Genomic DNA, 110,125 nt, shown 5'->3' with positions numbered 1-110,125 from the left:
AACCCCGCTGAGGAAGGAGTTTCTGTTAACGTGTTATCAAGTCATGATACGACCAGCTAATAAAGATAAGGTTCCTAACAAGTGGTGGGACAATGAGCAGGGAAATGGAGTATGGAAAACTGATTAATCATGACCCCTGGCTGCATTGTTTAGAGGAAAATCCCTGCTGAAGAGGATGCATGGGCATGGTGCAGAAGGGGAGGGAAAGCAGGAGGAATCCAGGGAAAAGAGTAGGAAGCAGGAAAGTGATTGATTGTTCCTCTGTGACCATGAAGGCAGCACTCTGACCCTGGGGAGGGCTGTCTCAGAGTAGTTGAGTCCTAATGCCCTCATGGCTGCAAAGCCAGAGGGAATTCAGTCGCTCTCCATGGGGTGAGCTGGTTTTTAATGCATGGGGAAGGGCTCGTTCCTGCTCGCTCTCAGGGGATTTGGTGGCACACCCTGCCCTGGCAGTGCCAGTTGGGCAGCAGGGTGTGGGACACTGGGGCAGGGCTGTGTGTCCCCAGCAGCCAGGGGAGGGGCAGCACAGCACATGGCATCTCCCTCACATTTGGTGTTCTGTAACTCAGCACTGTTGTCACTGCCAAGATCATTTACACTGGATATGTACCTTGCTGTATCACTGCTTTGCTTTTCTTTGATCTGAGGTGAAAATAATCTATGGGCCAAATCACTCACTCTCTGAACTATGAAAATTTAATCTTTTTCCCTTTCAGAGTAGTATCTTAAAATTGCAAGCTTTGAGTATATGCCAACAGGTGAGCTTGCTCTTAGGTGCTTCTGGGCAGGGAGCAATTGCAAAGCCAATAAACAAGAGCAATTTTGTAGACTTGCATTTTTTTCTGAGTATGCCACTGTGTGTCAGGCTTTGCTATGTGTTTGCCAGAAAAACAGCCACTGACTGGCACTGCAGCCCTGGTAAAGAGCTGGGGAATAAGGGTGGGAAGGGACTTCAAATAAAAATTATATTGGTGCCTTAGACCTGCACTCCCTCTTTTTGAATAGCAGTTACAACAGAGACCATTTGGGCATAACTGTTTTCCCCACCCTTGTACATCTGTCTTGCAACCTGAATGGTGATGGGTTTAAGAAGCTCTTAGCCTGGGGTCATATTTGAAGGACTGATCTAGTGTTGAACAAGCATTGTGTTGAACAAGTGTCAATTAAGAAATGGTTACCTGCATAAGATAATTCAGGGAGAATATGATTGAAAAGATCATATCCTGATCCTTGACTTGCTTAGGTGCTGGTGACTGTGTTTCAGTAGTATCAAATTAATACAAGTTGTGCCAGGCATGGAAATCAGGCAGTTCTAGCTGGCATCAAGAAATGGGTGATAAAACCTGATAAGCTCCAAGTAGCTTTTTTATGTAGTCTTATGTTTGGCATATTGGATTATTTTAAAAAATTATTAATGCTGTGGCTGTGAAGATGAGTTAAGAACTTCAGTGTGCAGGATGCAGAGGAGATACCAGTTTTGGCTCTAAAGACAACTGGGATGAGGTTTACTGAGTATTGCTGGAAGAGTGTTTAAAACAGGCCAGCAGGAGCTCTTCATTTAAAAACTGCCCCATGCCTGTGTCCTGAGGTTCTTTTGCAACTGCTTAGGTAAATCAACAGCTTTTGCCAAAAAGCTGGGTTGAGGAGGAGCACTGGGAGTCATGACTCTGGCAAGCTGAAGTTGCAGGTGGCCACAAGCAGTGGCTTTGGGAGAGGTGGGAACTGCTCCTTTTCAGAAGGGGTGTCAACACTACAGTGAAAATTTGAACACTGTAATTTTGCCTGATGAAGGTCAGTGCAGCAGCATCTGCAGATGCCCTGAATTAATGGGTTGTGCTTTTACTGAGCAAAACCATTTCTCTCCTGCTAAGGGCCACCTGGAAGTTATTTGTAAGTAAAGCAGGAAATTTTCATCAACCTATATGACTTCTGTTCCCAAGTCACTTGTATAAAAAAAAAAAATCACCTTCTAAATGAATAAGTAGGAGTGGGAGGTATAAGAGACTCACCAAAATAGGCCAAAAGGCCATGCACATTATCAATAAGCCTATTCTGCTGCTGCCTAGTTGAGGTCAAAGTGCTGAAGACATTGTTCAGTGCCACCTTTGCTCCCTCAGAGAGAGGTGTATCTCACTTTTGTTTAGATGTTGAAATGCCCTTGAAACTCAGGCACAGGGTGTGATTCTTGGGTATCCCATGCAGGGCCAGGAATTGGACTCAATGATCCTGATGGGTCCCTTCCAGCTCAGCATATGCTGTGATTCTACAAAAGCAGAATCCTCTGACAGGAGGCGATCTGGAGATAAGTTCATGTTTGGCAAAGCCTTGTCTGGGCCCTGGGGCTGTGCTGTGCCAGGGTGGCAGCAGCCCCACTCTGGGACAGGGCTGAGCACAGTGACACCAGGGCACTTTGTGGCCAGCCCAGTGCTCAGTCCAGTGTCCCTTCCTGGGATGGCACAAAACTGCTCAATGTGAGTCTGAAAAGAGAATGGTGATGTCCAGGTTCAAGTGCAGGCCAAGTATGAAGAAAACAAAACAAAGCCTCAGCAGCCTCCTGTGATTTAGATGGGCAAAACTCCCACGCTGGAGGACAAAACTGCACTCTTTGGATAAGTGCTTATCATTCTTGAAGCTGGCACAGCAGAGCAGAGCAGTCCATGCTTCAAAAAGCAAAGTAATTAATTCTCCTTGCTCTCAGCCTCAGCAGTCTCCGATGTGCAATGCTGCACTGCAACCAGGCATGGAGAAACTTTCTTCCCAATCAAAAGAAGTATTCATTTTTTTACTCTGATACAGCAGGGTTGGTCTTCCTTTCAATATTAATGGAGGCAATGTCTTCCTTGCCTTTCCATGACCTTCAGTTTTTGTGCTTTGTGTTAAAATTTCCATTCCCCCTCCCTATTCAAATGCTGGCATTAAAAAGAAAAAAAAAAAGATTAAAATTCCTTTTGTTTAAATCCCTAATAAGGGAGCCTTAGAGCATGCCAGCCATCAGATGCAGGGGTAGGTCTTGGCTTGCACTCCTGGCTCTGGGCTCTTCACCTGGGCCATGCTGGGTCAAACCTCTGGACCCTCACCCCAACCCAAGTGCTCTTTGCCTGCTGTTGGCTCAGTTGTGGTTAAAGTATGGTGATAGCTCAGTCTGGGCTGGAGGAGAGGTTTGGAGCTGTGCTTCTCAACCTGGGGTATTCCTACTCACCCTCTCTACAATGGGGCTGACAGTGCCAAAACCTCTGGCATCCTGTTTCTGTTGCAGATGCTCCAGTGGTGTCCCCTTGCTCTTAGCATGTGCAGTGGCTGTCTCCAAATGTGTCACAAACAATAATGAATAAATATACCAATCAATCAAAAATAGTGCTGATTTAAATTCCTGCCCTGGCACAGAGATGACAGGGACTGCTGGGGTTATGGGAGGACTTAAAAAGCAAAGTATGTCAAATTGGAACATATAGGTACACATACATGTTATGTGCCACTGTGTGGCAGAATGCCTTTTGGTATTAAGGATTTGGTGTGAGAGGTTCAGGGAGGCCAAAGAGGCTGAATGGTTCCAAGCTTCTTGGTCTGAGGAGATAACAACACTCCTTAAACCATGAGGGGTTCAATTGCAGGTGCTGATGTGTTTATAAAGTTGGCATGCTGTGACCTCCTGCTGTAATGGAAAGGGAAATTCCCTCCGTGTGGGAATAAAACAGCAGCTGCAGATGGCCAGAAATGTTACCCAGGCTGGGGGGAGCACCTGGCACCTCCCCCTGGGGTCCCCTGTGCTGGTTTTGGTTGTGGTAGAGTTAATTTTCTTTACAGTAGCTGGTTTGGGGTAGTGTTTTGGATTTGTGCTTTATTCAGTTGAATATGGCAAGGTCCCTTCCAGCTCAAACTACTCTGTGATTCTGTAATATCCCAAACCACTGGTCATCCTCAGCAATAACAGCTGGGGAAGAAGGAAGGAGGAGTGGGATGTCCAGAGCAATGGTGTTTGTTTTCCCAAGTCACTGTTACATGTGGTGGGGCCCTGTTCTCCTGGAGAAGGCTGAACACCTGCCTGCCATGGGATGTTAATGAATTCCTTGTTTACAGTGCTTGTGTACATGGCTTTATCTTTACCTATTAAACTGGCTTTATCTCAACCCACGAGTTTTCCCACTTTTACCCTCCCAATTCTCCTCCCCATCCAGCTGAGGGGGAGTCAGTGAGCAGCTGTGTAGGGCAGAGGTGCCAGCTGGGGTTAAACCACAACACTGCCCAAAACGGGTCCCTGGGAAAGGAAGATGGATGGAGGATGTTCAGGAAGAGACTTAAAGGTGGAAGGAATTAAGGCAGGAAGGTGAAAGCTTTACCTGGAGGCCTGGGCAGGAGAAGACCCATGTCCTGGCAGGACTGTGTGGGATGAGGGTCTCTGAAACTCCCCAGTCCCAGGCTGCTCATTTCTGCCCTTGTGCCTTTGCCCCTTGTAGAGTGAAAGGCTCAGAAATGCCAATGAAAGAGCAATGACTTGATACCAATATAAAATGAAGCTTCCTTGTTGGGAAGCCAAGACTAGGCCAAGCTGAACTCAGCTCTTACCTTTAACACATTTATTCAGCAGTCTTATGAATACCTGCATACATATCAGTTTCTCTGTCCATAAACTTGGGTTAATGCTTTTATTCCTTTAGCTGTCTTATAGATGTTTGCAAAATTAATTATTTTTTAGAGTAAAATTGCTGCACACTAAATTTGACACAATATATTGCACTGGGATGATCCAGACTTTTAAAAAAGATTTTTTAAAAAGAGGAAGGTAAGGGTGAGTTTGTGTACTGAGGAAACTACAAAGATGTCCCATTTACTGTGCCTGAGCCAGCTTGCTGGATGTGTTAGGTACATGTAAATGATGAGAATTTTAATATAATTGTAACTACCATTTTGGTGCATCAGTTGGAGGGAAATAAGAAAACCAAAGACCCCTCTGCTTTTGCTTGCTGTGCTCAGGGCATGTTTTGTGATTTGCTCTGACAATTACCCGGTCACTCAGCTCTTACCTCTGTCCTAGCCAGAGCTTGCAATAATCTGATTGGGATAATTCAACTGCATAACACCCCAGAAACCCTGCCTGGTGCTTTTTATGCTGCTTTTCCATTCCTTCACTGTGTAGCTGACATTCTCTTGCTTTCACTGAATGCATTCACTTTTCCTGCTGTATTATGAATATTTTTGGAGTTAGGCCCCATTCATAGCTGCTTTCCATTAGTCTAGCAGAAGATTTCCTGCTCAGGTTTCTCTTTTTACCCAGCAGACAGTAAAAAAGTTCCTTTCCATTGTTGGTGTGCTCTCTCCTTGCTAACAAGATGTCAAATGAACTTCCTACAATGTTGTCTTGTGTGCTTCTGAAATTTATTCTTTTCCTCCTTCTGTAAACTGGTAAGATTTCAGGATGCATCTTTTTGCTGCCTAAGAATATCTGAGGGCTACAAGATGAAGAATGTTTAAGTGGTTAAATTTCTGCTGATGGCAAATATAATGCATAAATATTACTTATCTTGGTTGCCATTTTACCTGTGTGTGTATTTCTCTAGGTTATCATCACATAATTATCATTATGCTCATAATCACTCAGATTTCTTGTATAACCCAGCACTTTCCTTTCAGTTTTTACTAGTCCACATGGTGCTGGGACACTCCTTCTTCCTAGAATGATCCCTGCAACTGCTGAGTTTCACCCTGCAGGTGCAGGTTTCTTGCCCCAATCACTGGCTGAATTTCAGAGTGACACTTTAAATGAAATTCCCAAAGGTCAGAATTGGAGATTTGAGGCAAGAAATGATGCTACTGCACAATTGTGATTGAAAAGTAAAGAGCTTTTTTTATTTTTCTTCCTTAAAAAAATAGTATTTGAGAAAACTGAACTGAATAATTTGGACTGCAGGGAGTTTATGGTTGCTTAAGTTGCTGCCCCAGAAGTTCCCAAGGCTTGGTTAAATGGGGCTTTGAGCCACCTGATCTATTGAAAGATGTTCCTGCCCAGTGCAGTGGTGATGAATGAGATGATCTTTACATGTTCCTTGTGATCCAAACCATTCTGTGATGCCCTTCTGTGTTGTCTGAGTGCTCTCTCGCTGTTCACATTTAATAAGGCTTCTGACATGTCTAAATTGGGTGTTATGATGTACTGGGAGCCCCCAGATCTCTAACACCAGTACAGAGCTTCCCAGCATCTTATGGACCAAGCAGAAGAACGAAAATCCTTGTCAGTAAAAATCAGACAAAATTTAAAAAGTAGAGGCCACCAAATTCAAGGCGTTACTGACTTCCTAGTGACAGATTTTTCTACAAGCCACATTTTAATCTTGTACAAGTTTAAAAATCTGATTTATTTTTATTTTGTGTTTAACTAGATTTCTTCTGATTAGAAACTTCAACACTTAGGTTACAATGCCTTGTGGGAGGCATCAATCAACACCTGAGCCCCAGGGACTGCTGCTGCTGGGGCAAAGGCTGGAAAGGCTGGAAAGGCTGGAAAGGCTGTCCTGAGCTGGCCCCTCGCTGCAGGGCTCTGCCAGGACAGGCCCTGCTGGCCGTGCTCCTGCAGCAGCTCTGGGGCTGCAGGGCTGTGGGAGGAAGGAATTAAGGTGGAAACTCGGTGTCAGCAGCGTTTTCATGGTGTGCAGTGAAACCCCAGGGCCCTGTCCCCAATGGCTGCCGTGCACAAACAATGTCCCCTTTGTCCCTTGCTCTGGCACTCTCCTAGAAACGCAGTCACTGTGCTGTGTTAATTAAACACAAAGCCTGCTGCCACTGCCCAGCTCTGCCAGCCACACTCAGGCAGCCTCTGGGGCACCTGGGCTGCTTCAAGCTCAGCCTAAAGGGGTCCCAGGCTTGGCTCTGTGGGCTCTGAAGGTTTGGTACCACACCATGACCTGCCTGCACAGAGCCCCTCAGTGCCACCAGGCTGCCACCCTGGCCAAGATGTGCCAGCCTGCTTGCTGGGGACAGCCTCAGATGTATTATCTGTGTGATGAGAGACTGCAGGGCCACTGCCATTGTTTCATTCGAATTGCAGAGATCTCCGAGAGCCCCAGTCCTGTGCCCTAATCCACTGTATCTGGGATGCACAAATACAGAAAAACCCAGGTGGGTCTTGTTCTTCCTAAGCTCCCCAGGAGCACTGCTAGTTAAGTAGGTCAGTGCTCCAAACACACAGATGTATAGCTCATGTCAGACAGGAGAGATGCAAACTGCAACACTAAGCCATCAAGTGGCTGTTGAAAACTTCACAAGGGCAATTAAATTATTACCATCCTTTCATACAAGCAGTAGAAAGAGAAGTGGCAATTAGTTTCAGTTACAGCTTTGGAGTTCTGGACAAGCATCTCCAGATGCATTTTCTTTTTGATCACCTGCTCTGTGCATCCATGACTGCACAGGCATCTGCCCCCACCCTGCAGATGAGCACCTGAGCTGTGTGTGATGGGACATGTGCATGCTCCCTGTCTGGCAGCCTCTGCCCAGGGAGCTGCTGCTGTCACTTCCCCACCTTTTGCACACAAATGCAGCAAACAAAGTGCTGCCCCATCCAGTCACTCCTCTTCAGCAAGGAACCAGACACCTTTACTGCAAGGGAATTCACTTGTTGCCACCCACTGCAAACCTCCCTCTACAGTTATATGTTGTGCTGATTAATAAAAATAACTCCATATGGGTGAATCACAGGGCTGGTTTCATTCATTCGTTCAGTTTGTGAATCTGCAATCAAAATAAAAGGTGTTCCCCAAAGGCTCGTTCCCAGGCACTGTCTGCATCCTTCCTGCAGGAAACAGCTCACTGACAGGGGGGAATCAACATTAGTATTCATGGAGTTCACTTTAATACAGTTAGTATTTGCCACATTCTGCAAAACCAGTAAAACCCTCATTGAAGCTCTAAAGACATCAAACTCCTGTGCACAAAGTTTGGGCTGAGGTCAGGTGGGGTTTGGGTTTCTTGGGTTTTATTTATTTTAGAGTAAAACAAAAGAGTTGAGAAAAAAGTTTCCAAAATTTTTAGCCTTTGTTTTATTGAGTTACATCAAATGAGCAACAAGTTAGAAAAGTTGGATTTATTCAAACTCCCTACATCCTGTTTGTGCAGCACACTGAAAGGTGGGCAAGTTCTCCAACCCCAGCTCCTCAGAGGAACTCACTGGGCAGCTCTTGCACCCAGGCTCCTGCTCCCCTCTGCTCCCTCCTCACACATGCACAGACAGACATCCCCACACAAATCCAAATTAGCAGTATTTGAAAAAAAGTGCACTCAGGAACCTAAGAGTGATCTAAAAATTTAGTGGCAAGGGTTAATAAGAAACTTCTGTTGTGCGCTACAACGTCTAAAGCTGGAGGGCAGCTGCTGGTTATGGTGTCCATCACTGTACCAGCCAAAGAAACACAAATAAATTTGGATTATGAAGCATCTTCATTTCCTCATTCCAACCCCTCTGGGAGTTGTAATGCATGTTTAAACAAAAAGTGCTAAAAAAACCCCAAAACCAAACCAACGATCAAAAAAAGGCATTCTAGCCAAATCTTCAGAGACCCACAGCTGGGGCTGGCTGGTGAAAAGTGAAGTACAGGAGCTGGAGAAGACTTGCCTTGTAGGAGCATGGAAAAGCAGAGATTTAAATATTTCAATCAGTAGCAGGTGGCCATAGAACAAAACAAAAAAGTCAAAACAACAAGAGAAAAAAACAAGAAAACAAACCCCACTGCTCCAGAACATGTTTAACTGGTCTGAAATGTAAACTGGAGTGGGGATCTGGGCTCAGGTGTTGATCTGCACCAAGACAACTCCAAAAGATTGCAACTCTTTCTTAAAACACTTCAGGAAAAAAAAATCTCCCTCCTCCACAAAAGACACTTCCCTCCCCCCAACCAACCCCCAAATTTCTCAATTGCATTATATGCAAGAATAACTTGCACCTATTAAAAAAATTAACAAAATTTTTATGTTGTACAAATCTGTTCCAGTAGAGGAAGAGGCAGGGCAGGAAAGTGGGTGGGAGAGAAACTAAGAGAAAACTATGTACAAGGACCCTTTCCTCTTTCTTTCTTCTCTTTTGTAATGCAGTAGTAGGACTTTGGCACTATCAACAATTCCATGGTGATGCTCCATGAGAATATTTCTTCCCACTGTGCCTCCACAAGCGCGGTTTGAGACTTGGAGTCACAGCACACTCTCTCACGCAGGCAGGAAAATAGAGTTGTCTTCTATTTTCAGAGAGCATTTCCCCTTCAACATCAGGACAGTGCAGCTGAGAAGTACCCCTGCAAAAATTACAACAGCAGCATATTATTTTTTAAGGCACTATGAACTGTTTGAGCTGTTAACTATGCTGAGACCTGGTTTACATCCCTGCACACGTGGTAACACTGTTTTGTGTTAACTGCACCCTGAGGCCTATCCTTATCACAGCCTCATCTGGTAGGGTGCTGCATTTTTGCTGTATGTAACACCCAGCTAACAACCCCCTGTAGACTTCCAACAGGGATATATGGTCCAGCTTTGGCTCAGGCAGATTCTCACACTGACTCAAAATGATGCCTGCACGTGTTTGGGGCAACCACTTTGCAACCACAGGACAGACAGTGCTAAAACCAAGAAGACTTCAGGTCTTTCTCCCCCAGTAAATCCCCTTGTAATGCTTCCTATTTCACATGATTTTAGAAAATGATACAAACTAAAAGACAACGGAAAAAGTTGGATGTGCCTGTGCTCTGCAAAGCAGCTTCCTGGTTCTGCTGTCACTCCTGCACCATCATAAAGGCTGCACAATTGGACCAGGGATTAAGAAATGACCCCTCAAAACCCAGCCTTCAAACAGGCACCAATTCACACCTATCCCCAGCTCCCAGCAAAAAGCAAGGGCTCTATGACAGGGATTATGCTCAGTTTTTCCACACTGAGGTGTGAACGTGCAAGAAGTGCAAACATCCTCTTCAGCCACCCTGCAGCAGTGCTCACTGAAACCTGAGCCGACCCCTTATTTCACACCTCTCAGGGATGTTGCTGCCTGCTCTGTTATTGCCCACAAAAGCAGTGGGCTCTCTCTATCTGGCATCTGCAATGCAGTCAAGCCCAGGGAAAGGCCACAGGCTTGCACCAACATCAAGAGGAAAAGTCCTCCCCCACCCTTGAGACCTTCCCACACAGGCCCCTGTTCATCCTGACTCACTGGAGAATTTTAATTGCTGCACTGGGTTTTGCTTCTCCTTCTGAAATCCTTCATTGTATTAGAGCTTGAGTCTCTAATGCACCTCACTCATTTCAGGGGAAAAAGCATGTCCTCCCTACTTCAGCCTCATTCCCTGAGAAGTTTCAGGATGACCTGAATACTGCACTAGTCAATCCCTTGCTGAGGTACTTCAGGATGCTGACTTGGAGCCCAGCACCAGTGGCAGACACTACTGAGAGCTTTCTAAATGAAACCCTAAGTCTCAAGAAAAGTGAGAACTTGGGCAGAAAGTGAGAAACCCAGTGATGTTCACTACTGGTGGTTTTGGACACTAAGGAATGCGCTGGGTCCCTGGCAAGCAGGTCATGTGAGCTCCTGCAGCACTGCAGAGGGGGCTGGAGATGCCAGGAGGACCCAGACCAGCTCTGATGCTCACTCTCATGCATTCAGCAAATGCAATGGATGATTGCCTTCAGGCTTTCTTTTTTTTTTTTTTTTTCCTACAGTGCAACCTTCACACGTGGTTTGACTCTGGCAAATCTCCACAGAGCAGTGGTCACAGCCTGCAAGATCTGGGGTGTTCATGTTCCCACCATGAGCCACAGGCTTTGGTGCCTACATCTTGCAGGGTTCATGCTTAAAAAAGGAGGTCATGAAATAACTCCAAAAAGAGACAGTTTACTGTGGAAAGGTGGTGATGGGGAAAAAAACAGATCATTCTGAGAAAAAACAAAAGCTCTGGTCTTGGGAAAACCCCAGAGGGAGACAACACCAAAGAAAGCCAGCAGAACTGGCACCCTCTGGTCCTGCTCTCCTGTCTGAGCCGTAGTTTGCTGTGTTTAATTCAGAACCAGTTCCTGTTTGTCAGTTTGTGCACAGGAGGAGGACAAGGGACCCAGTTCTGACCTGTGCTGGGGGAAGGCAAGAACCTCTCTGCTGATGGAAAGGGAGCTACAGCTCTCTCTTGACAGAGCAGCTGGGCCTCACTACAGGAGGGACACAAAGCTTCATGACAGTCTCAGGACACTTCCAGAGAGGGCTTTAGTGCACCCTACAGCAGCCACTCAGCATCTGGAAGGCCTGGTACCCTATGGGGACAGGTCTCCCAGCCTCACTGTTCAAGAAAACTGACCTGCTCCATGGAATAAATCCAATTTTGCCAACAGCTTCAGATACAGACTTAGTAACAGAGCCTCTCCTTAGTCCTGGGATGGCATTGCAGAGCCTGGCATGAATCCTGCTCTCACAGAGGCCCAGTCCTTTGTGAAATTCCCTCTAGCTGCAGCAGCAGAAGAATCTGCCAAACATGGATCAGTTTGGGAAAAACTCTTTTTTTTTAAGGCACAAGGTCTGTGGAGGCTATGACACAAATGCTCTCTCATAGTTCCAAAATCTCCTAAAGCTACACACTGGAGAAGAGTGACTGAGATGGTCTGGAAGAACTGAGGTTTTACAAAAGCCACACACAAATTCAGTCGAGCAGGGTATGGAGGTCAATCATCAAAACCCATTCATTTTAGACTATGTAGATCAAGCTGGCAAAACAGCAACACCAGGAATATGCAAGGAGCAGCTCCTGCCTGGTGTGTGGCTCAGCAGTGAGAGACTCACCCAGCAAGTGTGGCTGTGTGAGAGACAAGAGGAATCCCTTGTCAGCTCTCCAGTCCACCTCTTACATGTGGTACCTGAGGAGCATGTTAGGAAAAATCCAGCTTTTATGACAACTGACAGAAACAAGTTCCTTGTCAGGTCATACAAAAGTCTCTGCTTTTGAGTCATACCCTGGATGTCACTTGGGATAACACCTTGTTAATTTAACAACAAAGTATTAGCTGAAAATTTCTAAGATTGGCTGTCCAATGAAAACTTAGAAAAAGTAGTTGAGATTATTCCCTGAGTCCCATCAGATTGGGATATCAAGATTCCAAATTTTGTGTCACAATGACTGTGGCAATGCCTCCATGTGTGCACCACAGAGCAGCACTTGCATTCCTCAGCTGAGACTTACAGGCAGAATATAGGAAAATTAAGAAGACTTTTTTAGGTCCCCAGACCAGCACACTGAGAAACTGGCAAGGAGCAGAGGACAAAAAGGCCCTCTGACCATTACTGCACACTCCTTGCAGCAGAAGTCCTGCTCCAGTGCACCTTTTCTCAGCAGGTATTTTACACAGAACCACCTGAAAGCTCCTCATGAAAATGATCACTCAGCAACCGCTGAACTGAGATCAAAGTTCTTATAAAAATTCCTCTCTGGTAACAGTTGAGCATCTCCAGAGCCCTGAAGCTTTATGGCCAACACCTGCACAGAGGCAGGAGGGTCACTCCACACCTGACACTGCTCACAAGCACAAAAACCCAGGCACCAAACCCAGGCTGCTGCAAGGAGCTGGTGCAGATCTTGGTTTCCTAATACAAGAGGTTTGTAAGGAACAGGGGTTTCAGGCAGCTCCCCCTGCTCCTGCCTTCTTCTCCACTGCCCCTCTGAGCCCCTGATCTGCTCCCTCTCCTTGGAATCAATATGTGTAGCTGGAAGGGGGAAATGTTCTGGAATAACAACCCAGCGAAAAAGAATCCCACAATGCATTTATTCCTCACACATTTGACTTTAAAAGGCAGATCAGATCCTGGCTCTCCCTTCTTATGTGGCTGCACAACAGTGGCACCCCAGTGTGCCTCTGGCTGATGTTCCCACATCCTTCTTCCTTTAATCCCTGCCTTTGACACACAGGTAACACCTGCTCCTCACATCCCTAATTACCAACTTTTCCAAGAGTAATGGAAGACAGTGCCTTGCAATGCAGTCTGAGTCTGTAAGACTTTGTTATAAAGGTGCTGTCATAACATTTCTCAAGATTAGCTCAAAGAATTCAAAAATAATACCACTTCAGGGTTGGTTTTTTTCTCAACTCAGAGAATGTCCAGGAGGCTTTGGGACAAGTACTGCACATGGAGAAAGTGGAGTGCTAGCCAGCAGGGCTCACTGCCAAAAACTGCACCGCTGCAACAGGTGGTTCAATCCAAGTACTGGTATCTGTAATAGCAGAAGTCTTAAATACAAGTGTGGAGGCACTTCTATCAGTCCTGGCTATTTTTTTTTTTTAATTTTTAAAGAAATGCTAAAGTATATTTTACTTATTAGATGCCAGAAAATCACCAATTTTCTCAAACAGGTGTTCTCTCACTACGGTTTTTAATGCAGGATGCTGAGTTTTCTGTAGGATAAGCTCTAAAGTTGTGGTTTAAGGAAACTCCAGATTCAGGAATACTGAGCACAAAATGTTACAGGTTCCAGTGAACTCGATTCAACATGCAAGAATTACTGACAGTGCTTGTTCCAGATTTACACCTGTGCAGTTGTGATCAGAAACAGGTTTCAGCTCTCCAAATATCAAGTCCTTTTGCACTGGGAAAGATCATATAACCCCCCACCCCCCTTAAAGCCAGGCCCTGCAGCTTGCTTTTAAATTCAAGATCCTGTGAAGAAGAGCTGCTAAACACCCACACAGATTAGTCTGGGGCATTTCCTAAGCCTCAAGTGAGAGCAAGCAGAACAAAGCTAGACTGAAAAGAATTCTCACTTGCAAGAGGAAGAAAACACATTTGCATGACCCACTTCAGTCCCACTTTTTTCTTTTTTTTTTTTTTTTTTGCTCGCTTTTGCATAAAGAGGCATCTGTGTCCTAGGCCCTTCCCCCAGTGACCTTTTGTTTTCAACATGGCAGGATGCTGCAAAGGAAGGACCTGAGATGCAAAAACAGGCACAGCCTCTAGTCAGTGATCTCTCAGCAAAGGGGATATTATCAGCTAGTATTACTTACTATTTCTTCGTGTGGTTCACCCAGCATGTTTTATGTAAAGTACATATAGGTTGTTTAAAGACAGAAAGTTTTAAGGTTTAATCACTTATTGCAAAAAAAAAAAAAAATTATGAAAACCTCCCTTACCCAGGACTTGATCCACAAGGAGACAAAAACCAAGGCAAATGGCACTAACCCCTCCTCTATCATGCAGTTGGCTTTAATTTACAAACAGAATGGGTTCCCTTTTGTTCAGGCATCCAGCAGGCACAAAGCATCCGGCAGGGATGGGCTCCAGGGATTTACACTGAAGGGCTACAGAATGCTGGAAGCACACCCTGCCAAAGGCAGGCTCAGAGAACCAGGGCACCCTCAGCATTACCTGTCTATATGTGGGAATTGCCTCCAGATATACTTTCAGAGTCCAAGTCTGGCAGCTCTGTGTGGCCCTCTGTGGGGGCTGTTTGGCTCCAGCTGTCCGTACAGTCCGAGGCAGCGTCGTCCTCGCCCACCGTCACCTCCACCCAGTTCACCTCTGCTGGCTCCTGGTTCTCCTCACTGCCGTGGCCATCGTGGCTGTTGCTGCACTCCAGCCTGTCCACCCCCTCTGCCTGATTCCCCAACAAAGAGTCCTTCAGTGGCTCACAGTCTCTTTTTGCTCTCACCACTGGTTTCCCCCCATTCTCTTCATTCAGTTTTTTATGCTCCTGGTAATGCTGCCGAGACACCTCGTTACCATTCTTTGGACTCTCAATGTGTTTTGAGGTCTTTTTCTGGCTTTGCTTGTTATGACCATCACCAGCACACTGCTGCTGGTACTGGTCAATCCATTTAAGTGACCCAGTTCTCAGTGAAGATCGGTTTTCCTTGAACCAGCGAACTATTTCAGTTCTTGTGAGCCCAGTCTGAGATGCCAGCTGGTCATACTCCTGGGGTGACGGCCACTGGGTCCTTGCAAATGTGCTTTTCAACAGATGAATTTGCTCTTGTGTTTTCTTCAGTGTGGTGGAGGACCCAGATAAAGCACCAGGGAGCTGAGAGCCTGTCAGAAGTTCTGCCTGGCTTATTGCACCATTGGGAGTTCCTTGATCCTTAATTTTTCTGTATGATCCCATCGAGTCCAGGACAGCTTGCTCCATGCTGTCCCTTATCTTTCTCCGTTCAGAGAACCATGAATCTATCTCCCTCCTACTCAGCTTAGTCTCCACTCGAAGCCTGTCCAATTCTCCCTGGGTAGGAAAGGAGCATTTTAGGAAACTCTCCTCAAGGGCCCTAAGCTGCTCTTGAGTTTTCTCTTTGAATCTCTGGGGAGTAAGATCTGTGTATGGGTGAAATGACCGGCCATGTCGACCAGCTGAAGGTGCTATTTGATCTTTCCCTAAAGCATCACCAGGAATTTGCACAATGCCCCTCTGACTTCTGTACCTGTGGTCGCTGAACCACTTTTTGATCTCGCTCCTGGAAAGACCAGTTGCCTCTATAAGCCGGTAGACTTCTGCATCATCAGGAAACTGGCTTGCCATGAAACTGGCCTTCAGCTCTGCTATCTGCTCCTTGGTCTTTTTCCTCTCACTGGCTGGGGTCACAGGAACAGCAGTCACCTTGGCAGGAATCTCAGGCACCTGGACTACGTGAGGACGCTTGGCCTCTGGGGCACTTGATAAGGTCTGTATTGTCCTCTTTTGGCCCTGGTTTGGGGCAACAGCAAGGGTAATTGGTGAACAGGAAACAGTTGAACCATTTGACACAGGAGTCAAAACCAGGCCAGTCTGGCCCAGGATCTGACAAGGCAAAGCTGTCTGGATGATGGGCTGTGGCATTTTTGCAGTGGCCAAAGGAGCTGGCAGGACGGTGATGGTCTGGGGAACTGCCTGGATAGTACCATTGAACATCTTCTTCCTTGCTTCCTCCACTTCCTCAGGAGACCAACTTATACCATGCTTCAAGCGCTGCGTAGCAAACCAGATTCGGATTTGTTCTTCGGGATGTTTCGATGCTGCTGTCAACCACGACAGCTCTGCTTGCGTTGGGTAAGGAAACTTATTAAAGGAGTTGATCATGGTTGCGTTAGTGTCCAGTGCAGAGTTGTATTTGGTACTGTTCAGAGGGACCGGGACCTTGGGGACAAGGTTGATATTTGGTGGCAGCTGTACAGAGGGCATTACATGGGCTAACACATCATGGAGGAGGTCTCCATTTATACAGGCAATCGCTTCAGTGGCTTCAGTGATGATGCGGGGCAGAGCACCATCCACGTGGTTTTCTGTAACTCCCTCCTCTGGCTTTTTAGATCCCTTCTTGGCTTCCCCTTTAGGCTTTCCCAGCTTCATCACTGGTGCTTTATTTGCGCTGATTGCCCCATGAAGTGAATCGTCACACTCTGGGTTCTCCAGCCCACTGCTTGTGACAGTGACATCGTTAGTGGCAGCCTCGATAGACTGCTCTAGGACAGTCTGATTATTGCGTTTAATTAACTTCAGTTTAAAGTTAGTCTCTCCCGGGTGGTATTTTGTGTTGTGGTCAGATAAAGAATCGTATTTTTTGGTTGTGAAGTTGCATTCAGCACAGACATACAGGGGGTTGAGAATGACATTTGGATGCTGAGTGTCAACGTGCTCTGTAAATTCATTTAGGTTTTGTGTCGAGTAAGGGCAGTACTTACACTCATAACCACCCTGGGGTTTCTTAGACTGATTTTCACCCGCGGGCTTCGCCTCCACCACCTCGCAGTCTTTGACTGAGTTTTCTGAAGGCCAGGTGTTTTTGGAGTCCTGCTGTGTTCCCCCACTCCCCTTGTCTTTAGGAGTCTCTGCGCCCTCGGCACCCTCCTGCTCCACGACTTCAGAGGTTCGCACCATACAGGGAGTTGTGGACTTTCTCTTGCTGGCCATGGCAGCTGCTGGCAGTGTGCTGCTGTCCCAGATGGTGGCTTCTTTTGACAGGGTGAGCAACCAGCTCAGTAGATCTTGCAAACAGCTCCAAACTTCCCTGATTATTTGACTCTGTTTCGTTTAAAGACTTTCTGCCCTGGCTGTGACCCTCAGCTTCGCCAGCAGACCCATCAGCTGCATGACACCTGTGAAACAAAGCACACGTTGTTAGCCACTGATCAATAAAACACAGATTTAGCAGAAAGCCACAGCTCAAGGTGTGTGCATTTGCAAGGCATGTGCATATTTTGGATATTGCCAAACTCTTCTTCCTCCACGTCATCACTTTAAGAGTCAACAATCTCCCCAAAAAGAAAAATGTCATGGGTAATTTGCAATGAAGTGCACCACAAGAAGAAAATTACTGGAATAAATAAGATGAACAGACAGAGAATTTTAATTTCCACTAGACTCAATGTGTTTAATTAGGAAAAGAAGAAGATAGTACTATAAATACTGCATCTTTTTATAGAAGCTGCAATTCTATTAATTACTATTTTGAAGCCTGCAGATTTGAAATTGAGTGTGATTTATATTAAACTTAATTACTTCCCACTGTCACTTACCTTGTAAATATGACTACTAAATGATTATGGTTACTAATGATGGGTGATTTCTAAATAAAGCTATAGGATCTGCCTTGGTTGTAAAAGTAATGGTAGAAAGAAGAGTTAATGTAAACCAACACTTCCAAAGGTCTGTGTTTTGAGAAAAGGTGGGCTCAAAGAAACTGCAGCAGGAAACTCCAGCAGATTTGTGGAGGCCTATCAAGTCTTTTCCAGATGAGAAGTTTCCTTAAAACACTACTTTCTCACTCAGTATTGACAGAAACAGCTACCAAAGGCCACAAGATTCCTTTTAAACAGGGACCCTTTCTGTGACCCCACTGATAATGTCCCAACTTGTGCATGTCACCCCCTGAGGATTAAAAAAAGCCAAATCAAAACATTTCAAAACTTTATTTTTAATGCTCAAGCACCTTTGAAAGTTCCCAAATGCAGAATTCTGTAACATGTATTTTCTGAAGGATAGGAGGCAAACATCAGTCAGAACAAGCATAAAGAAAAATTACATTCGCTTTTTTAGGATCTACAAACATTCATCGGGACTGGATGGAGGGAAAAGGAGCAATTTAGTTGTCAGAAGAACTTAATTAATAAAAAAACAAAGATAAAAAAGGTCATTTCCCTATTTGACAAGATGCTTTTTAAAATTTATCACTGATTCATATTTGTTGTTCTTCCTGGTCAGATGATCTCTGGTTTCATAATACTTCTACAGTCTTGATGGAAAACTCAGATTTAACAATCAAGAAGTTCTTGGTATTGAGTGGGAGGCACACTGGTGTTCACAAACTGGAGGAGGATGGAAAGGGGAGATTTGCAGAGTGGGTCAGGCCTGCACTGAGTTCTGCAGAAGTGTTCTAAATGGAGAATTTGAACTAGAGATCCAATGGAAGATACCCTTACCCCTCGCAGGGGGGACAGACTGGATGATCTTTAAAGATAATTTCCAAGCCAAACCACGACCTCATGTCTAACCAAATGCACATTTGCTTATTGTGAATATAGTAAATGAAAAATGATCCAGAACTGGAGACATGAAGATCTAACAAAATAAAATATCACTGCAGTCACGTCTGGACACATCCAACATCAGCAGAGACTTTATAGCCACCTGAGTGCTGTCCCTGTATCTGCTCCTCTCTCTGGAGCCTTGGCTCCATGAGAGAACCTGTGAAAGCAGCCGCAGCTCCTCGCTCGTGTTTGCAGCTCAGGAACACTCTGCAGGTCTCCAGTGCTGCTGCTCTGCCTGTCACAGAGCATCCCATTCCTGTACACATGGAAACTCAAACCATACACTCCAGCTGGGGATAAGAGCAGGGATGGCAGCTCCCAGCTCTCACACAAAACCCAGCAGGAAGCAATTCCCCATCCATGGAACTCACCATGCAGCGCCTTTGGGTAAGGCTCTGGTGACACTCAGGCTGTGAAACACCAAACACACCCTGGAGAAGATCCCATGCATATTTACTATGGTGCAGGTGCCTCTGCATAGCTGCCCAGTGCTTTGTGTACGGCCACTGCCACCCCTGCACCTCCCGGCCCTGCCACAGCCCAGGCACGCTCCTGCACCCTTGGTGAAGCACCAGAGCAGCTGGCTGACCTTCAAGGGTGCATTTGAGCTCCAGGTGCTTCCCTGGGAAACAGAGCACATCAGCTGAACTCTGTGAAACAGGCATGGCTCTGCCTTGGTCAGGGTGACCCAGTGCTATTCCCTCTAACCTAGGACCACCAACATTGTCACCACCATTCCTCAAATCATTCGCCTCTGAGCCAACATTTCCTTTTCTGTTTCCTTTTTTTTTCCTTCTGCCTTTTAATGATAAACAAACAAGAACAGTGAAAGCAATGATGCCTGGTTTTCTGTACATTTGTGCAGATTTACCATTGAAGTGGATCACAGTGAACATTCTCTATCATTTCCACATATTCCTTCAAAATTCCCCTCCTACTTCACCTCACAATTGTCCTTCCACAGATATTTTGGCTGTGATCTGTGACTTGCTGTGTCCCACTGCAGGTGGGATCCCAAGCTAGAGACAAACACACAACTGTCCCAGTGCCCATCTTCCTGATCACCCATTTTCAACTGTGCTTACAGAAAATTAATTTGCTTTGAGGCTTCTTCCCTTTAACAAATTTGGTTGAAACAGGGCAAAAGATAGGGGCAGAATGGGCTCTGTAAGCCCAGCTGGTGCTGTGAACAGGGTCAAAGTGATCAGGTCATCTCACTCTCCCCTGTAGATCCCACAACATTTGTGATACTGACTTTCTTAGATGAGGGAAGGGAGGTGCAAGGCAGTGTCCTGGCCAGAGTAATGAAGATGGAGCCATGGCTCCTGAGATGCTCCTCTGAGTCTTGCTCTCCCTCCCAGGCCACAGCTGCACCTAATGGTCTGCTCCTGTTTTTATGTATGACCTTGTGCAAAATTCATGTGGCAACATCAGCAAAAGGAAGAAAATTCAAAGGACATCAAAGACAGAGCAAGGCTTATTTATATTTCACTGAACTTCCCCCCATCTCCACAGGAAGAAAAAGCTAGGAACATAAAGGAATGTGATGGAAGAGAAAGAGTGGAGAAGGAGAAACATCTAGGTTACAGCTTTGAATCAATCAAAGGTTTCTTAAAAGTCAGACTAAATGTTTTGAATTCCCCAGTCTCTGGAAGCTCAGCAAGCTCTCTGCTGCACCAAGCTCCCAACTCTCATGAGGACCAGCCTCAAACAAGGATGCTCTGATACAGAGGAAGGACCAAGGTCCCTTCAAAACATATCCAAGTGTGTGGAAAGATGAAAAAATCTGTCTGCTACTGTTTTCCCAGAAAATTGTACAGACTGTTTCTTCTCTTCCTTCTTCCTCTCCACAGAGTGGTTTGCTGCATGTCTAATTGCTGGCTTTCTAACCCTACACTTTGAGTAGTTTTTTCTGCCACATGAGAATCATGCTGCACCACAGAAATCAAGCACAAGTCAAAGGCTTCTTTTTAGAGGTCAATAAAAGAAACAAATTACTTTTAGTCTATGATGTGTAGTCTTGGGCACTCATAACTAACTACAGACTGTCTTTGTCCCTTTGACCCACACCCTGAATGATGGGGAGGAGGAGAAGCTCAACACTTTCATGAGCAAGGAGAGTTCATTGGGATCTGCAAGCAGTAGCCCCTGCAGGACCTCAGTCAGGATGTCATTTGGGATAAAGCAAGAGAAAGCTCCAAAAGAGGATTGGACCCCCACACCCCAAAACACATCCAGCTTTTGGGAGGTGCATCATGTACCTTTGCAGGGACTGCCACAGCTCATCCCAGAACATTAGAGAAAGCATCAAGAGCATCTCAGAGCTTTCAAACATGAGCCACTTGCCAGAAAAGCAAAGGCCCAGCAGACAGCTTTAAATATGCAGTGTTGCTCCTGACAAAACTGATAAAGGGTGCCACCTCAGCTCCTCCAGTGCAAGGCTTAGCCACTGGCCCATCCTGATGGCAACCTGAGCTGCACCTCCCCACCTGAGCCCTGTCCACACAAATGCATTCCTTCCAGGGCCAAACCCACATCTGATATTCAGTGCAGGGCTGCACCATGGCCAGGTCAACCTCCATCCCCAAAGCTGGCCCTGTTCTCCTTATATTTTGTTATGGACAGGACTGTGGACAAATCTCTATTTTTGGGCTGCTGCCACTGTGGAGTGCCCACAGGAGTGAGGTGCAGGGTGATGTCAGCAGCTGCCTTGAGAGCTCACTGTGTCCTCACTGGGCATGGGGAGGGAACAGAGCTCTCATCCCTCCAGCTCACCTGCCACATCTCTTGTCTCCCCATACTGCAGGGGGTTAAAGAAAAGAAAATCTCATTTTTTGAATTTCCTTTTTAAATGAACAAATGCACAAAGCAGCAAAAGGCAACCAGGTGAAAAACAGAAGTGCTTGGCTGCAAGCAGAATCTGTCATTGTGAATGAGGTTTAAACCAAACCACAGAGAACCTGTGTGCAGGAACAAAAACTTTCCATCTGCTCTGCTTCAGCAAAGCCATCCAGGACAGGAGCACACAAGTCAGAAGCAATGCCCTCTTTTAAATTTATCTCTCCACAAGTGTGTCACAGCACTTATGAGTGAGGGCCTAACCTGTCTTCTTTTAATTTCTGAAATTTGTTTAAATAATGAAATAATCCAACCAGTATCCTCTGCTCAATGGAACTCCTGTTAAAACAGCTACAGAGCATCTGACAGGAGAATGAAGTGAGATCTTAATGGGAACTCTGTGCTTGACTGAGGAAATGCCAGATTTCCTATCCTGGCCCCAGACTGGGGAAACTGCAGAGAATCACACAGGAAAAACAAATAGGGTTTTTAGGCCTGGCTGGCACTGGAAAATGCTTGCCTGTGTAGCAATGCCACCTTCCATCAGCATAAGGGAACTGTACACTGCAAGCTAAGGGATGATAAAAACAAATCCAAAAGGTTTCTCTTGCTGAATATTTAAATCTTTTCACTCTCTTGCATCTTTACCTCGTGCACATAGCTAAATTTTACACCCTACCTCCACCAGAACAAAAGGCAAATATCTGGGTAGAAACTGAACTCCTTTTCTGCACTGCTGTTCCCACAGGCCCCTCCAAGGTGGTGGCAGAGCGGGAATTTTCCGTGGCACCTGGACACAGCTCAGTTTCACAAAGCATCGTTTAAAAACCTGTGAGCTGGGGAAGTGGTAGGGCAGGGGGGAGATAGTGAAAACAAGCAGCATCTCTCCCTCATGCCACAGAACATGAATGAATCTGGAAAAGGCTGTCTAAAGATAACCAAACTTGAGGGTATGTCTAATTCAAAAGCATGGAAAACTTTAATTTTAGCAGAAAGGAAAAAGTGCATCAGAACTATCACTGCTTTGTGCTGCACCTTGCCTTCAGCCAAGGGCTGGAGTAAAGAAAGAGCTTGAACCTCCCAGGCAATGCAAATGTATCTTTACTTTTCACAGATAAACCTCACTTTTAAGAACAAACAGAAAAAAACCCAAACACTTTAGGGACACTTGTGTCATTTGCCAATCAAATATTTCTTTATTTTTTCATCTTACTGCATTGTTTGCTCTGCCCTGTGCTGGCAGAGAGGTCCCAACACCTGGCTTCATTTGAAAATGAACAGGGGGGAAACCACCAGCATGAGGATAACTGCAAATAAGCACACAAATATCTAGCAGTGTTCATTTGCAAGGGCTGGCTGATGTTTGAAGAGGGTGGAAACATTTTATTTTACTGCTTAGGAGCTCAGTCTCCACAATCAGCATCCTCTCAGCTGCACAGGACAAGCAATAGCAAATTACACCCTTGTAATTTAACACCCACTCCCCCCTTGTCTGAAGATGACATTTAATATCACAAAGGTAAAAACTCCTCCTTGGAGCTTTCCCACACCCCTTCCCCAGCTTGAGGACACAGCAGCAGTAACAGAGGAGGAGCACAGAGCTCACCAGTAAGAACTTGTTGGGCACAAACTGTTCAGTCCCTGGCTTCTGGAATACCATCCCACTTCATTTCACAGCAAGTGGATCTCAGCAAAGCTCAACAGAGGTGCCAAGCTGTGCCCTGGGACAGCAGGCAGTGTCCACCTGCTGATCTCCACCTTGCAAACACTGCAGGCTGCTTTTAAGGCACAGACACCACCTTTTCCCTTGTCCTGAGCTGAAGAATTTGCCACACCTTCCAGGATGTGTGACCAACCACACCATGAGGGACCCCAGTGACTCTGCTCATTCCTGGATACCTTCAGCCATCTCTTCTCACAAGCCTGGGGATCCCTGGATGCAAATGCTGTGTCCCTCTGTGTCTCAGATTTTAACACTGTGTGGCTGCCCACAAGTCACGCTCAAGTTCAGAGCAGAGCAGAAACTCTGCTATCAGAAACTAACTGATATTACCTGACAGCATCATAAACCTGCCTTGACCACCTGCTCTTTGTCCAGGAAGGCTGCAGCAATGCAAACAGAAGCAGCACAGGGCAGAGCTGTCATCCTGCTCCCCCCCAGAGATGCTGAACTCACGCTCATTAAAGCTGTGGTAACGTTTTTCTCCTACAAGCACAAGGATGAGAGGGGAGATTCACATTTCACAGTGCAAAAAAAGAAACATGCCTAGGGTGATGTTCCTCCTTCCTTACAACTGCTTTCAGCATGCAGCTGCTACAGTAATATCAAAAAGCACATCAGCAAGCACAGCAAAAAACATGCTGTTGCTCTCCTCTGTGATAAAACACTTAAGAACATTGCTTAATTACATACAGAAGAATAAGTGGAAGCAAACCAGGGCAAATAATTCCTGCATGATTGTGACTGTAATGATTCACAAAGAAACCCAACAAACCCACACAGAAAGAAAGGCAGGTTTTGTGAATTAGGGCAGAGCTTTTAAAACAGCATTTAAGTCAGACCAGCAGAGAGCTCCAACATCTCTACAGTTTTTTGTAAGCTGAATAAATCCCCATTAAAGGGGAGGTATACAGACTGTTATAGTAATAATTTTTGCAGAGATGAAAAAATAAAATTGAAAGTTTGCATATGTTGGTGTAGACATCTCTAATTATAATAAAAATCCCACATGGATATCTGTGGGATGCTGTGACCACGAATATTTTTCTACAGGAAAGCAACAACTGATAATTTTTGTTTCTTTAAAGGATCAGAGACTCACACCTTCCAAAGGTGATCAGCAAACCAAAGTGCCTCTGGGACTCCTGACTTCCCCAGCAACAAGTTCTATGAAACTGGATGTCAGCACATGAATGGGGGCAGGAGCAAACCCAGTGCACATCCCACCTCTGCCCTGCACCCCCCTACATCACAGTCACTGAGAGACTCTAAAAACACAAAGATAAAACAAGAATCAAGTTTTGTTGGGCTGAGGGTGGAATGAAAGGGTTTTTAAAAGGCACCAACAGCTGCAGAAAATCCCAGAGAACTGCATGATGAAGTTAATCACACAAAAGCTGCCTCTTAACATTAACAGCTCAGCTGTGATGTGACCACTGTGTAGAGATAGAAAAACTTACTCTGAAAAACACAGGTATTTTGGGGAAAAAAACCCCTTTGTAGGCTTCACCAGAATAGGCTGTGTGGCAGCACCAGGCAATAGGCTTATTTCAGAGTACACTGCTAACAGGCTGTTCTTTTGAACTAAAATGTTCTCATTCAAGCTGCTGTTAAGCCAAAGATGTGGGGAAAATGGTGGTATGAAGACAAGAGGCCAACCCCTCCCCAGAAAAGGGGAAGTTGAATATTGCATGCTGTGAATTTTCTATTATAAGTACCAATCTGCAATCACTGGCTTGTACTTTTTTTGCCTTTTTTTAAATGCAGGCTTAATTCAGTTGCTAAAAACTAGATTAGGCCTGACTACTTTTTTGTTTTCTGAAAAAAAATCTACTCATGATTAGAAACTGCACTTTACAAACTGGTTCATGCCCTGAAAAAATACTTATATTGTAGCAACAGTCACTTATTCCACCCAAGACATGGTCATAATCTTGGTGAAGGCAGGAGATGGTCCTTCTCCAGGAGAGCACACACCAGAGCAGGAGGGAGAAGAACACTGAAGTGCCAAGGTGGGGACAAAATCCATGTTTCCTTGCTTCCCAGGCACTGCTTTCTCCTCCAGAAAAAGGGCTGGCAACCCACAGCTTGCTCACAAAAAGGGACGTGGGTAAGTGTGGTCACTGCAGCTCCCACTGGTTTGTGAAGTTGGTGCAGTCTGGGCAAAGCTTTTTTTCCTTGCAGGGTGAGCTCCTGCACCCAGAGGCACCCAGACCTGCAGGACCCCTGACTGGGAAAAGCTTTTATTCCTTGCAGTGTGAGCTCCTGCCAGAGGCACCCAGACCTGCTGGACCCCTGACTTGGCTGCTGCCCTGCTCTGGAGTCACAGATGCTCAGGGACACAAAAGGAGCCCAAATCCCAGTGGCACCTGGCTGTGCACTCCAAACCCACAGGGTGATGGTGGCTGCCCTGCTGAGGCCTTGCTCTCTCCTTTGGGAAGGAGGAATACAAACTGAGCTCTTCCAAGCAAGATGATGCACGAACAACCCATGCCAGGTACAGTCAGGTCCATCAGCAAATGTTCTCAACACCCACAGAGGGGCTGGGCTGATCCTCTGTCCAACACCCTCCACTGGTGGCTTCCAGGGGCAGCAAGCACCAAAACAGCAATCATGTACCCTGTCCAAATTCTCTCCTTTAATCAGTGGTGTGTTCAGTGTTTACTCCTAGGGTGGGTACTTGCATGTTCAGAAGAGAGAAATAAAGACTAACAGACTTCTAACAAGAGAAACAGAAAAGCTATAAAAACATTCATTCTAATAAGTTTAATTACTTGTCTGTGCAACTCATTGAGTTCTCATCATTGGACTAAATTAAAGTCACTGGATATAAATAATTTTTCATATTGAGTTTTCATCTAGCATGATGTGGTAGGAGGACACAGACTTACAGACACAAAGTAAAAATTATCTGTTCTGCTTAGTGGGTTAATGTATCTGGATGTATCTGTTTTTTATGCAGAAAAAAATAGTTTATCCTGTTAGAATGCTCAGCTTAACTTCTTTTCAGATACACTTGAAAGAGCAGTATTTTTCTAGGAAATAGTGGATATGTTAAAATAAGTATTCTTTGCTTAGAACAGATTTTAGTAATAATTTCTTATTAGTTTAGATCAAATATCTAAACAGCAACATCTGGTCCACTTTCTCCTTCATGTCATCTGTCCTTCCATAACACTGCCACCTAGACAAGGAACAGCTGTATACATTTCCAGTGTAACTATATATTTTATATATTATCATGTATTTTTTCTCCTCAGATTTTATTGTTACTATAGAGACATTCTAAGTTAAATTCTTCCAAAGCAGAAAGAACATGAGCTGTGACAGAATCAAGACATTCAATTTTTTTACTTTGCTTACAAAACTTAATCAACAGTGCAGAAGTTTTCCTGCTTTAATACTTCTTACACTACTTGGCTCCCTTCTCAAATTCTTCTGCTCTGGGAACCACAGCACCCTGCCTTTAGTCAGCTGAGTGTCCACTACTTCCAAAATAAAATTATCAAGGCACTCAAACACTTTTGCAGGTGAATTGCAATGGGGAAAACAAAATAAAAATCATATAAACAGCCCTCTTGCAAGGCTGCAAGGTAGAAATGAGCTCTAAATTTCTCAAAAAAACCCCAAGAGCTCTCACTTCTCAAGAAGTAGCCCCTAGAGCCCTGCATGCCTTGGCTCTGACAAGTACACGGCACACACCACAGCAGAAAATGGGAAAAAGCCCCCAGAGGACCTGATGGAGGGAAGGAGAGAAGGCTAAGGCCACAAGGCTGTTTTGGTGACCACTCCTAAGAAGTGTTTAGATTTGAGGGTAAAAGAGAAGAAACTTCTGTCACCAGCATGTCGTGTCTCAGCGAGACAAGCAGCACACACACCTGTGGGAGGTTTGGGCCAACTCTATTTGTCCAATGTGGGAAGCAGCCTTTCCATCAGCCTCATTCACCACAACTGCAGCACTGAAATAGTCTATGGAACTCCCAGGACAGAGGAAGGAGCTCAGTAATTAACAGAAAACATTAGTAACCTGTGTGTCTATAGCTGCACAGCTCCCTGTTTGACTCACTCACCCTGTATTAGAAAAGGCAGATGGTTTGTGATTTGTGCAGCTGATGAATCACTGCACCTCTTTCCTCCCTCCCAGTGGCTTCTCTCTGTATCTTCACGTTCCCCAGTGAGACCTACAGATTGGAGGATAACACACTACAAGCAGAGCAGCATAATGTCTCCTGCCACAGGATGGTTTTACCTGTGGCCCACAAGCACTGCTGTTCTCTCCTGTTCCATTTCCCCACCCACTTGCCTACACATGGGTGAACTCAACAGCTATTGCTTGAAGTTGTCTTCACTGACACTGCTTACACAGTCTGAACCTCTGCACTACTGGAAAAACTTCAGTACATGGTAATTTTGCCTTTTAAAACATCAAGTCTGGCTTATAAACTGTAAAAACCAAGAATAATAATTTCCTGAATGGAAACTCTTGAGCTACAGTACCAGATGCTATTGAAGGAAGAAGCCCCAAAGCTGGGTTTGGGGTACAAAGATGTGTCTTTAAAGCCCACCACACTGAGCACTTGCACAGCAATGAAAGGGAAATGTTTCACCTCAACACTTCCATTAACAGGAGTTTAGACACATTTCTTTCAAAACAGGACCACTCCTGGAAACTGCCACACGGCTTTTCACAGGACCTGAGCACCCAGTGACCTCCAAACTCAGCCAGGGGGTACCGAACAAATCTGATGTCCAAGGCACTTCAGGGCAGCTCCAATTTTAAGCACACAGAGTCAGCTGCTGGCCTAACTCACACAGTTCAGTGACCTGCTCTATTAGGAGACTCCTGTGGTACAGATGAACCCCAATATTTCTAGGAAGACATTTCCTTTCTCAAACCTGACTCAATTTTGTCACGACTATAGCCAGAACCTGACCTCTTAGCCATGACAGAGACAAAAATCAGCACATGGGAAAGTTGGCTGCTGCTGGTTAAGAGGAGTGAGATGCTTGGGAAAATTCCATAGGCAGTGCTTTGCATCAGTCTGATCTCCTCAGCTTCCTGGTGATGAGCAGATTTGGTTCAAATGAGGGGCACTGCAAATATCTTGCTGTAAGTAATTTTCACTCACTCTCATCTTGTCGTGTACATTACCTTTTGTTGTGCTCTGCTTGCTTAAAGAAAAGGCTGTTTTAAAAGTGGCCTGGTGATAAAAGTTCCACATTTAGAGCATCTAAAAGCAGTGACATGACTTCCACCCACCATGTAAAACAAATATTTTTTTAGGTCCTTTCCCCTCATGTAGGAGCCTGCCTTAGATAAGTTAATGACCCATGGTGATCAGAGGATCCCACAGGTCCAATATTTGGAGGTTTTACAGCTGTTAAGATACCTATCCTCACAGCAGGACTGTGAGTTAAGGCACTGCTATTATTCCCATTGCTCAAATGGGCAATTAAGGCATGAAGAGAACATGGCAGAGGCTTTGCTAAATGGCCAAATCAATTTACAGCTTGCTGCCACCCAAACTGGATATCAGAGTGCAAAAATCATGCCTTACCCAAGGTCTTCAGCAGGGCTGGAAACTGCATTGAGGTTTTTGGTTACTGCTCCAATCTCCAGTAAATTCAGTTTACCCTCCCAGCTCACAAGTGGAAAACATTTAACAGCCCCTGTAAAAGCAGCAGGTACTCTTAGATTTGGTGCTTTTTTGCTGGGACCTAAGTCACAAAACCACCACAACTTTCATCAGGAGGCTCATGGGAGGAAGCAAAAGTCTTAAGATAAAAGGTCTGAACTCTTCTGTTTTCTCTCAGAAATCACTCATTGGGCCAGGTGCACATATACAAGAGAGAAGCTTCTCAGCCAAGGTTGCTAAACCTCCCCGTCCTTACACAAAAGAAAAGCTCCCTTCCTCTGCAGCTGCTGCACAGCAGATCATTAGCAAACCACACCGACTCCTCCTGTCCTTCCTCTGCTTGAATCATAAAGTTCAAGAACGCTTCCCCTTTACACTTTTTGCCAAAATTCTGGAAAAAACAAGTATTTTAGAGAGGGTTCCCATGTAACAGAGATCTTCTTGTGACAATTCCATCTCACACAAAGTCTGTGGGCACCATCCATACACTTGTTCCCTTCTCTCTGGAGGCCCTGCATGGGTTGACCCACACCATTTGCAGTCAAGAGCACACATTTTTTTCTGCTTGTTGGTGATACAAGCTCAGCATTCCTAGCACGAATCATATTATTCTTTGGTCAGTTCCTCAGCCAGCTGTGAGGTCAAATGCTGAAAAAGTGACCATCTAAAAAAAGCTTAGTTACACTGCTTTCTCTCATTTGAATCACATGCTGTGCTTGTGTTTGTTGAAGTTGTTTTACTACATCTGCTGTACTTCATCCCTTGCAATTCCCACTCAGATCAACCCTACACATAATTTCCTCCTTATTACCTTCAAGTTTTATCTCAGCACTTTGTTTTCAAAGTGTATTTCATTATTTCTCCTTCTCTTAGTAAGCACCCAGTCCTCATACACATACAAAGCACTTTGTTTTAGTGTAACCCTAGTGTAATTGTGTGACAGAGAACCTACCACATGTTCCACAGAAGAGGCTGAGAGACAATAAATTAGGAGTCCAGCAAGATCCTTCTGAAACATTTGCATGCTTTCCTTTCACTGCAGATTACATAACACCTTCCTTACTGGCCATTTGAGGCATCTAAGACAAGACCAAGACACCACCTCCTGTCTGCCATCAGAAACCAGAAACCAGCTGAAGCAGCACTGATGTTCCAGACATTCTACACCCTATGAAACGAGAAATCAAAAGCTGTTTAAGTTAGTCACCAAGTGACACTATTCTAATTTCTTCAGTCGTCCAAATACGCTCCCAATCAAATATTTATTTTCCTTGGGAAAATCCCTGACTATAAATAGAACTTTTAATCAAACCCCCCCAAAAGCCAACAAAACCCCCAGAGTTAGAAAGCCTTTCAAAACTGTGCTTACTTATGGGGAAAAGGCCTGTCTGGCCCCACAGGACGCTGAGGTTTCGGGTGGCTATGAACATTTCAGTGTCCCTACAGGCACCTGGCAGGCAGGCAGGCACACAAACGCCATTTTCCCCGGAGATCACGGGGCCAAACGAGCTTCCTCTTCCTCCCTGCACACCCTGGCTGCTGCAGTTTGTCACAGGGCAGAGCCACTGCCCTCTGAGCACAGTAACAGCTCTGCTGCCAGGAGGATTTGGCAGGGCCACAAAGGACCTTTGTCCGTGCCAGAAGTTGAGCGCACAATGCAATCCTTCCCCCTTGTCACACAGAGCTGGGCTTCCCTGCCTGGGCTGGAAACACTCCCCCAGTGACTGCACCCCACAGACCCAAACCTGTCCCCCTCCCCAGCATGGGATCCTTCTTCCCCTATCCAGTGCTGCAGGCCAGTGGGGAGCAGTGGCTGCTTTTGGGAGCCTTTAATTTTGGTGAATTCTACCCAGACCTGCTGCAAGGATGAGTCTGAGTGAGTGCCAGAGCTCTGCCCTCAGTCTCTCTAGACAACTTTTTCCACCTAGATACTACAAGACCACCTGGGGTCTTGTGTAATATAAGGGTCTCCAATTCCCAGGTATATTCTTGTCTTCAAGAGGCCAGAAACTTGGCAGACTGATCTCATTTCACCTAACAGTATGTGATTCCATTGTGCAACATTCCTCTGTTTGTGTTTGATCTGCCAGCCTGTGTGTGCACGTATATACAACTTTTTTTTTTCAATGCAGCAGCTCTAAATTCAGCCTGTCCCACCTTTCCCTCAAATGGCCCTTGAAATGAGGGTCCCTAGGCCAGGACAGGAGCTGCCAGCACCTTGGAGCTCTGGGAAAAGATGCCAACATGGGATGTAGGGGACAGAGGATGAGCACACCCCAACACTATGCTGCTGGAAAAAAGTGGGATTTAGCAGGATGCAAATGTCTCTGCATTTTCATTTCACTCCAGAAATACAAAGAGGAAATGATTACTGAATCATTCACTAACTATTTAATATCCCAATTCAAAAGAACCAGGGATTCTTCTGGAACTATACAGCAAAAGAGAGCAAAAAGAATCTTTGCAAATAAGACCTGATATGTATTAAAAAATAGTGGGAATCGACACAGTTGTAAATACAGTGAGATTAGCACAATCCAAGCCTTTGGAGACTTTTTCCACAGCACATGATACAAAGCAGGACATGTTTAGATTCTTCTACTTTTCATCTGAAGCATCAAGGGATACTGATCAAACCAGTTCCTACTTTCATAACTGAGCTTGACCTGGACCATCCATAGCCTAGATACTTTGGCACAAAACACCCCTTATAATCCCAAACCCAAAAGGAACCATGTTTCACATGGAGAAATTATTACTATATTGAGGAATAAAATGCCAAGGAAAACAACAAGAGAAGAACTGGCTAAATCTCCCATTCATTTATTTCTAACCAGCATTTGCCATCAGAACACCTAAGTGTGACCAAGCACTTGGCTCCTCCCATCTCCTCCCACAGGTTTCAATCCCAGAGTGCTCACTGTTCCCAGCTTTGGCATCACCTCTCTGTCTCCCTGGAGCTTGGATTTCCCCAAGGGCCACTTCATACTCCTCCAGATGAAGAAACTGTAACAATGATGCTTGAGCAATACTTGAGAAATGCAGCAAAGGAGGAGAACTGCTCCATAAAACAGTTTCTCACTGAAGAGTATTTGTTTAAACTTTTTTAAAAGAATTTTTTAAAACTCAGTTTCTTTTCCTCCTGTTCCTGGGATGCCAGGACGAGGCCTGCAGCAGCGTGCCCAGGGCTTATGCTCACCCCCACCATCTGTAGCAAACCCTCCTCCTTCCTGCTCTCTCCTCCGAGCTGCAAAACAGGCTCCAACCATCCAGTCACCAAAATCCAGTGTGACACTATTATTCAGTATTTGTTGGCCAAAACACATGTGTGCTCCTTCCAAGGGAAGGAACAAAAACAAACAAAAAACCCCCTCTTAATGATATAATTTCAAAAGACACTGATTCTGTCACCAGCTTGTGTTAATTTAGATGGTCACCTGGTTTTATAATGTTTGTGAAAATTCTTCTCTCAAAAAGAAACAGCCACCAAACACTCCAGTATGAACTCTGTGCAACGTGGCAGCTCTTTCCATGGCAACCCACCAGCACCAAGCCTCCTTTTCTCCACAGACTTTGCTGCACAGAAAAGAGGGCAGAGAAAGAGCTGCTGCAAAGCTCTGGCTGTTGCTGCCACCCTGGCAATCCTGCCACCCCTGGGAACCAAAACTTTGGGGAAAGGCAGCACTTCCACAGCCTCACTGCTGAAACGTGGCTTAGTCCCAGCTGCTAACCAGCTGCTGGGTCATTTGCAGGTTGCTTGGTTTGCTGGGTTTGTAAAGCCCAATCAATTTATTTTGTTTCCTAAACAGCATGAAATATTACCTTGGTAGTTCCCAAATCATTCTCCACACAGAAGGGAGTGGAATTAAGGCAACTAGGCCAAGCTCTCAGATGGTCTCCACATGCAACAGCAGGATGGTCGCTGAGGGCACCTCCTTCTGGAGGACAGACAGACAGACCTGCCACTGCCCTGGGCAGCCTGGCCAGTGTGGAGCCAGGAGCACCCACAAGCTCCCTGATGTTCTGCTGGGACCAACTGGAAAACAGCAAGGCTCCCAAGCTTGTCTCTGCCACTACACATTTTCCATCTAAACACAGCCCCTGCCCAGGCTCTTTGATGAAAACTTGAGCAATTCAGCACCCCCATGCACGTGGGAGCTAGGATCTTGTCTTTGGCTAGTCTGAAGTTAGCCATGTAGCCAAACCTCTTGTGTCACTACAGGCAACCCAAAACTGAGCCACAAGCTCCCCAGACTTCCTCCCCTGGACCTCCTCTCACAGGCACTCCCTCCCTGCCTCATCACCTGCAAGGGTGCCTCAAGCACTGGGACAGCCCACACTGGAGTGGTCCTGGGTTATTTCTCCTGAAGCTTTATGTGAAGATTTAATTACATAGAAGTTTCTGAAGTTTAGGAAAAGCCATGTTCCACAGCAATAGGTGATGCTATTATTTGAAGTGACCTGACCCCAAAATCCAAATAAGAAGCAGGGATGGGGACAAACAATAGTGCCATCAGTAAGGCTGGAGATGGCAGAGACTTGAAACCAGATCTCAGAGGAGCATTCATCAGCCATGACCTCTCATATCTACTGTGGATTTTAGACATTTTTCCCAACAAAAGCATTGACAAAACAGACTCTTATGTGGAGAGCTCATTTCCAGCAGATCAGCTGCCTTCTGGCAGGGAAACACTCACCCATGAACATTTCCTGAAGCAATTCCTACCTCAACACTTCTGTGATATTCAGGGAACTAGGTCAAGACTTACTGCAGGCTTCTCACCTGAAAGAAGAGCCCAAGGAAAAAAAAATTACTGAATTACTTTTGTGTTTTCTCCCCAAAGTTCCTTTTCTCTTCATGATTTCTTTGCTTTGTGGAAGTGATCTGCTTCTCCTCCAACACCTTTTGTCTTCTCTACCCTCACCAAAATGTTCACAGGGTAAAGGAAGCTTAGGCAGAAGAAACCAAAACTGTTCACACAGTTCCTGGCTTGTGTGGTCTCCAGAAATGCTCCAGAGAGGGAGTCCCTGTAGAGCAGGGCTGCTTTGGGCTTGGAGGGGAATTGGGCTGTATGTGATCCAGCTCATTCTGTTTCCCTGGTATGTACTGTGGACTCACAACACTAAATTAAAGGATAAAATCAGAGGGGAGAGAAAGGGAACAAACAAGAAATCCTTAAAATCCCACCCTGCTCATGCAGGCCATGGGCCTCTGCCTTTTTGAAAAAAAAATATAATTTCTAAAGCAAAGTTATCCCATGTGTGGTACTGCAAGAGGAGGAAAGAGAGCCAGGAAGCAGGAACAGACTGCAGAGCCTGCAATGGAAAATCCTCACTCTGTCCCTGAGCAGTCCTCTTGTAACACTTATTTTAATAAAGTGAATATGATGAAACACAGCCCAATTGTACACAAAACTGCTGAGAAATTGGATCGGCTGCTGAAATCAGCTCTGGAACCCCTCCTCTCCTAGTCCTGCCAGTTCACATCAGTTAATTCCATCCAAACCACCCCCAGCCAAGAAGGGACAGGAGAAATGAGACAGGATGGGTCAACCCCACATTTGATTCATCTTCAGAGCAGGGCCAGTGTGTAAATCTTTATTGGTCTCTTTTGTCACTCACCAAAGTTCAACCATGGCATCTCTGGCTGTCCCCTAATGATGAAAGGTGACACTGACTAACAGACTTCAAGGGCAATGTCCATGCAACTTGGCCTTAGCTCTTGCATGAGCAAGTGAGAAAATAGCCTTAATATTAGGTATAAGAAAGCAAATTTTAAAAGGGCCTGTTTTTTTTCCTCATCATTTGCTTTTAATTCTAGATCTTATTCTTTTAAAACTGAATTCAAACAAGAATAGACAGATTTTCCTGCTTTTGTGGAATAAATCAGCCCAGCTCCTGAGGTCAGTGTTTTCAGACCAACACATGAAAGCAGAAGATGGGTCTGAGGAAATTCAGTGCTGGCTGATTCATCCTTTAGAAAGGATGAAGAACAACCATCCTGGACGTCAGGTTTGTTCCTTTGAAGGCAAAACAATTTAGTGTTGGTATCAAGTTGGCAGGAACTGGAGGGAAAAAAAAAGGCAACCCTGTCCAGACTGCCCTGAAATATCTTTTCAGGCTTTAGATGCTGAACAATGAAAGAGCCTCCATGGTCCATCAGGTTTGCACTGAACAGAAGTGAGGTGAAGGGCATCATTCCTCGTTCACTACTTGCATGGTGGCTGAGCAGTGCTGCCCTTCTCATGTCCCCTGGCACAGACGTGCACACAGAGACAGGGCAGCAAAGGAAGAGAACCACAAGTTATATGACCCACTGAAATGTTCCCAGATGGAATCCACACTTCATGTTTCACAGGAAACAAAGCATAGCCTGAAACTTGTGAAAACAAAACTGCACAGCAAAAATTCACCAAAAGCACAGTATGAGAGAAAGAGTGAAGACAAAAAGTGCACTCAGATTTAATTCAGATTTGGAGAAATCAAGAGTGTTGGTGGAGAAAAAAAAAAGTCTTTTCTCCTTGGACAGCCCCATTTCAAGATGCAGGTACACACTCACACAATGTGTATCCAGCTATATAAAACCAGCACATGCCATCACTGTTTGCTTAGAGTGTAAATAGCATCAGGAAAGAAACACCTTTCAACCTGTCCCTCTGCTTGCTTTCAGTCCCAAGTGACTTGTAAGAAGGACTGTCTGAAGATGCTCAGTAGCAGGTCAATCTTTCCCAGCAGGTAGAAGAGCAATAAATCAATTGCTTTAAAAGAAAAAAAAAAAAAAGGAAAAAAAAAAACCCAAACCAAAAAAACCCCTGAGGCTTGCTGGGAAGAAGTAAAATTGGGGGAAAAAAGAGGTAAGATGAAAAGAACCTGTAATCCCTTTAATGCAGCACTGAACTTCTTCTGAAGAGAAAGCACAGTAATGATAAGAAAAGGAAAGGAAAGTGAAAGAAGAAAGTAGCCCATTGACACTAGGTACAGATATTATTTTTAATGGGCATTAGGTCAGCAGGGCATTTTCCATCTGCCCTGCTTAAACCAGAGCTTGATGATGTTACATATGTGATTTTAATACAGCATTTATCCTGGTGGGGCTGTAAGTTTGTTGTGTGTGTACATGGGTATTTTGATGGGTTTTCCTGAGGGGAAGGGCAAATTTGTAAGCAGATGATGAAAACAGCAGATGTTGGGCTGCACTTCTACTGATTTTGGGGTTGCTTAGAAGGGAGAGAGAAAGAAATCATCAGCAACAAAGGGCTGTGAGGACTTGGAGAGGAAGGGAAGAGGAGAATGAAGGAGAAACAGCTTTTCTCTCAGCCTCCTGCAGTCCTTCTGGATTTAGCTCAAATGGCCAAAGGGAAGCCCTGCTGCTCTGGAATCCCACAGCCCTGCTGCTCTGGAATCCCACTGGGCAGGGGCAGCTCCCTTTACCAGCAGGGCCCTGGACAGGACTCCAGGCTCTTCTCCCCTGCCAAATGCACAGGAACTGCCATGACCCTCACTCCTGCCCAGTTCTTAGCCCAACCTCCAGGCCTGCCCATCTCAGCTCAGAATCCTGGACAAGGCAGCAACGATAAAATACATTTTTCCTGTATTTTTGTTAGTCATCTGATGATTCACATAGACAAAGAGATCACAGTCTTCCTCCTTCAAAAAGTCTACATAAAAAGGAAAGATCACGATTCCACATTTTGCTTTTTTTTTCAAATTCCACAGTGCTTTTCTAATCTAATTCAATAAGAACTATGCAAACTAACTGGAGCCTGCCAGAGTTCCCAGTTAGCTGCTTGACTAACACAGTGCAAGCTAAGGAAGATTAGTTGGAAGCTGAAGTCAATGTTTAAAACACAGATTAGAGACAGGTTTGGAAGTTAACTCAGAAAACCATACCCTACAACCTCAGCAATCTCTTCAGTTTAATTACCACAGCTTTAGGATACTCTGCCATAATTAGATCATACATCTCTAAAGGTGTAAAAGATCCCTGGAGAACACCACCATTAGTGCCAGCACCAGTTCCTTACATCCTTAACTACAGGCAGTGCCTTCTAGTTGAACATATCCTAAATAAACCCAAAACAAGCCCAGACTCTTTTTCTGCCCATTGATAGGCAGCAGTGGTAGAACCCAAAATGGTCACTGTTTCAGGAAACTTGAAGACTTGAAAACATCTGTTAGACCTGAAGAACAAAGCAGAAAACATCCACATCTCTATGGGGAACCTCCATCATGTGCACTACAAGTGTGTGCTGCCATGGATGGTGCAGGGATTCACTTTCTCCTTGGCATGTGAAACTGGAGTAGGAAAAAGAGACCCAACAAGAAGTTTAATATTCACAAGCTGCTGTAAGAACCACCAAGGAGTTAACAATTTCCACTGGTTGTACTTTACAAGGGGCAAGATAGAAATAGGGATACATTTTAAAATTTAATTTTACAATCCCTGAGGATTATATTCCAGGAAATTACTCTCTTATGTGACTGTGGTTACTGCATGACATTTTGGTCACATTATCTCAGACTCCTTTTTGGCACATCTGTCAGATGGGATTCACCATATATTTAATGGCATGCAACACTGGTTCAAATATAATTTACTAAAAATATAATTTACTACAGCAAGTTAAGAAAACCTTTTTCTTATGCTTCAGGTTACAGCTTAACTCAGAAATGCCTTCACACAATACTCATCCAATTTTAAGATCTCCCATGTAGATTTCTGGAACTTTAAACAAGAAAAGAACACCCCCCCCCCCCCCCAAGACAGATAAAACTGCTTTACATCAATTAGAGAAATACAAGATACTGTTTGACTGCACTGAACTATCTCAATCCTAATACCTTCTCCAGCATTTTTGAGTTATTCATGTAAAGTCATTTCTCTGCATGATTCCTAGGCAGGATTTCTATGGCAAGAAGGTTTACCCAGATCAACAGTTTTTCTCCAATCACAATGTCACTGCTACAAACTCAAACAAGCCCCACTCCTTGTCCCAAAGAGTTTACACACTATGTCCCTGCTAATATGGGAGTCAGGAGGACTATTAGATGTAAATTGCTTTGAAGGTAGAATAAAAAGGGTGTTAAATATTGCTGTCTTCACCAGTCAATATACTTCAAAACTCTCTGCTAACACTATGGTAAAAATAGCAATTTTGAGCAACAAGCTACATGCTCCACAATTGGTGGCTCAGGAGCAACAAGCTACACCCAGCATTACTGTCCCTGACAATAGCCCCACACAGGCAAATTTGTTTTAGGGATAAACTGAACAAATTTCAACACATGCAGCCAGACAGATTTTGCTCAAACCCTTCAGGCAATGAGCTGGGTGTGCTTGTACCCTGCAGAGGGCAAGGAGCAAAAGGGATCCAGCAGAATGGCACCAACCTTGCAAAGGGAGGAGCACCCCCTGGGAAAGGGTGGCTCACTTGGAGTCAACTGCTGCTGTGCTGAAGGTGCACAGAGCAATGTGACACCCAGCCATGATGAGGAGGGTCTTGGAGAAGGGGATAAGGAGCAGCAGAGGAGCACTAGGCACCTCCAGTAACCCACCCAGGGAAGGATGCACAGACTGGCAGCATGTGTGGATCTAGCCATGCTGTCAGCCACCTTTTGATCAAGTAAAAAAACCCAACAAATCAACAAAAAAGCAATTCACCAGATTCATCCACAGGAATACAAAGCTCTCCCACCCCCACCTTCCAATTGTCTGGAATAAAATCCAGCCTTTGTAGAGCAGACACAACCTAATTTTCCTTTGTGTTCCGTACTTGAATCTCCAGCGTTCTGGGTCTGTGTTGCCATCCCAGCTGAGGCTCCCACCAGCAGGAAGCACCAGGGAAAGCCCCAGGACACACAATGAGATCTTTGCAGAATGTTCTGGCCAGCAAACAGGACAGCTGGCTCCTTGGCTCAAGCAGATTTGGGAGTACCTAAGAAGGAAAGTGCAGCTAATTACATGAACTCCTTGAACATCTCAGTTTCCTGTGAGGTGACCCAGGGCTGTCCCACCTTCAGAGCTCTCAAGGCTGAGTGTTTGAGGAAGAGCAGAGGCACAGAGTGCTGCCAAGGTTAATCCTCTGAGAGTTCTCTGGAAAGCAAACCAACAGCAACCAAGGAGGCTGCACAGAAGAGGGTGGCTCCTCCTGGAAAGAGACCTGGTGTTCCACAGTTGTGGAGGTGACACAAAATGTGAGCAACTCAATAAACAGCCCAGGAGCCTCCACCTCAGCAGGCACTACACCAGGACCAGCTGAGGCCACAAACCTGCACTGCATGGGGCAAGAGCTGATGCATTTGAAATTTCATTTCTTGCAAAATTCCCAGCATTAGAAAGCAATACAAAAGCAGCACATGTTAAAGGAGAGGTTCAGTCAGCAGCCAGTTTGTGTAAAGTCACCTCAGTGCTCAGGGTGTTGAGAAGGGGTTCTGTAAGGAACAACCTGTGGAAAGTTGCAGAGTTGTGCTGTTGATGCTCATTATGATGATGTTGCCACCACTAAATTTACTGGTGTGTTTCAGCAGCCAGGGAAGAGCACAGAACACCTGAGCCCAGTGCTCCATTCCCCTGACACATCCCAGAGCACAGCACACAGACTGAGCAGGAGAAGCCACAGTTAACAGGTATCTACCCATGACCAGCCTCAGACACCTGATGGGCACAGCTCTGTGTTTGCTGGCAGGCAAGTGATGTGTGGCAGAAGCAGGGACTGGGATTTGCAGGGGTAATTCACCAGCTATACCTTCCAGTTACTTTGTTGCATGTTGTTTCAATTTTTTCTTTCATATTTGCCAAGTGGGAAGCCCCAGTCACTGGCAGTGGTACAATAAGGCTCCTCTCACAGACCCAGCACTTTTGAGCAAGGAGAGCATGGATGCACAAGAAGAGGGAGGTGCTAGACAGGTTTGAAACAAAGCCTGCATGAGCCTGAAGCAAACTAAGATACTGGAATGATCACATGGCTCTCCCAACCCTGGGAGGCTGCTGAGAGATGCAGCCTTGAAACTATCAACCCTTATAAATGAGATTTTTTCAAGTTTATTACTTTTGCAACCAGCTTATGAAACCCTCTAAATACCTTCGACTTGTTTTGCTATTTAAATGCTCTCTGGAGTCCCTTACTCTTCTACCAAGTGGAGCTGAATCACTGCTTCCTTCCCCCTCTGCCACCACTGCAGCTTTTTGGAGGTCACCATCACCCTTCTTTCCATTTATCCTGTCCCTGAGTGCACAGCTTGGTGTGTACCAGATATATCACAACTGCACAGGGGCTGAGCACAGGGCTGGTTTGTTTCTTTCCTGGTTAGCTTCAGGCTTAAAGGACACCCTGAAGCTGTTCTCTGCTGGGAAAGGAGATGAGCACCATCATCCCCTGGTGCTTGCCAATGCCCCCACCATGGTGGCATATCACATCACGTGCCAGGGGATGCAAACCTGACCCCCAGCCTACCCTATCTCCTTCCTGTGCTCAAACCCACTCTTAGGAATCCCCAAAGGTGATGGAGGTTATGGCAGGCTCTGGAAGCTTTACACTGCTTTTAACACACAGGGTGTACCTCTGATTTCACTGCCACCTCTGGCAGTCAGGGCTAGCATGAGCCTAATGTATGCATCAGGAGTTTGTCCAAATGACACCATTACTCATCCAGACTCAGCTGGAAAGAGATTCTCAGAGATCCTCATGACATGCACAAAATGCACCCTTCAGATTTTCACACACAGCAAAGGAAGGTGCTTCTGGATCTTCTCTTACAAAAAACAGGCAGAATTTGTACAGTAATGGATAAAAACCTACTGCTGCCACAGCCCTACATGTTACACTACCACTGCAAAGATTTCTTTCTTTATGAAACATTCATAAAGAAGCAACACTTACTAATAAGGGTGTGCTCCCTTCCACCCCATAGGCACATAAGGGCTGCTTCTCACCTACTCACAAGTGCTTTCCCCAGTGCTTTGGGAGTATTTTTAGAGGGCTGATCCTGGCTCATTGAAGTCCTCTGAAATTTTGCTACTGACTCCAGCAGTAGCAAGATCAAAGAAGAAAGCTGCTTCTTCTCTGCACTCCTCCAGTATCAGAGGGATGGCCTGTCCATGGCCACTCAGAGGGCTCTTTTTTACTGAAGGTAAAACCACTGGAGATGTTGAGGAATACATTCAGTGGAGCTACAGATTTGAGCTCCGGGTGGAGGGAGCCTGAGGCAAGAGCTGGCAGTGACCCTTTGCACAACAAAAGGCACAGAGGACCCCTGTGCAGGAGCCAAAAACTCAGCAGGAAGAGCCCAGACTTTCATGCACATAGATTGTGGGGATGTAAAAGCCCAAGGATTCCTTTGTTTGATGTCCCACCTCCAGAGGCACCAGTTCAAGCTGTTATTCTGTTATTGCACCATGATTATTTTAAGAATCCAGACATCTGAGACTCTGCTGTGGGAAATCCTGGGTTGAGCTGGTAAGGAAGCCTGGTGTGACTGTCTGAGTGTGGGGAGGCAAGGGGGGCACCCCTCTGCCACTGGAACCACCTGTGGTGAAAGGGCTTCGGTGCTGTGAGTGCAGCTGCCAAAGCAAATCCTGCATGGTCAGAGAGGAAAACTTCCTCAACAGGACAGCAAGGTCACATCAAGTTGGGAATCTACTGAATGCTTTATGGAAGAGCTAAAAAAACCCCAACCAGCTCCTCTTTGCATTCACATAGTCTATAATAGCTAATACACACTTACTAGATAAAATTACATACATAATGTAAGTAACATAAACCACATTTTAATCCTATATTAATAACAAAGACAATAAATGCAAGGCCATTCCCTGTCCAGCTAGAGGTCGAGTCTCCTCCTGTAGCAGGTGCTCTTTCCAAGCATTGCACCCCCTTGTCCTTCCCCACACACACTCAGAGCAGCATCTGAAATGCAGCTGCCCCAAGCTCAGCAGGGTTTGATTCATCTGCTGCAAGCCTGGCTGGGTTTCAGAGCGTGGCAAACACAGATATCTGGTTTGAGGCATGCAAGGAAGAGGGTACTTGGAGAATGCAGACAGGAAACGTGCCAGATTGTTTATACCTGAGTCATAACTAATGCTGACAATGAAAACTGAGTCAGCTCAGAGACCACCACTGTGCTCAGTGCCTATGGGATGCTCCAGCCTGATGCCACTAACAGGGAAATTGGGACTAAGCACAAATTACCCATATAAACATCACAGTTGTTTCTGTGAAACTGCTGGTGATGTGATACCCCCACTGTATTTGCTGTGTTAGGAGACAGGAGCACATTCTCCAAACCACAGCAGACTCACAGGTCCAAGTGCTCCTGCTATCAAGACCTTGGGCTCCTGATTTCCAAGAAACATCTCCATGAGCGAGCAGCCACTAAGAAAACAACACTACCAAAAACTACTGATGGTAGCAAAAAGAAGGAAATGTCTGGAACAGGTGGAGATGGAAAGCTCCAGGAAAGTTCATTGCAATTTTTGTCACTTCCAATCTCTCTCCTTTCAATTCACTGAACTCTATTCTATCCCTTGATATTCTTGCTTATCAGGCAGACATGGAAACAGCAGTGCACCTTTGAAATCCACTGGGAGCAGTGAAGAGGAAAGCTAGCAAAGCCTGGTTTAGCTTTAAGGGGAGGGGATGAGGGTTCAAGTGAGGGGAGAAGATCCCAGGCTTGGTTAGATGGGGATTTGTGACAGACCACAGACTTGCAATGCAAAGTGTGTACATGGATCCCAAATCACAAAAAAAAAAAAACCAAACCCAAAACAAAAACCCCACAAGCCTTGGGCTTCATTTTGGTGGAGTCCTTGTTACTGCAGTATCTATGAGCACTCACTTGGGCAAGATGTGCCCCCTGCTCCCACACAGGGCTTTCTGCCACCTTGGATCCACCTTTATCCTCAAGGGAGGGAAAGTCAGACATGCCTTAGTGCCTGTCACACCTCTCCAGACTACATGCAAGTCCCAAATTACTGTAAATTGAAAATCTGTATAGCACATTGCACCTATACAGGGAGGCTGAGTAGATGATGCTGAGCTGAGGACCTGACAGGTAAACTCTCTCACAGCAGTCTGTGTTCACTGTAGAGCATTTATTTCCCCTCATAAATCACATTTCAGCTTTTCCAATCCAACTTCTTTGCACATCTACCCAGACAGAAATACAGGCTCCCACCTTCTACTTTTTTCCCCTCCTGGGGAACAGCTTTCCAGACCTGCCACCCATCCCAGCACTTGAGAGCATTATCCACCAAGGACTCCCCCAAATCTCTCAGCACCAGTCCTGCTCCACCACACAGACTCCTGACAGAGCCATCCCTCCCCAACAGCCCACAGCTCCCCTCTGCTCAGGGACAGGGACAGCAGAGCTGGCCTGACCTTCCTGGCTCCCCCATCTGCTGCCCTGTCAGTATTTTCACTATCAGCCACACATAACCTGGGGCCATTTCTCTTAGCATGTAGCCCAAGCAGGATTGCTATTCTGCAGCACTTGTCTCTGTATCCTTTGCAAAATTGGGCCATTTGATGAAAATTTCAGGTAGAAATGTTATTTTTGTACCTTCTTGCAACAACTCCTATTTCAGCTACTCACCCCACTGCCTTTTGACATTTATAAGCATCACTGCTCAGACCTCTACCCTTGCCAGTCACCTTCAACCAAACCCTTCCCACCTCCTCCCAAGGAACAGCTCCACAAGTTCCCTTTGGTCAGGGCATTTGGTTCAAAGCTCTCAGTCCCCCTGTCCCCCTGAGGCAGCCTGATCACATCTGCTAACAGAGCAGTATTCACCTCCTCCACTCCCCTGGTAATGCCAGTTTCATCCATCTGCTTGTCAGCTTCCCCCACAACAGCCACTGCCTGTCCCCACCCATGCGGCCCCTCCAGCATGGCAGGAGCTCCCACCATCCCACTGCAAGCCCAATGGAGACCCACACTTGCTATGAAAACATGAAAATTTGGGTTTTGCAGCGTCAGGTGCTTGGTGGTAGAAAACAAAAAGGATTTCTTCCCAGACCTCTCAGGAAGCAGCAGCTGAAACAGGTGGCTGCAAGCATGTGCTGCTCTGTGGCTGTCACCATCCACCAGAGACCCTGCCTCCATCACAGCTCCTGCCATATCCTGGGATCACCTTTGGATTAGATGAGGTTGCCATCAGTTAGCAGAGGGATTCAAAAAGACATGCAAGAACTTAGCAAGAAGTATGGGATGCAACTCAGAAGGATTTTTTAAAGAACTACCTAACACACCCATAGTACTTGCTGTATTACTGCAGCAATAATATTATCACTCTAGTTTTGGTCATGACAACACACCTCCAGTGTAAACAGGAAGGAAAGCCTTAATTCTGTTCCTGGCTTGCTGGAACAGTTTAGACAAATCTTTAGCACCTTAGTTTACATGCCTGGGGACTGGTTTTGTATATCCTTCTGAGCTGTTAAATCCCAGATGCCCAGCTGTGAGCAATGTGTAGCAGAGATTTGCTGTGCTGCTTTGGAAGGGCCACCTGACACTGTGTGACCAGAGCAGTGTGACGAGCAAGGACCTTCTGCAGCCTGGAACACTGTTATGGACCACTACAGAAATTGTACAGGTCATCTTTGGTCAGGGTGGCATTCCCCCTGTCCACTTTTCCCCCATCTAGTTTATGGCTCAGAGTCAAATGGGAGAGACAGACAATTCTGAGGGCTATGCTTGTGATCTGCCTCAAACATCTGTCCAAAAGCAGGGTGAAACATCTCTGCAAATGGTGCAGTCTTCCAACTGATGCTGGAAGTGGTTAGACAGCTACTATAGAATAAACCCTTAGCTTATAGGCAGCTGGGGTGAAACACATCCTAATCCATCTCTCCAGGTTTACTTTCACTCATTTATAAAATGGGGTAACAGCAGCATCCCAGAATCTCAGAGTGAGAGGCTGAGCTCATGGATCCCTGGGTCTGGGCCAGCCACCACATATGGTACATGATGGAGGTACAAACAGCCTCAGACCCACCTGCACAAGTCACAACCCTCAACACCCTGCCCTTGCCCTCAGGAAATAAAGGTGCTACCTTCCAAATAAGGTTTCAGTACAACATTAAGGAATGTGATGTGAATAGAGACAAAGTGTGCAATACTGAAGTTAATTCCTATTTCACAGGAAATAGGGCTGGAAGGGAATCCCATGAGAGCAACAGATTTATTTCATTATTATATCACAGACGACATTAAGCATCCACTGAGTCCCTCAAGGCAGAATTCTTGCATAAAAAGCATCCTCATTTACCAAGTATGATAGAACCTGCAACTGTTCTATAAATAAAGGTTATTTACAAAGAGCTGTTAAATATTTATTTTTCTCTGGAGACTGAGTTCTCTGTTCATTTGTCTCCGCTGAAGAATCATTTGGTATCAGGGAGCAGAGGAGCTCACCTAAAAAAAGACTAGGAATCTGTCCAGAGCCTGATCCGGACACAGCACCAGCCTCCTCCACAAGCTGGCAAGGAAAAGCATCCAACCTGACACAGAGGGAACACGAAGCAAACAAAACAGGAATGAGCTCATTGGGGAGGCAGAGGTAGAAGAAGGAACACCAGTGATACAGCAGTGATTAATAAATGCTATCACACTGCTTTGTCCTTACAGGGCTGCCTTGGCACTGCACATTGAAAGAAGTGACAACCTTCAATTGTGAAGAGTAACTGCAGATTTGCATTACATTTGCTTTGTGTCTTAGGAACAAGAATACATCTCTCACAACCAATAAATTAGTGATTTTTTACTTGGGTGTTTTTATTTTTTAATTTTCTGAAGCTGACAGATCAGGGTGGGGGACACATGACACAGGCTCAACCAAAAAAACCCATGGCTCTGGAATAGACTTCACTGCTAACCCTTTGTAGTAGTAACTGTAATAGTTCTTACTCCAGCTTGCCAAAAGCTGTTTTAATTAAATATTAAAAAGCTATTTGTTAAAATAACGTTTCCATAGCAACTAGAGAAAGCTAAAATACCCTGGTGCTTCTGACTCACAGCATATTAATCAACCAGCAGCTATTATATAATGAGCACCTCCCTGCAAGCACCAGCAGGAGCCACGGCACCGAGTGCCTGAATGCAGAGCTGGACTCTGCTCTGTGTTTGCTGCCTGCTCCCAGCACAGACCTGGGGAGTTCCCTGGGCTCAGCCCAGCAATCACATGCCCAAACATTCTGGGGAAGCCATGCTGGAGTCCCTAGGGTCAGTATGTCCCTGTGGGGCACAGAGGGGGTGGCACTGGGCAAGGGGAAGCTCTGGTGAGGGTCACACAGACAGTGGCCCCCACGGGCCTGCAGCAGTGAGGGGCTGAGGTGGCTCCTTCCCAGCAAGCCCCAGCCACCTACCTCCAGTGCTTGTCTTGCAAATGCAGCGCTCATACCACATCTATTTCTCTAATTTATTTAAAGTTTTTAAACATTATTTGAATTATTTTTTGTAGCAAGCACCTTCCTACTATTAGGCCAACTGTGCAAAACTGAGGAGGTGATTAAATCTTGCAGGGACAAACAAGCTCTGCTGCTCAACCAGAAAAGCTTATTTCACAGATTCAAGAAACAAAACAAAACAAAGAACAGCAAACAACCACTCCCCCCTCACATCTAATGCCCCCAAAAGATGAAAAAACCCTTCTATTCTCTATCCATGCAGCACAACAATGGCAGCCTCAGCCACCCAGCAGGTAAAGCTGCCCGACCTGGCTGCTGCTGGCCCTTGCTGCCAGCCTTTGGGAGGCTTTGCCCCAGGACACAGCTTGTGTTAGAGCAGGGCAGTGTCCCCCAGTGCCTTGTCCATAGGAGCATCACCACATGGTCTGAAGGGATGGGAACAACTGCAAAGGGAGTTGAGCAGTTGAGGCCAGAGCAATATTACCTCAGGGGAAGAGTACTGGGATGGAGAAGTGCAGGTACACTAGTCAGATGGGAGTTGGAAACCACTTTCCTCCTCCTCAGTGACTCAATTTTTTGCTTTTAAGCCCCCTTCCTCCTTTCTTTCCAATGGAAGAGAAATATCTAACCACGCAGTTATTAGCCAAAAGGAATGTAATGAATATTACAGCATCTGTATGCCAGCTTTGGTTTCCTGCTGCTTTGTTTGGGTGTCACAGACTGTGGCTATGACAACCACAAGCAGTTATTGGACTGATGTCATTTGTGACATCATACTTAATGGAAAAGAAAAGGAAGAAGAGACAGTATCAAAAATAAGAAGAATGGAGCAAGATCCCAAAGGACCACCACACTGGGGCTGCTGGAGAGCCAGGGAGAAGCAATCCCATCCTTACCAAAGCCCAGGCAGCACTCAGCTCTGGGGAAAACCTGCCCTGGGCTGTGATAGAACTGCAGATTTGCAGTTACATGAATGAAATCCTCTCACCCCTTCTCATCTTGGAGCTGTAACGGAGGCTTTTGGCTGAGCCTCATCTCCCCTGACTAAATTTCTCCTGCTCTCCAACCAACTTCTCCTCCACATCTTCCTCCTTCAGTTACAACAGTATTCCTCTCCTTTTAAAAAATAAAACAATCTGTCCAAAATTTCCAGACAGTCACCTGATCAAGCACTGGTGGGAGAATGAGCGTTGGTTTTGTGAGGAGTGCACTGTCTGGAGAGGTGGCTTTGCTGGTGACAAGTACAAGTGACAATTTCAGGGCTGCCACACCTACAGCCCCATCTCTTGCCCCGTGTAAGAGCAAGGAGGTAGCACCACTGTTGCATTTGGCAAAGCAGTTTCTGTACACAGTTCTGGCATCCCTAACACACTGTTGTAATTTTATCTGCAGAAAATGCTTCAAAATTCACTGCTCAAGCTCCAAGAAACAAAAATAACCCCAAATTCATCTAAATCTCATCTGATAAGAGAACAGTTTACAGCAACAAGTATATTTTTTTGAAGTCATACATCCAGAAGCCTTGACATTAAGTGAGTTAATTTTTCCAAGCTACTACTGCCCAAAGGACACTTTCTCTGTCCTCCTGCTCCCCCACCAGACCTGCTGTGCCTTTGTAGTCCAACACTGCAGCCTGCCCTGGGCATCCTGTGATCTGCAGGATCTCACCAACCTGTCCTGACACAGGCCACCCTGGGGAGGGAGAGCAGCCACAGAACCACCTGAGGATGCTTCTCCCCAAGCACCTACAGCCTGGAGGGACCCTCCCCTGCATCCTCCCAGGGCTTGGTTCCCCACCAAGAGATGGCTCTGCCATCTCTGCAGAGAACAAAAGTTCATCAGCTGAATTCTACCCATAATAAAGTGGGTATTGCTTTTAAACAGCAGGACAGAGATGCTGCCTTACAAAGGGATGGTGAATTAAAGCCTCATGGGTGAAGCAACCACCACTCACAGCTTGCTCCTAACTGTCCCCAGGCACACTGGAAGTGTCAGGAGCTTCCCAAACCTTACCTAACAGCTCATAACACATCTCTTGGTCAAGGCCCCTCTGCAAGGATGTCAGTCAGAGCCACCCCAAGCCCCTGTTGACACCCACACTGCCACCCCTCACCGGACACAGGCACCTCTGGGAGCAGCCACTGGCAAGATTCAGCTCCAGCTGCTGGCAGTCAAACAGAGAAAGGGAAATGACAAGAAAGCCTCTTTTTCCTTCTCTCCATCAGTTCTCTCATAGAACAACTGAAAGATTTTGCAGGGCAATACTGCAAGAGGACAGAGAGAGCAGACACAGAAGAGCCAAATTCTTCTAGCCCTGGGTTTTCCTGAGCTTCTGAGCAGGAGGGAAGTTTCTCAGTCAGCACTGTCCCACTGCAGCCACCTCATGCTCCCCAGCTCCTGTCATGCAGCCACAAGAGAAGACAGGCAAATGGGAACTTCCAGTCTCCTTTCACTGCTGAGCTGTGACTGGGTCTTGCTGCAGTAATTTCACAGCCATCTGAGATCCTACACCAGCTGCCTGGGGAGCTTCCAAGGAGGCCACTCTTGGCTTTATCTCTCATCCTCTTAACACAGCTATAATGTATCAGAGGCACCTGTGGATTACATGCCTGTATCAGCACTGCTGTTTTACTTTGATTTAATGACACAGACAACATCTATGTGGCACCAGCAAGTCCTTCTCTGAGGAACAGGTCCCCATGCTCAACCCCTTTGTGGAACCAACCACCACAGGGGTGCATTGGGATGAAGATTCATTAGGAACTGAGAAAATGATTCCCAGATTTCAACACTGCCTACCTAACAGAAAAACAATTGAGCTTTGGTTCTGAGATGAGCAAAGGGCTTTTCTAAGCTGTGGAGATACTTTGGATATCTACAAAGCACACTTCTGCTGATTTTTTTTTTCACTTAAATTAGTATCTATTCATCACTATGAAGCCAACACAGCTGTAAAGAAACAGAGGCCAGAGCCCACCCTGTGCAATGCTTTGTAAGTGACTCACAAAAAATAAGCCCCACAGCTCAATTAGCAGGTCTTGTGTGGCAGTCTAAACACCAAGGAGTTAGAAGAAAACATTTGTGATTCAAAGAAAGAATATGAACCGTGGACCTTACTGAGGGAGATCAATACAAAACACTGTCATCATTTCACATCCCTTTTTCTCCAGTTACTGCACTCATTGCCAGTAACCTTGATAAAGGGCTGAAAGAAGGATTAAATTTTTTTGCTTACCAGTTTCTGAATGCTTGATAGGTGTTTATTAGGGAATTTTCACCACATCTTTACCAAACAGAGATGGACTCAGTTTTTCTCCTTTAACAAAACTGGCCCTTTCTTTTTCAAACTGATTTCAATTTGGGGTTTTATTCTGCTCTAGCCCAAATAGATTTTTGTTGTTGTAACAGAAAACAGGCTTAAGCCACTGAAATTAAAATAGAAACAAAACTCTGCTGATGTCCAAGTAACCACAGATTGCCATCACCACAGAACAGGGTAAAAACAGGAGTTGAGCTGATTATAAAAGCCTCAAAAAAAACCCCAAAAAAATCCTTATTCTACCCTCTACTAATAAAATTTACTTACAGAAAGCAAAGAAGTCCAGAACAACAGCATCCAAATTTCAGCCCTGTTATCAAACCTCAGAGCAGCTGCCTCAGGAGCCCACAGTGTGCCAGGCACACAGCCAAAGGCTCCAACCAGGCTTTCCTGAGGTTCCTTTAGAACAGCACTGGCTGGCCCACCTGGAGAGCTGCAGAGTAGCCACAGCTGCTGGAAATCCCAGCCCACACCCTCCAGCAATGCATAGGGAAAGGTTGTAGGGCAGCTGCTCTTCAAATATACATTTTCAATTGGTTTTTTTTTAAAATATATATAGAAGCTCCTGGCTAAGGTGCTTTGAAGCAAGTGTGCAGGTGTCTCTTGTGATATAAAACTTCCTTCAAAGCTATTTTATCACATCAGGGAAGACCCAAATATTGGATAGTTTCCTGTTGTGATGACAAGGCTGTGGTGCTGTCCATACACACAAAAACAACATCACAGCCAATCTGTGCTCTTTTTTCATTGCAAATGATGCAAGCTTACTTCCCAAGGAATGCCTCAACTCTTCAGCAAGATTCTGTCTTTCCATAGCTGGTAAAGCTTGAAAACAACAAACAAGCTTCAGATGGTGCTAATGGTCCATTCTGCTAACCATATTCTGAATTAAATGCATTCATGTGGTTTATATCTGTAGTGAGATAATTATTCAGCCTATGTGGTAATGCAATGCTGACTTTATTTTGTGGGCTGCAAAGAGGTGCCAAAGGCACTCAACTAGTTCCAAAAGACTGGATTTGCTTGCTGTAAACATTTCTTGAAATGTCTTTAAAAGAAAAAAAAATGAGAAGATTCTCCTTCTCTTTGGGCAAGCTTGGATTTCTCATGTAAAGGAAAATGGAAAGAAAAACCTACTCACTCACAGCACTTGATTTCTTACATCCTGGGAATCCCTCTGAAGATGAACAGTACGTCTGATACCTACAAAAGTAGAAAAAAACATGTAAGTCAGGGAGAAAAAGAAAAGAGAATAGCAGCCATCCCTTCTCCTTTACAACTGGTAATTTAATTTTTTCACCAGCACCAGGAATGCCAGCAGGAATTCCAGCAATTCCCTTTTCCACTGACCACCACTGACAAGCAATTTGAAAGATTTGGTCCTCCAGCCCCTTTACAGTAACATAATGAACCTTGGGAGCCTGTCAGGAGAAAAAAAATCCACATTTCTTAGGCCAAGCAGACAGTGGAGAGTGCTCACACTGATATCCTGAGATACCACCACTGTGGTTTGCACTGGAAATACCCACAAAACATCTGCTGCAGCTGCCATGCTCCAAACAAACTCTTTGGCTACTGGGAACTTCTACAAAATGCCATCAAAATCGTCCTTCTCCTCCTTAAAGGGACTCACCTGCTGTCTCCCAAAGCTAAAGTAGGCTTTCCTCATTTTTGCTTTATTTTTTTTCCTCCTAAGAAAACAGGAGAGGAAGGTTTCGCTTCAGCAGCTGCAAGAGCAGAACTGAATAGAAAAATATTCCCCTTTGGCAGTGGCTGTACACACACCTAAGAAACACAGTGCCTGCAGGTCTGCAAGAATGGTTAAAGAGATAATAAACAGCCAAGGGACTGCTCTGAGTAAAAGAAATACAAACAGAAAACCACCTCACAAGCCCCCCAGGAAAAGAGGCAGAAGCTTATTGATTGCCTCAGTAGGACTGTGAGCACAAGCTGCACTTTCAGCTCAAGCTGAAATATGTGGGTTTGAAACTCCAGCCTCCTGTTATCTGGCCCGAGGAAGGTCGGCTGACAAACCCAAAAGAAACCACCTGGAGTCTTTTGCTGCTTCCCAGCAGGTTAGGTTGGTATTTTTTTGGATCTTTTCAAAGGAAGATATGACTTGATTTCCTGAAAGAGCATGCTGGCTACTGGAGGAGCTGGGAAGCCAGAAGCCATTACACAACCATAACCATATTTTAGGAGCTTAGGCTAGAAAAAGCTGCATGTTTATTCACAGATAAAAGGGAAACTGCTTCCCGCTTCGCTCCATCTAGGAGTAAGGCAAAAACTGCTAGTTTCACTGAATTGTAAAAGAGAAATAAAACACATGGGATAGCTGCAGATTTTGTGCAGCTATTTATACCTCCAACACTTTGGGACCCAGCAGGCCACCTTCTGCTGCTCTTCCTCCCTCTTTTGGGTCAAATTCTCCATGCTCACATGGTAGGCTTACGATGAAGATGTTTCTGTATTTAATGGGTTTCGTCCAGTCGTATTTTACTAAAACTGCTATCTGAAATTCTGCTTTTTCAGTGCTCTGTCCAACACACAAAAGTGACCCTACAGCTTCCCAACAGAACTAAATCCAAACCTGTGAATAAAACACTTCTAAAGAACAAGGAAATCACCTACAGTCCAACACAGCCCTGTCCTTCCCCGATCTCAAACCTCTGCCTAGAATGTTAAGTAAGATAAATATGTCTGTGTATGGTGCTGTTGCTTGTTGGGACTGTATATTGACCCTCACAATTTTTGGTACTTCTCCTAAAGACCCAGCTGGTGAAGCTTCTGCAAGGATCTTCTCCACTTTTGGAAGCATAAAGCAGAAAGAAATCTTCATCCAATCCCTTGCTGTTGTAATCATCCTGCACAATCCTCTTCAGAAAGTATACAAAAAGTTTCTGTCCCTCGTGGCTATGAGAATATGATTTGGGTTTAATATAACAGCCCAGAAACAAGTTGGTAATATGTGTGTGTATATATATACACACACACACATACATATTTCAGATCTAACTATTTCACACTTCTGGGAGATCTGCTACTGCTTTTGAATGTTTGGAGTTAGGCAACAGTGAAATGAAGGAGTCACAAACATGTTTGATATAGAAACACCAACTTTTTCAACAGGTAGGTAATTACTATTGAAAACTCTTGCCTGAGTTTGCTTGTCTTGAGCATCCCTGCTGTGGGCAGCTCTTGAGCAGCCTGCCTTGGGGACATGCTTACTCCAAGGCAGCACAAGGCAGGAGAAGCAGCTTTCCTTGCCATGAAAACACCACTTTGCTGGAATGCATCACAATGCTGGGATCAGGCAAATTCAGACCAGACCTCCCCTCTGCACAGGAGGCATTCATACAGCCATCACCATTTCACCCACGTGAGCTGTGCCACACCAACACCCACAGAGCAATGGACAAGAGCTGGGGAGATCTGTATCTGCTGGCTCCCATGTGCTGTCATGGTGAGTACATGTACAGAACAGTCAATGGTGCTTTGTTACCACACACACTCCTGGTTGACAGGAATTGCCTCTTTGGGTGTTTACGTGGCCCACAGCATGCAGTGAGTAACTCCAGCTATCCCAGCCAATCTTCATTCTCTGCACACTGAGCAGGAGACTCAGCCACCAGCTGCTTCATCATTCTAGACTCTTTCCAAAAAAACATCTCATGGCAAAACAAAAGAAAATAAACAAAACAGCTTTTACATACTTTATAAACAGCAGCACTCCACATGGTTTCTGCAACCCAAACACTACAGCACAAACTGCCTGAAAATGGGATTATTTTGCTTTATTCACCATGGAGTTTTTTTACAAAAGAAAGAGATTGTCGAGATATCTTCAGAGAGCTAAAAGGCAAATCTTGAGCTGCTGTTAGGGAAGAGAAATAATGGTACTTTTTAGATGCTTGACAGAAAAGTTCCTTTGAGACTCTCTCAACCTACAGAAACTATCAATTTTGCAAAAGCGTATTTTACAGAGAGAAACTGAATTGGAAGCCCTGAAAGCACCTGCTTTCCCAAGCTGTTCTTGAGATGAAGGAAAATAAACCCCACATTCCTCTCGGTTTCTGTTCCTGAAGATGCAATTGGGTGGTTTAAATCCTGGGGTCAGCCCAAAGCATCCCCATGGAACAGGTCGTGCCAACTCTCCACAGCTCCAGCAGCTCAGGTGTTCCCCCCACAGCACTGCTGATCCATCAAATGCCCTGACTGCCCCAAAGCCCCAAACTGGTGGTACAGGCAATAGGTCAGGAAAAACCTCCTTCACTAAGCTAAGTGCCCAGGATGCTGCTTTCCTTTGCTGCTGGCTCAGCAAGGCAGGAATACAGCAAGGATGCATTCCCAGGATGCAGGGTGGGGCACTGGCAGCCACCCACCACGTCCCTGCTCCTCACTCCCTGGTGTTTGTATCATACTAGGCATTTATTAACTTTTCAGTGTAGCTTACACCTCTATTTCCCTAAAAAACACCATGATCAAAATTACCACCTTAGCAATGTGAATTACTCCTAACAGCAGACTAGCAATGCTGCTATGGAATTAAGCATGCACAGCTGTGCTGGAAATGGGGGGTTTGCAGCCTCTCGACTGCAGACTGTTATTACAGCATGATTAGCAGATACAAATGTTCTTGAAAGTCATCTCTCTCCACACACTGAAAATCACAGTTATCCCAGCAGATCCCAAGAGCCCCAACAGCTCCTGACTGCTGGTTCAGTCCTTGTTAAGCATTCACCAAACCTGGCAGAGTGCAGCACCATGGACTAACATGCTCATGAGCCTCCTTGCCTTCAACACCTTTTCCTAAAGCTACTAAACTAAACCCATCCCTGCCCCATCCCTACAACAGACAAAATACAACTAAAAGTCTACATCAAAACCTTAAATATGCAGTGAAAAAACCACTAAAAACCCCCAAAGTGCTCTGAGGTCTCTGAGTAAGTGCACACACAGTGCAGACAGTGATGCTTGGACAAACCACAGGTATCTCCCACAGCACTCCATCCCCAGAGGTCTTGTTCCTGTCCCACTTTGCACTCAGCTGTCCTTCTCCAGCCTTTTGAATAAAGTTTAAGAAGAGAGGGGTATTTCCACCCCACAGCAGCTGCTGCTGGCAGCCCCTGAGCTTCCCTGGAAAACCACCAGAGCTGACCTGGAAAACACAGAGCAGGAGGCCCCTCCCAGGAGTCATCTTCTCCACCTCATTGGTGTGATGACCACTCACACAAAGTCCTTATCCACGCTGCACAATTTTCAGGGATCTGTGAGCAGAAGCTGTCCCAGTTAGTCAATCCAAGGCTGCACCATGCTGCAGCTCTCCAGCCTTAGGTTCCTCCAGGTGAATTTCTATAAGCTACAGGAACAGATCAAACCCCTCTTTGTAATGCCTTCTGATATTACTAGCTGCTTTTGAAAAGATTACAAAGCATAAAAATAAACAAAGAGAAAGCAACAGCAAAATAAAGAGTAAATAAGATCAAAAACCAAATTAGCTGTCTTAAAAAAAAAAAAAAAAGGAAAATTTCATAGTTTTAGGCACATTTTCACTGTGCAGCACTGTCCCAAAAACTATTCCTCCCCTCTCTCTGAGAGATTTAGTAGATTTCAGAAAACATGTTCTTCTCTGCCAGGTTGAAAGTGATCTCACATTCCTCTAGGGAGAAGCAGATGGCTGAGCCAGGCAGCCTGGGCAGCCACGGAGGCCACCTTTGCCTGACTGCCACCCCAGGGGAATGCCCAGTCCCTGGGATCCAGGCTGCTCGGGGCCAGGCTGTGCCATGCACAGTTCTGCTGAAGCTGGTGGGAAGCGCTGTGCCTGCTGGCACCAGCTGCAGCTGGCCTTGCTACAAGGTGAGACAGGGGCTGGCAAGGGTCCTGGCCTGGCTTCCCTGGCACTGAATGGACAGACAGACAGTCATCCTGCCACTTCTCATCTCAGTGCCCTCTTGAAAAATTTGCACATGAACAACAACATTAACCCCACAGCCCCAGCATAGGCAGGTGACCACACACTTCCTCCCGAGCTCCTACAGCCTTTCTGCAACTCCCTTTCCAATGCTAAGTCTGGTTCATGGGGAACCAGGCCCTGAACCAGAATGAAAGAGAATGGGAAAGCACTGCTCAAAGCTGATTATATTTGCTTTAAAACACATCCCCCAGTTGCAGATGTCAGCACAGAGAAAGGTAGAAAGAAAGAAGGGCTTTCTTTCCTATCTCCTTAACTGTTCCTAACTTCCTTCAACAAATCAAAGTGTTTTCTTGAAGGGTGAGAAATTTCAGTCTCATACTATTTTAAATTGGCAGCAAGGGGTTTAGAGCAAGGAGAAGAATGTTTGATTGCATAAGAAAATTCAGCCAGAGAGAGAAAGTGATGTCCTGTAGGGTTCTGGCTATGAAAAAGTTCATTATTGGTTTATTTGGCTTTTAGTAAGGCTAAACTATTTCACATTATTCCTCTTAACCCTTGCATTTCAGACTGTCACCCCCTGGTTAGTTACCTGCATGCCCATAGTAATGAAGGTGTTGGAATGTTGGAAATCAGTTGTCAGACCCCTCCTCTGCCAGGGCCATGACTGAGAACTGTTTTCCAACACAGTGGTTGCTGGACTGTTGTTGGACACTTTTTCTGCCCAACATATGTACAGCAATAACTTTTTATTTTTAAACAACCAAGCTGTGGACTGTTAACCTGCTACTTAATTTTCAACACCATGGGATGTCCCCTTATATAGTCACAGAATCGTTTATGTTGGAAAGAACCTTTATGCCAAGTCAACCACTAAACCACGTCCCTAAGTACCCATCTACATGTCTTTTAAATACCTCCAGGCATGGTGACTTCCCTGGACAGCCTCTTTCAGTGCCTGACCATCCTTTCTGTGAAAAACTGTTTTTTAATATCCAATCTAAATCTCCCCTCAAGTGCAGCTTGCGGCCACTTCCTCTCATCCTGTCACTGTTACCCAGGAGAAGAGACCAACCCCAGCTGGCTGCAGCCTCCTTTCAGGGAGTTGTAGGCAGTGACAAGGTCTCCCTGAGCCTCCTTTCTCCAGGCTAAACACCCCCAGCTCCTCAGCTGCTCCTCACCTGACTTGGGCTCCAGCCCCTTCCCCAGCTCCACTGTCCTTCTCCGGACAATCTCCAGCACCCTCAATGTCTTTCTTCAAGCTGAGGGGCTCAGAACTGGACACAGCACTCGAGGTGTGGCCTCACCAGTGCTGAGTACAGGGGGACAATCCCTGTCCTGGTCCTGCTGGCCACACTATCTGATCCAGGCCAGGATGCCATTGGCCTTTTTGGCCACCTGGGAACACACTGGCTCATGTTCAGCCACTGTCAGCCTGCACCCCCAGGTCCTTTTCCTCTGGGCAACCTTCCAGCCACTCTTCCCCATGCCTGCAATGTTGCAGTCCCTGTGTTCAGATCCATCCAGGTGCCATACATGGAGATATTTCCATTTGATGGAGATACATGGTGTAAGTTGTACCCTGGGGACAGAGCCAAAAATCACAGACTCCTTCCACTACCCACCAAATACCCAAGCTCATAACAACAGCAGTGTTCAGAGCAGGAAAAACCAAAGAGAGAACTGAAGCGAACACAACAGAAAAACATGCTACCCCACATCAGTTCCCATGATCTAAATGGATGTGCCACTTTGGGAAAGACAGGGGTCATCATCTGAGGCTGCCTGGAAGAGCAGGCAGGTGGGGAAAGCGTTGTGAGCAGCAAAACATCAGCACAACTTCACATATGGCTAATGCTAGACTGCAGCCAGAAACATCACCAGCTATTGTCACTGCTCAGATCCACTGTCAGAGTGACACAATTCAAGGCCTCCCAGTATGACTGTTAGGTCTGGCCTGGTCTCTCCAGTTTCAGCCTGATTTCCTCACCACATGACAGAGCCCAGCAGCAATCAGTCTTTTCCCTTGCTCTTTATTCATTCCCTCTTTTGTTTCCCTCAACCCTCAAGCTGAAAAGAAAAAAAAAAGGGGAAAAACCAAGACTGATCAAGACCAGACAGTGACTAGATTTTGTTGCCATAAAAATAAATGCAAGAGGAAGGGGTTTCCCTTTTTCCAGCTGTTTAGACCATTCCTACTTTTGGCTGTAAAGCACCGATGTATTTGCAAATTCCTGCCAAACATAGCACTCATTGGTGCAAAAGTGGTGCAAGAAACTAAATGAGCACAGGATATAAACATAAAGCAAAATATCACTTTGCTCCTCTCAAATAATTGTGTTTGTGCTTCATTTACTCATGAAGACCAGCACTGTTAGGTGTTATTGAGTATCTTCTTCTCAGTAAGAGCATCCATGTCCCTCTGCCTGGAAAGTTCAGTGAGAGGTACCTGGGTCAGCTACAAGTAATCACAGAGCCACAAACAGACCATAGGAAAGGTTGCCCAGGGTCCCATATATTCCTTCTAGGAATAGAGGTTCCTGCTAGGTCCTGAGCTTCAGCTGCTCTCCTCACTGCAAACTCCTGGAGGTCCTGTTTGATGGGAGCATCTCGCAGGGCATGTTCCTGCCTGCTGCACTTCTCCCAGCTGCCCAGCCCCAGCCCTGTCTCTTCAGTATCCCCATGCTCCAGTAAATAAAGCCACAAGGGAAAAGTCTGCATCCACTGACACATTAAAAAAAGTGACTGATCCCAAGGACTGGGAAGGATTGTGGAAATCTCCACAAAGCAGCTGCTTTTGTTGCCTTTTCTCCCTATCCTGGGGATAGGCAACACAGCCTGGGCAATGTGTCTGCTTATTCTGTTAAGAATCAGTAACTCTGGGCCCATCCTTCCCCTCCAGCTAGACTTTAACTTTTAAGGCCAAGAATACAAAGGGATAGAATGAAAGTCTCCTACAGCCTGTCAGTCTTGCTGTCCCACAAATTTATCCTATCAATTTATCACCTTCACTGCTCTGATGTCTGTATTGAACATTAATTTGTTATGTGTCTGGGTACACAGCCCTGAACAGCCTGGGCTGTTTTTGGAAACCAAAGCAACAGAGGTTCACTGAATGTGTGATTCCTCCAGATCTGTGCTCCATTGGAGTAAAATGAAGGTCTAGATATGCCTTTGTTTGAGGACTGGGCCCATGGGAATCTCACGAGGTTTAACCAGACCAAGTGCAAGATGCTGCACCTGGGTCAGGGTGACCCCTGGTATCAATCCAGGCTGGGGAGGAACAGACCCAGAGCAGCTGTGCTGAGACCTGGGGGTGCTGGGCATGACCCAGCAATGTAGCTCAGAAAGACAAATACCCTGGGTTGCATCAAAACCTCATGGGCAGCAGGCTGAGGGGAGGGATTCTGCCACTCTGCTCTGCTCTGGTGAGACCCCACCTGCAGGGCTGTGTCCAGCTCTGGGGCCCTCAACACAAGAAGGACATTAGCTTGTTGGAGCAAGTCCAGAGGATGTCACAAAGATGATTAGAAGGATGGAGCACCTCCCCTATGAGGAAAGGATGAGTGAATTGGGATTGTTCAGCCTGGAGAAGAGAAGGCTTCAGGGTGACCTAATTGCAGCCTTCCAGTACCTGAAGAGAACTTACAGGAAAGATGGGTCAAGAATATTTACAAGGGCATACAGTGCCATGACAAGGGATAACGGGTTCAAATTGAAGGAGAATAGGTTTAGGTTAGATATAATGAAGAAATTCTTTACTGTGAGGGTGGTGAGACACTGTCACAGGTTGCTGTGGTTGCCCTGTCCTGGGAAGCGTTCAAGGTCAGGCTGCACAGGGCAGCCGGCTCTACTGGGAGCTGACCCTGCCTATGGCAGGGGAGCTGGAATGAGACAAGTCCCTTCCAACCCAAACCATTCTCTGATTCTACTGGAATACATCTGGAGCACCAGATATTTTTACAGCTTTCTACCCCACTCAGGATAGAGGATATATTCACATTTCTGAGAGGGAACCCTGCTACTACTTGGATACAACTTCCCCACTCACTCCAGCAGAAGCAGGTTTGAACCAAGGAGATAAAGTGCAATTCACATCCTGCTGTGAAGACTGTTCAGGAAAAATGCACTTTCATCTTTTAAAAATCAGACAAAATCAGATTTAATACAAAATGTATCTTATCCTTCCACATAACCAGCAACATGACATTAAATTTCTTCTGTCTCATGATATATTTAATGAGGGGGAGAAAACCAGACAAGTGCACTCCCCCTTCTCCAGTACTCCTTGTTATTCTTCCAGAACAATTCTTCAAAGGTACTGAGATCACTGTATGTTACCTCCTTTTTGAAGGATCAGATACATTGCATCAAAAAGCATGCAGGAAAAGTTCTAGGGCATGAAACCAATTTTTGCACACTTTTATCTGGGTCAGCTTTTCTATTGATTCTGCAAATACTGTATCATTTTTTTAAAGTTAAGGGTTTTTTTAGTTTAAAAAGAAGAAAAAGAGAACATCAGAACTCAAGTCAAACATCCATCTCAGCCAAGGACTGGTTTTGTTGGGTGACTCCAAATCAAAAAGGTAGATTTTTTAATAATAAAATCCATCTAACAGTGAAAGGGACCTGGATCGACTTCTAAATTCAGTAAATGCCCTCTTCCCATACTGGGTCTATTTTCATTATTACCATTAATACCATCTTTGCTGTTAGGTGTACAAAACTTAGCAACAGCTGACAACATCTAAGAAAGCTAACATGAAACAAACACATCAAAACCACTCAGACACATGTTTTAGCATTAATTCCTCCCTTCCTTTCTCTGCTCCTCTGCCAAGTTTTCCTCCATGGTTATGAACCATTTGGCTCAGCCTCCAGCTTTGCTTTATGTTGTTTCATCAACCAATGTGTGTCTTGAGGTGCTCTGAAATAGAAATAATAACTAAGAACTGGCCTCAGGTGATATTCTGTATTAGGAGGAGATGAACTTATTGCACACACCCTGAAGATCTGTACCAACTTCATCTGTACACACACAGGTAGATGGAGGAAGGACCCTTCCCAGAGGACTCCTACTAATAGGTGACAGTTCCTAGTATGGACAACTCAGAAAATTTGCTTACAATTTCAGATGACAGCAGAATATAATAAATAAAGTAGTGGGGGATTTCAATTAGGTTGGTGAAAATAAAGAGCTAATGAACTGTCTCTCAAGTGCTTTTCCAGAACGGAATGCTTTTACTTCTGAGAGATACTTTTTGCATATTTTCATGGTGGTGTGATGCTGGGAACTCCACCACACTGTCCAAGAGCCTGATTATCAAATGTGCTTCTGCTGAAATTTGGGTGCCTGCTTTGACAAAACCTTGTTTCACAGGGATCTGGGCACATGTGAAGAGAGCCTGTACACTTTCAAGTCAGAGCTCAAGAGGGGTCTGACTAAGATAAGCATTTATTCCCTGGCTCTGGGACTCTTGTCTGGCATGCTCAAGGTCCAGAGGATTGTCTGAACAGATACATCAACTTTTTTATACTCACTTTTCCCAGTCTGGAGAGCTCAGATGGAAAGATGAGTAATCATTTCCATCACACCCACAAGTGTGACCCATAAAAACCCCCAGCCTAACTGACACACAAATTATTAAAACCCCAACACTTTCTTGCCATGATTTTACCCCATTAAGCCTTGTCCTCATTAGGAATCTTGCCAGTCCTGCATGGGCTGCTGGATGCTGCCTCCAGCACTGCACATCAACAACCAAAGAGCTGCAGACAAGTGAGCTGCCCTCTCTGCAGCAGGGCTGGAGGTGCCTTTGCCCAAGGATGGCCCTGCTATACTCCATCCATAGCCCAAGTGCAGTTATTAATATAGTTCTAATTGCAGGAATTATTGCTCTGTTACACTATGTCTTCTCTCTTCCCCCATGCATTAACTGGTTGCTTGGAGCTTTGCAATCCTTCAAAGAAAATGCTTTGAAAAATAAGACTGAGGAGGCTCACGTTAAATTGGGAAATGAGCACGCCTTGCTGGCTACCCTGAGAAACTAGGACAGGCTTCTCTCCACCAAATCTCCAGGTATCTCTGAGGCAGCAACAGTCGGCACAATTCTTAAAATACGCACAGGCTGATTAAAGGCTGGCTTGCAGCACTCACCAGACCTGCAGCATTAGTGCAGGCTTTTAAAATCAGACTGGACAATTTATGAAAGAAACCTTCTCCAAATGCAGGACTGCTTGCTGGACCCCCTCCCTTGCTCTCCCACCTCACAACACACCTAAAGCTCCTCTTGGGAAAGCCTGAGGTACCAAAGTGGGCACGAGCAGAGGTATCCACACCTGGGATGCCAGTCCAATTCAAACCAGCAGCTGCTTCAGTGTTAAAGTTGGGTTGTAATCCACACTTTTCCAGGGTTCCTGACAACCAGCCTCCATCCTGCTTCATCCCTTGCTGGGAGATGCAGTGCAGACATCTGAGGGGAAAGCGGAGGGCTGAGCCGGGGCAGCTGGCCAATGGATCTCCAAAATGTCAGAGGAATCAGCTGCAGAGCAGACTTTAAAACAAATATCCCTTCCAACAGGCCCCTTTCCCTGGGGGAAAGGTTTCCCCCTGTGTGTCACACCCCAGGCCCTCTCATTCATGTGCTTGCCTCACACTGCAGAGGCTTCATTAGCGGAGAGGAGCCGAGCGCTGCCGGGCCCTGCGCTCCCCTCAGGGATGGATGAAAGCCAGACTGAGTAGGCAGCAACATCCCCCCTCTCTCACAACAGGGGGAACAAGGGCTGCTGCCCTTCCACTGCCTTCCCTACCTTCCTCTCATGTATCAGAGCACCCCCAGGCCAAAATGAATTTCATATGGTGTTGTCATCCTGTCACTATGGATGAAGCAAAGCAATACTAATAGTTTGGATTTATTTATGTCAGTTTAAATTCAGGCAAGGTTGCAAATTTGGCTTTGACTGAGCCCAGCACACCCCAGCAGTGCAAAGTGCAGACCCCAGCTGTGGCAGAAGCTGCCTGGCAGGTGTCACCCTGGCCATCACTGCTGGCTGCCATTCTGTGCCAGGCTCAGGCTGTGGCACTGCAATGCCCATGGGAGGGGGTGGGCTCCAGCTTCCCTCAACACCATCACCCTGCACTGACACTCACCCCACAACCTCAACCATGCAATCCAGCCAGCTCAGCTTACTAACACCTCCTCATTTAAACATTTAGGGCACTTTGCCACAAATGCAGATGCTTTTGTTCCTCTGCTCTTTCACGGTGGACTTCAATAAAGAGCTTTTGGCCACCTGTCCCACAGGGGACAGTTTAGCATCTTGAACAGAGCTATCAGGCACACAGGTTAATGGATGAATGTTAATGTACAAATATGCTGAACCCAAATGGACTCTCTCAAATGAGATTCAAAATATAGTCAGAGGTCACCAGAGAAATCTACTAGTAAGGCTCAAATTTATACAGAATCATAGAATAGTTTGGGTTGAAAAGGACCTTTAATTATGTATTAATTACAATTAAAATGGATTTTACTCCAATCCTCTGCATATACACAACTTCTCAGTGAAGGAAAGATTGGTTCTAAAGGATCTCCTATAAAGCAAATTAAGTAAACACCTTTAAACAAAGCTCAGCAACTCTCCAAATCCAGGCAAGGTAGTTACAGCTCTCTTTAGCCTGTACTTCATGGATCTTCACAGCAATCTGTGGAATCAGTCATAACTTTCCCATTTGTCCTTTGCAACATTATGACAACTTCTGAATAACTGTGAAGCAGCACAGCTTCCTCAGCTGGAACATCCTCCACTGTCCCAAGGCAAACTGCACTGTTTGGATTTAATCTCTATTTATATGGCTGTGTTTTCCAGATGAAATGTGTGGTCTAAGCAAAAAACATACCCAGAGTCTTCACTGCCTTCATCCAAACTCAGGCATATGCTCTCACATGTTCCACTGAAACAACCAGGGCCCCACCTGGTACCTCAAAATCCCTTAGAGCACTCTGCCCTTCAGGAAGCTCTGTAGTGCTCTGTTGAAAGATGAACAGCGCTCAAAAATTTTATTCTTCATGGAAGCTGTATTTAAAAAGATTTTCTACTGTTCTCACTGGAGTTTCACATTTTGGATATGTGACAAAGCAGACATTGTGTGCAAGGAAATATAAATTCTGACTGCACAAAACTACCCTAAAGCTAGAACTTCAGGATTGGATACAGCTTGAATTTGAACCCTTGAATCAAATTGCTCGGATCTTCTCTGCTGCTAAAATAAAGGCAGAATTTTGTCCTGAAAGATTCCTGTCGCTCCTCAGTTTAAAGCAGAGTTTAACTAGAGACTTGTCAAGTTTCTAGTCCCCACCTCAAATAGCCTTGTCAAGTCACACAAGCAGCAAGAAGCAGCCAGGGCAGGGTTTTTATTGTCAGGGAATGTAAACAAGTAACAGGCAGTGCTGTTTGTCTATCTCAGGTTGGCGCATATAATTTTAATTAAAGCATTTATGTAAATACAGATGCAAATCAGGTTCAGCATAGCAACTGACAAATTACTATCAAAGACCTGAGGCTACTGGCAAATTATCAGCATGAGCTCTCATGATGTGAAGGTATGAAATCCAATCTTGGTCCAAACACTGTATATTTTATTTGGCTTAAATTGGCAGTAAAACACCATACTGAGGCATACGAAAGAAGTTAAATAGTCTTCAATTTGAAAAAAGAGCACTGAGGAGGAAAACCAACATCCTTGTAATTTGTACTTTAGACAGCTTGTGTCTAGCAAGAAAAAACCCTTTCTGCAACACCTACCAAAGAAACTCAAAGCATCTCTGAAATGTTAATTAATCCATACTCTCCCCAAGGGATATCTATTTTAAAGATGGTTATATGGAGCCTGCATTCATCTCTCATTTGCCAAGGGCTCCCAGGGGAAAAGCCACAGAGATCAAATCTGGACCTTGGCTGTGCTCCTCCACATTCTCATCACAAGACTTCCCCTTCACAAAAATCACAAGAACTCACTCACACCACTGAGGTGTGAACCTCTCTGGCCTAGATATCACTGCCTCAAAGTAGTGTTAACTTCAAAACCTTGTTTAACTTGCAAAGATGATTATAAGACACGAAAAATAAAGGAAAACATATCACAAGAGAAAAAACACCCACTCCCAACATTTGAAAATTGAAGGAATCTTTAGATCATACTGAAAGAATCTTATCTTTGGAAAATGAAAAGGTATGACCAAGGTAATCTTCACAGCAGTATCAGCAGCAACTTCTGCTATTTCTTCCCTCCAGGTTCAATTCCATCGTTAGGGCCTTGCAAGGGAAGAACAATTCTCCTTCATTCAGAACCACCCAGAAAGACAATGCTTGGAAAGAGGCAATAGCTCCTAAGGTTTTAAAGCAGACTTAACCTGATCAACATAAATGAAGTTTAAGTACATGCTTAACATTTTGCCTGCAATACCCTCACACATTTCCCAGGGTATGAAATTCCCACTGGCACTGACAGAAATGAAATCACATTTCCAATTTATTTGGAACAGATGCAACAAGTTCCTTGGAAACAATTGTTATTACTGGTGATAAAGAAGGAGAAGGAACACAGTAAGGTTTGGAGTTACAAAGGTACATTCACAGCGTGACAAAATGTGACATATACATGTCATAGCATTACTATGACAACAGTGTTTGGAAGATGTGTAACCAGCATTTTGTAAGCATATGGTCATATACTGGCCCCTTCCTGTGCTCAAAATGAAAAACAAAACAGAGGGACAGAAGCTAAAGGCATGAAGCCACAGACTGGCCAGTTTGCATTCCTTTGTCCTGATATCAGTTACAACGACTGCACAGTCATTCAAATGCTTTGCTTATACATGTGCTTATTTGTCTTCAGCATCTTACTTCCAAAACACCTAAAAAACCTCCAAGAAACATATAGAAATAGCAAGTGCTGGTTTTGAACATTGGGACACCAGTGTGAATTCCTACAGTAACTGTGATTTCGTGGCTGCAGGGAGTGTGTGGAAGAGGGGAACAAGAAACGCTGATGTAATTAAGGAAATGATACTGAGGTTGCACCTCCTGTTATCTGTTGGAACAGGCCAAATGTGAGAGCTTTATGCTCCTGGAAATTTGGCATCTCTGCTTTCCATGGCTATTAGGAGAACTGGTGCACACACACATATATATATGTACATATATATATATATATATTTGTGTGTGTGTATGTATATGAAACTTGCTGGAGAGCATTTAACATTGCAAGCTCTGCTTCTCCATAGCACATCTGCATCTTTAATGGAGTACCTGCTCCAACAAAATCATTTTCTGGGTCCCCTTTTCAAGAAGAAAAAGTGGCAAGTTTCACTGAAGGGGGAGGAGGGGTCAAGACTGTTACAAAGGATGAGACACTCCCCATACTTATTTGGGGAGAAAGCCAAGCCAAAACCACAGCCTTACCACATACTGGTTCCAAGTAAGAGCCTGAACACCTAAAAGAGGCCAAGTTTGACATCTTGATGATTTCTTGTTGATAATCACATCTCAGTAGACTTTTTCTTATCTGATGACTTAATCAGACAATTTCAATAGATTGAATGATTGCACTAGTTTTGCCAAAAGCAGTAAGTGACTTGCAACATACAAGCAAACAGATAAATAAGAGACTTGCAGGTCTGATGCGGCCCCAGCTGGCACATCCTTAGGGAATTGTTTGGAAATCAGTGGTCCTATACTATACTGAGAAGCTGAGCCACTCAGGCAGCAACTCATTACCAAGGGACATGGGTGCACCAGAGGAAAAGGAGAGGACAGGAGGATATAACTCCAGCCAGGCTGTGGGAGAGATTTTAATTCCCTGCCTCACCTTGTGTAAACCATTTTTACTCTCCAGAGCTTCTTCACTTAATTCTTTTAACAAAACTTTTCCGTATCACAAATACTGGTATGGTAAATACCCAAGAGGATACAAGGTGCTTGTATTTTAAAAATATGAGATCAAATAAGCACCAATAAACCACTCTCTCATCTGCTTCTCCAGTGAGGCTTGGAATAACCCTGAAGGCCCAAATAACCCTGTTCTTCTTGAGCAAAGAAATGTGTAACTCTAAAATGCTGGGGAGGAAGAGAAGAGCAGTATTTCACCAAAGGACCTGTACTAGCAGTCTAACAACATAATCTCTTGAAGGGAGCCAAGGATTAAAAGTTGGTGTGGAAAGACACAGTAGGTAGTAAAAATACAACAGTATCCATCTTTCAAAACTCAAGGGGTCTTGAAAAAGGGTGCTAGGAAGTGGGAAGGGAATTGCTCTGCCCAAGAGGTAAAGTTGTGCCTTGTTTCCTCTGTCTGCATATTTTTCCACCTTTTATTTTTGGATCTCGCAACACTATTCAGCACTAGATGGCACATAGCTGGAATAACAGCCACTGTACCCTGCTCCAGAGCACAGCAGCAACACTGGAACCACCCTGCAAAGAAGGAAGGTAAGAGAGAACATGGAACATTCAAATGCATCTCTCACCTCTGTTTTACTTGAACACACCTTTAGGAATTTACAGGAACTGATTTCCCAGAAGTGCTGCAGCAGCAGAAGAGCCCCTGTGTGACCCCAAAGGCTGTGCAATGGGCAGGGCAGTGGTGCAGAGCCCGGCTGTGCAGGAGCCCAGCACGAGTCCCTGCGGGCTGCAGAGGGCAGCTTCCCCAGCACAGGCACGCCTGCCTCACTCAGGAATCCCACCTCTCTGGGCTTAGCCAGGACAGCTCTGCTGGCAGGAGTCTGTAGTGTAGGCACGGCTTAACCCCGAGCTATTTTCAGCAGGAGGCGGGATGGGATGCGAGATAACTTCCCAATATACAGTACAGCCTGTGTCATAATACAAAATCCAGCCTTTGTGCATTGCAACACAGAGCTGCTCAGGGCACTGCAGGTGGGGACCATCAGATGCTGTCAAGTAAGAGCCAAGATGCTGATGCCATGAAATAAATGGTTTTTAAACCCCCCAACAGGACAGTTTTCATTGATACACAAACTCTAGATTAGCGCTGTTGTGGGCTCCACCACATCAGGTCAGTGCAGAAAGACACAGCTATACAAGCAGGGAAGTCAAAAGGCCAATTTAGAGTCCTTAAGCCCAGGCAAGCACAATGCATAAACAGCATCACTGGAAAAAATGTGGAACTAACACATCTCAAAAGAGATTAAACTCTTCTGAAAAGGCCAGGTTTAGCAGATGTCCCAGGACAGCCTTATCAGACTCAACCAGGAGCCATTTTATTTGGCTGGCTGACCTGTTCCCCTATTTCTGCCCATGAATTGGTTTTGCCCTTTTGTCTCTTTATTTTAGGCCTGGATAATATTTTCCTGTGTCAGAATTTACTGTGACCCAAAGCAGCTACTGACTGGAGTAGCCACCAATCTAAACACACATGAAAACTTCAAGTAACACTTCCAACCCTGTGTATCACCCCTGAGGAAACAGGCAAACACCGTTACAGCTAATCAACAGCTGGTTTCTGCTAAAAATGCTAGAGACCTGCAAGTCCCAATGAACTCCCAGTACCCCATGGACCACTTAGATGCCATGATATCACTTCAAAGACTAGACTTGAGAAACCACTTTTCATAAATCTGTACAATCATTTTTAGCTCGACATGACTACATTGTCAGAAACAGAAAAGGAATTATGATTTGTAGCATCTTCTAAAGCACAGTCCAGTTCTCAGCCTGAAAGTGCTGAAATGAGGAATTTGCCCAAGACTGAAATACATGCTTTCTCTTGGAAACATAGCTCACAGGCAGAAGATACATCTGGAATTCCTCTGCTGCCAGCCACTGGTTTAGTTCGTGTTATGATACCAAGAACTGAAAGTTGTTTCTGCTGAGAACCCCTCCTTCTTCCAGTGGTTTCATAGGACCGAGTGAGTTTCTACGTTAATGGAGTGTTAATTATCACTGTGTTTTCCCACATAATTGATACCTGATAACCGATGCCTATGGCAGTGGTAAGACATGGCCCCCAACATTTTGAATTACATTGATCTTTCCTCTCCTCAGGAAAAGAGATTTTATATCTCTTACCTGTGATTCAGCCTCAAACTCAGAGTTGGAGGAATCGTGTCTGTTTTGGATGGCAGACTCCTCCTAATTACCAAGGAAAGGGTGAGGAAAAGGCTCCCAAAACTCCGGTTAATAAAACCTTTAACCTTTGTGCTCATGCTGAGAGGCATACCTTTGTTGAGGAGAGATAATGGCACCCACTGGTAACTAAAAACCAACAATGATCTGCTCTGCAGTCTCCACTGCAGCTTTCTCTAGAAGAGCTGCACCAGCCAACAGCCAGGGACTCAATTCTCGCATCCACCCATTTTCCAGGTTTTGCAGGAATTACCTCAGTAAAGAGTCACAAAAGAAGCTCAAGATCTGGGTGTTATTCTTGTAGCAGGAGGATCCCAGAAGTCTTCCCCAAAGACATTTATGCTACTTTTGAGGGCAAAAGCAGATGGCATTCAGTATGCTGCTGGAATATTCCTGGAGATCAGCATGACAAGGGAGTCCCACCAGTGCCTACTGAAATCATACAGGGCACAGCACGATCACCAAGTTGTGTCCACCACATTCACCTTGCCAGAGCTGTGTGAAATAAACATTAACGTAAACATTGTTTCAGTGAAGGGCTTCGAATTTCTACCCTGGGTCTGCCCTAACTTTGCTCCAGCAATTGAAAGGAATGGCTCCAGGAGAGAAACCAAGCATCTGTTGAAACTTGATATGATGTGGGATGAAATATTCACACTCTGTAAGAAATAACAAGAAAGTTGTACCAGAGAATGTTTCTGATATGGATTTATTTTGTCACCTGGTTCCACTTCAGCACTACCTGCAACCCCAGAAGCTCCAGGAGTATTAAAGGTCATTCCTGACACAGTCTGCATCTTCCAGACACAGAGAATCTTTTTCACTCTGAAGGCCAGCTGCATGTGGGAAAGATGTTAAACATTGTACAAACTGGTCCTCATTCCTGGAGTCATACCTGTTCTCTTTAAAGCATATCTCCCTACTTTACCAAAAAATGCCTCCCACATGTATTTACAGCAGTGTTCACTCTGCAGATGGCTGTGGGAAAGAAATAGAGATTTTAATCTGTCTGGTGCACAACCAGCTGCACTTGGATTCAGTGGACAGACTCTTTATTGCTGGTAGACTTATGCGATGAGATGAACACAGTTTTATCTCCAAGATCTGGATGGAGGGGTAAAATAGCTTCCCTGCTGTTTCTTGGTACCAGAGAACTAAAACAACTGGCTCCTTCCCAGGGAATTCACTACTCACTGCTCATCTCTGTGATGATGCAGGAGCTCTGTTTGGAAGGGACAGGAATGACTTGTAGGAATGGCTTCCGATGAGGCTCAGTGAGCGTCCCCCTCGTCCACACTAACCAAACTTCAATTCAAGTATCATTACAGTCTTGGACAACATGTTTCCATCCTCTGCTGGCTTTTTACTGCTTGGCAAAATGTTCAACTTTTGTGCCTCAGTTTCCCCACCACTTAAGAGTAATAAAACCTCCCGTGGAGGTGTCAATTACAACTTGGTGCTTGTATAGGAGGAGGGTGCAAAGGAAAGCACAAGAACCAGAGATCATCAATAAAGCATCCAACGCTGCCACTGATGCTTCAGCAAACCACGAGCCCACTCGACTCCTAGAGCCAGATGTGCAGCACTAGCTCAGAAAGCCAAAACACAGGAAGAAGCTGCCAGGTTCTTCATATTCATAAGCTTTTTAATAAACCTCAACAAAACTTGGAGGCATGTTCTCTGCTGCTGCTCTTGCCCTTTTGCACAGTGAGCAAGTCATAAATATTTCAGGGGAAGAGTCCAGAAAATTTGCAAGACTGGTCCTAGCCTTTTACAGCATTAATGAGCAGTCCATTAATAGTTAATGAAGCAGCTGCTGGTGATCTCAGAGGTAAAGGCAAGACGAGAACAGTAGCATTTGCCCATTCACTACAATGCGATCATGTGAAGGAATGGCTTGATCCTTCTATCAAATTCTCCCCATCACAGCAAGACCAGAAGCTGATGACAGGACTTCCAGCAGAACCACACACAACCCTCTGCCCCACTGCTGTCACCCAGCATGGATGGGGGCTGCTGGAAGTGGTCTGAACCAAGTGTCCTGATGCTCTGTGCACACCGGAGGGACTGCAAAGCCTTCAATGCTGTGTCTTAAATACAAGACTAATGTTCTGAACAATCAGGTAGGACCATGCAATGCCTATGTGCAGGTGTGTGTGTGCACCCCATAGCCAAACATATGTAAAAATGCCAATAAAAAGAGTGGGTGTTGAGGCCTTTTAAAAGTCTCAACTGTTTGTTCAAAGCTGCACTTTGAAAACCAAACTCACAATACAATTGGGCAGCCAATTTCAAAGAACAATTTCTGTGATTTCAGCCTCAGATTCAGCAGCGAGGACTTTGGTGAAAAGGTATTCTTGCTGTACTTAGTCTTTTGTATACCTGAACTGACTGACATCCCCTGGCTGTATCTCTGCAGACAGGAAAGCACCTTGCAGACAAGAAGTCACCTTCTGGCAACTCTACTTGCCAGGAGCTTTACCAAGGAAGGGCACCACTGGCCAGGCTGCTGGGTGCAACTGCAGCCCTGCAGCCCTTTTGTTTTGAGAAAAATTGGGTAAAAGTTTGGACACTGCTAAACTCAAATTTCCTTCATTTTATCCCTGCCAGTATCACTGATTTTTAAAGGATTCTTCAGGTTTCTTTCCATCTTCCTCCACATTCATGTGTATGTGGGTCCATCAATCCCAGCACAGTAATTTCCTACTGCTCTAATGAAAACAGGGAAGCTGTGGAGAGACCCCCTACCACCTGTGCTCTGGAGAGTGGCCAGTGTGACCCAGTGCACACAGGAACTCAGCACCACAAATCAAACGCACTAAAAGCAGTTTGCGTCAGTCCTTGGCCCCAGGAATAATCAGTCTCCTGGATTTCAGCTCACATCACATCTAGCTTGTCACAGATTAAGCCTTTTCTGGGGTTTTCTAATAGGGGTCTGCACAGAAAGCAAGGATTGATAGCAGAGAGGCTCCCTGAAGACCCCCAGATGGATAGGGACAGCCAGACCCACCTCCTTCGACAGCAAGCTGAGCTGGGTTTGGATGCAATCTGAGTATCTCCCTTTTATGTAAGTGTCCTTAGCACAGAGTGCAAAAGTTCATCTGTTCCAGCCGTTCAGGACTGGCAGTCAAGAGCTTTGCATTCAAAGGGAAGAGAAAAAGGAAAAGAAAAGCTTAATCTCAAAGTTACAGTCTTAATTCCACCCTCCAAACTAGAGATATTTTAGTAGTGCAGGAGTCAAAGGCAACTGCAGCACTGGCCCTTTGTTAAATAATTAACTACGATTTGCCTAATCCATCCATCCCAGGTTCTCAATGAAGAGACACAAAACATCCCCATCAACACTCCACTCTCGCCTAAGCAATGAGCTTCCTACAGCACCTCCTGGATAATCCTCTAGTTTTTAACAAAACTGCTCCTTGACTTTTCTCACCTTCAAACATGATTCTGCCTGCTGCTCTCAATGCAGATCAAAGGTGACCTTAGTAGATCGTTACTGTGCTAAGACATAAATTTATTAAGCTAAATTTCAAGTAATTATGTTATTCTGTAATTTTATTAAAAACTATCATTTGCCAAACATGCTCTGGAAAATAATTACTACTCAGACTTAATAATAAAGTACATAATTAGCAATGAATGTATACTGCCTCTTTTTAAAATCCATAGCATGTAATGCTCCTTCATGCTTTGAGTGGGGAGTGTCTTAAAGTGATCAAAAACAATTATTTAAAGACTGTATACTGCCTCTTTTATACTGTATACTACTACTGTATCATGAGTGTATACTGCCTCTTTTCAAAATCCATAGCATGTAAGGCTCCCTCATGCTTTGAGTGGAGAGTGTCTTAAAGTGATCATAAACATTGGTTTAAAGACTTCAATACCTTAAACTAATTTAAATCACATTAAGGATGAAACGTTACATAGGAAGAACCCTGCCAGGTTCAGATGTGTGTTGGGCTGTTCGTCACTCACTACATCTATTTTGCATAATTTAAGAACAAATATTTTAAAATAGCAGACAAGTAAAAAAGATCTTTAATGACCAGAAAAACCTACCCAACCTCACGTTTCTTAATCAACTTCCTACTAGCTGCCTCTTTCATTTAAAAAAGAAGGAAAAAAAAGTTGACACTTTACCTTCTCCTCCAGCAAAACTTTGATGCTAAGTGTGTGTCACATTTTCTGTTTCCAACTCTTTGAGAATTATTTTTTACTGATTTTACAAGACAGCAAAGGGACATAGGCCATTCATGTACAAGCCAAAAATTTATTAAGCTACAACCCCAAACAAACCAAGTGGCCACATCAGAAGCTGAAGAATGTTCCAATATGAGTATCTGTCAGCTGCAAAGATCAATACTAAAGGGTTGCAAATCACAGTCCCTTTCCACTACTGTGCAGAGCAGCAATCAGGAATTTGAGCAGGAGAAGGGTGTCTCAGCCAATCTGTGCCAGAAGCTCAGCATGGAACACATCTGGGAGATGCTGCAGCAGGGCCCAGATGCACAAACCAAGCACTGACCTTGCAACACACAGTAGCAGCCTCCACCCTGAGACTCAGTAAAAGGATCAGGACAAGAGAGAAGGAACAAATAAAACCCCTACTCACACAGGGATGAACAAAATATAGGCAGATTAAAAAAAAATAAAATAACTAAAGCATGTTAGCTGAAAACATGAACCAGTGTAAGTGGTCCTACTGCTTGTGCCAGTGAGAGGCAAATAGGAAAGGATGCCTTGAGTGCAAGGCAGGTAACTGAAAAATACAATCAAATTCCTACCTTGGCTGCAGAAATCAATACAGAGAGGAAACTCAGGTATGAATTCAGGTTTTTTCCTGTGCAAATACACCATTCAAAATGCATCAAAGTACAACTCACACCACTCCACACAACATATCTCAAAGCTAAAAGCATGGCAGAGCCGAGGTGATAATTCCCATCCCTCTTGCTGTCTGCTACCATCTGTAAGTAAAGCAGCCACAAATCCTTTGCCACACAGTACTGCATACCATTTACACCACCACCAATTTGGGGATGCAGCTTGTGTTAAATACCCAGAATCTCCTCACACACTTTTCCCATTCAACAGCACAGTTCAAAGCAGATCCCTGTCTCCATCAAGCACCACAATAGGCTTTGCCCACCAATGGAAAGGTGCTCTCCTTGTCCTGTGAGCACCCCGCCACAGCAAGCTCCTTGTTGGGATGTAAATTGAGCCCTCCAAAAAAATGTCAGGGTGGGAACAGACTGGTAGGGGAAGAGGTGAAGGAAGAGGATACCACAAAGAAAATAAAAATGCAAACCATGTGCTCAACAATGATCTTCCTCCTGAACTGAGCACAGGGTGCAGACAGGGATTTGTGTACATTTTTTTTATTTAGAAGAACCTTATATTTAAATCCCCCAGAATTTTTGTGGGAGAGTGGCAGAGGGCTCAGCACAGAACTGGAGCCAGCTGGCAAAGGGTGTCTGGTGCCTGCTCACCCCTTGCACCCGAGGGCAGTAAACCCTGAAGTTGAACACCTGCACTCACCCTTGAGAAATTTGTGGTGAGAACAAGACCATTCACTACTCACCAAGAGGCAAGAACAGAACAAGGAAAAAGCAGTTCATGTTTCAAGAGATTTAACTTTAAATCCACCAACTCAGTGCTCTGATGTGCTTCTGGAGAAGAGATGGGGCTGGAGCTAAGCTCATTCCTATGTACAAGCTCTTTTCAGCATAAATAATATATTGTGACACTCCTCTCCTGACCTGGACACGTACCGAGTGCTCGCACGCTCTCCTGGACCATCACACAGAGGGTAAACACATAAAAAGAAGGTTGATAAGGCTAAGATTCAGGATAACAGGATAAACAACAGAATCTAAGGCACTCAAGTATATTTATGGTTGAAAGCAAAATCCTTCAGAGAGCTAAGATTTTTTTTCCTTTATCTGATTAAGTGTGGATCTTGAAACTTGTGTTTGCCTTGAGCAGTATTTCCCAAACCACATTACCCCCCTGACATCACCAAGGTACATAGACAAGATGCCAAGAGACACACAGAGGAGGGATATCCTGTGAAAACTATTTTAGCAATAGTGAAATTATAAGGATGCTTTCAAGAGATGCCAATATAAAAGTAGTAAAGAAAACAGTTCACTCCAAACACATCATTCTTTCTTGTCACTCCAATTGTTTTAAAACACATGTAGAGCCAACTCCTCTCTTATGCTGAAGAATCCCAGACAGGCAGAGAGAAGTAGAGTCTTCTTTAGGCAGCACTTTACTCTGAATTTATTTATCACCATTTACACCTTGAAGCTTCCTACCTGCTGTAGTTGGACAAAATCCTGCAGGTCCTCAGTGGCCACCAGCCCCTGTCCTTGGCAGCCTGGCATGGGCACCATGCATCTGCCAGCTCTTCCATACAGCAACCCCTGGCACTTTCTCTGGTTTGAAAATCCCACGTGAAGATTTTCAACATCATCAGCCAGCTTTTTCAGCTGGTTTCTCAAAGAAAACTAAACCTAGTTCTCAAAAAGGTCCCACAGTGGAGCTGGTAGCTTCCTGGCAAGATACTTTACCTGAGCACAGGTTGGAAGGACCTGTGCCTTGGGTTAAAGTCCAGGTAAAAGGCCTAATGTCTCTCTCTCAAAAAAAAAACCAAACAAACAACAAAAGGATGTAAAGCCCTGAGATATGAGAAAGAGGTCCCAAAAATCTGCAACTGCAAGGTGATGACTCCTGGTACTGAATATCACTTGATGGTGATGAAAAGCAGCGTCATAATGGCGACAGGCTGGAAGAAAGGACATGGGGATGTCAGATAGTAAATGTATGAGTGATAAAGGACTCTGTAACTACCTTTGGCTGAGCAAAAGGAGAGCACTGGAGTACTGGTCCCAGGGGTGGGAGCAGTGACAGTCGTGTGGACTCCCAGCCAGGCAGCCAAGTGCTCTCCCTGGGAGGGAGCTGAGCAGTCAAACAACTTCCTCGCCTTTCAATCACATGGAAATGAACAACACTCTCCACAGAGGGCCAGGAAGGGGAATCTCTTTGGAAAAATGCAGAAAAAAACAGCTTCGGGGGAAACTAGGATTCTTTGGGATAGCCCCATCTTCCACAATTTTCAAGAAAGCTGTAGCAAAGCCTGGAAGACAACAAGCACCAAAGCCTTTAACAGCAGTGTGCTCCCAGCATATCATTTAAATAAATCAGTTTCTGGAGAGACAAAAGACAAGGAAAAACTCCCTGTGGTGCCTGACAGTTTGTGCTCAAGAGGATGCTGGAAAAAAAAACCCCACAACAAGACATATTTGCTTTTGAGGTGGGTGGTAGGAGGAGGGGAGGGGAAGGAATATCCCCAGAAACACTTGAGGCCAGAACCATCAGGACTTTCCTTCATTTTGTGTGAAAGTGAATCAGCAGTGCTCTGCCAGCCTGGCAGCAAAGCTTGGAGATGCTGCTGCTGTCTGCTTCATACTGGCTTTCACTGGCATGAGAGGAGGCAAAAACCTCCCTGCACCAATTCCCAGGCCACCACCCAGCACACTTTGAAACCCTACAAAACTTAACTGCTTCCAACTGGTATATCCTCTTGGATTTTTGTCTTGCTAGTAGGATTTTAGAAAAAGAACAAGAATTTTCCCACTTCTGCTATCTAAGTGAAGTGCAACATAAAGTAACTTAAACTAATAAGCATGAAATTAGGTTGAGAAATGTAAAAAATAAAATAAACTTAGAGTGAGAAAAGTGAATATACACAAGAAAGGCATCAGGAGGGGTACAGAGACCTTGAGACATACTGATATTTTATTAAATTTCTCTGAGAGTGCCTTCAGCAGCAGCAGCTCAGAACCTGCTTTTTTTTTGTTGGTATTCAAAAAAAAAAAAAAAAAACCAAAAAACACCAAAAACCAAAAAAACAAACCAAACAAACCACAAATAACAAGATTCTGCTTAAAAAGAAAGGATCCACATTCTTCCCTATACAGTTTTGCTCACAGGACTTCTTCCTCCACTTCCTCCATCAAACTGGACAAGAGGTTAAGCAACACTGAATCTGAGCCTTCCTTAGTTATGGTCACTGACTCAAAAGAAGCAAGAAAACATCTCTATTTCTTTGTTGGTGGAGGGTTTTTTGTTTGTTTTAAGCTCCAGTGAATAAAATATGCAGTTTTAACACTTATTAAAAATTGTGGGAACAACATACAATCAACTACAAAAGAGAAGCCAAAATAAACAGATAATTTGAGGTAGCAATTTTAAAAAAACATTTAGTATTTAAGAGGGGAAATAAGGTCAGGACAGGATGAATGGGGGTGGGGGGAAGAGAAGGAAAATCCAAGATTTCAGGCCTCTCATAGGCTCAATAAATAAATGAAAAGCAGTGCAAGACATTCCCATCCTACCCAACCCACTGCTCACATGAAATTAATCGTCCCCTCCATCAGTGCCAACTGAGACCACACTGCAGATCACAGCATCAAAATGCTACAGATTAAAAGCTAACACTAAAGATTTATACCTCTACATGTCACTTCATAAAGGAGGGAGAGAAGCAGAGGGCTGGTTTCTCTGCAAAGCCAAAGCTACGAGTTTTCTAAGTGGCAAGGCAAGTAGCTTTGCTTTTCATCTTGCAACATTTTTCCAGGAAAGAAGATGAATTTCAAGCTGTGGAAGAATTTACCAAGTGAACTGAAAGCCACAGTGGGCAGGTAATACTGCTCTTGAGGAAACTCTGTGACTTGCACAGAGCTATTTGCATTTACCAGGATGTGCCCATCCCTGTGGTCCAGAGCCTCCACTGCCTGCAGCTGCAGGAGGGGCTGCACCCCAGCAGTGAGGCTGGAGGTTTCCCAGAGCAGAGGGTGGATGTGCAGACACACACCAAGAGCTGAACAAGCCCATGACAGCAGGCATGTCTGCATGGGCACATCTCACACCAGGTCTGTACCACCAACACTTGCCATGCATTGTACCAGCCTAGGGCAGGACATGCCACTGAAGCAGCTGTGCTGGCAAACCCGAGGAGTGACAGGGCTGCTACACCAGCAAAGTGACATTACTGCCAATGTCACCTACTGAGACAGGGCTGGGATGAAAAACCCACTATCAGCACATTCACCCAAGGAGAAAGTCCTCAATGTGCTTGTGGGATGCTGACCAGACCAGAGCACCTGGTACCCTGCCTAATGAGATATTCAACATACACAGTCTCACTTTGTACCAAAGCCTGTAGAGATGGGACAAGGAGCAATGGTTTTGAACTGTAAGAGTGTAGGTTTAGATTGGACATCAGGAAACAATGTAAAGATCCCTTTCAACCCTCAGGCTGGACAATCCGTGGCAAAGGCAGCACGAGGCAGAGGCCACAGGACTTCAGAGCTTTTGAACCATGCAGACACAAAGTGCATCCAAGGCTGAGCCTGGACCATGGTACTGTTTACCCTGTAGTCTGTGTGGGTGGGAGTTGTGGAGATCTGCAAATTCCTCCCAGTGAGCCTGTAATAGTTAGTTTGAGAGGCAGGCAAGTGCTGAGCAGGCTCCAGTTTGCTACATCAGGTCCCCACTGGACAACAGTGTGGAGAAGACACAAACTGCAGCTGGTGCTGGGGAGGCTTGTTCTCAGAGCAAAGCTGAATTCCCTGCCCCTGCCCTGCTTTCAGCACCCAGCATGTGCCCTTGCCCTCAGCCAATTTGCCCAAGGTTGTCAAAACTCACTGCAAGCTCACACCCTCCACTCCTGATGTGTGATTTCTAACCATGCAGGTGTTCTAGATCCCCTTCTTTCCCATTTGCTTCCCAACCCTTCCTCCCCTGTCTCCCCTCCAGATGGCAAATGCTCCCCTCTGTCCAGCACTGACATGAGGCTTCCCACCAGAGCCCCACTGGGGCACTGCCCACTGGAGGCCATGTGCAGGCTCATCCAAGAATTCAAGATGATGTTGCACCATAATCCACCTCCTCAGCTAGCAGAATCTCCCAGGATGACTTTTTTGAAGTCCCCTCCTAGCTGCCAACACCTAAACCTTCTCTCCTTGCCTGTGTTGTTCTCTCTCTGCTCACTAACAAAACCAAGAGCCTTCTGCAGTGCTAAATACACAAAATCATTTCACACCTCTCCCTCAGTTTCACCAGCAGACTCACAATACTGGTCATTCTACATAAACTCAGCTTATGGAAATTCAGTTTTCACTGTAGGAACTGGTTTGGGGTCCCACGATTCCGAAAAGAGCTTGCCAAATGCACTGTCTTATTTTCAGACTCACAGTATTTTTACAACAATTCCAAGTGCTAATTTTTAAAACCAAAACAGCCAACCAAACAACCCCTCTGCCTTGTAAAGGCATGGTGGTTTTGGGGAGAGGCCTGGCTTGGTGATTTCTGAACTGTCTCTGGAAGGCAAGGCTGGAATTGAACACTGTTCCCTTCATCTTCCAAGCACCCAATTTATTTTATTTCTATTTTGCTACACCTTCACAAACCAAACTCTCAAATATTACTCCGTATGAAAAGTATTTGAATCCTTCTGGAAATCAACAGCTCTTTCAGCTTTTCAGAAAAAACCGAACTGCTACCCTGGGACTGAACTGTATCATTACATCCATAAACTTCAGATCTATTTTTGCAGGGTTGATAAAATAAACTAACCACAAATATTAGTTCTAGCTGATGTGACACATGTAAATACACCCTGACAGAAGACCAGCAGTAATCATAATGGCTTTAAGTTAAAGCCTTTATAGATTATTTTAGTGCTAACTTTTGTTTATTACTTACTCTCAGTATGAACAAATAGCATCATGTAGATGTGCAGTAACCTTTAGGGAAAGAACACACTTGCTGAATTACCCTTACACCTGAAAGAAAGTCAAACTACAATTACACTCCATGCGAAATGTAAATGCAGCTTTACCTGACAGCCATGCTGAAATCTCAGGGAATTCAGCTGAGACACTGCACGTTTCTGAACAAATTCTAATTAAAATACTTTTTCTATTTATTTTCAGTGGATGTTTCCATTCCTTAAGTGGACACAAAGAAAAATAATTTAGACATGGATCAAAACATCCCAAACAGAAGACACTCCAAACAGCATTTCTGAGAACCATCCAAGTTAGGGCAAAACAAAAAGAAATAAAACCTGAAGATGTCACACATGCAAATACAGTGATGTCACGTCTGGTATTAAAATCTTTGTCTTTTATGAGGATCAGCAAAAACCTGCTGTGTTCTCATTCCAACCTGGAGCAGTTTGAAACTGATTTGAAAATGCAAAAAGAAGCCAGTAACTTTACTGTATTTAATGTTGGCTCTTTTTGACTTTTAATAAAAGCACAATAAAACTTTCCCCTCCCCACAAGAAAAAACACTACAAACTTGGGCTGTTTCATATAATGGATTATTCACTTTACAGATATTGACTAGAAATTGATGATTGTAACTAGAGTAAAAAGGAAAAAAGCGAGTAGAATTCTGAGAGAAAGCGACTGGAAGGAGTGTGCTACTTTCAGACACTGACAGCAAGAAATGTCCTGTGTGACAAAACTCTGACAGCTGAACTCTTGGGGTGGACAGGCAGAAAAAAGTCATTTTACAAAGGAGAGCAATCAAAAGGTCTTTGGGCTGATGACTGAGCTATAAACACCTATCCATGCTTTTTGGCACTGAGTTTATCACGGATACAAGAGAGGACAAACATGGGACAGCTCTTGGCCATTGCTTTCTGTAGAAGTTTGAGGGGATAAACATGCATATGGGGCAAAGTAAAATAAGGACCAGCCAATTCTTAGCATTTATATTCTTCCCAATTGCTGGCCAGTACCTTGCTTTTCCTGATCCAGAAATCAGTCTACAATTCTGTTTCGAAGAGCTGCTGAGTTCATACAACATACTGAAGCCACATCTACATTAGAAAGGCTTCACAGCTACAGAAATGTATTACCCTGGCAAAGCACTCTGGTCACAGATACCTCTTAAACAATAATATTGCTCGTCTACTGCTCTAATAAAACCACGGCAGCTCACACCACTCCTAATACACATGCCATTTCCCAGTAAGGCTGCATGAATGAGGCTTCTGCTAGAGACATCAGACCTCCTCTAGTTACATCCGTGCCTCCACGACCCAGCCGCGGCCAGGAGGGAGAAACCGCGCACGAAGTTTCATCTGTAGTTTAAAAATAAAAGGCACCTCACTGACAGCCTTGTGCTGTGACCCTGTGCTGTCAGACGTGCAGCTTCTCAGGGCAATGCGCACTGTGCCACTCTGCCCGCTGCTCCCCGCGCTGCTGCTGCGGGACCCGCAGGCAGGAGCGGCTGATGCCCAGCGATCCTCATCACCCTCCCCACCCAGCCAGGAGTCCTACTCTTCCCTCCCATTCCTACTTCTGCGATGTTTTCTCCCCTTTTGCTCTCCACCTTCCAATCCAAAACTTTTGCTGTGTTCCCCTGCGCGGCAGGACGCTCGCAAGTTCACAGGGTTTCCAAGGAGCACGGGCCCCAAGAAAGGATGGGGAGCCGCCAGCGGAGAGAGGTGCTCGGGCAGCCAAGGGGGAGGAAATCAGAGCCATGCCCCGCCTCCCCTGCCGTCTCCCTCAGGAGGGATTCCCAGGCTCTGAACTAACCAGAGTGCTCAGAAAAGAGCTGGGTATAGGGATCCCCCAAAGTCAGACAGGTACTTCCCTGGGTCGTTTCCAAGTTATACTCCTAGCAAAGAGGGGGGGAAATCAGTATCCTTCCCTGTCGCCTTCATCGCGGAGGAGGGAGAGAGAGAAGGGGGGAAAAAAGAAGACGGTTCTGTGATGTCTTTGGAAACCGGCTAAAACAAACGGGAAAGTCACCTCTCGTTTAAAAAAAAAAAAAAAAAAAAAAAAAAAGTGGATATAACGTGCCAAAGCCTGCATTTCCCCAAATCTCCCTATTCCGGAGAAAATAAAATGCCACGGGAAGGCAGAGCCTTTCGCTGGGTGGAGGAGGGATGGAGCGGGGCGCCCGGCTCTGCCCCGCCGCGGTCCCGGCTCGGTGCCGCCGCTCCCCGCAGTTACCGGCAACGAGACCCGCGCCACGACCACGGCGTCACGGGTGGGAGGGGGGCTGCCAAAGAGGGGACGGAGGGCAGGAGGAAGGAAAAACATCAAAAATTAATCCAGAAGAAATCGCTGCCAAGTGCGGCCGCGGGCGCGGAGCCACGCGCGGCGGCGGCGCCGGGCCCCTCCCGCGCCCCGGGGCCGCTCTGCCCCCCCGGCCCGGGAGCCCGCGGCTCCTCGTCAGGGACCGCGCTGACAAAATCCCCTGCTCGCCTCTACGTAACGCCCTGTCGAAAGCGGACGCCATATTTTGTGTTGCTGATGTCGACATAGACAAACGTAGACATGTTTCCCCCCCACTCCTGCTTTTCCCCCTTCGCCCAAACTTGCGATCGGGAGGCGGCGGGGAGCGGAAAAAGGGCGAGGGGAGGGAGGCTGCACGGCCGAAAATGAAAAACGTAGCTAAAATAATTAACAGCCCACCCCGAACAGCCCTCCCGGCTCCCACCCCCGGCGGTCTCCCCCGCCCTTCCCCCCACCTCCCGGCCCCCGCCGAAGTCCAGGGAACCGGACAGTTTCTTGCAGGAGGAAAAGTTGGGTGCGAGCGGTCGGGGCGGGAGCGCCGGCGAGCGTCCGTGCGCAGGGAGGGGGCGGCTGGGGAGCGCCGCGCACCGGGGGAGGGGGCCCCGCCTGGGAAGTTTCCTACCTGTGCCCAGGGCGGCGGCACCGACTGTCCCGGGCGGAGCGGCACCGGGGCTCCGCTCCGCGCCGCTCCGCTCCGTGCGCCGCCCGCGGCCGCGGGACCCCGCGCCCCCCGCCCCCGCCGCGCCGGCCCGCGGGGAACACGCGCGCCCCGCCACGCGCGCACGCACCGGCCCTGCCCCGCCGCGGAAAAAAAAAAAAAAAAAAAAAAAAAAAAAGGGGGAGAAAAAAAAAAAAGGAAAAAAAAAAGGAGAAAAAAAAAAAGAGCCCTCGATCGGCGGGGATCTACGCCAAACCCCACATGATCTCTGACGTCAGCCTGCGTATTTGCATACGATACCACCGCCGGCGCGGCCGCCGGGGTCCCTCGGCGCGGCGGAAAGTTGCGCGCGGGGCCGCGCCCCCCCCATGGCCCGCCCGGCCCGGCCGCGCCTCCCGCGGCTCAGCCCCACCAACCCTGCACGCACCCCCTGCCCGAGCGGGGGCTCCGCCGGGCGCTCCGGTCCCCGCGGTGACACCGCCGGCCCGTGCCCGGCCCGGCCGGTGGCATCGCCGGTCCCCTCCGCGCTCCCCTGCCCGCTCCGCGGACGGAACCACGCGGACCCTCACGTCCAGGTTGAGCCGGGGTCGCAGCGGGGGACCCGGGCCCCGGGTTGTTCGAGCGGTGGTGACGCCGAGGGGGATATGGACCCTTGGTAGAAGGGCTGGGAGTGAGGAGCCTCGGACCAGCATCCCGTGGGCTGGACCTCCCCGTGTGGGGAGGGCAGCGGCTGGACGCTCGTTCTAGGACGTGGGGACGGGACCAGCATCTCTGCATCGCATCCCTGCTGTAGAGGCGGCGGGGGCTGACCCCGCGGTGGGCACGGCGACGGCATCCCCAGGGTCTGGACGAGGCTGTGCCATTGCCGTGGGACTGCCCCTCGGAAGCGGGGCAGGTTACCTGGGGAGGTGGGAGGCACTTCATCTTCGGCTTGTGATACAGGCTTTCCAAGCCACGGTCTTTTGGGTGGGCTTCAGGCGGTGGTGTGGTTTTTTTTTGTTGCTTTGAAAAAGGTGGTGTGTATTTCCAAGGGATGCTACCGCAATCTCTGCTCCTCTGCTGCAACGCAGGAATCCTTTCCCCAATTTAAAACTGCCGTTGAACTCTTTGCCTTTCTTCCAAAGATATGCAGACAGATAGGATTCAGGCTATTTTCTGTTTACTTCGATGAATTAATTAAAAGAAATAATTTACCGATTGTATCTTGCTACTAGTTAGCAGATCTTCCAACAAGTCCTGGCTAATAAGACTTAAGAGTAGCATAATCTCGCTGTAACTTCAGGGATGTGCTATCTAGACGTGGTATCTTTGATTAGATCGCATTAGATTAATCTTTTAATTCTATTCTTTGTGCTCTACAGGCTTTAAATCTCGGCTTGCTTTGGCTCTCACCCTGCCCCATGTCACCAGCAGGTCGGCCAGGCTGCAGCCCTTAGCCCAGCTGAGGGACTTCGCTGGGCATGGTTTTGTTTCCCTTCCCCGTGTCGGGCTGGGGACTGGCTCGTGTTCGAGTGTCAGACGAGGAGCTCTAAGTTATTGCAACTGAATAATCGCAGAAGAACGTAAATATGTCAAAGCAGTGTCAAGAGATTTCTTTGCAGGGATACCCTTATCTGAGTAGGCGTGTTTCTGACTGCCTGACTGAGTATAGTCTCTCTCTGTAAGTATTTGATAACAGGATGGATTCCTTCCTTGCTGCCACCAGCCCCGAGATTCCTGCTAACTTGGCTTTCCAGAGGGAGGCTGTTAGGCAGGGACGAGCTTGGGTATAATCTCTGCACTTGGGGGCATGGAAGATGCCCCTTAAATCTTGCTGATGCTCATCAAACTCTGGTGTTCGTCCCGAAAGCTGTCGGTGGTTTTGATATTTTTTAATGGAAATTTCTTTCTCTTTTAAATATTTCTGAATATACTGTGTTTAATTCTTCAGTAGCTGTCCACCCCTGAAAATGTTTCTGAATTTTGAATACTCGGGTGCAAAAAAAAAAAAAAGTTATTTTAGGGCACAAAGATTTTCCTCCAGGATACACAGTTTTTTTACTGTCTTAAATTACTTTTCTACGATCAAGAAAAGAGACAAGCCTAAGTGTTTTAGTAAAACTACTGTACTTTTGATTATAAAATGTTCTTGAAAGGGTAGATCAATAGAAAAGCAGGTGAAAAATCATCTGCTTGCTGTTGTCCTAATTGACACGTACTTTAAGGCCTGTTTAGCTTTTCTTGCATTTCCAAATGCAGAAGGCTCTTTCACCGATTAGGTGATATGGCAGCTAATGCTGCTTTTCAAGTGCAAAAAAGGGCTGTCAGTGGGACCAGATGTGGGATTTCAGACCTTAAGCCCGGGTTGTAACAAAGGCAGTTTTAACCTGTGGCCAAAGAGATCCCTGCACCAAGTAAGGCCTGCAGTGAGGCTTAGCCACCTTCCCCAAAATCGTGGATGGTGCCACACAAATTAGGAACTGGAAGATCATTAAAAATGAGGCATAATTCACTGTATTTAAGATGAAGAGGATGTGGGTTTAAAATTGGAGCAGTTGTTATTACTATCCTATATGAATAAACTACTGACAACTATTTGAGCAGGTGTATGTTCAATGTTCCTGCTAGAGGAGCTGCTCACACTGTGTCATCTAACTCCAAGAATACCTGCTTGTGTCTGACTTGGCATTTCCCACACGGAGGCACAAAATACAGTGCACAGAGATTGGTTTTGTGAATGTTTTTGACTTGGTCATCACATTCCTCCTCTGAATCTTGAGCAGTGGGACAAGCAGGCTGTGTGGCATCTCTACCTGGATGCTGTCGTTCAGGAGCCTTGTAGTTGGTCGGTTAGCTCTGATTCTGTCAAATTTATTTGAAGTTAAGTGAAATGATCGAAGATTTACTGAGAGATGGCAGAACGGTGTTTAAGATTAGAGTTTATAATTACAAAAGCCTTGATTCCTTGGGAAGTCATGCAATTAAAAAAGTATCAGTGATGAATGCAATTGGAATACTCTTACAAAGTCTCAGCATTCATTTATAAATGAACCTAACATTAACGTGACGTGGGGTAACATAGCAAAATGGAAATTGCTTTGCAGAATATGCAAAAGGAAATTTGCAATTTTAAATTTCTTTTGCATAAGGCTTCTCTTTTTAATTAATAGCACAATGAAAGCCACACTGATTACAAAGCACAGTGAACATGCATGCACAATTTCCCAGCAAAGTGAGAGCAGAGTACTTGCTTGCTTTAAATCTAGTGCCTCTCTGTTCCTTCTGTGCACCGTCTCTGGGTTTAAAGTGACATCTGCTCCACAAAGCCCTCAGATGAAGTTGCAGTCTTGTCTGTGAAATAATGCCTTGGTCAGACAAAATGAACTGTGTACTGATGTGTAGTTTTCTTACAGTGTGGATATGAGTGTCTGACATATGTATTGTCACATACATTTCAGTCTTTTTCTGTTTAATGTTTTTTTTCTGACTGTTTAATCCTGTGGAATTCCTGCAGGTTGAGTCAGCATTACAGATCTAATTCCTTGTCTTGGAGGTACAGCTCTGACTTTTGCTCTGAAGGTACTGCATAAATACCCTAAAAAGGAATATGCATCCTCTAAGAGACACAACAGAGGCATGCAAATAAAAGAAATCTTTTCTGTTGAGTGCATGGCTACATGTTTCTCATTTTTATGCTGGCCTAACTCTGTGAAATAAGTGGAGTTTTGCCTACAAGATGTAGCAGCAAACAGGTAGGCTGTGAGCTTTGGAATGGATGTGTTTGCTTCTTCCAGGGCAGGTGAACCAGCCCTTGGCTGCTGGGCCAAGCTACTGCCTTGGAGCTGGTTTTGGGAAGAACCAAACTCAGCTTCTGTTGCTAATTTTACACCTTGCTCCCATCTCCTCTTCCACCCCGTTCTTCTAACCCTGCATGGGCATAGAGATTTGCTGGCTCTGTTTTTAATGCCAGCTCAGTAAAGGAATCAGGCTTCTTATACAATCAGAAGGAGAAATTAAGGTAAAAACAAATAAAAAAAAAGTCAGCAGACGAACACTGCTACCGTTTTTCCCTCTCTTGTGGAGACCTTGATCCTGCTGAGGGCAGGAAGTGGTGCTTGACTGGTGGTGTGCACATCAATGGCTGAGAAACAAAGCTCTTTAGCCTGGTGGGGTTTTTTCACCACCCCAGCAAAACAGCTTCCCAAAGCAAGCTTTCTCCTTTGCTAAAATGCTTTGTCGCTCCTATCAGTGCTCTCAATCACCGGCGTGTGCAAATGCAAGCTGAAGTAGTAAGCACCGATCAGATGTGCTGTCTGCAAAATGAGATGTTAATATGAATGCGCAGAAAAGGAAAACAATATCAAGGTCTGATCCAATTATAAGGGCTGCTCTTATGATTTGTAGTGCCCTTAAGCTGGGGGAAGCTGTCACAAGGCAAGATGCCTCCCCTCCTGGAAGAAGGGCTGATGGGGAAGATTAGTTGCTAAGCCTGGATGGAGAGAATCCCCTGAACACAACCTCCCTAAGCATTTGCACTCATTGCCTGAGCTTAAGATGGGTCCTGGCAAGAGGCACACAGGCATCTGTCTTTTTCTGTTTCAAAAACTCCAGGAGAGCTGATCACTTATCACGGGAACCATCTGGCTTATTCTTACAGAGATCAACAGTTAGTCACTGAATGAACAAGGAACAAGCTGCATTGAAGTCTGCTCTCCCCATTAAATATGAGGACTCAGCCCAAGGTCTCTGAAGCACCACGTGCTTTGCCTGCTGCAGGCAGAAGGGAGAGAGATTTAATTTTGCCTTGAGGTTGCTGAGCTGCTGTCATGTGGAAGAGAGCTAGAGAGCTTCTGTGGCGAGCTGGGGACGTCGGCGTCTCTGCAGTGAGCTGTGGTGGCCGTGGGGATGGGACCTGAGGCTTTCCTGCCTCAAGGTCACCTCTGCCAGGGATGGAGAAGCCCGAGGAGGGAGCAGGGCTGCACCATGGCTGTCTGGAAAGCTTGACACCATCTGCTCTGCCTCCCATGTTCACTGTTGATCTCAGTTCCCAAGTGCCAGGGCAAGAGTGGGAATGGGTTATTGTTCTGGGACGGTTGCTGAGGATGCAGGACCAGGCCAGCGTAGGCTGCTGTGGGTCAGTGCTGCTGGGTTGTGAAACTTAGGGAGCCAAGGTGTTTCACTCTTACCTTTGAGGAGTAAAACTCCACCTTGTCCCTGAAAGGATGCAAGCACATCTGTGTGCTCTTCGTGCTTCATTAAGAAGGTCCATAGAAATAACAGAGGCAGCTCCTTGCTAAAAACTTCTGAAGTCAGGCTGTCACTGCACTGACTTGTGTTGGGCAGTCAGTGTTTTAATAGAGCCTTTGGCAGCCTCTGCCTGCCCTCTGCCATTCCTGTCAGGTCCCTGTGAGGGGTGGCTGCCTTTGATATGCACTGATGCACCAGGGGGGCTTTGCTCACCCACTGCTGCTCTGGCCCTCCTGTAGCCAAGCAGGCTCCAGACTTTTTTGGACTTATCAGTGACCTGACAAGCTCAGTGAACTTGGAGCAGCAGCTTGGCCTTTCTTGTGGATGGCCTGCAGATCTCACGTGAATGCTATAACCTTTGCTGAGAGTGACAGTTTGGGGATTTTTCTTCTCTTTTCAATGTTTTTTTAATTTTTTTCTATTGCTCTTGCTAATTACTAAAGCAATTTTTAAAATTTAAATGAGGGCTTCCTCCCTCACAGCCCATCTGCTGTGAAATCACAGCGCACATCCTTTGTGACAGTTCAAGCATTGCCATGGCAACGTGCTGTGATGTGATCAGCCCTGAGTTATGACCTCACTGCGGGACCAGGCAGGCCAGGTTGCTTTGGCAGAAGGAATAAAAACCAACTTCTGTATTACCAAAAGTGATATCTCAGCTACAAGCTGGTGGGATTTGTCCTGGACTAAAAGCCAGGCTAAATCCCTTTCTGGAGCTTTTTACAGGACTTCAGTGCTAGGGCTTGGCAGGGGCATCCACTTGAGAAATCATCTATTTGTTTCCATAGAGAAAGTTACTTTCTTTGAGAAGTCTTTCCCACCAGTTTATGCCACTATTTCAGTAGAAATTCTTTGAATTTTTAAGACTTTTTTGTATTTTTTTTCCTCCCTGTTTATCCATAGTGCTGGAGACCAAACTCTCTTTTTCCTATTTGGAGGCAGGTGCTGCCACGGCCAGTGGCAATGCATACTTCACCCGTGCTCCCATGTGGCTTTGCCCTGACCCCATCCAGAAGATAACAGGGCTGGGGTGAGTATTTTGACTTTGTGAGGCATTCATCTCTCACCTCCCTGCTGAGCCTGGCGTGAAGGGTGACAAGGCTGCAAGCCTTTGTGGACAACTGGAGTGGATTAGTGACCAAAGACTGCCCAGCAGGTGTCATATCCAGTGTTATCCATTTCCAATTAACCAAAGACCTGGTTCAGAGCCCCTGGTTCAAAGTAGGGGATTATTTAAATTTTTTTTTTTCTTGTGTGACTCCTGCTGATTTTGGATCAGATTTTAACTGTCAAACTGAGCCTGCTCTTCAGGAAGCTATTTACACATGTAACTAATTCACCAAGACAGCTTGTATATTTATCTCTACTGTAGAATGTGTTTCAGAATGTGTCTTTATCTGTCCATTATATAGAATACAGCATCTTTAGACCGATGGTGCAAACAGAATTGATGGGGTTCTTTGGCAATTCTAGAGGGACTGGTGATACAATTTTCCACCTCTCTGGAGACCTGGATGCTTTGCAGGCAGCCTAGTTTCTCTATTTTATTTCATGCTGTTTATGAGGATTTAAACAATACATGGCTATTAAATTACATGTATTAGCTGAGGAAAGGGAGGGAGGGACTCTGGGGAAAACGATGTAGTTCCAAGTGGCACACTCTGCAGAGAAGTATTTCACAGTATTAGACTTTTGAGTGTTAAGACTTTGTGGGCAATTTTTCTGATGGTATTAGCTAGGGGCCCACAGTGGGTCTTCCATGCCAAGGTCTGTGGGGTGATGGAAGAGCACACAGCCCTTGGTTGCTGTAGGTCCCCTGTCCCTTAGGGCAGAGCTGGTACATAAGGCTTGCAGTCCTCACACATCTGTTCCTCCCCTGTCCCTTTCTGAACAAATGCAATCAATATAGCCCCAGTGCATTATTGATCAGGCCATTTAACTTTGCACTGATGACTCTGCTTTACCTGTTGAGTCAGAGAGCTGGCAAATGGTTGCTGTAGTTTTGTCTTTAAGCCATTTTGGAAAGACAGCCTTGAAGATCTCCATAATTTTTAGGCTCACAACTGAACGGGAAACAGAGGGGGAAGGCCTCAAGTGTAATAATTGTCTCCCTCCAAAATTGTCTTTAAAAATACTCCCTGGTTTAGCCTCTTTATGCCATTTTACAGCCTCCAGCAAGTTTTTACAGCTGAGCTACTTTCCAGCCCCAGAAATTGTGGTACAGCCCCTGAACTATTGAAGTGCAAATGACTTGACCGTAATCTAGGAAGATTCAAGAGAAACAGGTCAGATGTAACACTAAACACTTATGGCAACATATTTCAACAGCAGGAGGACAGAAGCAAGTTTTACCCTGGTCAGGTTTAATGTGAGAAGATAAAAATCTATTTTCTGAAGGTGAATTTCATCAGGTCTTAGGCTGTGCTGGCTCAAAAATAACAATCCTTCTGTAACTCTGTGTAAACCAGAGCCTTAAGGTACTTATAATATTAACTTCATAAGCTTCACAGCACACTCATAGTATCAGCCCCTATGGTTATCCCAATTTATTGATGGGAAAGCAGAGCTTGAGAAAACTGGAGACAAGGTCTCCAGCAGCTTTGGCTGTGGCCAAGCATTCATAAAAATCAGTGCCAACATTGGGGCTCCTGGGACTTTTGGCAACCCCATGCAAGGGACTCATGGCACAGCCAGATCCCTGGAGGCTAAACCCACTGGCTTGGCTGTGCTGCACATTGTTCACCCCATGGCTGACACCAGGAGGAAGGCTTAGCTGGGCTTGCTGCAGGTTGAGGTAAATATTTATGAGATTGACCTGGATCTCAGCAGTGGCAGCAGGAATTTTCCTGCTTTCACAGAAAAGTGCATCTATACCACTCTCAGAAATATAAAGCAGTATCACAGTGCTACAGAAACAATTTGGAGTCTTTATCCTACTGGGGCTCAGCTAAGAGTTTGTATCATTTTCTTAGTTAGACACCTGCCCTTAGGTCCTCAGCACACAGATTTTCCCTGCATGCTGGGTTAGCTCCAGGATTTTATTTTGCTGCAAGGCCATGCTAGTAAAAGCTTCTCAAAGTTTTGGAAAGCTGGATTTGCAAAGCTCCTGGATAACATGGTAAATTGCAGGTTAGGCTATGTGTATTTACTGCAACTAAAGGGAAGTGGTTTTTTTCTGATCTTGAAAATCCCAGAAAGGCAGCTTTCTCAGTGAAAAATATTTTGTCACAGTAGCCACCTTAAATGTCACCTTAGACCAGTGACAAATTTATGGTGACATTTTTCAACAGAGATGGTTAACTCATCTGCTCCCTGTAAAATACCGATTTTCCTGCACTTTGAGAGTGTCTGGAGGAAAAAAGACACTGTATGTAAAACCTGATTTATAAAAACAATGTGTCTATTGCTTCAGTCTCTGGGTGCATTTACATTAAAATTTAACACAAATTAAATTTAACGTGATGCTGCCAACAACTGTGTTTTATCCAGGACTGAGCAGACAGGACAGGATTTAGCTTTTCAATAAATGGGTGGCATTTTAGGGGGAAGCTTGGAAAAGGTTGGGGGGACACACTAACAGAGTAAGAGATAAATGTGTATATCTTTATGAAGGCATGGACATGCATTTTGCTGCCTATGAACTGTAAATTACTGTCTGGTTTCAGAAAGAATATTTCCAATATTCTTTCCAATATTAGGAGATGAAGATAAGAGAACTCTTTGTTCCAATACAGTGAATTTATTTGCAGGAGTTTTTGTAATTCAGTAATAGAAGGAAAAATAAATGTAGATTTTCTATATGTTTTCCTTAATGCTCTAATATTGGTACAGATGTTTTAGAGAAATGATGGGATCTGTTGTCTGGAGGGGAGGTGGGAGAGGGATTAATTCCTGTCCAGGTCCTATTCACTGCTTTTACTTTTGTCTTAACACATTAATGAAATACATTTAAAAATAATTAGTATCCTAAGGATGGCGTGATGGATACCAAATTTGATGCATAGTGGTACAAATGAAGATTAATATTAGTCATATCTGTATGATTTAATGAAGGATATAATGCCACCTGCTGTGTGGTGGAATCAAATTACTGGTTTTTTGGTTGTTTTTGACTAGTTCTGGAAAGAAAATTAATTTGAACTAAGCTAATTTCCCTTTAATGTCTTAGATTTGTAATTAAAGATTCACGTGTTGCAGTTAAGCATAAATAGTGTGTAAAATCACACATAGGAGAGGGCTATGATGTTAACCCACCATTCCCCAGAGGGTACAGCACCCAGCATCTTCTAGCTGAGATTAGTAGTAGCTTCATTTTCTTCTTCCCTGCGGACTTGCAAGACATCCCCATGCATTTCTGTGATTTTTTACAGGTACAAAAGAACACCACTTGGAGGCCAAGTCTTGGGCTGTTATTCACAGAGCAGTGCCAGAAGGAGGTGTACATTCATACATTTAGTGTGTGGCCCTTGCTGGAGCCCCTCCAGGGCCAGGCTGGGCTGGGGCACCTCTTTGGTGGCTGCTGCCCCAGCATCTCTCAAGCCAGGGGTGGCATGTGAATCCCAAGAGGAGCAATGATGCTTGGAGAGGAGTCTCTGCTGGAAGCAGACCACAAGTAGCATTAATAGAAGCCATTAAAACCCAAGCTGTGGCTTTGATCTGTTGCCCCTGTGGACCTGTCTGAGGATCTGGAGTTTTTGGCTGATGGGTTGCTTTGCAGCTCAGGATGGCCAGTGTAGCCAGGAGTGTGCTCTGCCTCCTTGCTGTGTCTAAAAGCTGCATGGCCTAACTGCTGGATGGCATATTGTACATGGCAGACTGGCAAGCAGTGGTAACAACATGATTTTGTCCCCCAACAAAGTTAATTGAATGAGATTTAGTGTTGCTAAGAGATTTGGACTGCATCCCTTGAACTTCAGGAGATTAGGCTGCCAAGCAGGAGGCACTGCAGAGGGGCTGGCCCCATGCCAGTAAACAAAGCTTTATCAGGATGATATGTTAATATTTGTGTGTACTGTAAAATTAAAAAAAAAATTTAAAAAGGGAGGGGCAGAGTGGTGGACTGCCTCATCTGCTACTCTGGCATAGAAATTCCCATTGAAGCTGATGGTAACACGCTAATGCTTCTGCAAAAAATGTAAGTGATTTCAAAACAGCTTGGTTGCAATGGAAAACAGATGCCTAATGCAGTCCACCTTCATCTGTGGTTCAGCAGATCTTACATGAGAAAATATTGTCTTGTGAGAAGGCCCAGAGGCCCCAGTTGACATCAGAGTTGAGTTTGGTGAGGGGCTTCTTTGGGATGCAGCAATGCTGACTCAGCAGGGTGTGGATGGATACAGCATTCCACTGCCTGGGCACCAAGCTGGCCAGGCCTGGGTTCAACATCATTGGAAAACTGTGTGACCATGTGAGTGTAAGACTGCACTTGAGGTGGCAAAACATGATAAAAAGCTCAGCCTACAGGAAAAAAATGTGAACAAACTGATAAGAAATGCAGGCAGTGGTGAGACTCTTGGTTTCTTTCACCTGACACAATATGGACAGGGAAAATGGCAGGAGCACCGCAGTGGATCTTGCAGGCTGAGAAGGTGCTCCTGAATTTCACCTGAACTTTGGGCAATTAAAACATCAAAGCTGGTGCCAAAATGTATTTTTCTGAATTAATTGCTGGAAAGAAGTTAATGGGAGAAGACAATGGAGTAGATGCTGAAGGTAAGAAACAACAGGATGGTCAGGAGGGTTCCCTGTTGGCTTAGCTAGTGATGTGTGCCATGGTTAGAAAAAATGTTTTCTGGATGTGGATGCGTGTGAGATGTGTGAGATGTTTGAGAAGGCCCCTGGCAGTACTCCTGCCTAGTTCTGACTTGCTTACTAACAGGTTTTCACCCTGGGGATTTGGGGGAAGTGGATCTGAGTGTGCTGGGTGCTGGAAGCACACATGGATGGGTGTGGAGTGTCACCACTTCAGTGACAGCTGACCTGAGTCTTACCAGAATCTGCAGTGATATTTTCATCTCAGGCCCACTGCAAATGTGGTACATCTGGTGACCACAGCATCAAAGTGTAGCATGGACTTCTTTCACCATATGAATCTGCAGGACCTACATAGATGCTGGGAGAAAGGGGAAGACCTTGTGGTTTGATGAGATAAAGGACAGCACAACCCACAGGGTTTAACAGTTTTAGCTGCAGCTGTGACACAGGAGCTGCAGCTTTCCTTTTTTGCCAATAGACAGGTAAAGCCTGGGCTGTCCAGATCACACTTTTCCTTCTCTTCCAACTTACTGCCTGCTTTCTTAAGCACTTTGCCTAAAATCCTGGTCCCAGTGAGGCAGACTGGCAAATATCCCATTGGCTCCAGTGGGACAGGTGCTATTTCTCAGCTACAATGACACACTTGCCCTTTTCACTGGCTGAAGTCTGAACCTACACATCCACAAGTCACATAAAGACAACACTGAGGTCACAGGAAATCCTCATTTTTGGTATAAAGAACAATCTATAGGCTGACTCAGCTAATCTTTAGATCACTGAGAGGAAGAGTAAGGCTTGGGAGCCTCAGCCCAGAGACAAGTTCAAGTCCAGCCTGATTAAATGCTGTCCTCTGTCTCTACAACACAGATCAGGTGTGTCTGCATGGGTTTTAGTAGACAAGTTTTACACCTACAAGATGTTTCCTCTTTGCCACCCCCCACCCGCCAGCACTGGGGTGAGGTACAAGTGTGACATCTGTGCTGTTTCTATAGCCTGCAAGCCTGCCCAGTCCCTGAAAGACTCAGACTCCAGGAGAGGGGATGAGGAATGCATCAAGCATTTATTGGCTTGGCAGCTGATAGCTGGGTGAAGATAGGTACTTGTGTATGTCCCATTATCTGGCTCTGGGAAAAAGGTGATGATTCACTCCAAGTGCTTTATCATAGCTCCACATCAGAAGGGAACTATAGAGAAAACGTAGAACTGTCTTGACTTTTTCAGATTTGAATAATTATGTGAATCTAATTAGTATTAAGTTTTACATTCCTTTAATGAGGCTTTTCCATCTCAATAGTCAGTTGTTTGCACAGAAAAACTCCCACTTCATATTATTTTTTATTGCCCTAGGCTGTGTGTGTCTAATTTTTCCTGTATCCCAGAAACACTCCAGCATTTTGGGAGGATTCAGCTTGAGTGCTGCCCTGCCTTCTTGAGTGCTCAGGAAACACAGAGCCTTGCACAGAGCAGCACTCTGTGCTGGCATACAACAACAGGAGCTAGGAAGCCTAAAGCTAAACTCACATTCATCCTGGTGGAAACTTTATTTTAGTGGATGAACTATATCACTGAAGAAAAGTTGGATTTATCTCCAAACACCACATCTCCCAACTCCATAGGAGTTCAAATGAGCTAATCCTAGCAACTTTAAATGATGTAAGGCGACTTTCAGTCCAAAAGCCTTTTCTCCTGTCAATTTTCTCCTGTGACTTTTCTCCATTTGTGTGTCTTTCCATGCTCAACTGGCATCAGCAGCAGAGAGGGAGGAAAATAATAACTACAGCACTCACTGCCAGAGCAAAGAGGGAAGTGTGCAACTTTTTTTGTAATGTCCAGAGAGGAAAAAACCATGAGCACAAAACTTGTGTGCTGAGTTTAATCTTAACATTCCTTCTAGTAAGGACTGATGTTGTATTTAAAAAGTTAATTGTTGAAAATAGACCTTATATTAAAAGTATTAAAATAATATTGAAATTAGTTTCTCTGGCTTAAGAAACACCAGCAGAAGGTTCTTTGTTCATATTTTTCTTTTTTCTCTGGGTTGCAAGGACTAATTTATCTGTTCCAGTAAAATGCTGGTACTGAGACCATCACCAGGGCTGGCCCCTTGAAATAACAGCTCTTCATTTCTCTCCTCTGTATTTAGCTGGAAAGGGGCTCCTTGGCTGCACAGGGAGCTCCTCACTGACAGCCTCCTTCTGCTGGGGCTTCAGGAGCTGATGGAATGAGGGGGAATGGAGAAGTTAAACCTCCTTCTCCTCTGGTTTTAATGTCATTTACCAAGAAAGTATCGGAAGTTCTTAGTTTCACATTTTGATCTCATTTCCCATTCGGCAGCTCAGTACAGATGTGGATTTTCCAAGCCATCTGATATGTTTGGATAATAAAAGCCTGTTAGGTCTTTTGGGAAAAAGCTGATATACATTTGCCAACATTTTTGTAGATGTTTTCCAAGCACAGTTTTCCAGCTGAACCCCAGAGGATGGGCAGGCTGGGAGCTGCTGGAGGGCTGTGTGCTTATTTTCATCCATTTTTAATGTGCTTAAAAAAAGAAAGAAAACAATGCCCTTTCTTTGTGACCAACATCTCTAAAATGATACAGTTCTGGGTGTTTTTGTACTGAAGACTTTCTAATAAAATCTTAATTCATGTATTTTAGACTAGTTTTCTGTTTTTCTGCCAAAACATTGAAAAAGTTGCACTCTCTTCCCCATGCATTAAATGATTTTCACATGCTCTGAATCAGGAAAAGCAAATTAAAATCCTATATTGTGTTTTTTGGAAAGCCCTTAGAGCTGTCAGTTCCCATGGGGAACACCCAGGACATGAACTACAGCGCATTTTGGGCCACCTTGCAGACCTATTGTGAGATGGGTATTTCTCCAAGGAGATGTACCCTGGTCCTCTGTGCTGCATGTTTGCTTCCCACCCCCTTCTGCCATTCTACTCTTTCTCAGAGAAATATCCTTTCCTTCTGAAATTGATCCTTGTCCTTTCAAGTTTCTTCTCTTCCTTTGTTGTCAGTAGTTCTACAGAATAAAATAGAGGAATGTAAATTCCTCCTTCATCTTTTCTACCTTCTTTCTTATGGTATGTTCTCCCAATGAAAGAGGAAACACAGTTTTTAGAACTGTTCTTCATGAGCTGGAGAACTTGCACTCCAGGCTTTGCATGGATCCAGTGCATGTGGATCTAGAAATCAGCGTGTCCAAGTGAATCCAGGGCTCAGCACACACTGATTTTTCAAGACTGAAGACACCATTTCTTTATAAAAGTGTGTGCACTGAAACCCTCTAGAAGACTCTCCTTGGCCTCAGATGTCAAATGTAAACTTCAGCCTCATCACAGTAGAGAAAATGACATAAAAGGAGTTATCTGTTCCCCAAAAAGTGGCTTTGTTTTGCTGTTATGTGTGAGCTGAAAAGCCTCCTGTGCCTACAGGAGGAAGGAAGATTTTTTTTTCTTAGAACTCTTATATCATTAGAAGATTATTCTCTTAGAACCTAAAAACAACAAAGAAAGTTCAAACACTAGGCAAGAAGACTGTTACAGGTGACATAGCTGTAATTTGCTGACATTTTAATCAGCACAATAACACTGAAGATCATGATGCTCTGGCCCGTTTATTCTTTCTTCAGCTGTTCAGTTAATGGATGGATTAATTGGTAGCTGTCAAGCTTGAGCTGAATGTACTGAAGGTTTTTGCAACACGGCTCTGTCCACTTGAAGGCAAGTAGTATGGTTCAGAAAAATGTCAATTAGAAAGCAATTTCCATGCATTCACAGCTTACTCAAAGTGTTATAATTCCACCCAATGCTTTCTATGCTGCTTGCTCTTTCAATGCTCATCTATTTATTTCTGTTATCTACTTTATTGTAAAGTCCCAGAGATCAGACTGTCTCCTTCATTGTATCCATGCAAAGTGCCCACTGCAGTCTGGCTTTCCTTCTTGCAGGAGCTCACTGCAAGGTGCTGCTGCGATTAATGTGAGCATGGAAAGTTTGAATAACCTCCTTGTAGCTGCTCTGAGGGATGAATGTGTGTGAGGAAGTCTCTGAGGATTTTTCCTATAATAAAGTAGTATTTTTCACATTAACAATTCTAAAATAACTGAACTTTGACTTGGACTTTTCAGTCCATGTTTCCCAGCGTTTGTGTTCACTAAGCTGCTCTGCTGCAGAGAGTGAAAATCTGGCCCCTGTAGGCCTTGCACAGTCCCAGGAAACAGTGGCCAACCCAAGCTGGCTTTTGCTGCTAGATTTTGAGGAGCAGATTTTTTTTTGTTTGCACCTCTATAAACTTCCAGATCACACTATAGCTTGAGCACATCTCTTCAGAAAGCATGTAAAAATATTTCAAATAAATGAAGATGCATTTTACAAATAGATATTTTTAGCTGGTCAAGGAAAAACTGCTTATTAAAGGACAATACTCCTTTTACAGGTGTATCACAGTTGTGGGGGTAGGCATGGATGTGGCAAAGGTTAGTGGCCTTTTTTCTTAATTTGCAGTCTAACACTTAAGATAAAGTGTTGGGACAGGACCTCTGAGAATTGGACTCTGAAAAGAATAACCCTACTCCATACTGGTTTTGGTAATTCACTCATAGTCTCTTGCTACATGAGAACCTTGTCTGTGAAGTGAGGACTGCAGGCAGGAGTGAGAGAGGTCTGTGCCATCCTGGCTGCCACTGCTGCTTCTGGAACTGCTGTGCCACCCTGCCCTGGGTGCTCCCTGTCAGGAGGAGGGAGAGCTCCTGAACATCTCTCAGGCAGTTTCTAAGGCTGAGCTCTTTATCTGGTGGGCAGGGCTATGTCCTGTATCTGACAAGGTCTCTGCTAACTCTCTTGTTGTGCAACTTACCTTACCTGCACAGTGAAGCAGCTGATTTCAGCAGGTTTTGATGCTTCATTAAAACATTAATAGTGCAGTGTCACCATGCAATATGTTGGATGACTCTTGCAATGATTATTCTCTCAGAACTTCTCTCTGAAAGCATTCAGCAAGGGCTGAAGAGCTTGGTGGAAAAGCAGTGACATTTGAGAGCTGTGGTTGTCTGTAGGATTTGGTCTTGGCACCCCTTTAATGTCCCTAAACTGTGCCTGGATCATTCTATATGACCATTGTAAATTATTGGTGATATTTCTACCCAATGTCCAGGAGGAATGATGCATCTGACTCCATGGATATCAGAAGGCTAATTAATTACTTTATTATACTATATTATTCTACATTATATTACACTATATTACATTCCATCTAAACTGAATCTGCCCAAGCACCCAACTCAACTCAGCTGCCCAGAATCTCGTGGCTGTCTGCTGACAGACAGTTTGGACACGTGCTTGGCCCTGATAGGCCAAGGAAACAAAACACCATCACTTTGGGTAAACAGTCTCCATATTGCATTCTACTTTGGCACAACATAGGAGCAGCAAATGAGATAAGAATTGTTTTGATCATTCTTTCTTTTCACTGCTTCTCTCAGGTTCAGAGAATGTGAATCCCACAGTAAGGGATGCAGCTAATCTGCAGAACCACATCACTTTTAGCCATCTCTCATTGAAAGGCTGAGACAAGCTGAGATGAGAAAGCCCATGGTGGTGCAAGCAGTGGGTGTGGTTGAGTGAAGCCGACTTGGATGTCCAGTAGTGCAGAAAGTTTGAGAAACTTTGGATTAGGCCATCACAAGGATATGGCCTAAATCACCAGATGTGAGGAATCCCAAGTGATATGTAATGAGTGCTTCCTTGGTGTTTGACTTACCCCACAGAATTTCAGAGCTGGGGATGGTCATGCAAACTGTATGTGTAGCAGAGAAGACAAATCTGAGTTACTGGAGAAAGGGATTAGCTGTTCCTGGGGCCTAGGGCCAGGGATCTTCATCCAGATTAGCCCAGAGAGGTTTTTTTTTTGGGGTCTAGAATAAAGATTATACTATAAAAAAATCCAACAGATGCTTAACTGTCATGTTGTGAATGGCATCACTGTAATTAAATGCCTCAGCATCTTGCCTTAAACAAGTAGTTTCTATGAAAGTTCATAATTGAAAAAAAAAATTCAAAAACCCAAATGGTGTGATATGGAAAGGGCAAAGAGGAAGACTGTGCTTTTCTTCCTCCTAATCTTGATTTAGCACCTAAAACTCCCCCTAGCAGGACCTGCTGCCTCGTATGTGGTGATGATGTAGGCAGCTTTCCCTGGTCTCAAGCCCCAAGTTCTCTCAGGAGCTTTATGGTGGGGTGTGAATACCTTAGCATGGCTTTGCAGATGGATGCATCAAGGCAGAAACCTTAAACTTCAATGCCATGACTCAAGTGCTGCATCACTGTGTACCTGTGAGCCTTGTGTTTAGGTGACCTGCTGTCCTGTGAACTCAGACCTCCCTTGGGAATTCACAGTAGGGGTGGGAGCCTAAGCCTGGGATTTGCAGGAGTCTGCCCAGGCAGAGGGAAATGCCCAGGTGTCAAGTCATGTTCTTGTGTGAAGCCTCTTTCTTCTAGTAGTTCCTAGCTTTGAGTGGGGAAAGGCTCAGCTCTTTCTTCTGACACGCATAAGGTGCTCTTTGAAGGCACAAAGACTCTGGTCCCTGTTTATTCTTGTGTGCCCAAGCACATGTCCAAGGCAGGCACTGATCTCCGTGGGTCTTCAGGGCAGCCTTGGTTTCCCTGCTGAAGCTGGATGTCCCCAAGCCCTCCATCTGCTTGCACATGGTGTTTTGTCTCTTGCTTAAACACACCTTGAAAGTACAAAAAGTGTGGACAACTTCTGGTCTGAAAGTCCCCTATGGAGCTACATCCCCATTTTGGGACAATAAAAGGGCTGAGTGTTACAGTTGAGGCAAAATATAAGTGCCAGGAATACCTGGATGTTAGATACTGCTGTTAGAAAAAGTAGGTTAGAAGCTCTCATTTCCTGCAAATCTGTATCCAAAATGACTTTCCAAGGTGAGGAACAAAACCAATCAGGCTCAGTTTCTTGTAGGCACAGAACAGCCTCTTGATTTCCTTCTTCACAGTGTTTTTTTCTCTCCTTTCTTTCTGTCACTATTCAATCAGATCCAAATCCTTCCAGCTTCCCCAGAGAGGCTATCCCAGGTCTAACACTCATGCCTCCCATGGTTCAGTTAAAACCAAAGGGCCTCAGGCCAAGCATCTCAGCTTGAGACCCTCAAAGTTGTTTGGGTTCCCAGTGTCCAAGATGAAGGATGGCTTCCTATCAGTGACACCTTCCTATCAGTGACACCTTCCTATCAGTGCTTAGGAGGGAAGGGCTTTGGCACACAAAACAGTTAAAACATTGGGTGAGATGTGTTTAAACACTTGGGCAGGATCTTTGGGATCACAAGCAAACTTGCAAATTGGGGAAAGGCCCCTGACCTGTAAATCCCAAACTTCAGCCCAATTTCCAGCCTCTCCTGGTCTTTCTGAACACCAGCCTACCCTCCAGTGTATCACTGTGCTGGTTTGGTGACTGCATCCTTGCAGAGAATGCCCCCAGTCCCATCAGTCAACCCTTTAGGGGAGACAAGAAGCAATACTGGTCCCACCACTGGTCTGAGGGATGTGTCCAGTTCCTGGCTGCCAGCTGGACTTTGCAGTGCTGCTTACACCTCTCTCAGCCTGGTGGCACAGCCCATTTTCCACCCACCTTATTGTTCTCTTATCCAACCCACATTCCACAACTCTGATGAAGAAGACACAATGGGAGACTGTGTCAAAAGTTCAGGGGTGCAGCAACACTGCCTTCTCCTTCTCCTTCTCCTTCTCCTTCTCCTTCTCCTTCTCCTTCTCCTTCTCCTTCTCCTTCTCCTTCTCCTTCTCCTTCTCCTTCTCCTTCTCCTTCTCCTTCTCCTTCTCCTTCTCCTTCTCCTTCTCCTTCTCCTTCTCCTTCTCCTTCTCCTCCTCCTCCTTCTCCTTCTCCTTCTTCTCTTCTCCTTCTCCTTCTCTTCTCCTTCTCTTTCTCCTTCTCCTTCTCCTCTCCTCTCCTTCTCCTTCTCCTTCTCCTTCTCCTTCTCCTTCTCCTTCTCCTTCTCCTTCTCCTTCTCCTTCTCCTTCTCCTTCTCCTTCTCCTTCTCCTTCTCCTTCTCCTTCTCCTTCTCCTTCTCCTTCTCCTTCTCCTTCTCCTTCTCCTTCTCCTTCTCCTTCTCCTTCTCCTTCTCCTTCTCCTTCTCCTTCTCCTTCTCCTTCTTCTCTTCTCCTTCTCCTTCTCCTTCTCCTTCTCCTTCTCCTTCTCCTTCTCCTTCTCCTTCTCCTTCTCCTTCTTCTCTTCTCCTTCTCCTCCTTCTTCTCCAGCTGCTGGTTGCCTCATCACAGAAAGCAGATCTCTACTAGCTTAGGCATCGTTTGGCTTGTACCTGAATTCAGTCAGCTTTGCACCACACTCCCTCCACCTTCCAGGATGTGGTTCCATCTCCTTGCCTCCCCTGGAGCTGACATCCCTCCAACATCTCCTCATGCTGCTGTAAAAGTAATTTAACCTGGTACTGAGCAACTGACTCTGAGACATTCCCTACAATTATCCAAACCACTTGTATTCTGGAGAAATACAGATGATGACATTCAAGATGGAATAATTATGTAATGGAGTCTTGCAATATTTATGTGAAAGATTATTACAGCAGAGCTCCAAATGTTAGCAAAATCACCTCAGGAAAACAGCATGCAGGGTTTGCATGTCGGTCTCCTGCTCTCATAATGCTCACTCATGTTTATGTGCAGACTTATATGGGTTTTTATTGCTAATATCCCTCTCATTATTAGCCCTTTTGAGTTTTATGGTATATCTTTTTGGCACAGAATCAATTGAGAGTCTCCAATTACATTTGCAGAGAGAAGATGCTGTTTACATGTTGCTGTGTAAATATTGGACAGAGAGATCTATGTGGGAGCATCAGGCATGGTGCTGGGTCAGAGACACCAGAGGGTTATTTGCAGGACTCCTATGGCCAAGAGGACAGAGTTTGCTGCCAGCTACATCATCTTCTCTCAACTGGATGCAATAGCAGGACTGTAGCTGTGGGAGGGACAGGAACTTCAAACACAGTTTTCCCTGAAGAACTTCGGGCTGGGAGATGCAGGAACTCATATTCAATATTTAGCTGAAGAAGGGCAGGAGCAGAACAGGCAGTGCTGTGGGTCTGGCCCTTGGTGAGGTGGGACAGCCCTTGTGCAGAGCTCTCCCTGTGCACTTGTGAGACCTCGTGAGGGCACACAGTGCAGTGTTAGGCAACGTGCCACATGAATCACTGTGCAGAGGCTGGAAAAATGTAACAACATATGGAGCTGAGTTTGAGGAAGGAATTGAAAACAAACGTCATAACTTGAGCATTTTCCTCCCATTACAGCTATTCACATGTGCCACTGATGTTTGATATGGGCCTCCCTGCTCACTGGGGAGATATCTGGAAGTTGTCACTGGAGCACTTGCTCTCCAGAAGCCTTTCACCAACTCTGTCTGCAGCTGCTTTGGATGAGGAGTGAATTCTGTGCTGACCTGAGTAAAACACAGTATCTGCTTCCCTTCACAAGCTTCATGAACTTCTCTCACATCTCCATAGCCTCTGAGCTGATTACATCTAATCCCAGCAGCTGTTAAATAATCTTCACTGAGGGTGTTCAGCATGACTTGACAAAGAACTTTATAACCAGGCACAGACCCTCTAGAAACCAGGTTCTGATGGGCACAACATAGACACATGCACATCTGGTTAAAACACCATCATGACTCCAATGTAGTCCAAGCAGGCAACACAGCTCCAACCAGGAGATTCCATTCTTTCCCCCAGGAAACACAAAACCTTGCAAGCCAAGCAGAAACCAAGTGGGTGGCAGTACTTGCTCTGGTTGGGATACTAGAGGACACAGCTCAGGGGGAGTATGTTGTGCCTGCTGGTACAGACTTCACATGTGGCACTGGCACTGGTCTCTTTGGGCCCTGGGTCTCCAGCTGCAAGAGGAGGGAGGAATAGTGCCCTCTGCCTTAGCTGTTTGCACTTTGACTTCTGCAATGGGCATGTTACTGTACCTGAGAAGATTCAAGATTTAGTCTCGGAACAGAAGCTGCAAGCAAATTAAAACATCTTAGAAAAAACTAACTTCAATACAGAAAGGTAAACCACAAGAGTTAGAATAGAATAAATTCACCTGAAAGCAGGAACTCAGCAAGATGTTGGATGGACAAAACCCACAGCATTGCCAGCATTACAGATATGTCTGTCAAACAATTCCTGTGGGGGTGTCTCCATTGGTCAAGCTGCCACCCAAGCTGTGAACAAGCACATCTGGCTCTCTTGTCTCCAGCCTGGAGCCCTGGCAATCACAGAAGCAATCATTGTGATGTAGGAAGACCATGGCTAAACTCTTCATTTCCTGGCTGTTTTTTGCATCCTCTCTCAGGGCATTCATTGCATTCAGCATTGCATTCCACTAATGAATGGGGCTGGCAGGAAGGGGGTGGGTTCATTGACCTCTTTCAGGGGTTGGTTTTAGGTGTGGGACTCCTTGGGAGTAACTCACTAATTTCATCATTAAAATTGTGCTCAGTGCTCTTGTGATGGCCATTCTCTGTCTCCTGAATGTGAAGCCGGTTATACAAAGCCAGCCAAGCACCTTCTCAGGATGTGAACCTCAAAATGCAGCTCTGTGCCACATGGTGACATCATTTAATAAGTGTCTGTCAGATGGGACTAGTGGAGACAGTTTCTGGGACTGCCACGGGGCCCAGGGCTGGGGAAGGAAGCGGGAGGGGATTGCCAGCTTGGCACTGGGTGGGCAGTGCAGGGGCAGAGGTGTTTCCCAGGCTCTGCTGGTGCCTGGGGCCCTCTTGTGGAGCTGTTGCCTCGCTCATCCAGGGTAAGGATTAGCTCCTATTTGGAATAGGGCTCACTGGCTTCTTATGAGTTTCAGAGTGGCTTTTTTTGAGAGACAGAGATTTTCGCCTAGGTTGCTCCCCAGAAGATGGTGTGGCAGCTCCAGTTTTACTGGGCCAGGCCAGGTTTCCTCACTGACCCTCACACCTGGGCTGGGTCTCAGCTCCTCTGAAGGACCTGGAGGGATGGACAGTCCCTGCCTTTTTGCAGATAGGTGGAAGGATTCATTCTCTAAAGAGAACTTATCTGTCTGAAGCTGGCCTTTTATAAATGCTACTCAACAGGTGTAAGGTGAATCCCCCAGAGAGATCCTACAGTGATCAGATGAGGAACAAAACCACATTATTTCTCTCCACTTCCTATAATAGGAGTTGGAGGTGATGAGGTGATGTCAACACCTATGTTGGAACTATCTGCCATTGCGTGAACTGAATCCCACCATTGTGCCTGAGAGCTTGGTGGGATCTGAGCAAACTCTGCACTTCATCTCACTCTGAAGAAGAGCCCTTCATGCTGGAGGCCCTGCTGCAAAGAATTAGGTGTTGTTCTTTCAACTATTGCTGTATCCATGAGTATTCTTACTTACTATGGGCTCTGAGCCAGCATAACTTGAGTGTTAGTTTAATGCCTAAATGGGAGTGGGATGTACTTAAAGTTATTTAGTAAATGCTCTGATGGAGCAAGAGGTGCACAAGAATTAGCTGCAAAGTTGGTTGCAGTAAATAGAAGCCAAGGTGGAATCTGGCCAGGGATTCTCTCACTCATTTCCTTATCCCAGAGCACTTCACTGAGCTTAATGGGCAAAATGTGGCCAAGACTATTCTTTCCATAGTCTAAGTTTTCAACTAAAAATATCTGTAATCCAAGCTCATTTTCCTTTAACACAGATAGGCTTTGGCTTCTGCCATCTGGGACATGTACAGACCTGGTAACTCTGATCATGGTTGTTGCATATTTTCCTTTGTTTCCCAATATAAATCTCTGATTTTTTTTTCCCCCAATCACCTTCTGTGTCACCTTGTGGAGGGAGATGTACGGCCTTGGCTTTTTGGAATTGGGCAATATTGACTCTTCTGGTGTCCAGCTTATTTTCAAACAGTTGGAAAGACTCCCAACACTTTTTGCAGAGATGGCTCAGCCATCCGTGCAGCAGCAGCTGAACTGCCATGAATTATGGACTGATACACTAAAGATTCCTGAAACTGAAGCCATTTTACTCCAGTACCCTGTGTTGCAAACGATGGTAATTCATGCTCAACATCTTGCGAAGCAGCTGCTGGAGTTTGACGTTTGGGCTGTGGTTTGCCAGCAGGAGAGGTGGTCCTGCTTCTTCCCCACCTCCCCAGTGCAGCTGCCTGCAAGTGCCATAGCTGCAGGAGGGAAAAAGCTGGCTGGCACAGAGAGCCCTGGCCCACCAGAGCTGCAGGGATCATTTTCCTGATGAGTGGGCAAACATCTCCTATAGAACAGAGGGATCCTGTCTGATAAACGGAGGGCTCTGGTTTAAATCTTGTGAGAGCAAACCTGGCTTTCACAGAGCTGTCTCTGCTCCTTGCAGGGCTATGCTGGCCTCAGGTGTCAAGGCTCTGCTGGTATAAAATGAATGGTTATTGCACCAGAGGCCTTCAATCTGCAAGTGCAAATGTGACATAAATGGGTCTAATGAGCATGGGGCTTGTAATGGGTGACAGCTTAAGAGCTGCACTATGAAAATATGGTCCTCTGTGTCCCATTTTCTTTACTTGGCTTTCATTTACTTTCTCATACATGTGGGGGAGATTAAGAACAGAGCACTTACTACTCTCCAGCATTTGTGCATGGCTGATGCCTTCCCTTTCTACACTATAAAAGAAGCAGGCGCTACCTCAGAGCTCCACTGTGGATTAGCCAGTAGGCTGCAAGAATAGCAAGGAGATTCCTGGTTTTCTGCAGTGCTGCAAATCAGATCAGATGATTTTTATCGTCATCTGAAGTCTCAAATCTGTGCATCTGCAAAATAACCAGGGCAGACTGTGAACAGTTTTGAATGGTACTCTGTATATACAGTGTGTCTCCCTTCCCAATGGCTTGTGAGCATCAGTGAAGAGAGCACTGACTCAAAAGGGCCAAATACCAAAATGTAAGATTTTCTGAACGCTGGAAACAGTCTTTGCTCTCTGCTCCACATCTTGCATCAGGCACATGAGAATGTTGTGCTTTAATGTGCATCTGGAGACATTTCACATAGGGAAGGAGAAAGAGTGAAATGTATTTCACTGAGCACTTTGCAGGTGTGAATGAGGCAAGAACACTGTTTAATTGCTCTCATGCCACATACTTGCAGTTACTTTTCCCTTTCAAAGACATAATTTCAAGCTGCCACTAGGTACTCTTTCCTAGAAGGGCTAAATTGGTGAAAAGAGTGAAGCTATGTGGTGCCTTCCCACCAATGCCAGAGCAGCTGTTCCTCTGATTGCCAGTCATTCCCCTGCCTTTTCCTCCAGAGAAACACTAACACAAATATTACAAGCTCATATTACTTGCAACTGTTCAGACAAATGCCTTAAGAGGAGTGGTATTGCTTTTACCTCTGTGTATGCTAGTTTAGGGAGGCTGTTGATGCAAAAAGTTGCTACCATCTTTTCCAATAATGAGGGAAACCTGGATCTATCCATGGAGGTTTTTCTTTCAGATACTAGCCCTGCTCCCATCCATCCCTGTGGGCCCCAGTCAGCCTGTGAGCTGGACAGAGGATCAGACTGGAAGAATGGTCTGGCTGTGCAGGGCATCCCAGCAAATGTGATGGCATGAAGTTCTGGAAGTCTGAAGCCCAAGCTCCTGCTCAAAGCAGGACAACTTTAGTCCAGGTCTGCTGTGATTTTGCCTGAGTATTGAAAACATCCAAGTACAAAACCTTTCTGGGCAGTATTCTCCACTCTGCCCACACAGTCCAGCCTGAGCCTCCCATAGCTGTCCCCCTTGTAACTCCCCAGTCACGCTGATCTCTGTTAGATCGTCCCTTAGACTCCTTTGGATCAAAATGAACAAGCTCATCTCTTCCTGGAGTTTTCTTTACCATTATAAGTCTTCATCTTTCTGGTTTAGAAGTTTGTAAAAAATCCCTCTCTCTGTATTTTGTTGCTATTCTCCTCATTAATGTTAATGTTATTAATTAAGTTTAAACAATGGTTAACTTGTCATTCTTGTTGGTAATTTTGGTAATTATGTCATGACCCCTAGCAGTACATTAAAATACACACTTGCAGTATATAAAGGCCCTTGCCAAATTTACAAGGCAAGCAAGAGAAGCATAGTATGAACTGCTTTTGTGATCCCCTTAATGACCACAAGACTTTTTCTCTTGAAACACCTCCCACTTGCAAAAACATTAAAAGTGGGGTTTCCAATAGGTGTTAGATATTTATGTTGAATTCACCTCCGGGAATGTAGAACTTGTTAAAATGTCTTAAATTTTTTCTTTACAGATTTCAGTTCAACATTGAGATGCCCATTTTAATGACTTAGTAATGAGATGTCATTAGTTGATCCACTGCCAACCTTCCATTCAATAATTAGCCTCCCCCCACTCATAACATTTTTGCTTGATCCTATCAAGCTTGTATTCACTTTGATTGGATAGAATGTTCATTGGCAGACGCTAAGAGGAGGCCCATAATTCTATTTATGTTCATCCCTTAAACTATTTTTGCCATTTAAGGGATCTAATAATTTCAGTTCTCTTTCACCCATGATTCTAGCTTAATTTAGTAAATTCTTGTGCTGTATTTTTTGAAAAAATTGAAGACCTTCACTCCTGAAATGAGCTGCTCTATTTTTACTGGTAATAAAACATTCTGCAGATTGAAAGGTATTCACAACTTTTTTATGATTAAGAATATTAAAGTTTGAACCAGCCATGCAAAAATAACCATTTTTTGTTTTATAGAGTAAGAACAAAATCTCCCAGGAAACCCCTGCAATATGAGGAGCTGTGCTTCTTGAAGTGCTTCTCATCTAATCAGGTGAAGATGTGCATTGCAGTAATATCTGTATCTGAGCTCATCAGACCCTCTTCATACCCAACAAATAGCAACATACATGTCCGTGATGCAATTCTTGTCATCACAAAGAACCTGTCTAAAGTAGCTGGTGTGAGCTGTTATCTTCTCTCCAGTGACATAAAGGGATATCATTTGTCCCCATACCTGCACCAAGTGCCATTTGAGATGCTGTGCTGCGTTTGACAACACCTGCAGAGGTTGGCAGATATGGTGTAGGACCCAAAGGAAACCTGCAGACTTCTGGAACAGTAGCTGGAGATTGGCACCAGGTGTTAGGGGACTGGATCAGCACAGCCTGCATCCATCAGTGTGGTCCACAGTGCTCTGGGGTATCAGCCTTGGAGATCATGCTTGACCTCTGACACTGCTCCTGGAAGAACTGGACATCTCATGGGTGCAGTGTCATGTCATCCAGCCCTGTGCAGATCTCCTGGGTGTCCTGGAGCACATCAAACATGGCACAGTTACATTTGCTCAATAAAATCAAGTCCTGGAGCAGACTGCTAGGTGAGTGCAGTACTAGTGCACATATGGACAGCTAAACTTCTGCCAATGAATCTGGAGGTGAATTCCACTCAAAAAGTCAGATACCTCTAATTTCCAATCTTTGTCACTGATGGTTATTATTTAGGGTCAGGTAGGATTGACATCCTCACACTGGTCTTGCTACAGAAGGTGTCTGTTTGCTGGTGGAGCTCAGTGCAATGCAGCAGTGCTGACATATCCATTCCACTGGAGAGATGCCTGCAGTCATTCTTGGGTGGTGACTCACTGAAAAACTCCCACAGTCGAGACTATTTGTCCGTTCTAAATTAAACATCTTACAGTAAGAGCAGAAATCCTCCCTTAGGATCTGCTGGAGGCTCTTACATGGAAAGGTATGTATGACTAGTCAGCTTCATACCTGGGAAGGGCTCTCAGTGAAGACAGAGGGACTATTTGTAGCCCTGGTTGAGAGGAGTGTTGGACTGATGACCCTTCCAACCTCAGCTGTCCTGTGATTCTGGGATCCAGTTGTTATACAGAACTGGACTCTGCCAGCCTGCAGCAGGGGTCAGTACAGCTGAGGTTTAAAATTGGGTACCCACATGAATAGTCTCTGAATCAGCATTCATAAAAGCCCAAGTGGAACATAAGGCTTCCATGAACTGGTATAGAAGGAGCAAGACTGTGCTGGCTTCCACTTGGGTACTGAGATCCTGCTGATTTCACTGAGTCTTCCATCTCTACAGAGCAGTTAATAATGCAAATGCTTGTTTGGATCTGGATCTGAAATCAGAAAAGATGACAGCTGGAGCCTACCTATCTCTTGCTAATACTGTTTTATCCATCACTACTAAATTAGTTTCTACATTAAAGATGTTTTTACCTTTTTTTCTCTCTCAGATTTTAGCGGTTTATTACTAAATCTTGCTCTTTTGGGATAATCCAGTCATTAAAATTAGGTTTAAAACTGAGATTTAGCACAGAGCTTAGTGCAATCCATGTCTGACTATTGTGTGATATTTAAAAAGGTTTCTTCTGAAGTGCATGGGACTTGCTGTGCTAAAAAAGCCAGGAGAGTGAGTGTAGAAGCCTAGAAGATAAGGGAGCTAATGTGCATGTCTCACACACTGATAGCTGAATGGCTGTGGGCCCAGCCAAGGGCTGCTGGTATTAACAAACAGGGGGTGTAGGTAATACCACACTCTGAGAAAGAACAGGATGTGGCTGGAGATAGGGCAGCACTTTTCTGGGACAAAAGTCCTTGATCTGGCTCCTGGAGATAAGCACAACACAGTACAGCACAAGTGCAGGAATGAGGCTGAGAAGAGGGCATGGACTGTAGGGGGATGGAGACCACCAAAGACTCCAAAGCCTGCCAACCCATTTCCAGAAAGGTCTGGAAAAACAGACTGCACATGGTAACTATTTTGCATAGAGAGTGAAAAACTTATTTCCAGGGTGGGGAAAACTTGTGTCTACAAGGGTGCTCCCAGAAAGCCCAGTGCACTTGTTCCATGTGTGTGCCCCA

General features: G+C 45.2%; 1 protein-coding gene and 1 long non-coding RNA gene across 9 annotated transcripts; one reads left to right on the top strand and one right to left on the bottom strand.

Moving 5' to 3' along the window:
* Positions 1 to 7,949: 7,949 nt before the first annotated feature.
* On the bottom strand, positions 7,950 to 82,286 carry ZHX2 (zinc fingers and homeoboxes 2). 8 transcript variants are annotated; one of them, XM_036404870.1, is made up of 4 exons: positions 82,188 to 82,286; positions 50,543 to 50,608; positions 14,366 to 17,059; positions 7,950 to 9,275 (listed from the first exon to the last, which is right to left on the bottom strand). In XM_036404870.1, the coding sequence occupies exon 3, from the start codon at positions 16,872 to 16,874 to the stop codon at positions 14,370 to 14,372; it is 2,505 nt and encodes an 834-aa protein (XP_036260763.1). In that variant the 5' UTR covers positions 16,875 to 17,059; positions 50,543 to 50,608; positions 82,188 to 82,286; the 3' UTR covers positions 7,950 to 9,275; positions 14,366 to 14,369. The 8 variants fall into 8 exon arrangements, with proteins under 8 accessions (XP_036260763.1, XP_036260771.1, XP_036260731.1 ...); XM_036404878.1 differs by having other exon boundaries at positions 50,551 to 50,608; XM_036404838.1 differs by having other exon boundaries at positions 50,547 to 50,608; positions 82,188 to 82,208.
* A 248-nt stretch (positions 82,287 to 82,534) lies between these two features.
* Positions 82,535 to 85,867, top strand: LOC118700422 (uncharacterized). The gene is made up of 2 exons (XR_004982276.1): positions 82,535 to 83,131; positions 83,585 to 85,867. It is a non-coding gene; the product is annotated as an uncharacterized LOC118700422 (long non-coding RNA).
* The last annotated feature ends 24,258 nt before the right edge of the window (positions 85,868 to 110,125 follow it).

The sequence above is a fragment of the Molothrus ater genome, chromosome 1 (genome assembly GCF_012460135.2).
Source record: "Molothrus ater isolate BHLD 08-10-18 breed brown headed cowbird chromosome 1, BPBGC_Mater_1.1, whole genome shotgun sequence".
In the NCBI taxonomy this organism is placed as follows: Eukaryota; Metazoa; Chordata; class Aves; order Passeriformes; family Icteridae; genus Molothrus; species Molothrus ater.
The sequence above is the reverse complement of the archived record's forward strand: the minus strand, read 5'-3'. Positions and strand labels throughout refer to the sequence as shown.

Bases quoted from the DNA above. Each gene is read 5' to 3' on its own strand.
- ZHX2 (XM_036404870.1), bottom strand. From the start codon at position 16,874: ATGGCCAGCAAGAGAAAGTCCACAACTCCCTGTATGGTGCGAACCTCT.